The following is a 144,179-nucleotide window of genomic DNA, read 5'->3' as shown; positions in this document are numbered from 1 at the left end:
TATACTAAAAAAATTCAGCTCGCGCTTCGCGCTCGCATTTATTTGTTGGTGAGATACGTGTCTGTATCTCATGAGTCATACATATATATATATACAGTGCGTATCAAAAAAAACAAAAGTTTATATCAGACATCTCCAGCATTTTTTTCACTAAGTTTTTATCATTTAAAGTGGGTTTACATTTCATTTTTCATTTAATACTTGTTTCTCCACACTTTTTCCAAGCTTGACAATGATTAACAAAATGAAAATGAAGCCTAAGCCATTTCGTGTAAATCACAGCTCAGTGTGAAGCAAATATCGTCACGATGGCCTCGGTGTGTGGGGGAGAGGGCTTTTGCGCAACGCACTCTTCGAAGTGTTTTGGGCAAGGAAACAAGTTAAAAAGGTAAAAGATATCTTCAAATCAATTTTACAAGCTAAATTCCACGTGTTCTTTATGATTAAGGTCTACTTTTATTCGCATAACTATTTCGAAGTTCTGCGCAAATCATTTGTCACTAACTTTTCAAAAGTAAGTGGTGCTCACTCAAGCGGAAATATTTTTCGACAGTTTTATCGTCATTTGCTTAAATGGATCTGTACCAATATTAAGATGTGGAAAAATCTTCAGGATATTACATATGAATAATTTTACAGGATTTTTTCAAAGTGTAAACTTTTTTTTGATACGCACTGTATATATATATAATATGCCTATGTGTGTGTGTGTGTGTGGGTGTTTTGCACGATTGAGCGCCTTTGAGCCCCTTTGAGCCATCTGAAAAATGGATCGACGCCCCTGCAGTGCCATCTGTCAGTTAAAGGCTTATAACGATTTTCACGATGGCTATAAAGTAATGAATTACAGTTAATTTTCAGCAGTTGGGAGACAAAATGCTGTCCAAAAACCTCTTTCAATTTTGTGTAATAATCACATCATGGGCGATGTATACGTAGGCATAATGTATTTGTGTGCATTATACTATCTCCTTTCAGTTAAAGGCCTGTCATGATTTTTTTTCGATTGCTATATTGTAATGAATTTGTTGAAATGTTAAGTACCGGTAATACCGGTAAATATCAATATCACCAGCTTCACCGTGAGGAGGGATTGTAGACCCATAAATCATTCAAGCAGCAGTCTGATCGAGACTATACTTGAAGAAGGCAATCCGTGACGACAAACCAGAATTGGATGCTATAATGTGGTAAACACTGTGCGAAACATTGAGAGGATGGGCAAAGGACAGTCGCAAGAAAACATCATGCCAGTCCATGCCAAGGTTACGCCAGAACCGAATTCTCCCGAATAGATTCGGACTAATTCTGCCCGAATATTGCCCGATTCAGATGCCGGATTTGGAACCTATTATTCTCTGATTCTGAGAGTTCCCCGAATCAATTCAGGAGGGATTCGGGAGTGTTCTGTACTCCCACCCCGAATGCGAGAAATTTGGGAGGGATTCTTTGGAACATATTCTTCTGATTCGGGGAGCTCCCCGAATCAATTCAGGAGCAATTCGGGAGTATTCTGTTCTCCCTCACCGAATGCGAGAAATTTGGGAGGGATTCGGGAACATTCGTGGAGGGGTTGTTTCGTTTTGAAATGTTCAAAACCAGCTGAATATCGTCCAAAATGCTCCCGAATGTGGCCACAACAAATTTCATTCGGGCCACATTCGGGATTTATTCAAATGAAATTCGGGTGGATTCTGCGATGCATACTGGGCAATTCTGGGAAGTAATTCTTGGCAATTGTGATCCAATTAGGGACCTATTCCCTATTCCGGACCAATTTGCCTCTGATTATATTCGATCCGAAATAATTCAAGAGAACTCATTATTGGTGTATAACCCTTGCCTTAAGCCCCCGGCACACTTATTCGGAATCAGCAGGAATCAAGAAGAACCAGCCGGAATGAAAATTTTTCAAAATTCGAGCCAGATTCGGGAGGGAATTTCGAATTGATCTAAATTTGTAAAAATGCCGTTCAATGACCTCAATGCTCCTCAGTGACTCCTCAGTGCTGACTGACGTTGCAGCAACAGCTAGCCGTTCTTTTATGCGATTCGATTCTCCCATGAATGAGATCGGAATGTTTCGAATGTTGTTGAAATGTCAGAATATTTGGAATGCAGTCAGAGTGCTATTGGACTGCACTTTGAATGCCGTTCGATATTTTTCCGGTTCGATCGAATGCACCTCGAAAGTTTTGAGCATGAGCAAAACATTCGGGCCGGACACAAGAATGGACCCAAACATTTGGAATGCACTCAGAATGCAGTCAGAATTTTTAGAATGCACTTCGAATATCCAGAAATGTGCCAAGAATTTTCATTCTGATGGCATTCCGGCTTATTCCGCCTCTAGTGTGACATTAGCTAGGGTTACATGAAAACCGAATCATCGGCGAATCCATCCGAATACTCGTATTCGGGTGGTTTCGGGAGTATTCTGTTCTCCCTCCGCGAATGCGAGAAAATTCTGCAGGAATTCGGGAACATTCGCAGAGGAATTCGGTTCATTTTTAAAATTGTTAGCCGAAACCAGCCAAATACTCTCCAAAATACGCCCGAATTTGACCACAATAAAATTTCATTCTGGTCACATTTGGGATATATTCGCATGACATTCGGCTGGATGAGGGGAGGCATTTGGAGTATTCTGGGCAGATTTAGACCTATTTGTATCATTAGGGCGTAACGGTCCGATCTCGGCGCATTTGACCAAATTCGTTCCGATTCGGGTCAACAATTGACTGTAATCGGAGCAATCGGGTCACATTCGGCTCTATTCTGGTCACTTTTTGGCTCGATTCTTGCCACAATTCGGGTGGCATTCGGTTCTATTTGGGATGTCCAAAATTGATACGGGTCAATTCTTTGCGGTTCTGCGCTGAATCGGTACCTATTCTGGACCCATTCGTCTCTATTCAATGCAATACAATAAGTATTTATATAGCGCTCTTCGCAATGATTGTACCATAGCGCTTTACAAATGAGCAAAATCAAAATTGTGAAATAAAAAAAATACATACATAAATAACAAGTAAATTAACTATTAAAAAGAAATGTCTTTAATGACCGCTGAAATGCTCCCAGAGATGGCGATTCACGGATGCAGCGGGGGAGCTGGTTCCAGAGGCGTGGCGCAGCAGCAGCGAACGATCGGTCCCCTTAGGAGGTAGCAGCTAGTTCTTGGTCTTGCCAACAGAGTGGTATCATTGCCCGATCGTAGTCCACGCCTTTCACTCTGGTAAGGAGAAATTATGTCATTAAGACTAATAACCATTTGGGCTAATTCTCACTTGGTCTAATTTCCACTTGGTCTAATATCCTGTTCGTCTAATGAGCACTTGGGCTAAAACCATTTAGTCTAATTTCCAGTTGGTCTAACACCACTTGGTCGAATTTCATTTCGTCTAATTGTCATATGGTCTAATTTACACTTGGTCTAATTGCCATTTAGTCTAATTCCCAATTGGTCTAATATCAAATTGGTCTAATGACCACTTGGTCTAATAGCCAAATGGTCTAATGACCACTTGGTCTAATTATCGCCAATTGGTCTAATACCCAGTTGGGATAATCGTCACTTGGTCTAATGTCCTCTTATTCTAATATAACATCATTCATTATTATTTATTTGATCTAGAATTAACAAATATGATAATGAATAAATAAATACACCATAGCATGCATCAGTTAATACATGTCGCCAGGATCCGGAGTGGTAGACCTGCGGGGTATGGCTGGTGGGCGCAAAACCTCTCCGTGAAGGACTATCGATGACGAGATAGTCGCTCATCGAATGAATTATTCTAATCAAATATAATTCTTATAATTAGGCCTACATATCGATTATATAGATGATGAAAATTTGCAGAGCAATAAGTTGTGGACCTTGTAGCTTATAATGGTCGAATGGCGGGATTTCATCAGAATAACATTAGTATGAAAAATGGAACGAAAATATAATGTAATTGATTGTGTGGATACGTATCTTGTAAACATATTCATGCCTCTTTAATAATCATTGAACTTGATGGAAATAAGCAAATAGTTATGCAGTTTGGGGGATTCCAAAAGTTACAAAGCCGTTAGATCATGTAATTTTTGTTATGAATATTTTGTTTAGTTATTTCAATAGTTAGTTTGGAGTAAAAAATAACAGACCAGTTAGATATAATTTGATAACACTATACAGGTTTATTGGTTTCCCTGTGACAACATCACTGCGACCATCTTGGTAGCAGCCATGACTCATTCTGATCTTCTTCAGAGAAGTGGTCACGTGTAATAACGTAGTATAGTCTACGCTTGCAGACCTTTATCAGTAGTCAAGTTCATCTTATCTTCTCTTCTCATTCTGTCTTTTGTTCAACTTCTTCTCCTCATCCTTAAAATGGATTGGCAGGGTTTCCAGCCCATCGGGTAAATCAAGGAAATCAGGCATTTCTTTTTACATTTTTCCAGTCAGATAAAAATAAGGGAATTACCTCAAATCAGTGGGAAATGCCTCAAATGAAAGCAAAATCAGGGAATTTTGATCGGCCAAAAAGTCGAAAGCACGATAGTCAGTCAGACTCTGTTATATTTTGTTGTATATCAAAACAACATTAATTGAATGACAGTGTAGCCTCTTTTACTACAGTACAAGTACTGGTACATATAATTAAAAATAATGATACATGTATAAAAAAAAAAAAAAAAAAACACTAATACATGTAATTCACTGCAACAACTTAGAAAACATGAGAAACTGGGAATGGGTTTAAATAATTATCAGGGAATTTTTAAACTTCATCAGAGAAAAATCAGAAAAGCTGGGAACCCTGATTAGTAGATCGTATACATAGACATGATAGAGGTGGATAAATAAGTCTTATTTTTTCCACCTCTATGACCGTATATTACCGTTATTTTACAGAAAAATAGCAAATTTTACTGTTTTTCACCAAAACCTTAAAAAATCCCCTAAAAAAACAAAAAGTCCCAATAGTTTTTCCATCCTCACAGGCTTTTGAAAATCCTCATATTTTCAAAATTTGGGGATGGAAATATACGTCACTCTAACTGTACTCTGATATCAAGGAGCGCGCGCATGAAGATTCGAAGCCGGCGCGCGGAAAGTAATTTAAAACAAGTGGAGCGCCTCTGGCAGTCTCACCTGCATCACGCGATTCAATATAGCAGCAGTGCTGACTTTTTTGAAAACTACTATAAAATAATTATTCACAAAAAACACCATTCATACAATGATACAATACTACATTCATTGACAATAAATGACATTTGACCTTGATCATGCGACCTAAGACTTCTCATTGATACTTGATTACCACTTTATCCACATTTTATAAACTAAATCTATAAACTTTGAAAGTTATGACAGCAATCTAATAATTACCTCCAAAATGGCCAAAGTTCAATGACCTTTGAATTCGGTCACGTGACCTGAAACTCGCATGAGATATTCAGCGATACTTTATGACTCTTATGTCCAAGTTTTGTGAACTAGACCAATACACTTATAGAGATATGATGATAATTCAACAAATACTCCCAACATTGCCAAAGTTCATTGACCTTAAATGACCTTTGTCATGTGACCTGAAACTCGCACAGAATGTTAAGTGATACTTGATTACTTTTATGTCAAAGTTTCATGAATCAGATCCATAAACATTCAGTTATGATGGTAATTCAACAGATACCCCCAACATATGGCCAAAGTTCATTGACCTTTGACCTTGGCCATGTGACCTGAAACTCGCACAGGATGTTCAGTGATACTTGATTACTCCTATGTCTAAGCTTTATAAACTAGACCAATAAACTTTCAAAGTAATGATGGTAATTCAACAAATACCCCCAACTTGGTCAAAGTTCATTGACCTTAAATGACCTTTGACCTTGATCATGTGACTTAAAACTCAGGCAGGATGTTTAGTGATACTTGATTAACCTTTTGTCTAAGTTTCATGAACTAGGTCCATATATTTTCGAAGTTATGCTCAATTTCAAAAACTTAACCTTAGGTTAAGATTTGGTGTTGACGCCGCCGCCGCCGTCGGAAAAGCGACGCCTATAGTCTCACTCTGCTATGCAGGTGAGACAAAAATCACCAGAATGTTGAACAAAGGTCACGAAACTTCACAAATTAGACCAATTGACATGTAGACGAAATGAATGTTAGACTATCTGGAAATTAGACAAAGTGGAAATTAGCCGAAATTAGACCAAGTGGATATTAGCCAAAATGGAAATGAGACCAACTGCAATATAGACCAAATGAATAATGGAAAAAGTGAGGATTAGACCAACTGGTATTGGACCAATTAGTATTAGACCAACCGACTATTGGACGAATTGGTATTAGACCAAATGAAAATTAGACCAAGTGACGATTAGCCCAAGAGGTCATTAGACCTATTGGCTATTAAACCAAGTGGTCATTAGACCAATTGGCTATTAGACCAAGTGGTCATTAGACCAATTGGCTATTAGACCAAGTAGTCATTAGACTAATTGGCTATTAGACCAACTGGTTATTAGACCAAAAGAGAATTGGACTAAGAGAGTTTAGCCCGAATGTATAGTAGACGGGTCAATATACGACGAAAAATAGCCTTACCCGGAACAAATTGCAACAAATGATTTTTCAACGGTATTTTGTACTATTTGACCTCAGGAACAACATACTAAAAATCTACCAAAATCCGCATTAGGGAAAGTGGTTATTTTCAAGATGGCGTCCAAGATGGCCGCCATTCACTGAAAATGGATACAAGTGACACATTATTCACCATATAATCCTAATTCGGTTCATATTCCATGGTCTGGGGGTAAAAAAATTGATTTAGGCTAGAATGAATTATAAGCCCTCCAGTGTACCAGGCAAATCCAAGATGGCGCCCAAAATGGCTGCCGTAGGCTGAAAATCCACAATTCATCTAAATTTGTTTTTATTCAATGGTTTTAAGGGTGAAATAGTACATTGAAACAAGTTACAAGGACAGCCAGTGGTCTGGTGTGTCCAAGAATCCAAGATGGCTTCCAAGAATGGAGTTTAAAATGGCTGTTGATAATTAAAAAAAACCCGACATAGTTTGCTCAATGTCCAGAAATATGATTTTTGTGTCTATACCATGGTTAAAATGGGTCAAATAATACATTGGGATAAGTTACTAGGAAAGTCAGTGGTCTGGTATGTGCAAAAATCCCCGATGGATTTCAAAAATTGATTCTGAAATGGCTGCTAATACTTAAAGCGGACAAAGCTCATTTCATTTTGACCTGGGATATGTGATTTTCATGTCTAAACCACTGGTTTCAAGGGTCAAATAATATATTAGGATAAGTTACAAGGAAAGTCAATGGTCTGGTATATCCAAAAATCGAAGATGGCGTCCAAAATTGATCTTAAAAATATGCTGCTGATACTTAAAGCGGACAAAGCTCATTTCATATCGGCCTGGGAAATGTGATTTTGGTGTCTAAACCACTGGTTTGAGGGCCAAAATAATACATTAGGACATATTTTAAGGCCAGTCAGTGGTCTGGTATGACCAAAAATCCAATCTGGCTTCCAAAACCTGATTTTAAAATGGCTGTTGATACTTTAAAATGGCATATATCATTTTAAATCCGCCTGTGAGATATGATTTCGGTGTCTAACTATGGTTTCAAGGGTCAAATTATATATCAGAACAAGACAATGGCAGTCAGTGGTCTAGTATGTCCAAAATTACAAGATGGCTTCCAAAAATGGAGTAAAAAAATGTCTGATGTTACTTATAAAAGGACATAGTTTGTTTAATATCTGTCTGGGGAATATGAGTTTGGTGTTAAACCATGGTTCAAAAAGGTCAAGTAATACACCAGGGTCAGTTACAAGACCAGTCAGTTGTCTGTATGTTAAAAATCCAAGATTACCGGTACTTTAAAAAAAAAATGGGGTGTAAATTGACTGTTGCTACTTAAAAGTATGCATAGTTTATTATAAATACACCTTGGAGGTATGATTTTGCTGTCTATGCTAGAGTTTACAGGGTCAAGCAATACATTTGGTTAAGTTGAAAGGACAGTCAGGTGTCAGGTATGTCCAAAAATCGAAGATGGCTTTAAAAATGGGGGTCTTAAATGGCTGCTGTTACTTAAAAGTGGATGCAGAACATTATAAATACACCTTGGGGATATTATTTAGGTGTCTACACTAGGGTTTCAAGGGCCAAACAATACTTTGGGACTGGTTACCATGATATGCAGCTATCCATTTTGCCTCAAAATCCAAGTTGGCTTAAAAAATGGGTTCTAAAGTGACTACTGTTACGTAAAATATCTACCTGTTAGAAATAATCTAGGTTCCTACACTTAAATGCATGGGGACAAGTTATTATTGTTTCATGAGTTGGTAACAGCACCCATTTTGATGATATTTTAGAATCCATCATGGATTCTTTGACAACATTGAGTACTAACCATCCTTGTTACTTGTCCGATTGTATTATTTGACCCTTCATACCACAATTTGGACACCAACATTATTTCTTACAGGTGAATATTGTAGAACTCTGACCACTATTGAATATGAGTCGTTTTAGATTCCCTTTTTAAAAACCCTATTGTGTTTTAGGCAAACTGGACAACTGCATATCAATGTAACCAGTCCAAACGTATTGTTTTAACCATGAAACCATAGTGTGGACACCGAAATCATATTTCCTTGGTGGATAATGAACAATGTCCATTTTAAAAGTAACAGCAGTCATTTTAGACTCCGATTTTTGGAAGCTTTCTTAGATTTTCGACATACTGGACCACTGACTGTCCTTGTAACTAATTTTCTTCCTTTTGAAACCATGATATAGGCAACAAAATCATATGCCCTTGACGAATATAACATGAACAATGTCCATTTTTAAATACCATCGCGGCTAATTGATACTATTTTTTAAGCCACCGTGGACTTTTGGACATACTTGACCACCCATCGTCCTTGTAACTTATCCCAATTTATTATTTGACCCATTTAACCATGGTATAGGCACAAAAATCATATTCCCGGATATTGAACAAACTATGTTGGGTTTTATTTGAGTAGCAACAACATTTTTTACTCCATTTTTGGAAGCCATCTTGGATTTTTGACCATACCGGACCACTGACTGTCCTTGTAACTTGTCACAATGTATTATTTGACCATTGAAACCATGGTCTAGACACCAAAATCATATCTCTCAGGTAGATGTGATATGAGCCATGCCCATTTTAAGGATAAACAGCCATTTTAAACTCAATTTTTGGAAGCTATCTTGTATTTTTGGACACACCGGACAACTGACTGTCCTTGTAACTTGTCACAATGCATTATTTGACCATTGAAACCATGGTCTTGATACCAAAATCATATCTCTCAGGTAGATGTGATAAGAGCTATGCCCATTTTAAGGATAAACAGCCATTTTAAACTCAATTTTTGGAAGCCATCTTGTATTTTTGGACACACCAGACCACTGGCTGTCCTTGTAACTTGTCCCGATGTACTACTTCATCATTAAAACAATCGAATGGAAACCAAATTAAAGCCACTTAAGTAATAGATGAATTGTGGATTTTTTAGACTACGGCAGCAAATTTGGGCGCCATCTTGGATTTTCCTGGTACCTTGGAGTACTAATATTCACTCTAACTTGTATAAATAAATTCGTTTACACATTGGACCATGGAATATGAACCCAAATAGGATTCTAGGGTGGATAATGAGTGAGTTATATCAATTTTTAGTGAATGGCGGCCATCTTGGACGCCATCTTGAAAATAACCACTTTCCCGGATGCAGATTTTGGTAGATTTTTAGTATGTTATTCCTGAGGTCAAATACTGCCAGAAACAGTTGAAAAATCATTTGTTGCAATTTGTTCCGGGTCAAACCATATCCTCACAGAACTGCAATTCCATAATTGATTATTCAGTTTACTATCATGGTCTTGTTTTAGAGATACTTTCACTAGATTTCTGAGGTTCCTGTTTCTGTCACTTTGTACCTCATATCGGCCTGGCCGATTGTCAACATAGACTCTATAGGAGATAGGCAAACTTGAATTTCTCTTTGTTTCAGCCTTCCTCTGCGTTTACCACGATGACTCCTGTGTCTCTTTTGCCCTGTCGAAAGATTGGACTTCAGGAGAGGAGTTGTCGGTGAATGTAAGAGAAGGTCGACATCTCTGCGGTGTGGGTTTAGATGCAGAATAAAGTCTCTATCATAGACAAGCCGTGTACCTACATGTTCTACCTCAAGTCCAATTCAAAAGGTAGCAATATAGCCAACACAAATAGAACAATGCAGATGACAAGGGTAATCTCCATTGTTATAACAGAGTATAATTGGGCATTCTAAGAGAAGGGTCCATTGTTGGCATGGCTGGCCGAACATGAAAGAGTTTGATTGTAAATTGACTGGCTGTAATGTCAATCCGATGTGGCTGTTGTGAGACTCAGATTTAGCCGAGTCCCAAAAAATGATATCCTTACACTACACTCACACCAAGAATGTCCAGAAATTGTCCAGGAGGGTCCTGAAGATTAATCTAAACATATGCTACCAAAATCAATGGTTATGAAGTAAATAAAACTGAACAAATATGAAAACACTGAATAGCAATGAAGAGGTCGACCTGCTAGGCGAGCCACCTTCTAAAAAAAAATGAAAAAATCGGGGAGCTCACAAAATCATAGACGGATATGTTCCAAAATCCGAATGCCATATTCGAGCAGAATCGGACCGACTTCATTCGGCAGAATTCGGTTTTAGTGTAACCCTAGCTTTGGCGAAAAAGATCAATTTCTGAGCCAATAAAGAAAAAATTTCAATGAAAGTATTTAGGTCACCGTCAACCAAGGGAAGACAGAAACAGAAGGGGCCCGTTTCATAAAGGACTTTGCAACTGTTGTCATTATGGCAACTACCATGGAACTCGATTATATGATTGGCTGCTGAGCCCTGTTTCCATGGTAATTGCCATTATAGCAAAGTTACAACAGTTGCAAGTCCTTTATGAAACGAGCCCCTGATGTGTCCCTGTTCCTGAAAAATATACATAGTTGTGCATCACAGAGGGGCAGACATGGACAACTTTTTCCGACATGAGAACCATCCATATAGCCTTCTTCTATTTCTGACAAGGAAAAACTCTACCTGGGAAAGAAATCTGACCTCTTGAGTTTGAAAAATGATAAAATACTGGTTTATTTATTTAATGTGATTTGGGGACTTTTTTTATCATGAAAGGGGTATGCACAGGATTTATATATTTGCATAAATTTTGCATTTTAAACTTGATACCCTCCTCTGGTCGCATGGAAAGTAACGCAAATGAATGGAATCGTGTAACAGTGTCTTATGTACTAAGTATTGTGCTGGTCCCTCGAAATATGATAGTTCATGTGTTTTACATTATATCTGCAGAAATTTTGTATAAATTTGCATTAATACTTTATTCTCATTCTGCAATTTTATAGAAATCAATCTAGATTTAATGCCCCATCAAAATGAATCTCAAATACAAAAAAAAGAAATAGGCTTCTAGAAAAGTTTAGGTCTGTAATATACATACATGTATAAAGAAATTTATGGTGAATAGTGTGAATTGTGTGATTTTGCATTAATTAGCATTATGAAATAGGATTCCAGTCGCTGATATCGAGGCACCCTATTAAGAATTAATGCTTTTGGTACCAGTGAAACATGTGGAAAATAATTGTGCTTTTGACATTTTTATATGTCGAGATATAATAAAATAAGTGTTTTTACATATGATTTGCATAAAATTAGCATAACTTAACATTTAAGATTGATTCATACTCACCAATTCTGTAAAAATCGACCTACAATGGAATATTTAGCAAAATAAAACCCAAATACCAAAAATGGGCCTTTGAAAATTATTTACTATGAGATATGATGAATTGTGTTTTTTGCATAAAATTTGCATGAATTTGCATTTTAAAATAGGGTGCCTTTAACCGATTTCGGGGCACCTTTTCTAGAATAATGTTTTTGATACCAGGGACCCACATGCAAAAAATGGCGCTTTTATGAATTCTGTCCCAAAATTTTTGCTAAGGCCCCTGACTAAAGAGAGTAATAGGACTATAGTTTACTTTAATAGTAGTAAATAGAACGCGAATAAAAGTTATGTTAAAGGAGTGGGAGGGTAGAAGTAAGAATCGAACACATTTAAAAATCTCTTCTGAATTCTCGCCTCCGGTATCTGTTCCCTTCTCCGATCCTTAGCGCTCTTACGCACTCTTTCACACACTCTCCTTCTTTTCTTGTCTCTTTCTTTACTTATTTTCTCCCTTCATTCTACCCCATAGGATGCAAATATCAAGTAATTTAAATTATCGAGGACATCACTGATAAATCATTTGTTGGAGGTCCATGAATAAACGAATAATAAAAGTAGGCCTATTGCAAAACACTTTCTGTTTTGAATAAGGCTACAAAAATACGTTTCTTAACTGAATTCCAGTTCGATTGCCAATCAATGGTTATTATGATGATCCTGAAATATGAATGAATATAATCATGATAGTCAAATATTCTAGTTTTCAGATGAGGAGTAAATCTAAGATATTGGACTTTTCACTGACAGTGAATAGAAGAATTGAAGAATTTTTTTTTCATTTGACCGATCTTTGCTAGAACAACACACCGAATGGAGTAAGGTATAAATACCACGCCTCAAAGGTAATTTTCCACTTTGATCAGATTCTAATAAAAATTGTTGAGGATTTGCTCCTCGACTCCTATTGGCATACAAGGTTTATTTTAAATTGTTTCGGGCCAAGTTATATTCAGAGCAGAACAGAAAGTAGTGAAAAGAAATTGTACATAATCACCTGGAATTTTATTCTTATTTGTAAACGTATATATACACACAAATAATTCGCAGGTATTTTGAGAAGTCATTAATATAACCATGACCAGTATTTTTGATACGATAGAGACATTCACAATTTGGACCGATTATGAGAATTATAGCGTCAACGACTCCGTGACCGACGGAGCATCAGTAGAAAGCGGGGGCGAAGCGGGGTCTCGACCCATTAGCCTTTCCAGTCTTGTCTGTAGTGGTGTCTTTACTGCTCTGATCATCATCACCAATACCATCAGCCTTCTGGCCTTCGTTGTCGAAAAGCGACTACGCACCTATAACAACTACTTTATCATCAACCTCAGCATACTTGATCTCCTTGTCGGAATGTCCTTGTCCGCACGGGTAGCGCATGCTTATTACAATCGTTACCCATTTCCCCAAGACGTCTGTAAGATCTTAACCGGCATCACGGGCGGGATTGTCAACGGATCCAACATCAGCGTGGTCGTCATCTGCGCTGACCGACACCGAGCCGTCTACGACCCCATCAACCATTTCATATCTCGAACCAGACGTAAGGCCATCCTTATCAACTGCCTACCTTGGGTTATAGGACTCTCATTCTGGTTGGGTTACACCACCGTCTGGGAGTTCGTGGTCGACCACGACAACGGCACGCAATGTGCGCCGCTCTTCTCCGAGAGTCCGATCATGTACATGATCCAGAACGTCTGTAAGTTTCATCTGCCCTTCGTCATCATCGCCGTTCTCTACACCCGCATCATTCTTCAGATACGAAAGACGGCCGGTGGAAGGAGCGTGAATAAGAAGTTCGAATCGGAGGCATCGTCGTCGTTAGAGAAGACGAAATCAAGCATTGTCAAAGAAGTGACGTCATCAAATATTGATCAGCATGATGGGGGCGTGGACGAACCCGAGACTGGAGTGAAGAATGATGTCACCGTTTCTCATCGAGACAACATATTTACTTCATCTAATCAGGTAATTCCATTCTAATTTCTTTTTTTATGGTTTATTCTCATTTGAATACAATGTGAAGATTACCAAGAGGTGCATTCTCAATGTAGTCCTCGTGTGTGTTTCATCCATGGTTTCATCAACATTTTTTGTCCGACATGTAAGAGCACTTCTTCTATGGATAAACCATGGACCTAACAGAGTTTGTCAAATAAAACGATTATTAAGTCCTATCATGAAACGCTCCCCCGAGAAAAAGGAAAAATCAAGGAGATGTATTTGAATCTTCATGGTGGAATGAAGAGAAGATGATGAGAAATGAAAATGGAAGAATTTGGTTTGGAATTGATAAGCGAGAAAGAGATATGATAGAGCAGGGTTTTTTTCTTAAGATAAGATGAAGTCCTTCACGGGAATATAAGCAGGAGTAGTGTTTTATCAACATTATATTATTCTTGTCTGACAAGTGGTCAGATACATTTCCTTGCCTTAAATTGGTTGAGAAGCACTGTTACTATGGTAACTTTCGGATAAACGTTACTTGTCGGACGTCCGACAAGTATTTTCAAGAAACGCTCCCGTGAAAAAAAATCCTTGATTTTTGATCGGCGGAAAAGTATTCTTACTATGGCAATCGTCGGATATAACGGGATTTGTCGGATAAAACTCTTTGACAAGTCCTATCAACAAACGCTCCCCATATGAGCTTTGATAGCTTGAAGTTGAAGGGTAGATGGTTGAGGATTCTCAAAAATGGCGAGTAGATAAGATACCGCCTTCTTAACCCTGATAATGCAGTCAAGCTACCCCAGTGGCGTACAGATGGTGGGCTTGGGGGGGGGGGGAATCATGACCAAGAAAAAAAGAGAAAAGGAAAGAGAGAAGGGTGAAATATCATATTTTCTGAATATTATGTCAAAATCTATCACAAAATTTGATTTATGTAATAAATATGTTGAAATTTTTTGCCCGCTCGCAACTTTTTATAAATTTTGCCCGATATGCTATATCTTGCCCCTTCAAGATTTTTGGCTGGGTACGCCATTGAGCTGCCGTGAACATCTAGCTCGATCCTCATCTCATCTTGATCAACTCAAAATTTGTGACGGAATATTCTTAAATTAATGATTAGTGGCCAACAAAAAAAGGAAGGAAAGTATGGAGAATAAAAAAGATAAGGGTGGAAAAATGTATACATTGAAAAGGGGAAAAAACAAAGGTGAAAGAAAAGAAGAGACTGGAGGATAGGCGTAAGAGAATTTCCGTCATAAAAAACAATTTTTATTGTTTTTATGTATTCATTTTTACTAATACATACTTTGGGGTATTTTTTTTCTTCCAGTCTCCTTTTAACTTCTTCTTTCATACATTTCTCACTCCTTTCTCTCTTATTAATATTACACCAAGGGCGACATTGCAGAGGATTATCTTCTTTTTTTTGGGGGGGGGGGATAATTCTCTGCGCTGATGTGGATACAGTCGACCTAGGTGGAAAATAAGTCAAAGACCTTTTTGTAACATTATGCTTATTTCCCAACAAGAATTTTTAAAAAGAGAGAGAAATAAAAGAGTGAAGCGCGAACTAAAATACTTTATATGTTTTGAAAACTGGACATGTTAAGCGCTATGTAGTCCTCAGTTTAATTATATTATTAAACAGGGAATGCAAGCGCGAAGCGCGAACTGAATATTTTTATTCTTGACCAGTAGCGTATCTACGGGAGATAAGGGGACACATGCCCCGGGCGCCACTTTTATGGGGCACACAAAGGGAAAAGGGGCGAAAATAAAGTAAAGGAAAACAAAAAATGAAGAGAAAAGGCCAAGGAATAAAGGCACAGCAAGGGAATACCACTGAAGGCTATTACCATGTTTCCCAAAAGCTTATTTAGAAAATAAATCTTGAATTTCTTTACCCAGGGATGAATATTAGTGCCAAATTTAGTTAGTAATATACTTATTCTCTTCAAGAATTCCAACAAACAGTCCTTAGAATATTTCTTATTCAAACGCAAATATCATAACTTTTCATTTCTAGCTGTGGGTTTGCATATTGATAGGTTATTCGATCTTCATTAATTCCTACAAAGTGTTCTGAAATACACATTTTTCTGGTTTAATTGTTAAAGCTTTCATCATGCGCTGATTTGATAAGGGATACACAAATCCTCTTCGTTAATTTTTGAAAACAATCATTAAAATGTCCCTTTTTAGGTGAGGATATGTAAAAAAAATCGGGCTTCGCGCTCGCATTACGCCGATGAGATACGTATTCTTTTCATGAATTCCTACAAATTAACTAAGCATTATTGCTTAGTTAGATACACATAGTGAAATTTTTTCTCCCTAATATGTTCCGATTTCAGGTCTAAATATCAATAATTTTCAGCTCGCGCTTTGCGCTCGCGTTATTGTTTAGATATATGAATCATGCTAATGAATACAAAAACTGCTTAGAATAGCCAGTCTTAAGATCTTAATATTGAAAGAAAATAGGCTCGCGCTTTGCCCTCTTACCCAGGGGGGCCACTTCCATGCGCGACCATGGGGTCTCGAAAAGCACACTCAACAAGTATTTTCCATATTCTGAAAATGCACCCCTTAACAAGTATTGGCATGTGAAACCCTACCCTTAACAAGTATTGGAAACAAAACGGTACCCTTGGCAAGTATTCCCTGAATTGACCCCTAAACAAGTACAGCGATGTTTTAATTGTTATGTCACGGACGTCGGTATTACCTTTACCTACATCGCATTCATTCGTAATTCCGACGCTTCGTTATTCCGATGGTTCGAGTATTCCGAAGGTTCGTTAGTCCGAAAACGAACTAAGGTTCGTAATTCCGAAGGTTCGTTAGTCCGAAAACGAATTGAGGTTCGTAATTCGAAGGTTCGTTAGTCCGAAAACGAAATGAGGCTCGTAATTCCGAAGGTTCGTTAGTCCGAAAACGAAATGACGTTCGTAATTCCGAAGGTTCGTTAGTCAGAAAACGAAATGAGGCTCGTAATTCCGAAGGTTCGTTAGTCCGAAAACGAAATGAGGTTGGTAATTCCGAAGGTTCGTTAGTCCGAAAACGAAATGAGGTTCGTTAATCCGAAGGTTCGTTTATCCGAAAATGTAAAAAAAAAGCCAAAAAAGGGGTCTTTATCCCCCCCTATTCTGGTCCAAACAACCCCCCCCCCCGCGCAGAGCGATTTTTAAAATTAGGTTTATATAAGTGGTAAACATTTAATCAAGAATGAATCTTTAAGTAGACATTTTGAACTTTGACAAAACAATTTCAAAATGCATCAACGCGCCCCTGTCGATATTTGATTTGATAACTCCTATCTGCTCTTGTACCGATTTTCCGTTATTAGGTTAATAGTATTTTCTCGTTGAATGCACTTATATTTTATTTGTTTGATGTTCTGTAGTCTGTGTTTTAAGTCGTATTTATCCTAAACATGTTCAGTTTGGTCCTTGTGCCTTTGTATCATGTGCATTTATTAACTTTTAAACCGGATAAATAAAATGAACAATCAAATAAATTTGCAGGTCTAACAATGACAGAAAAAACATGAACTAGCCTCATAAGCCTATGGTCATCCCTTTGAGAGAATTCTGCGTACGTAAACGCCCCTGGTAATGATAGATCAGCCCCTTCCCACAGGGGCGGTGAAAGTGGGTGGGGGGCAGGGGGCACTTGGACCCCCCAAAAAAGAAAAAATAATAATAATCCCCGTAGGAACGAAATACTATTTTTCCAAAATGGGAAATTCCCTTGTTTTTTCTCAAATGAAAAGTATACATTTTAGATTAGAAAATCCCAAGTTTTTTGGTTATTGTTATCATTTATTGTTTATTAAGGTTCTCACCGTTTCCGGTTATAAAAAAAACATAGAATGTCCAGTTTTCAAACTGGACTATCTTTTTAGCTCGCGCTTCGCACTCGCATTATTCGATGTATCATATTCATATTCATTAGTCACTAAACGCAGTCTTTAACAGGTTCCTTTTCTGGTCAGTATATTTCAGCTCGCACTTCGCGTTCGTGTTAATTCTTCAGTTAGATGCACATCTTTTTAATGATTGCAAAAACTGCTCAGAATATTTTATTTTCATTTCTTATTGAAATGTCCAAAAGTTTGAGCTTGCGATTCACGCTCGCAACACCTTCCAATGATGCCATATTGACAGTTGACAAAAAACGAGTTTTACAACATCAGCTTTGAAAATTTTTCCAAACTGCTCGCTTGTTACACTCTCTCGCGAAAAATAAAGCAAATATACATCTTACCAAAATCAGAAATCACTTAAAAAAGGCTTTGTTCTATTTATTTTAATTACTCTACTTTGCTCCGCCTCCCTTCTTTTTGCTTCCCCATCCTCATAACAATTGAACAGCAACGGTGCCCCCCCCCCCCCCCTCCACCACGCTTACCCTTCCGGTTTTCCCGGCTTGGCCACAGATTATTTCATTTTTCGGATTAACGAACCTTCGGAACAACGAACCTTATTTCGTTTTCGAATTATCAAACCTTCGGAATAATGAACCTTCGGAATAACGCCACAAATGTTCGGATTAACGAACCCTTTTTCGTTTTCGGATTAACGAACATCGAGGTATAGGCAATTTACGTGTTTCGGAATTACCAAACTTCGGAATAACGAACCTTCGGAATAACGAATCTTCGAAATTACGAAGTGTAACCTACTTACATTGAGTTTAGTACGGCCCCATCTCCCACACCTGGCGCAAATCGGACTCTGAACACGTAGTATTTGGGCAAAAATTACATACTTTATTACGTTTTAATATTTTTATACCCTCGCAAATTTGACCGTAAACGCGTAGCTTTCCTTGCGAAATATAATTTTTACTCTTTTATCAGTATTTTAGTGTTTTTTGACACCCTTAATCTTGAAAAAGATACAATTTTTACGCGTTTCTTTGATCGAGCGTGGTATCCACTCGTCAATGGAAGTGCCCCCCCCCCTCCCCCCGAGTGGGGGGCTTGTATTAGGTCGATTTATTAAATGAGATACTTAATATCATCGGTATGAATTCCTTAAAAGGCCGGGCATTTTTAAATGTTCCCTTTTCAGGTCTGAATAGGCCTATCAATAATTGTCCGCTCGCGCTTGGCGCTCGCATTAATACCCATCATAATTATTTGTGATAATCTTTACAAAAAAAAAACAAGAATATTCTGTCTTAACATTGAACAATATTCGCACTCGCATTGATCTTATGTTTTATTTTGACTGGTAGTGTATTCACTAAGCATAATAAGTGGCACTTGCCCCGGGCGCCGTTTGTCCTTGATACGCAACTGTTCTTGTTTGTTTGTTTGTTTTGTTTTTATTTCTGCGTTCACAATACATTATCAAAAATATTTACATTGTTTGTAATATACAAAATAATTCATAATGCATACAATATAAACATAATACATAATTTGAAGGAAAAAATGGTGTGGGCATATACTTCACATTTTAATAATAAAAAAATGAACATTAACAAAATTTAATGAACGCAGGAGACCGCCACCGTGAGCGGTTAAGCTTGTAATTGATGGCGGCCTCATAAAAAGGGTTCGTGACTATGATTGGTAATTACTGAACAAGTGGGTGCAATGCAGGTGCGGGTGCAGAAGATAGCTGTAGAATTTATATTTTTTATTTAATTTATTGTGGTAAATGAGGATTAATTTGAAGGTTGGGATGAATAAGATCGAATGATACTTCTTTTAAACTTGATTTTAAAGAGTATAAAGTGGAACAAGATTTAATATTTTCTGCAAGATTATTCCAAATGTCTGGACCATGATGTCGAATTGATTAAGAGGTAATTAACAGTCTGGCGTTTGTGAGATGAAAGTTTCCAGATGTACGAGTTGGGTAGGTATGGACAGAACTATTGAACTATATCATCAAAAGACGAAGGGAGTAGGTTATTAATATACTTAAACATAATGATAGCTACTTGAAGAGTATATAAGTCGGCAACTTTTAGTGTTTTCTGTTTAAAAAATAATGGATCAGTGTGAGCCAAGTAATGAGATCCTGTACAAATGCGAATAACTCTCTTTTGTAATTTGAAAATAGAAGTCAGCTTTGTTGAGCCACAATTAGCCCAAACAACGTTACAATAAGTAAAATACGGGAGTACTAAGGAATTGTACAATAGGAAAAAAGTTTTAAGATGCAAATTAAATTTTAACTTAGAAATAATTCCAATGCTTCTCGAAATACACATTGTAATATGGTGCAGATGCTCATTCCAAGATAAAGCTTCATCAATGATAACCCCTAAAAATCTAGAGTGAGTTTTCCGTTCTAATGACTTGCCGTCAATCTGTAGGTGAAATTGAGTGTTAGAAATATGAGAGTGATGTTTAAAATATTTATGTAATTAGTTTTTTGTGTGTTCAAAGATAATTTGTTAGCTTTGAACCACTGTGATTCTTTGTTTATTTCATGATTTAAAATATTGTATAACGAAGTGGGATTTGTATGAGAAAAAATATACAAAGTTTTGCAATTTTTTTCCTTTTCTCTTTTTTTTCTTCATATTTCTCAACTATTTCCTTTATTTCTGTTATTCTTCCACCCCCCTTCTCTTCTTCCTCCTTTCTCCCTCTATCTCTCCCCCTCCATGGATCAGCCCATATCAACCACTTTCTTTTCATTTATCTTGTAGAAATCCAGCGCACAGCGGGTGGAATCGCCCTCCGAGTCGCGCAAAGCAACACGGACCCTCTCCCTCATCATCGTCGCTTTCGTATTGACCTGGATCCCTTTCAGCTTGATCAGTTTACTCAAGACCATCGATGCTCGTCTCATCAGTCCTGGTATGCCCATACAACTCTACGTCTTCTTCGCGTTTTTGACGTATGGAAACAACCTCCTGAATCCTATATCATATGTTGTATCTCAGCCATTATTCAGGGCTACTGTGATGAGGATCGTATCATGTAGGGTATGGTGATCAGGCATGGTGATCGTCCCCTTGACCATGATTTGATGTAAATCTACAGCGCTACACTTAAACATATTTAAAGTATTTTCAATCCTGCTCCTACCATTTAGCATAACTTATAAAGAACAGTTTATATATACATGCATATATAACACCAAGGAGAGAAACAAGATTCATCGGTTAAATTGTCCTTACTTTGATCATATGTTTTTGAAGTAATTCTTCTTTATTTCAATAATATTCGTCTTTTAAATTGTCTTGATCTTAATCTAGGAATTTAATTTGTTTTAATTCATTTAATGTGATAGCATTGATATGTTAAATTTTGTTTGTGCAATTTTATTTTGCTTTATATTAATTGTAATTCATTAATTTTGTAAATCATTCTGTCTACAGGGCTCTTTTGTAAAGCAGGCCTTTGAGCACTAAAAGGACCACCCTGTTTTTTTTTAAATAAATAAATGAATAAATAAATAAACATAACGCACTGATGGTAGGCTTGTACCATCACATCGGGTTGGGCAATCGCGAAACCCGACCTCGAGAAAAGGGCCCACTAAATTTCCGAAAGGTCTGGTCCAGTTTACCCAATGTTTTGAAAAAAATTATAGCAAAATTCTCGAATGGTATACAGAAACTCTCGTGCTTTCTGATGACGTAGTACTCCTCGCCAACGTACCTCCCTGAAGATCTACAGCGTATGCTTGATATTGTCTTGGAGTACACCAAACAGTGGCACTACACCATCAATCCCTCCAAAAGTGCCGTTGTGATTCTCAACCCAGGACGTAACTTTGCAGATTTCAAATGGCACTTTGGTTCAGACATCATTCCTGTTCAGGCCTGCCATCCTCACCCTGGTGTCTTGCGCTCCTCTAATAAACTGAATCGCGCCCATGAGATCTTTCAAAAGGGTAATAAGGCCCTGTACAGCTTGACAGGTACTGGTGCTTACCGGAGTGGTTTGTCCACTGTCTTTGTCTCCTCACTGTGGAAAATATTCTGTGCCCCCAGAATGTTGTATGGAATTGACTCTTAACCTACCGGATAGAGATAAGAGGGCCTTGGATGTGATGCAGAGCCACCTTTTCAAAAAGCTACTTGGTCTTCCAAGGACAGCTGCACAGGAGGCTGTTCCTCTGCTTACAGGGATTCCCCTTCTATCTGACTCAATTAATCTCCTACATCTGCGTCTTCTGGGAAAGAATATCTCACTTCCTCAGGACAGAATTGAGCACAGGATCTTTTCGAGTGTTGTCTGCTAGGAGCCTACTATTCCTACTATTAAAGTCCTCGAGGTTCTTCTAGAGAAGTACAATATTCCATCTCTACTGGATCTCCTGCAGCAAGGTTGCTCGTATTTGACATGGAAGAAGAGTAACGAATGCAGTGGAAAATAAGGCCCTTGCATCCCTCTCCGAAGAAACCTCCCTTAAGTCGTCCCTTCTTCTGTTCCATGATATTGACTGGGTGCTTCCCAATCATGTATTCCCGTCCATCATTCACCCTGCACATCTCCGGGTAGCCATCAATATGAAAGCTCAGCTTCTTACCAGCACCTATCTCACCCAAAGTCGACTGTGCAAGATCTCCAGACTAGTTTCCGACACAATGAAGTTGTCCTGCTTGCCACGCACCTGCGGAAACGGTCTTTCACTTTGGTAGTGAATGCATAGCCTATACTCATCTTAGAAGCATTTTCCAGAGGATGCCATTAAAGTGCTCTCAAGCTTTTCAAATACAGACTCCTATCTTCAAGTTGCAAGAACCAGACTTATCCTCCTTGGGGTCATTGGCAAGGTCTCGTATCAGTTTCCTGACTTTCATCCTGTTACTCTTCAATTTGTGTTTGATATACATTTCTCAAGAAAGCGCCTTGTTGATCATGCTGCTGCAAACAGTGACTAATAGCTCATTATTTCACCATGCTGTACTGCAACTAAATGCTTGCAGTTCTCCGGTGAACGGAGGAATTCAACACAGAAGAAGAAGAAGGTAAACTGCACGGGACGTTTTGGGAATATAGGTAGCCATTTTCTCGAATGGTCGGGTTACGCGATTGTCGGACCCGATGTGCATGATGGTACAAGCCCTGATGAGATGACCGTGACTCAAGACAGGTGTCCACTCAGAGGATGCTGCACCTGTTGCTCTCTTAACGTTCCTTCCCCCAAAATCCCAATCATTCATACTCCGCACTTGAATTGAGGTCCTGACGAAATCACCTCAAATTCCAAAACTCTTTCCAAGAAGATTTCCGTTCTGTAGCATTAATCAAGGTCAGTGAGTTCTGAAAATTCTTCGCATAATGTAAACCATTCTAATCGGTTAGCTCTGATTATAGATAGAAGAGATTACATTCCCGTACAAAGGCCGTTAGCGCGCTCTGCGCTGCGCGTCGCCTTCCCGCGCCGCACAAAGGCCGTTGGCGCGCACTGCACGTCGCCTCCCGCATAAAGGCCATTAGCGTGTGCAGTGAACAGTGCGTGCTAACGGCCTTTGTGCGGGAAGGCGACGCGCAGTCCGCGCTATAACGGCCCTTGCGCGGAAGCGAAATTATTTTTCCCACCGCAGTTGTGGAAGCCAATATGAATATTCATGACTTGCGTCTTTGGAATAAGATTAAGCATGCGCGTGGACAAAATCTTTACAAAATTTGTGGTCTTTCGCGTTGCCATAAATGAATAAGCACATTCAATTGCCGGTACCCTTATTTTGGCCTTAGATCTACGCAGATCCAACTCTTAAACACTTATCAACTTGCCATCAATGACAGGAAAAATGCTGGGCTAGGCTATGGCCAGGGGCGGAAATTTCTCCCAAAAGTTAGGGGGGACAAGGGGCTGGAAAATTTGACAAGCAAAAAAAAAAAAAAAAAAAAAAGGATAGGCCTATCTTCCCAAAATAAGGTAATCTCGTCCTAAAATACATGTTTTATTTTGATTTTGAATGATGTATTTCTTACCATCATTAAAAGACCACAAATAGTAGGGGGACACTACTATTTTGAGTAGGGGGGACACGTCCCCCTGTCCCCCCTGGGATTTCCGCCCATGGCTATGGCTAGCGCATATAACTTTATCTCAAATCTGGACCTGTCTATATAATGCCAGCGGCTGACTAATGCCATGGTCAACTTAGAATTGGTTAATTCCGAACTTTACGTTTACTTGTAAACGTTAGACCAATGAGCTTGGTCGCCTTGGTTTAATAGGTCTAGTCCGACTAGATCTGTATTCTAGTAACACAATTGACGATTTGGAGCACGGGAAATTAAAAACTTAATACTTTGTAAGGAAAATGCAGATCGATCTATTATATTTTGTCGATCAAGACGGGGATCAAGATCGAGAGTTTACTCTGCGATAGCAATATAATGCAGAGCCGTGCATTAAACATCGACAGTTTGCATGCATGCTCTGCAGCTCACTGTGCCTAACGTTTGAATACGTTCCATGCTGAGGGATGCTGATACTGCGTAGATCAGAGTCTATCAAGGTCTAGAGACTAGACTAGATCTCAGATAAATTTATTTAGATCTAGGACTAGTTCTGTATACGGACTAGACATAATTAAGCTAATTGGTCTAACCTAGATAATTAAACGTAAAGTTCGGAATTAACCAGTTCGAAGTTAGCCATGACTTTAGTCGGCATTAGACAGGTCCAGGTTGGAGATCATGCGCTAGCCTAAGCTAGCCCTAGCCTATATAGGCTATAGAATTTTGTCTTGTCATTAATGGCAGTTTGATAAGTGTTTAAGAATTGGATCTAGATCTAGGCCTATGAGGCCCCCTATAAGGTATATGTAACTAATGTAAGGGTACCGGTAATTTGAGGGTGCTGGTTCATTTGTGGCAACGTGAACGCTAACGTTAACAACGACCATTGACGAAGTCCATGTGCATGCGTACTCTTGATCTTATTCCGAAGACGCAAGTTATGAATATTCATATTGGCTTCCACAACTGCGGTGGGAAAAATAATTTCGCGTGCGGCGGGAAGGCGACGCGCAGTGCGCGCTAACGGCCTTTGTGCGGGAAGGCGACGAGGGGTAATCCGGACTGAAAATACTTTTATATAAGAAAACAAAGTAAAATTCACTGAGAAAATGCTGAAAATTTCATAAAAATCTGATATAAAAAGTTATTGAATTATAAAGTTTAGCAACATTCTGTGAAGGTTAATTTATTGAATAAAACACCCTACTGCGGGTGAAAAAGAAATTGGAAGAAAAAAAATATCTGTGAAAGCAGTTAATTATGCACGCCGTCATGAATATTCATAAGGTGAGCTGATGATGTCATGTCCCCACTTTTCATTTTTTAATGTTATTATATGAAATTGTGATTATTTCATATTTCTATACATGTATGTTGTTTCCCTAATAATAAAATAAGTTGCATCAATTAATATCTAATGCATTAAATCAATTGTCAATCCAATATTTTAATTTTTGGGAGGACAAAATTTGAATGAATATAATTTCATATGATAAAATACAAAAGAACAAGAGGGGATGTGACGTCATCGGTTGTTCATTGAATATTCATGAAGACATGCACATGACTTTCACCGAAATGATGCAAATCTTTGAAATGTCATAACTTGTTATTCCCTGACCAATTTTGATCAAATATTCAGTATTTTGCTTGTCTGGTGTCTCTTTATCTGTTAAAACATGTTATTTTCAGCTTGGATTAGCTCTTTAACCCTAACCATGCAGAAAACCGGGGAGGGTTAACCTCAACGGGTTACGTTCGCATTTCCATTAAAGGTTCGTTTTTCCGAAGGTTCGAATATTCCGAAGGTTCTTTATTTTGAAGGTTCATAATTCCGATGGTTCGTAATAATTCCGAAGGTTCAAACGAAATAAGGTTTGTTATTCCGAAGGTTCGTAAGTCCGAAAACGAAATAAGGTTCGTTATTATGGAGGTTCGTAATTAGTCCGAAAATGAAATAAGGTTCGTTAATCCGATGGTTCTTAAGTACAAAAACGAAATAAGGTTCGTTAATCCGAAAAATAAAATAATCCGTGGCCAAGCCGTAACAACAGGAAGGGCAAGGGTGGTGGATGGGGGGGGGGGATTAAACAGCGTTGCTGTTCAATTGTTATTTTGGTTTGGGGCAAAGCCAAAAGTGGGACTATATGTCAAAATGGGCATTTTGGTGCAAACGGACATTTTCACAAAGAGATTATCATCTGCGTGGAGTCGATGTGTGTTTTGTAGAAAGTAAGTTGAGCCGCCAAAGCTCAAAAAAGGAGGATCGATGTCCTTGTTTGAGGTCTTAGCCGCTGCTATTCTGGTCCGAACAAACCCCACCCCCCCCCCCTCCCGCACAGTGCCATTTTTTTTTATTGGTAAGTGGTAATCATTAATCAAGAATGGATCTTTTAGTAGAAAATTTGAACTTGGACAAAAGAATTTTAAAATGCATCGATACTCCCCTAGCGGAATTGACAGGTCTGGCAATGAGAGATAAACATTATGAACTAGCCTCATAAGCCTACGATCACTCCTCTGAGAGAATTCTGCGTACGTGAACGCCCCTGGTAACGATAGATCAGCCCCTTCCCACAGGGGCGGCGGAACCAAGGGTAGGGGGCACTTGCCCCTCCCTCAAAACTCCCCGAAGGAAAATGCCCTTTCCCCCCTTTTTTCGAAATGAAATACCCTTTTTGAAGTACAACATAATACATTTTAGGTTAGAAAATCACAACATTTTGGGCTCACGCTTCGCGCTCTTATCAGTTTAGTAAGATACTTTCTGGTTATAAAAATGCTTAGAATGTCCAGTTTTTAGCTTGGAATAACACAATTTTTTAGCTCGAGCTTTGTGCTCACATTATTCGATTTTTAAAATATATATCTCATTCATGAGTCAATTATGCAGTCATTAATAGCTGGTTCCTTTTCTGGTCAGTTTACTAAAATTTCAGCTCGCGCTTAGCGCTCGCGTTAATTCTTTAGTTAGATACAAATCTTTTTCATAACAAAAGCTGCACGGAAGGCTTAATTTTCATTTCGAATCTGAAGTGTCTAAAAGTTTGAGCTTGCAATTCGCACTCCAACATCTCGCAAGGATGCTACTTTAACAGTAATTAGGCGCCTTAATTAAGCAAAAAGTGAGTTTTACAACTTCAGATTTGAAAAAAATCCGAATCGCTCGCTACACTCTCTCGCGGAAAAATAAAGCCTTAATACATATTTTATCATAATCAGAAATCACTTCAAAAAAGCTTTGCTCAACTATACAACTCAACTATACAAAACACACGACTTCAGGCAGATGATAATTTCATGGTGAAAATATCCGTTTGCACCAAAAATTTTGACATAAAAGTGCTCTTTTGGCTCCCCCCAAAAAAAAAACGTTCCGCCGTCCCTGCCTTCCTATCCTCGTAACAATTAAACAGCAACGGAGTTTTTGCCCCCCCCCCCCCCCTACCACGCTTGCCCTTCCTCTTTTCCCGGTTTCGCCACAAATGATTTCATTTATCGGATTAACAACCTATTTTCAAATTGTTTATTGTTTATTCAATAAGGGGTAGCCCATTCAACATCAGTTGATCTCCCATGGGGCCCCTATACACAAGAATGCAATAACAGATAATATTTACAGATAAAAACATTCAAAATAACATAACATATGCAAACAATGCAATAAAGCTGAATTGCGAAGACAAATGCGGATTAACGAACCTTCTTTATAAAAAAAAACCTTATTTCGTTTTCGGACTTACACTGCAAAAACTCTGGTGTTGATTTAACACCAGCCCGGAATCTATTATGTCCACATCAGAGAAGTTTTAAACAACACCAGTTTCGTTTTGGTCTAACACCAGATAGGTGTTTATACAACACCAATTAGTATTAAAACAGCATCGGTTTGATTCCAAACTGGTGTTTTTTTCAATACTTCTCTGGTGTGGACATAATAGATTCCGGGCTGGTGTTAAATCAACACCGGAGTTTTTGCAGTGTACGAACCTTTGGAATAACGAACCTTATTTCGTTTTCGGACTAACGAACCTTCGGAATAACGCCACAAATGTTCGGATTAACGAACCCTGCCCCGCCACGTTGGCTGCAACGAACATCGAGGTAAGGCAATTTACGTGTTTCGGAATTACGAACCTTCGGAATCCCCCCCCCCCCCTTAGATCTCGCGAACGCCGTGAAAATTGATAATAGTGTGGGATGTATTCTACATGCTGTATGATTAATTCCCCCCCCCCCCCCAAAAAAAAATATATATATATATATATGAATTAATCATGCTAATTTATGCGTAAATCATATATACTTTTTGCTCCAATTCACTAAAAAAGGCTATTTTGGTGTAGATATTTCTGTTTCTGTTTATGTTAACTTCCGTAGGAACTTGATACTATTGCTAACAATTACAAATAAAGAAAAAATCCTGGTTTGGAAATAGATTTCTTATGTATTTTATTGTTTTATGAATTTCTTATATATTTCATTGTTTTTTCGCCAAATTTATAGCAGAACCCTTTTGAAGCATAATTATGCTTAAATTAATTAATTTCCGCTGATGAAAGTAAAAATAATCATATCATTATGAATCAAATGAGAAAGTTCAATTTACATTGACTTTGTACACAAAACCATGTTTTGGACCAATTTAGGGTATGACATGCACTAAGTAGGCCTATGTTGCGTAATTTTTCAACCGCCATCCCGGCCATTGTAAATTTGGTCATGCGCAAGACTTCAAAGTAAAAGTCAGCAAGCCGCGCGGTCAAAGGATTTCGCGCAGCGAAATGGTCGCGGAAAATGTCGAGGGGGTGAGGGTGATTGATTCACCCCCCCCCCCTGGCGGTTTTAGGGTTCAGGCTAACACCCTTTGTATCAATGAAGCGCAAGCAGACGATTTTAGAAGCAGCTGGTGAAAGTTCGACAAAAAGTTTTGAATGAGTGTAAATAAAATGTAAAAATATCTATATTTCTATTTAACAGATTTACTTTTAATTACCATTTCAAGATAATTTATTTCTAGTTGAGACTTGAGAAAAAAGGAAGATGAAGAACAAAAGGAAGAAGAAACGAAAAATAATAGGAAGAAGGAAAATAAGGTAGTAATAATTACAATAAAGATGAAAATAATAATGATGCTATAAGAAAACAAAGAAGAAAAGAAAGGAGGATGATAAAAAAAAGAAGAATAAAGAAGAGACAAACACACGCTGAAAGGATAAACAAGTGGAATGCCTCTGGCCGTCTCACCTGCATCACGCGATTCAATATAGCAGCAGTGCTGATTTTGAAAACTACTATAACTCGCACAAGATGTTCAGTGATACTTGGTTACTCTTATTTCCACGTTTTATGAACTAGACCAATACACTTAAAGAGATATGATGGCAATTCAACAAATACCCCCAACGTGGCCAAAGTTCTTTGACCTTACATGACCTTTGACCTTGATCATGTGACCTGAAACTCGCACAGGATGTTCAGTGATACTTGATTACTATTATGTCCAAGTTTTATGAGCTAGACCAACACACTTTCAAATTTATGGCTGTAATTCAACAAATACCCCAATTTGGCCAAAGTTCATTGACCCTAAATGACCTTTGACCTTGATCATGTGACCTGAAACTTGCACAGGATGTTCAGTAATACTTGATTACTATTATGTCCAAGTTTCATGAATCAGATCCATAAACTTTCAGAGTTATGATGGTAATTCAACAGATACCCCCAATTCGGCCAAAGTTCATTGACCCTAAATGACCTTTGACCTTGGTCATGTGACGTGAAACTCATGCAGGATGTTCAGTGATACTTGATTAACCTTATGTATAAGTTTCATGAACTAGGTCCATATATTTTCTAAGTTATGATGACATTTCAAAAACTTAACCTTAGGTTAAGATTTTGATGTTGATTCCCCCAACATGGTCTAAGTTCATTGACCCTAAATGACCTTTGACCTTGGTCATGTGACATGAAACTCAGGCAGGATGTTCAGTAATACTTGATTAACCTTATGGCCAAGTTTCATGAACTAGGTCCATATACTTTCTAAGTTATGCTGTCATTTCAAAAACTTAACCTCAGGTTAAGATTTGGTGTTGACGCCGCCGCCGCCGTCGCCGTCGGAAAAGCGGCGCCTATAGTCTCACTCTGCTATGCAGGTGAGACAAAAGGAGGAAGAAACTGAAAGAGGAACAAAAATGAGGGAGAAGAGGACGAGATTTACACAAAAAAGGAACGATGATAATAATAATATTCCGCATTTATATAACGCTTAACACATCGGAACGACATCTCTAAGCGCTTTACAGATATATATATAGATAGATATAAGAAGAAAATATGACATCGTTCCTTTCAAGTAATGAAAAGAAACTTCATATCGGGAAATTAATCAAACTGAACATGACGGCAAAAGAAAATTGATTTCAAAGAATTTGATAACCGCTTTCCATTTTTGTTGGTTGATTGTATATCATTATTATGAGTATATTAAGATTGGACAAGCGTTGACCTGGTTTGGTAAATCAATTACTGAAGAATGGGAAGTGTATTGAATGGATTGATTAGATGTGGGCTCTGAGTACTGTACATATTAAATATAGAGTTGCTCCCTTCGACAATATTAAATAAAAGTTCGTTGCACTGTATACTATTTCAAACTTAATACAAGCATTATGCACACCAAGCAGCATACAGTAAAAATGAAGCACCTTAATGCATGTTGTATATCAAACTGAAACGTATTTCATTATCCAGTCTAATTGTCATTTTGGTCAGTTTGCAAATGAAATATTTGAAAATCTGAATGTGTACATAAATATATAAGTAGGATCTTTTCTCATGTTTTTGCAAGAAACAGGTGAAATTATTTGTTTTGTCATCCTAACCATTTTATTCTTTGAAAATATTGGTTTCGATTGTGTACATTTATTAATCGTTTTATCAGGAAGGATATTGCATAATAAATAAGTAAGAGAAATATTGTATTTAGATTTATTTATTTGTGTAAGTATGAATGTGTAAATTTGAAATATTGTCAATTGTAAATGCTATTATCAGATAAGGGAATTAAAGAATGTAATTTAATGACATACGGCAAGAAAATAAGTCTACATTTCATTTCTATTCACACCAAATTCTTGGTAAAGTGCAATAATTTCCTCCTCTCACTCTCTATCTCAACCCCCCCCCCCCACACACACACACCTGCCCCCACACTTCATTGCCATTCCTGAAAGCACTTTCCCATTATTTTTTTAATAGCCCCCTGCCCGGCAAAAATATAAAAGGGCACCAAAATTCTGTCAAGGTGGGATTCACTCTCTCGTCTCCCCCCCCCCCCCTCCCTTCCAGAGGTAAGCTATAGTGTTCTGATCCCCATCAATCTCCATTCCAATCAACTCTTCATATCTTTCTTCTATTCATTTTCTTGTTTTCATGTTTCGTAGCTTGCACAATTTCAAGGCTACCCACCTGAATTATTGTTAATGGACATCTTACACTCATTCATGAACAGGAACTAAATCGATTACTCAAAACATTATCAAGAAATATTTATTTAAATTTGGCACGGAATAGTAGAGTATTCAATATACAATTATTTACAATAGTCAGGCATTTATTGATCAATGGATAAACAGGATATGTGCTTGATCTATTTTCTCATTATTTATGACACTACAAGATGGTACATACAGGAAAATATTTTCTTGAAAGTACAGTATGTCTAAGTATATCTATTTTGGAAATCTCAAAGAAATGTGGGTAAGATAATTAGCATATATTATGTGGGATGTCTATGAAAAATTATTGGTATAGTGAAACGGCAAGACCTTGATTTCTAGCTCATCCTGGCCTTGGAGCTGGGGGGGGGGAATACCTCCCTATGATTTTTCAAGTATTGAGATAAAAACAGGGGGAAACTGGGGAAAATGAAGACAAAGAAGAAGAAATTGATGATACAATAGAGGAGTACACAAGAAAGTATATGTTGTGTAACCCTTTTCTTACCCCTGTAATTCAATTGAGAAATCAAGTAGGTCATCTTGCCACTAGGGTTGGGCTCAATTACCTTCTTCAATTACAATTGCATCTCCAATTACGTAATTGAAGAAAATTTCAATTACAATTACCTTTCAATTGAATTACATTTCTTCAATTACAATTACCAATTACTTATGTCAATTACAATTAATTACTTTCTACAAAGTCATACATGAAATAATTTTGTAATTTGTCCGTACTGCCTCCCATTTTAACATAATTCTAAGTTAGAGAGATAGGGGAGATTGGGGTTGGTTGGAACGCGGGGTAAGTTGAAACATTGTAATTTTCTTTAACGCCTATTTATGCAATACTGCCCTCGATCTATTGCAATTAGCAACAGCAGTCCACCATATTCCCGGGGGCCACTTACATTGACGAGTGGATACCATGCGCGACCAAAAAACCACGTAAAAAGGATGTCTTTTTCAAGATAGGGCACGTTACGAACGTAACGTTTTAAGGGTGTCAAAAACACTAAAATAATGAAAAAAGGGTAACTATTTCGCTAGGAATGCTACGTGTTTAGGGTCAGATTTGCGAGGGTATAAAAGATTAAGCTCTACCAGAAGGAAACAAAAAAAAATCGGTCAACAAATAAAGAAGCCTTTTTGTGTGTGAATTTTGAAAAATGTGCATAAAGTAGCATATTTAATGAGTTTCAAAATTCTGTGTAGAAGTTTTGTATCCCCCACCTAGTGCTATCATATCAAGCAAACAGAATTGAAATTGGACTTGAAATGACGAAGAAGCATTTTGAAATAGTGGACGGACGACAGACGAACGCCACGCAACGGCATAAGCTCATCCGGCACAAGAAGAGTAGTATAGCAGTATAGGTAAGATTTTTACGACCTATTGTATATTACGTAACACCCCGGTCGTAAAATTTGATGGATGTTGAAGTTCGGCGACCTTCTAGAAGATGCGGGTAGTTGGAGGTCTTGACGTTGGGGAAGATGCAGGTACGTTGGTATAACGTTGACAGGTTCATAAAAGAAGTAGTGGGTAAGAATGGTGATGATGTTCAATGATCGTAAAATGTTTTGATTGTAACGGGTAAAAAGAGGGGATGATGTACACTGTTCATAAAAGTTAACTGTATACTGTTATTTCTGTTTAAAGTCAAGTAGCGTCAAGGGCATCAATGTGTCCATGGGGGAAAACCCTCCCAATACCACAAATTGGCGATATAAACGACAGTATTGAAAATGGTGGTTGACCGTTGACAACTGTACGAAATCTAGTAGCTTATCTGATGTGCTCCGAGATGCGATGGGAGATTTGTTAAGATGAAAGCATCATGTTGTGATATTTGCAAGAATGAGTGAGGTATGTCAGATCGGTGTCAAAGATGGTATGACTCGGATGATCATGGACTAGACCCCCGGCCCTGTTCGAGTCTGATGAAACAGAAGGTAGGCCTTTCTATTCGATATTTAGAAACATACATAATTTGAACTACTGTTAACGTAGTGAGGGTTACATGTAAGTATATATTGTACGTGTTGGTGTGATATGAATAATGCACGTTTTCATTCTTTTATCCTGCACATTTGTGATGTGTATGCATAATAATTGACTTTACGATCATGTACTATAGCAGGACTGATCCGGTCGATTTGAAATCTGAATTAAGCCCTCCCCCTGTTTTATTCCCTCATCAAATTAATCAAGCTAAGAACATTCTGTTATATCATGAAAAGAGAGAAACAAATGACACTGTAGACAGAAATGGAACTCAGATATATTTTCACTTTATTATTTTTTAATGAAAGCATCGAGCTGCTACAAAAAAATACATGCTGCTACAAAAAAAAGGAATGTTTTACATGATTTATAATCTGTTATTACATGCTTGAGTATGATAATATTTTCCCCATTACGAGGGGCTTTTATCTGAAAATAAAAAGTATAGCAATATTCATTCATAACACGTACTGAACATGTTGAAATAATCTTCTTTTGCCATTTATGTACATGCAATTGTGTTAGCGCATGTATAGCCTATCTAAAGGCATAGTGCATTTATATGACTTTATAACAGTCTCCCTGTTGAGCATCACTCTGTCTCATCTTCACTATTATCTTCATCCTCCTCATTGTATTGGAATAAGCCTTCAAATTTTGTCATGTTTCTGGCCAAGACACGTTGTAAAGCTTTACTCATATCCATGCCACTTTCTACTTTCTCCATGAGGTCAGACTGAATATCCCGATTGGTGTCATCTTCTTCGAGGTACAGGTTCTGTCGTAAGAACTTTGAGTAGAGGTCAAAAAAGATGCGTTTGACTGCCCATAGAACTTTCACATGGGCCTTCTCTCGAGCCTCATTTTCATCCGATCCATTTGAGATATATTTTTGATATTTGGCATCCCTCATCTCGTCAGTGGCTGCCATGGCCTGTTCGAACCATTCTTGGAAAGCCTGGTTATCTTCCGGTTCTTCCGTGCAAGGTGTCTCAGATTCTGATGATTCATCCTCTCCTTCGCTCTCATCATCATCGTCATCATCAGAGCTAGATTCTGCCAATCGACGCTTTTTAGATGGCCTTTGGAGTCGATGATCATATTTGCTACCTTCATCATCTGTCTCGCAATCATCATCCTCTTCCATACCTGGGTGTACATATTGTATGTGCCTCTTCAGGTCGAACCTGCGACTGTATGTCTTATCGCATAGTGAACATTCGTAGCGTTTGGGAGCGATGGATATGTTCATGTTGATTCGTTAAAGCTCTGTATGCAAATGATTCAAATTAATTCAATCATTGCTATTTTATTCATTTTGTTTCCGTAAATCCTCAGTTTGACGCCATGACAGTATACTCTACGCCGCTACGCCGTATTTCAACGGCCGCAACGCCGCAGACGGCGCTTTTCAGCGGATTTGACGGATGTCGTGACTCTGGGTGCCTTGCTCAAGTTTAAAATTCAAAGCTACCACTTTTTAAGAAATATATTACGAGATACAAGTGGATAAAAACAGGTGAGGTGGAGGGGGGTGTACTGTAATTTCGACTCTCCAAAAAGAATGTTAAAACTTTTATAAAAGGGTGTATAGTAGCGACCTACCAAGAAAATTATCCTCTTCATCTTTAAAACTGACAAAAAGCGAATGTGCCCACGTTAACAACATCCGTCAAATTACGCCGCAACGCCCGCTGACGGCGCTCTATCGTTCTCATTGCATTTGTCCTCTTCCCAGATGAAGAGGACAAATTCCTTGCTCGGTCACCGCACTCTCAATGCCATGAGAACGATAGAGCGCCGTCAGCGGGCGTTGCGGCGTAATGGAAGAGGATGATGATTGCGAGACAGATGATGAAGGTAGCAAATATGATCATCGACTCCAAAGGCCATCTAAAAAGCGTCGATTGGCAGAATCTAGCTCTGATGATGACGATGATGATGAGAGCGAAGGAGAGGATGAATCATCAGAATCTGAGACACCTTGCACGGAAGAACCGGAAGATAACCAGGCTTTCCAAGAATGGTTCGAACAGGCCATGGCAGCCACTGACGAGATGAGGGATGCCAAATATCAAAAATATATCTCAAATGGATCGGATGAAAATGAGGCTCGAGAGAAGGCCCATGTGAAAGTTCTATGGGCAGTCAAACGCATCTTTTTTGACCTCTACTCAAAGTTCTTACGACAGAACCTGTACCTCGAAGAAGATGACACCAATCGGGATATTCAGTCTGACCTCATGGAGAAAGTAGAAAGTGGCATGGATATGAGTAAAGCTTTACAACGTGTCTTGGCCAGAAACATGACAAAATTTGAAGGCTTATTCCAATACAATGAGGAGGATGAAGATAATAGTGAAGATGAGACAGAGTGATGCTCAACAGGGAGACTGTTATAAAGTCATATAAATGCACTATGCCTTTAGATAGGCTATACATGCGCTAACACAATTGCATGTACATAAATGGCAAAAGAAGATTATTTCAACATGTTCAGTACGTGTTATGAATGAATATTGCTATACTTTTTATTTTCAGATAAAAGCCCCTCGTAATGGGGAAAATATTATCATACTCAAGCATGTAATAACAGATTATAAATCATGTAAAACATTCCTTTTTTTTGTAGCAGCATGTATTTTTTTGTAGCAGCTCGATGCTTTCATTAAAAAATAATAAAGTGAAAATATATCTGAGTTCCATTTCTGTCTACAGTGTCATTTGTTTCTCTCTTTTCATGATATAACAGAATGTTCTTAGCTTGATTAATTTGATGAGGGAATAAAACAGGGGGAGGGCTTAATTCAGATTTCAAATCGACCGGATCAGTCCTGCTATAGTACATGATCGTAAAGTCAATTATTATGCATACACATCACAAATGTGCAGGATAAAAGAATGAAAACGTGCATTATTCATATCACACCAACACGTACAATATATACTTACATGTAACCCTCACTACGTTAACAGTAGTTCAAATTATGTATGTTTCTAAATATCGAATAGAAAGGCCTACCTTCTGTTTCATCAGACTCGAACAGGGCCGGGGGTCTAGTCCATGATCATCCGAGTCATACCATCTTTGACACCGATCTGACATACCTCACTCATTCTTGCAAATATCACAACATGATGCTTTCATCTTAACAAATCTCCCATCGCATCTCGGAGCACATCAGATAAGCTACTAGATTTCGTACAGTTGTCAACGGTCAACCACCATTTTCAATACTGTCGTTTATATCGCCAATTTGTGGTATTGGGAGGGTTTTCCCCCATGGACACATTGATGCCCTTGACGCTACTTGACTTTAAACAGAAATAACAGTATACAGTTAACTTTTATGAACAGTGTACATCATCCCCTCTTTTTACCCGTTACAATCAAAACATTTTACGATCATTGAACATCATCACCATTCTTACCCACTACTTCTTTTATGAACCTGTCAACGTTATACCAACGTACCTGCATCTTCCCCAACGTCAAGACCTCCAACTACCCGCATCTTCTAGAAGGTCGCCGAACTTCAACATCCATCAAATTTTACGACCGGGGTGTTACGTAATATACAATAGGTCGTAAAAATCTTACCTATACTGCTATACTACTCTTCTGGCACAAAGGGCCGGATGAGCTAACAAGTGTGTCGCTAGGGCGAGCACATAATACGCCCGCCTGTAATGCAGAAAATTAAGTTATTGGTCAAGCAAGAAAAGTGAAAGGTGACGGCTTGACCTTTGACCTAAAAATCAATACGCTTCCTATGATCCATGCAAGTATCATACAAACCAAATTATATGAGCCTAGGTTAAGTTAAACTAAAGTTATCGCGTTTACAGGGACTTCAAAAGGGTGAGATGAATGTGTGAAAGCGCCGTGGTGTAGCGGTTCTGACTCTCGCCTTGCAATCAGAGGGTCGTGTTCGAATCCCACCATGGCCTAGCGCCCTTTGGCAAGGCGTCAATCCACACTTTGCCACTCTCACCCAGGTGCTAATTGGGTACCGGTAGGAAACAACCGTCATTGTGGTTGGTTTAGCAAGTTGGCACCTAACAGGCTGCTTGGAATGCTATGAATCCAGTGACCGGGTAATAATAATTGTGAAGCTCTTTGAACAGTCGTAGATTGATAAAGCGCTATATAAATGCCAATTATTATAAAGCCTGTCACTGTGACCTTGACCTTTGGACCTCAAAATCAATAGGCTTCCTGGGATCCATGCTAGTATCATACAAAGCAAATTATATGAGCCTAGGTTGAGTTAAAGTAAAGTTATCGCGTTTACAGGGACTTCAGAAGGGTAAGATGAAAGCCTGTCACTGTGACCTTGACCTTTGACCTCTCGACTTCCTGGGATCCATGCTAGTATCGAACCCACCAAATTATTTGAGCCTAGCTTAAGTTAAACTGAAGTTATCTCTTTTACAAGGACTGCAGAAGGGTAAGATGAAAACATGTCACTGTGACCTTGACTTTTTGACCTCAAAATCAATAGACTTCTTGGGATCCATGCTAGTATCATACACACCAAATTATATGAGCCTAGGTTAAGTCAAACTGAAGTTATCGATTTTACAAGGAAAAGTTAACGGACGGATAGAGCAGGGACGTCACGTCCCTGGATAGAGGGGCACCGAGCGTGATACCATAAGTCCTGTCTAGGACGGGCATATAAAAATGAGGCCTAACTGAATAGTGCAAGCACGAATTCAAACTTTTTTACATTACAACAAAGATTTTCAAGGTATGGGCCTGAGATTTCATACACAGAGTGTAATGTTTTATCATGCAAACTTTTGTGAATTTTTCATAATAATCAATTTAGGCCGCACTTCTCTTGGCCAGGTTATCCTTATTTTAAAGGTTGGAATATCAGTAATTAGATTTGTAAAGTTTGTTCCCACTGCATGTAAGAAATTCTTGTTCAAACATATGACCTTTGGCAATTCTCAAATATTTCAAATGGTCAATTTGTGCACTTTATAGCATTCTAATTCTCATAGTATCTCCTCTTTCCGCCACACCATTGGAAAGATACAGTTGCATGCAAGATAGTACTGTATAGCTATTAAAGGGAAAAGATAAATAAGTAATCCAGAGTAAATTAGATAATAAATTAAGTACGGAAGTAAAGTAATTGAATGTAATTAAAAGTAATTGACAGGAATTGAAGTCAAGTACAATATTTCAATCACAAATACTTTTCCTTTAAAAAAAATTAAATTACAAATTACAATTTCAATTACTCAAAAGTATGTAATTAATCAAGTAATTGATCAATTACTTTGTAATTGAGCCCAATCCTGCTTGCCACCCCTATCAAAATTTTCTGGCGCTGCAGCTGTTGTAGCACAAGTTAAAATTGAACAATTAATGATAACTGTAAATTCATAGAAAACCATATATCCTACAAAAAGTTATGATCAGCTGAAAACATTGATTGTATCTCTTTATTTTACTGACCAGGGCTTAACCAATCTTACAATTACTTGAGTACAACTAATCAAGTGTATCTAAACTAGGTATCAGGGACTAGATTTTTCATAAACTATGATAAATGATACATTTACACAATAAAATGTTGACATTTACATGTACATATTACACATGAAATATATATCTCACAATGAACATCCAACATTTCAAACATTGCCAAAGTGCATACAGACAGCAATCTTTATTTTTAAATCATATTTGTAAAAAATAAATGTGAGAAAAAAGTATAAAAAAATATAAATAGGCGGATATGTTCCTTGCTCCTCTTAAAAACATAAAAAATAACTCCTTTGAAATGTAAAACTCAACATTTACATGATTCTGGAAGTCTGAAGAAATAAATTGCAAGAAAGTCAACCTGATTAATAACTCATCTAGTTACTTGTATATCAATTGTAACTTCTTGTTTTGGTGATCTTAGAAATAATGAAGTATGTCTTTGGTGTAAACTATCTAAAACCATTATATACAGTACTTTTCCATTCTCCCTTCTAACCCTGAACATCTAAAAATATTAAAAGTGCCATAAAGTGGATCCCATCTTTAAAAAAATGTAATTTAAAGACTAACTATCAGAAGGCAAAAATGAATAAAAGCAAGCCGGAAAGCTCATTGGTTACAAAACACAGTTAATGCCAGTTTCTTGCATTTTCACAGCTTTCCATCTGAATATTTGATTTAGAATCCTTCAAACTCATGGGCTTCGTTGGAATCACAAAGCAAAGTTGAGATTTCTCAAGCAAAATAGGCCAACTCAGCTGGTCAGTAGCGAGAATGAATCAAACTTGCACTATAGTACTCTGCTTCTTCATGGCTTTCCGATACTACTTGCTCTGGTTTCTGATATGTCTTTAACTTTCATATAGTCTGGGGGTAGAGGTGGGCCATTATGGCTCCCCTGAGATCTCAGCCAACTCACACACAATCTATTTACAATTCATATGAATTAATTATGCAAATTTGTGCATAAACGTTTAATTTGGCTGAAAATCTGTAAATGCTGATCTGATAATTTGGGGCTTCGAGACTATTTGAGATTCTGATCAAATGCACATAAAAAAACCCAAAGTAGTTACATTTAATGAAATATGTATACGATATTTTTCTGATCATACACAACATGTAATTAATGGATTTCTATCAATGAAAGTAAAAAAAACTTTCATGTTGCAGATTTATCACAAAAAATATCATGTGGGTATTATTATAATCGCCCCCCTCCCCCTCTGAACGATTAGGGTTAAACAAATTTGGAACAGTCAATTGGTTGACTTTGTAGTAGAGATTCGGCTCATGGTAATTCACTGTTTTGGGGAATAGTTTCATAATGCTATGAACAAACAAAACAGGCCCATAAAAATATCCAAGGTTATGGCCTTCTATTAATTCAAATCCTGGTAATGTTAGATCATCATCAGGATATTGATTTAAAAGTACTGTTAAGTGCAAAGATGAATTTGACAAGATATAAACCACCCCTCCCCCCCTAAAAAAAAGAAAGAAACAGAAAAAGAAAGTGTCTGTGATGAATAAACAAATATCTCACAAATAATTGCACATGTATTTTTTCAAAAAATTTCAATGTAAAAAGCACATAAAATTGATCTTTTGTCTGTACATCTCAATACACAAAGTAAAAAAATATGGCTTAACCCTATCTTAACTGGGCTTTTTCTGACATATACTGGGGGGTGGTCAATTTGACCCCCAATCCCTCAGATCTCGGCCGTTGGTGCGCGATCGCCCAAAAATTTGCACACGCGTAGAGCTGGATGTAAACTACAAGACTGTATAGTAAAATTTTCATTATTATGCAAATAAGCGTATGAAATTTTGCCTAATTTTGGTTTTGTGTATGTTTTTGTGTATATAAATTATTAACAAAAATCTACAAAAAAATTGGCGAAAAATAATGTATTTCCTATATATTTAGTTTTTTTAATTCTTATGAATTTCTTCGTTTTTTCAAACCTTTGTTTTTTTTATTGTTTTTTTTGATGAACTTTGTCGGGGACCCTTTTGCAATCATAAATAACATAAAATAAAACCACATAAACCAACAACAGTAAAAATAATCATACATTTATGATTTTTTTTTTTTTTTTTTTTTAAACAAAATTTGCATTGACTTTAATTTTATTCACGTTTTTGAGCAATTTTGGGACCGACATGCTCTTACAAAATATTGCGTAATTTCGGAACCGCGTACCAGGGCATCGCAAATTTGGTCTCAAAATATGCGCAAGTCTTGAAAGTAAAAAGTCAGTGAGCGATGCGGTCAAAAAAATTTGCGCGGCGGGTTAGCGGCAAAATTCATTGAGAGGGGCCAAACTGACCCCCCTCCCCCAGTTTAATAAGGGTTAAAAATACAAAACTAATACTTGGCACTTTAAATCTTATGACAAAATTAGAATACTGTTTTCTTCTCTTTTCTTTTGGTGATCCAATCAATATAAAGATGAAAAATATATATAAATATAAAAATATACATTACAGAAGAGAGGATCATAAAGAAATAAAACACTTATGTACAATAAGACAAATATGAAACCTTTTTTATAAGCTTCCACTTCATAATGATTTTTAAAATATGATAGCGATGCAAACTTAACCTAGAAAAAAAAATCAATGAGAAGACAAAGAGTGGCATAATAATGATGAATTGTTTGATTAAAACTTGGTAAAAGCTTTATAAAAATTAAAAAAAAAACATGTTCTGAAAAATATGACATATGTGTATCAAGGGTAGTCCTGTAAAGGATTGCTCCTGTTTTTAGAGCCCATTGTTTCTTTTAATGTATGAGCCCATTGAATCTTTTTTTTAATTAATTGAGTCCACTGTTTATATTTGGCTAACAGCTTAGTAACAGGCATGAATAGCAGCCAGTTACATGCTGAATTAAGTCTTATGAATAAACCATGGTTTTAAACCACAGATTAAAAATCACCTTTGTGAATTCAGGCCATTTAATTAAACCATGGAGGTGTAAATAAAGAATATCTGAAATATAGAAGATAGAGGAAAGTAACTCTCCGTATATTTCCACAGAAAACAATAACACAATATCCTCATTTACTAAGAAACTCATTCCACAGAGTTGCTTCCTGTTATCATGCGATGGCAGAATGCATCATAGATTCAAGATGACAACCTACAATCATTGGGCGTGAGAGTGATTGGAAGCATTTGTCTCAGGTATGCAAATGACAGCCATTTTTGCCAAATAAGCATGTCAAATAAGTTGCTCAACAAATATAGCAGTTTTAAATTAATGCTGACAGAAAAGTTTGTGGCAAGATTTAAAAAAAAAATATTTGTGAACTTTCATATACTCTCCATGATTTATAAAGAATACTTAAGTAAAAAGAATATTAAAGTAAAAAAGGTTCATGGTCCGTTGTATAGAATTTTCATTGAAATGGCTCTTAATAAAAAATGACAAACAAAAATGGAAAGACATGTTTGAAACAAGCTTGCGTGTACTTTGTAGTCCCTTACATATATTTCTGTGTACATCACATGTGAATCTTGGGAGATGTGGGTGATTCCAAAACCTTACATTGAAAATCAAAGCTTAACTATTATCATAGTTAACCTTTCCTTTCCAGATGACATTCATAGTGTCTTCCATAATCTGTCTTGTGACTAGAACTGAATTTTATACCCCAAGGAATAAAGATCACTCATCGTGGTTACTACCTGATTGGTCTATGACTCACTGCTTTCTACTTTTGCATTTTGTCTCGTCCCGCATGGTCTATCACACATGTAGTGTGTTTAATAACCATTTGGTCTCACTGCCATTTGGCCCATTTACCATTTTGTGTTTTATCCTACATAAATTAAATCATGTATGCTGATTGGTTTAATTAGCATCATGTGACCAAACATATTCTCATTATTTTGTGATGATGTTGAAAATGAAACACCAACTGAAGAAAAATTGCTATTCCGTGACATCAATGATGGAACAGTGCACTATCCCAGATCACAGATCATGACGACGCAAGCACTAATACACGTTCCACGCCCTGAGCGCGTGGCTTCAGGAAAAGGTCAGTCAGCGCAGCAGGGTTATCTTGATTAAGATTTAAAAAGGATGAACTACGAGTAGGCCTACAAGAACTAGATTGTCAAGATCTATTCTAACTTATTAAAGTAGGATAGAAAACAAATATACCTGAGGCCTTTATTTGGAAGTATAGAGGGAATTATTAATCCTCAGTTGTACTGGCAAAATTACTATTTTTCCCTCAGGGCTCCTCCCTGTTGGAAAAATAGTAATGCCAGTCCAACCTCGGATGAATAATTCCAGCTATACTTACTCAAAGCCTGGTATATTTGTATATTATTTCCAGTTAGACTATACCCATTTCATCTAATATCCACTTTGTCTAATAGTCTACATGGTCAGATGAACTGTTTATGGATCTTCTTTTTTTCATTTTACAAAGCAAAAAATAATTAGTATATGAAGTGTAAATTAGATGAACTGGGCAATTGACTAAATGAGAATTAGACAAGTGGGTATTTCACCAAGTTTAGTTAAGGCCAAATGGCAGTTGGAACAAATATGTTTAAGCTCATTTTGTATTATACTACCCAAATGTAGACCAACTGTTTGTAGACCAAGCAAAAATAGACCCTAATCAGTCACTGGCCCGAGGTAATATCACCACTCCTAATCTGCCTCTCACCTTCCATTAAGAAGATCTGACAAGCTTTGTGAAGAAGATGTACTCCAATCTTTCGTTTCTTTGCCCCGGACCAGCTGTGAGCCACTCCATAGTAATCTCCCCTCTTGGCGTTGGTCAGGCGGGAAAGACCTTTATGACGAAATAGAGTGAATGGTACTGGTGAATTTCACAAGACTGGATATTCATACAAATACATATGAGACATGGGTTAGTAGAGTTTGGTTTTCAGATACAAGATGAGGATGTGGGGGCAATGCAGTATAGTAGTCATTGTCATTCAATCAGACTGAATGTCAAACATTCGTACAGTTGCACACACGACAAACCATCCAAAATGTACCGTTGCACGGCTTCAGGAGGTGACGTCCCAATACGATTTAATTCAATGCGCTCAGTAAAAATGAAGGTGAAATACGCGTATAGCCTGCTGGCTAAATGCACAATGCTGCCCAAGGTCATGTGCGCTTGTGGGATTTTGCTTTTCGCGTTCAATACTTTTGCTCCCTTTCATAGATTATTGCAGGGAAAAACTTTTTCATATTTTCGCTAGATTCTGAGGCATTGTACAACACAAATAGCGAATATTCATATTCGTGCAATGGTGCGAGATTTCGCATTCGGTGAAAGAAAGAGACGCTCTATTCAACACGGCTAACGCCTCGTTGAATAGAGCATCTTTCTTTCACCTCATGTGAAATCTCGCACCATCGCACTCATGCCTATTCCCTATGTGTACAATAATGCACATTTGCTATCTTTGGAACAGTCCAGATGCCCTCAGTTGTCGCTCGGGCGTGTTCCAAAAGCACACGTGGGACTGTGTTTTACCAAAGGAATAGATATTGATATTCAAATAAAGTATTTTGAGCGTTCGCAAATATCAAATAGTTTTTGTTTTTCGCCAAAGATATTATTAGCGCCTCACCCTACAGTACCTTATGTTGTTGATATATTCAGGAAAATTCCTTTGAGACTAAATATACTTTTATATAGCTCATGTTGAAATATCAACAACATTTTCTATCTAAGACCAATGGATATTATTCTATCCAATTTCTTTTCATGCCAAATTACATCAAATATTGAGCCAAAAAGATTTTCATAGAGGCTTTCCTTTTCAATCAACAAGGGCTCTTTGACATTTTTAGTGTGCATTTAGATTTTTTGTCCCTGTATGATTTGTAGCTGACTTGGGTATGCATGAAGAAAACTTTCAAGAATAGTTATAACACTCACCTAGTGCATCAATCATACAAGCTTCTCTGGTATAGGCTTCCACTGGTATAACATTCTGGAAACAATGTAATGAAACCACACCCATTCCGCCAGACCATACATCTAAGATATGTAGAACTTTAGAACCAGGCTATAGAAAAAAAAGAGGAAAACATCAATAGAGTTCATATAATCACACCAATACAGGGCTCTCACTTAAGGACGTCCACAGTTATATTTGTGCGCATTATGATCTGCACATATTTTACACTTTGCGCGCTGACGTCACAATGGATGAACAGGTGATTAATCAGCAGTAGGTATGAGCTGATTTTTCTCATTATCTACACTCTAACTGCAGATCCAATGCGTTATTTCATGAAGCTAAAAAGCTGGAATTATTCCATGGACCATTTTAAAAATACCTCTACAATATCAAAATACTTTACTCTGCAGTGCTGCAAAGTATGACGAATATGACCCCGAGTTTGAATAAATAATACAGTGGTTTTGAATTTTTCTTCACATAGATACAAAGCATTTGGCACGTTTTTGATGTTTTAAAAAGCTCATTTGCTATAATAAAAGTGCTGATGGTTTGAAAACAAGCACATGAACCCCTATTTTTTCAATATTTGCACCTCTTAGGTATACCTTCCTCTTTGCAAATTTTGGTGAAAATGACATGGATTTTTAATAAAGGGCAGCATTTATTGTACTTTTCTTGTTTGTTATTGAAATTTCCAATTTTTTAGATTAGGTTTTTGTTATCTTTTATGGCATTTTTAAGAACTGACAGTGCTGTTAGACTTAAAAGAGCAAACAAATAGCACTCTAAGTAGATTCTCCATCTTAATGATACAATTATTAATTCTCTTGCGAAATTTAATGAAATTCTAATGGATTTTGACTGAGCAATAGAGGGTTAAACTCATTCTCGTGAGTCTAAAAATTTCAAATTCTTTTCAATGCGCAATTCTTAAGAACATCAATTTGGGTGAACTTTGAAGCTCTATAGCAAAAAAATCAAGTACATGGACCCATGCTACTTTTTGCATATTTCAAATACTCAGGTTCTACCGTTCTAAAGTATCTATGTGCAAAGTTTGGTGAAAATGACATGGATTTCTCTTTAACTGTGGAACGTCCTTAAAGGGGCATTCAACTGAGAAGTCACAGTGGAGGGTAGGGGTGGGGGTAGGGATATATCAGAAATTGCTTAGGTTGTGTTCCATACAGAAATAATGCATTCTAAAAAGTGCCATGATTCATTGCCTGATCTTTCAAAGTTTGCACAATGAGAAATCAATCAAGCACCTTATCATGTGAAAAAACAAATACCGAGTGACACTAGCAGACCAGGCGTGGATGGTATTATGTATACTGTGCCAGTATGTCTGGGAAGCTAGAGAAAGTGAGGGAAATTAGTATAGACCTGGGAACCAGTAATTACTTTGAAACATGAATTCATGATGCAAGCCGCAGGATGTTTGTTTTCAAATAAAAATCATGAGATCCAGTCAAATGTAGAACTTTAAAACGTTATTGAAAACTTTGAAAACCCATTGAAATACATGACAATCAGAGCTCAATTGAAATTGTACTGTCCTAATTTTTATCACACTAGTCTGAATAGCTCCCATTATAATGTACAACTAAAGCCTGTGGCAAATTCTATATCAAGACAATTATTTTTCTATAACTTGCCACTTACCTTTAACCTTTTTCCTTGGTTGCTACAGCAAAAATGGACAACTATGATTTTTCAGTTTTCCAATGGCCAGTCTAGGGGTCATAGTGATTATATTAACAAAGCACTGCATATAATATAGGCCTGAGTCATATTACATTTTTGGACCGGTGCCTGCTGGTAAGATGTGACTTTACCTTTTTAGTCATCTTCTTCTTAAGATGATCGAGAGCTTCTTCAAAATGTGCATAAGGTCGTGACCTTTTACCCTTGCCCACATAGAATATGGCTGATACAAAGGTCCTGAATGTCTCCAGCTGTGTGAGTTTGGGATACCTGAAAAACAAAATTCATACCTCTTTAATATACTTCCCAGGACAAACTCTTGCTCTCATGTGTGATGTATAAATAATGCAACTTTCCAATGCATTGGGGACATATTACATGTAGCTCTTTGTATTTTTTTTTAGATAGTTCAAAGACAAAAATGCAAAATGGTATAAATGTTTTAAGCACCCATAAAAGAGTACCGTACGTAACGGTGTATTAACTGCACCCGTGTATTAACCGCACCCCCTAAAAAAAAAATTTAAAAAAATCCTTCTCACATTTACATGCATATTTGAGGTACGAAGAAACAAAAACTAAGTTAAAGATTTCAAAGTATTCAAAGAGATTACCGGTATGCGGAAATCTGCTGTTCTTGATCAATTCATCTACAAATGTTAGCAAGAAAGAAAGGTACCGACAATATTGGCCACTTACACACTCACTCACCTCACAGTCACAGTGTACACACACACAGCACTGCTGTTCTTGTACATGTACATTGCAAACTTCGATACGGTACCACTACCAGTACATCTTATCAAATTGTGAACTGTCTTTCACAATTCTTGCACCACAACCTCACAATCACTTTCAGAATTTGTCTAGCATTCGATGGCTTAGCATGAATTTTGGATACGGGATTACAGGAAGGTTCAAGAAACAAAGAAATTTGCATTTTTTCCAGTTGTTTTACGGCTTCGTACCGTCTCTCTCATACGTGGTGCACGGTGTACATGGTATCTTATGAAAAGCAAACAGGAAAGAAAAAAATAAGCTGGCGCGCGCGAAACGGGACTTTGAGAGGTTAAAATGAATAGCGCCAGCTTTAGTCGCACTAAAACCACAATACAACGCAAGCTAGCTCTCAGCTCTTGCTCAGCTGTGACAAATTATTACCGAGAATGCTTGGCGTCTCTTTGAACTTAGCCAGGGAACTTCGCTGCTTTGAATCGAGAATAAAGTCGAAATTAGTGTCATGAAGGTGGGTGCATTTGTTATGGACACTATTTGATTAAGATCGTAATAATCGCTTCCCATTACCCGCGGCTCATACCCCTCTAAACGACATTGCCCTGGGCGGCTACGCCCGGCCACTAGATGTGTTGTGAACTGGCAGACTTCTTACATGTTCGGGAGGGGTTACGCGGGCTGGCTCAGACCCGTCACCATGGATAAACCGCACCCCCGACTTTTGCTTATATCCCGCCGAGAAAAAGGTGCGGTTAATACACCGTTACTTACGGTACTTAATTTTTTTTACTAGGCCCGATCGATAAAGCCACAAATTTTTATTTGCTACTTTGTTTTAACACAACTTCCCATCAAATGTTCAACTTCTGAAGCTTAACTCCATTCCCAATTTCCGATCCGACTTTGCTCTAATTTACAACAATATTTCTATATTGTGCCCTCAATTGTTCTTTATCATTTATGTTCTTTTTTGGTTCATGCATGACCTAACAATGAACTTATCTGTCCTGGGTGTGCTAATGGCTACCATCAAAATGAAAGAACTGGCCACAATTCAAATAGCAGTCTGAACTGAGCACTGTCAAACAAGTGATGAAAGAACTCACCGGCTAGGAAGGTCCCTGGTTACACGTGGGTCTAGGAGAAGGTAATTAAAGGAAGACTTCAATTTGCCCTCTCTCCATTTTCTCTTTGGATCAGGTTCTTGAAACTGTTCTACCATCTGCTTTTCAAGGTCATTACTCTCTGGTAAGGGTTTGGTTTCACTCAGTACCTCAGCCAATTCATACTGAAAATCTAAAGCAAAAGTTATAATATCCATATCGCATTCCTAATCTAAATAGATCAAACTTTGACTAATGACCAATAATCAAAACTTCCTGATACGTGTCCTTGATTCCCCTTTTCAAAATGTTCTGATGATCAACATATGTTCAAATCAATTCAAATTAATAATTCCAGTTACAATTACTAGTAAAAAAGTTAGTTGCATAGAATAAGAAACAAAAGAATATTATAGTAAACCAGCAGACACTGAAACTGAAATCACTACATTTTGGTTCAAGATAACAAATGAAGGTTGTTTAAACCCAAGATTAATAAATCCCACAAAAAATATTTGGTAAAAGCAGCCAGTGGCATGAACATTCTATTGTTCCCTTGTAAGAAGTTACTAATGCATAATCAACCTTGGTTCTTGTCAAACATCTACTTGTAAACTTACTATTATTGGCCATATCTTGCTTCTGTTTCAATCTCTTGGTTGTACAACCACCATCCTGCATTAACCTCACAAGGAAATTGAGGTACACTGATCTTGTAGTCGCTGTAACTGGTCCAACATCCTCACCATGATCATGAAGTTTAGCCTTCAGTTCAGTGTTTGTAAGCTTGGCAAGTTCTGGCGGAATCTCCAACCTTTGAGGCGCGTCATCCTCAACAGAGTCTGATTTGAAAGAAGCCCAATCATAGATAATGGTGTCATCTGCAGGAGCGAAGCTAAAGTTGAGCAGAGATGGCTCACTTCCAGAGGCAGGAAGGAAGTGTTCTTCAATCAGAGAAGTGCCTGATCTTCTGTTATAGTACACAGATCTTGAAGACACGCCGGAGCTGGGAGAGGAGAGAGCACTACTGGATGTTGAAGAAGATGATGGAGATGCCTCACAAGCCTCAGGAAGTGATTGCTTCCTTTCGTTTACTTCAGTTTCAGCTGTATAATATGAAGAAATAGATGCATCTTCTTGTCCCTTTTCGCTCACACTGCTGACCACTGCAGACTCTGGTGAACTCAAGGCCCCCTGCTCTTCAAAATCTATGCTTGGATATTTAAGAGGACAGAATACTGTCCTCCTCCTGTCTTTATCAGTAGCCTTTGTGAAAATAACAGTGTGATCTGGAGAGGTCACATCTAATCCAAAGCCAGTCAATGTGTGTTCATCGGCTGATAGGGCGCCCTCTCCTTCAGAATGTACCTCACTCTGACTTTGACTGGTCTGACACAAAGATGGAGATACTACAGACGATGATGAAGACCTGTTGGATGAGCTTGATGACGAACTGTAGTTGTCAAGGTTCATGGAGAGCAATGCCCGATTTAAGGAAGTCTCTCCATATGATGACTGCACGCTCTCTGGACGATCATGACATGGTGTGTGAGTTGTTAGGTGGTGCTTTGGGAATGATATCTCATAGTCATCTAGATCATGGTCAGTGTCATCCTCCTCTTCTAAACCTTGAAAAAGGGACTCATTATCTGTAGAACTCAAAGTTGAGCTGGTTGCAGAGCCCGGACTCCAGCTGTAACCAGCATTGTAATTGTAGAGGTGGCCATCTTTGTCAGGTGATGGGTTACTCAGCATCTCATGATCGGACAGATAACCTGGAGAACCACATATATCTATACGGAAGAAAATAAAGAACAACAAAAATGCAAATATGAAAGAAAGATAATGTCAAGGTAAGTGACCCATCACCCCCAAACCATCAAGATTTTGCAATGTGGGCAGGCGACATGGTGGAACACTGTTACATACATTGTATACTTGCAATAGAGATAAGGTATTTCATTATTGGGAACATGAAAATATATGACTTTTTACAGTAAATTTATTGTTTCAAGATGAAGATGATGACGATCCAAATCCATATTCATTGTATTGTTCGAAATAGACATGAAATGAAATACTCCGAAAATTTCCTTTGCCCTATTGATCGTAGGCACGGCAGCCGCTGTGAAGCGCCAGATCGATGAGGCTCTACCCCTTTCATTGTTGAATGCCAAACATGGTAGCAACTACTCCCATTTTTTAAAGGAGAATGAAACCCTTGAAACTAGCTCAATCCATATCAAAGAGAAAAATCAAAGAAACATATTGTTGAAAGTTTGAGGAAGATTGAATGAATAATAAGAAAGTTATGAGCATTTGAATATTGAGATCACTAGTGCCATGTAGATCCTCCCATCGGTAATGCGACCAAGATCTGTGATATCACACACGTACAACTCCCTCATTACTTTAGTACTTATTTCACTTATATTCTCACTTTTATAGAGTCAGTCACAAGGTTAGGTGTTTTCTTTATGAGATGACAAGTACAGAGGTTTCACAACATTATATCATTGATGAATCGTTTGTCATATGATTAGAATGAGCAAAAAGAGATGTTTTGGGGTATATTTTCAGTGTCCGAATGGGAGAGTTGTACGTGTGTGACATCACAGATCTTGGTCGCATTACCAATGGGAGGATCTCCATAGCATTAGTGATCTCGACATTCAAATGCTCATAACTCTTTTATTGCTAGTCCTATTTTACTCAAAGTTTTGTTGATCTTATTCTTTGATTTTTCTGCTTTCACAAAAGCTAACTTGCTCCAAGAGTTTCATTCTCCTTTAAAGTCTTTTGGTCTGACGCGGCCGGGGTTTGAACTCCAGACCTCCCGGTTGTGAGATGGACACTCTACCAACTGAGCCAACACACCGGATGATGATGATGATGATGATAAAAATGATGATGATAGTGATAAGAATTATAAATGATGTTGATGATGAAGATGGTGATGATGATGAAAATGACAAAGATGATGATGATGACAAAGGTGATGATGATTACAAAGATGGCGGTGATGATGAGGATTATGATGATTTTAAAGTTGATGGTAATGATGATAAAGCCAAATTTTTACCATGATTGCTTTGTTCCCGAGAAGCAAGTGGAATACTCCCGACATCATCTTCTCCTTCTGGGTCGCTATATTGACCATCTATCCACATATCCAGAAGATTGATGCAGTCCCAGTGGTTACTACTCTCAGCCATGTTCTTGGCTGTATTCCCCTCCTCATCTTCTATTGATGGGTCACCCCCGTTCCACAGCAGGAGTTCCAGGGCTTGAAACCTCCCCCATGAAGCAGCTACATGGACAGGTGTGAGCCCCTCTGTCGATCTATTGTGAAATGAAAGGTTCAAGAACAAGAGACCATTTGAATTTCAAGGTACAAAATAAACTTAACAAAATCTTTCTGTTGTGGGCTATCAAAACATTGTACTTCAAAATTTTGAAATATGAGGTCATATCAAAAATGTAAATGGTGGCAAACTCATATTGTCTGAAAACAGTCTCCTATTAAACTCCTGTAGAGAATTCTTTCTATAGGCAAAAGAAGGCTCAACTAAATTTTGTCCTACCTCTAAAATGGAGCCTTTAAAAGCTGTTCAAAAAATTTGTGAATTTTAAGATTGATGAGGAGTTTTTAACATCCTGGCAGTTACATGTACATATTGTTTTTCAATTTATCAAGATAATGTATACAAAGCTACATGTACCTTTAAATATAATTATAGAATATTTGAACTTGCTAAAATCCTGCTCAAAGACTGATCATCCCATGCATCCTGGCGACTTGATATCCTTAGCATTGAGCTGGTGTGTGGTCTCGGTGTTTTAATTCTACAATATATTCAAAGGTGTGACCAACTTACAAATGAGGTACAAATGGGAAAATCAACATTTTGGAACTCCCCCTATACATACAATCATTACATTGTACACCTCTTCATAATGCACAACATATCAGCAGTGGGTTGTAAAAAATCATTCGTGGACAGCGCAAAGAAAGCTACATTTTACAGCAATGTCATAAACGGACACCTTCTTTTGTCTAGAAAGAGTTCTCTGCAGGAATTAGGAAACCACTTTCAGACAATGAAGTTTTTAGTATTACTATAAAATAAGCTTTTTCAGAGCCGTCCTCAAAATTGTTACATTTTGAGATACAAGATTTGAACAGCCTACTGAGGACATTACGGACAGTCCATGATTTAATGTCATTCAACATTGTTACCAGACTCACCTGACATTAGGGTCTGCATTGTGTTGAAGGAAGAGAGTGGTAAGCTCTAGAGCATGGCGAGAATCACAGCCAACTGCAAGATGAAAAGGAGTCACACCCTCGGCTGGAAGAAGCAGATTTGGACATGCTCCTTCTTTTAGCAACGTTGCTGCCCGGCTGCAAATTTTTAGAAAATATAATACATTAAAAAGTTAAAACCATGTGCTGCAGTCATGAAAATTTGAATTCATCTCTAACGTTAAACTGCTGTAAGAAAATGCTTGCACTCATTGCAAATGTCTATTGCATTGCAATTCTACAACTGATATATCAATTGATACATCACATTCCATGTTGCAAGAAATAGATCAGGACTTTGCAGGTAGTTACAAGACATATGATTAATTTACGAGCCCTAGAAATAGACTTACAATTAATCGCAAGCTCTTTCAACTGTACACACATCTTGTCTTGTCTTTCCGTTGATGCCCACAATCAAAATGTTGATTATTATGGCAAATTTGAATAAAAAATTGACTTGACCTTGTCTGCGATATATATCCTACTATACTGTACATATTCAATAGAATTGTTATTTTGGCTGTTCCGCTGAACTACGTTGGCTCCACTCACCAAATACAGAGACCGAAGTTTTAGCTCGATCTGTACAGGGGACTCAATGGCCATATGTTTATAAAACAGGGAAGTGAAGTTGCGTGACAGTCAAAGTCACTGTTTTTTCCCCTTTTAAGTTTATTTTTCCCTGTTTTGGTGCATTTCACGCCAAAACGGAATAATAATCTTTATTTTGGTACAATTCTTTTTCTACATTTTTATGAAATAAAAACAAAAATCGATGAGCACCGACGGGGGGATTTTGCATTGTTACCCCCCTAATGGTTGCTGCATGATAGCGAGCCGCCTGTGTACGAGGATAAATTTTTAAAAAATGAAAAATGTTAAAAAACGCCTCGAAACAGACGGCTGCCAGCTGTCTACTCACACCAGTGCGAGGTTTGATAGTATAATAAACTCGCACACAAAACCGAGTTTGGCAGAGGATTTTTAACTAGTGGGTCTCGCCCGCTGCAGTAATACATGACTTCTAACGAGTAACGTTACATCTATGTACATGTATGCCTTGCCCTAACCCGTGTAATAATAGGCAGACATGGGTACTCTCCAAAATGGGGTAGAATAGGGTCGCAATAGCACTCCAAATAAAAGGGGAAAAAATAAATTATGCACTTACCTCAATTACATGGATGAAGGTGTATTGTGACACAGAATCCTGACATCGAGGCACAAACTGGACCCTCAAAAAAAGGAAAAGTTAGACCTCCATGTCGCGTTCGTTTTCGGTATCGATCGGCCATTTTGTTTTCAATTTTGAAAGAAGGAAAACGAACGACACAGAACCTTTCCTTTTTTTGAGGGTCAAGTTTGTGCCTCGATGTCAGGATTCCGTGTCACGATAGACCTCCATCCATATAATCGAGGTAAGTGCATAATTTATTTTTTCCCCTTTTATTTGGGGTGATATTGCGACCCCATTCTACCCCATTTTGGAGAGTACCCGCTGTCTAATAATTCAAGGACGAGTCCGTAATAATTATTATTATAATAATAATTATTTATAATCACGTATTAAATATTAGTATTTGTTAAATAATAATTTATATCTATAAATTGTTCTTCAAAACGGCATTTTGTAACATCGCTCATCGAATGTACGTCATAACGAAGCGGTTCAGGGTCAGACCTATTGTTAGGGAGACCGCAAGATTTTTCTATTTCATCAACCACTTCATTAAACTGTCTGATTTTTTCAGAACTTGATGAAAATAGTGCAAAATAGAAATCTACCAAATTTCATAGTAATCCATGAATCAGTTTTTGAGTAATAATCAAATGAATTTCGAATGAAATTCAGCCAAATGCTCCCAATAGGCTCTGTAGTATAATTTGTCACAACACACACACAGCTGAAACACACGACCACACAGAGTGCAGGGGCCTGTTGCACGACCAGATGAGCGATACGTAGGAACGTCCTAGGACCAATCTTCCGAGATAGGAGGATTGGCGACAAATCAGCGCTTTCCGTTTCACGAAGGCAATTTAGTCTTCCAAGTCCGCGACATCGTTTGATATCGATAGTATCGGAAAATAATTTAGTCTTTATCGCCACCTGAATCTTTTATTTCTGAATGACTACTTTTCATAAAATCATATATTTCAATAAATGGAGATCAAATAATGTTTTATTTGTTACTGATTGTAGAATTGATGTATGGAGCTTACTTTATGAGGTAAAACAAGAAAACATTCAAAGATTCACAAACATAACTGGATAAAATCGAAATTTTCATTATTTCCCTTATCTAAAACACGGTGCCCTGTTAGAGACACCTTTCATTGATATTTCAACGAAAAAGACCCTTGTCCGACATAAAAATTTAGGTAACTAAGTAATTTCTACATTGTATAGTTCATAAGTTCAATATACTGATTTTTTTTATAGAATACTTATTTATAGTGATAATTTTGCAAATTATGCTTTAAATGTTATTTGTTGAGGAAAAAATATGGTTTGAATGGAGTAAACAAAATCAATGTGTCTGATTGTATGAGACTAAAAAGAAAAATATGAGAGGCTGCGTGTGAAAAATCGAATTTATTTATTTTATTTGTCAGATATAACGCAAGAAATACAGATGTGAGTGTTTAGAGTTTAAACATACCTTTGCATGAAAATTATCAGAAGGCAAGCAAAATATGAAAATTGCTGCAAACATGTCATGTGGGTAGAGTACCGGTAGTGCTTTGCAATAATAAAACATAGAACAATGTGTGAAATCAATCCGCAATGGAAAAGGAAAATACTATTTACACTACAGAAACAATGCTAAAAATTACAATGATCATAAACGTTGGTCATATTTAAAGTTAATAACTTTATGGAAGTTTATATAACATAAGTTTCAAGAATATAACAAAAATATATGTTCAACATTTCAAAGAAGTCGAGACGTACATTGCTTTGACATGACATAGGGCCTACCCAACGATTAAAAATGCGCCTTTTCGTATGGAATTTCCAACCTTTTCTTTTATAGGTACAACTTATCTTCATTTGTAATGATTGTGATGGATTCGTAAGCTATAGACCTAATCTATATTTTAAATAGCTATTTTGTTACCGCAGATTTTTGTTTCATTCATCATATCTCAATTAAGTTAGCACAAATCCAACAATTTTCATTGATTGTAATTAATCTCATGCAGCAAAAAATAATAATGATTATGAAAATGAAATGAAAATAGATAAATGATTTAGCATGTTTAGTAACATATTAGTTTTGTATCGCGTTTTTTTTTTTTGCTGAACGTTATATAAACATGTTTTCTTTACCATACATAATTTCTTTTTGAAATATTTGTTTTCATGTTGTTTATCTACATGTAATGATAAAGCATGAGGGGTCAGAGAGATTGCCGCCCACTTCGATATTTCAAGTTTGGTCAGAAAAAAATGGAAAAAGGGTGGGGAAGAGAGGGAGAAAATAAAGAAAACTTTTTTTTTTAATTATATGGGGCCGTGTTTTGCCGTGAAATTAATGACTGCCCCCATATAAAAATAACTTGGTGCCATCCCAGATAAAATGCATCAGAGTGCAATCGAATGACCCCCCAAAAAATTGTGTTTAAAGGTGATATGTCAGTGTGGCTTGCCGTAAACTCATTTTCTCTCAATGCCGACGGTGGCGGGCAGTGTGCAAAGAAGATCATGCCTACGTAGGACATGTCTGGAGGTGTCTCTCCAAGGACCATTCTTCGTATCGCCCAAATCGGGTTTGTGAAACAGTTGAGCGATATCTCGTTCTTACGTAGAACGGTTCTACGAAAGACCCTTTCATGCAACAGGCCCCAGATATTTTGTGTGCAGTTTTGCATTGGGCTTTCTGAAGTAGTGGGGGAAGGATATTTTGAAATCAATTCTGACCCTCGATCCTAGAGGAAAGGTGAAAAATTAGTATTTCCATTGGAATTGCCATTATCAATACTACAAAAACCTGCTAGTTTAATAAAAATATGGTACATTTTTTTCACAAGATACAAGACTTTAAACTTCCTTTTTTAATGCCACATAAAAATTATGGTAGTAACCAAATATAAACTAAGTAAGTTATTTAGAGCATTTTATTCTCTTTAATTTGATACCAAAATCATTAAATTTGGATAACGGGATCATATGTCCAAAATGCGTGGAACTTTGATTTTTCACTCAAAACCATGACCATTTTTGACTGTGTAAATGCGGTGAAAAGGGCAAAATTTTTGCTGTGTGTGCAGTCACCCTACTATTGTATTTGCTTTGTTGACAAACGGATCGATGGATCTACACGAAATCGGTCTGGTAAGAAACCTTAAAATTTTCACCTTTTTATTAACCAATTTTTTTTAACCTTCATACGCATTAGGCGTTTGAAGGTTCAAATATCAATAAAATTCACACTTATAAACTGATTTCACCCTGTAAATATGGATCCATCCAGGCGGGTGTTTCATAAAGCTGTTCGTAAGTTAAGAGCGACTTTAAGAACGACTGGTGATCCTTTCTTACGCGCGTAACCATCGCTAATGAATATACCATTTTCCACAATAAAGGATCACCAGTCGTTCTTAAAGTCGCTCTTAACTTACGAACAGCTTTATGAAACGGCCCCCGGGTGTGGAGGTCTCGCTTATGCATACAGGAAGGCGGTTCAAGGCTCCATGTAACCCAGGGGCTTACCGTGTATTTGACCATACTCACGGGACTAGCGTGATTTATGGTCTAAATATTTCTCCAAATGAATTGTGAAAACAGAAATTATGCACTTACCACGATTATATGGATGAAGGTCTAACGAGTGGCAGTTTCCTGACATCGAGGCACAGACTGGAACTTCAAAAAAACGAAAAGTTCTCTCCTTCTACCCTAGTCTCGATCGGCCATTTTGTTACGATTCATAACAAAAATGGCCGATCAAGACGGGGGTAGAAGGAGAGAACTTTTCGTTTTTTTGAAGTTCCAGTCTGTGCCTCGATGTCAGGAAACTGCCACTCGTTAGACCTTCATCCATATAATCGTGGTAAGTGCATAATTTCTGTTTTCACAATTCATTTGGAGAAATATTTAGACCATAAATCACGCTAGTCCCGTGAGTATGGTCAAATACACGGTAAGCCCCTGGGCTCCCGCCCGCTGTGCGGGCGGGAGTTCCCTGGGTTAGGCTCCATGATGAAGAAGTAGATCTATACGGTACCGTATGACAAGATATTAAAAAAACATCATCATGGAGTCCTCAAGGCTAGCTAGATAAACCAGGGAAGCTTGAAGTGGAAGTTGCGCGACATCCAAAGTCACTATTTTTTTCCTATAAAGTTTATTTTTTCCCGTTTTGGGGCATTTCAGGCCAAAACGGAATACTACCGTTAATCTTTATTTTTAGACTTAATTTTTTGGTCCAGTTCTTGTTTTAATTTTACATAGTTTTATGAAATACGGTAAAGACAAAAATCAATGAGCCCTGCCGGGGTGATTTTGCATTGTTAACCCCCTAAATTGCGGGTGCACGATAGCGAGCTGTCTGTGTACGAGGAGAAATATATAAAAAATTAAACATGTTAAAAAACTACTCGAAACAGACGGCTGCCAGCTGTAGACTAAGTATTCTCGACGTGCCTGATGCGACGGGCGGCGGAACGCCTCCGATCCGATACACTCGCACTCGGTCAGTAGAGGCGCACGGCCAATATGGGAGACTCTCTCCAATAGGGGAGACAATCTCCCACATTTGAGACTTGCTTTGCAAAAGGACAAAAGAAACAACACCAACAAAAGCATGATTTTTTCCACCCAAAATTTTGTCTCACTAGGTGGTTTCAGACCGCCTTGAAGTTCGTCAGTTCCAGGTATTCTCTGATCGGGAAATTTACCCCGATCAGAAACTACCATGTATTTTGGTAATGTGAAAGCAAACTACGCGTAATTTCCCCGAAAGAAAATACCCGCTAAATAGTAGGTACTTGGCGAAATTACGAGAACTTTCGCGGGGATTTTTCCAAGGTCGCAGGTATTTTGGCAATGTGAAAGCAATTTACGGGAACTTTTAGCCCAGCGTGTCGTTGGGCGCGGGTGCCGTGGGTGGCTGCTGGGCTAGTGGTTTTGAATCTCACGCCTTGCCTGCTTATTAGACCATACTGCGCATGCTCCTAACTTCAGGAATTTATCCCGAAGGGTATGTTTCGGGCGGTGTGAATGCAGGAATAATTAATGGGTATTTTTTAGCCTAAAAATGTTCTCGTAATTTAACGGGGATTCTTGTGATCGAAGCGGTTTGAAACCGCCTACTGAGGTCAGAAGCCCATTTGTTTTGTGTGTGATTTTTGACAACAAAAATCCTTATAAAAAAAGTAGACAGTGAATTTTTAAAGTAGACGGTGAAAGGGGGTAATTTTTCATGAGGAATCTGCTTATCACATTTTTATTTGCCACCAAAAAGACCAAGGTAATCCTTTTGCAGCAAATGTAAACAAAGGAAATTGGCCTCCAAAACTGGAGACTGTCTCTGAAATTGGATACCCAAATTCTTTACAAAAGTCTCTGATATTGGATTTGGAGATAATCTCCCACATTGGAGACAATTTCCAATTGGCCGTGCGCCTCTACTGTCGGTATAGCCTAGGTATAGTGAGTGATTGTATTACCGACCGGCCTTGTATTACCGAACGCGCGCATCATACGTATCAGAAACTAATTTCATACGCTCAAAATTTGGCAACATCCTTCCAAAGAGAACTTGAATAGAAAGATGATGAAAAATGGTCAAAAACACATTTTCAAAGTCTTCATATTCTAAAAATAATAAAATATGGTCAAAATAGCCCATCAGTGATTTTGTTGTTTTCTCAACTTTTCCCATAGAAAACACACGTTCGGTAATACGATACCTTTTTCAAGTGACCAAAATAATTCACATGCGAAGAGGGGTCCGATTGGAAGCTGATATCGTAAAAATGAAAAACGATTTCGGCAAAATTGTTACATATTTATATTTTGTAGGTAATTGTGTATTTATGGTGAAAATTTGGTGAATTTTATGAAAATAATGTGTTTGATATGATTGAATTCATGAAAAGTGTTCTGTAATACGATCCACTACCATACCGTAATGGAGCATTATCATACAGGCATAAGCTCGCGCGTGTTAGTTTAGTAACTAATAATACCGGTACACTGTTAGTTAGTATTACTATTAGCCTATATACTTTTTGGTGTTGGATAGCACGACTAAGTACTGTAGTGTAAATCAATTTTTAAGAGTTTACCAACGAACCTGAGGTGTTCATCGTTAATAGCTTGTACCAATCGACTTGACTTCATGAGTTTTGAGGCAGCCATTGCCCGTTATCTTCTGAATCCATTACCGGTATAAATAACTGGCTGTCATTTTGAGATTCCCGGGGTTCCGATCTACATAGACCTTATCAAAAAGAGGAGACATATCGACATGGAGCTGCGTAGCAAATGAGATGAGCGCCGTGTGGATGCGGATTCGGGAGAATACCAATCTCTGTAATAACGCTCTTTGTTCTTTTTTAATACGACAAGCACGCAGTGTGGTCTGCAACTAAGTTAGTCTGCAACGATAAACAAATTAAGTTACTGCAGAAACAAAACCGGATGAATGAATTTTTGGCCATTGATTACAAGTGGTAGATGAATCGTATCAGCGCTATCATATTCAATATCATGAGAGCTTGTTTTCATCACCGAATCAGCGTATAGTGTAGATCAAAATGCCGCATTATATTGATCGAATCGCTGTAGCCATTCTTCGCCCACTCCGTCGGCTTCGTTTTAACGAGGTAGCGCTAATCGCTCCTTGGTGGAAGTCCATCGCTGTATCTCGATCTCATCATCAAAGACTTTGCTGTTATTTCAAACGGACTTACACGGTATCCAGGCAGCATATTTTACACAAACTGAAAAATATAAGTGCTGACAACTTCCAAGATAACAAATATGCGTCTTCTCTTTCTTCATGTCTTGAAAATCAAAGAACGATTTTTGCCTTAGCTAGTGGACATGGAAAATGTGGAGTAGCAGTTGTGAGAGTTTCTGGTCCTCAAGCGAATGTGGTTCTTGAGAGAATGATTCCCGGAAAGAGAGCTGTTGGAGTCAGACAAGCAGTTTTCTCTCCCATTCATGATCCCACAACAAATGAATTAATTGATCATGGGTTGATAATATGGTTTACTGGTACATGCTTTTTGTATATTGTAGCCTTTAGTTTTTTTATACCGCTTACCGGATACTGGTAACTATACTTTAGGGTAATATATGACAGCAGCTGAACTGGTTAACTGTAACTGATCATATTCTTGTTTTTTTATAGTGGCTATTAGTCATATTGAATTTTGTTGCCAAAATATGACGTTATAATTTACTCAAATTGAAATGTTTATCTCTTGTCTCTTGTCAGTCTATATTCGGGTATGTACTCTCTAGTATATATAATAAATTCAAAGCTTAGTAAAAGATCATGATAAATCATCGATTCTTTAAGCTCATTTCCAAAAAGCACTTGCCCTGCCCTTTCATAGATGCAATCTTACCAATTTTTTTACAATTCCTAGAGGTAACCGATATAGAAAGGTTGAACATCCAAAGATCTGTGGCATATTTACAATGTAAACAAAATCTTTTTAGTCATATAATCTTATTGTGATTAATAATTTAGTTGAAAATGTGTGCTGTAGATGATGATACTTGAATGAATATATTTTTCTCCCTCTTCATTAATTCAGGTCCAAATAGTTTTACAGGAGAAGATGTCTGTGAGCTACAGGTTCATGGAGGACCTGCGGTAATTGCTGCTCTCTATGCTGCGCTTAGAAAGCTTGAGGGATTTTATCTCGCAGAACCTGGGGAGTTTTCAAAGAGGTTTGATCCATTGTCTATTTTCTAGTAGAGAAACTATATAAGCCATTTTATTAGGCCTACTATTAATATCATCATTATAATTATGACGATTATTAATAAAAAATGATTATGATTGTCATTGTTATAAATGTATTCCCAATATTATTATTAACCTTCAATATTAAAAAAAATCAGAATCATAATCATTGCCATTATTAGTATTAATATTATTATTATCATTGTCATTATTATTAGTAGTAGTAGTAGTATTGTCATTATTATTTTTGTTATTATTATTATCATTATTATTTTCATCAGTATTATTATTTTCATTATTATTGTTGTTATTGTCATCATTATTATGATCTGCCTAAAATCAACCTGTAGAAATTATAGTTAGAGTAGTAGTAGTAGTAGAAGTAGTAGTAGTGTTATTACATTATTTATTATTGTTATTATCATTGGAAATATCCAGCAGCATTATTTTCATAATCACCATTATGATTGTATAATTTTTTTTTGGAGGGGGTTGTTCTTGCTTCTTATGAAGTCAATTTAAAAAATTTGACAAAAATTATCACAATTCCTTTTTGCTTACTTATAGGATGTAAAATCTACAAAATGTTGTTCATTTTTACCCCATCTTAGAGCATTTTACAATGGTAAGCTTGACCTGACTGAAGTTGAAGGCCTTGGTGATTTGATTCAGGCTGAGACCGAAGCCCAGAGACAACAAGCTGTACGTCAGATGTCTGGATTCCTTAGTCAACTCTATGAAGGATGGAGAGCCAGGCTCATTAGGGTATCACAAGATAGTCTAAAGCTTAAAAATCATGGAATACCCAAGTGATAACGTCACCAAAAATAAATTGATATCAATAATTTGGGTAGAGGATGATAAAATATACCTCCACAATCAAAATTTGGTGGGAATTGGTCCATGGGGGGCCCCTAAGATATGATCTCCTGAATATATAATTATAGCCCTATTTTTTATGCTATTTAATTCTTACTATTCTTAGATGTCAAGTAATCCTTTTTTATTTTATCATTGCCTATGTATACTTTCCTCTCTATCTTTCTCTCACTCTCTCTGTCTCTCCCTCTCTTCTTTCTTTTATTGCGCCTTGGGCACTCTGCAAAATGGTTATGTGCATTATAACACCTATCTATTAATAACATGGTGAGAAGGAAGAAAAGAGTTTTACGAATTCACAATACTCATAGTAATTGGCTCAGTTTGATTTCTCTTTTTTTTTTGTCCAGACAGTCGCACACGTTGAGGCATTCATTGACTTCAGTGAGGATGAAAATATTGAGGAAGGAGTTTTAGATAGAGGTAAGATGATGATCTAATTCTATGAATCAATTTCAATCAATTTATAATAAGCGTATAACTCCCTGAGTACAGTATCATGTATTTCAATATCATCACAGAAATTTTGAGGGTTGGTTCCAGTCATAAATGGGGAAAATTTATTCATCCGTTTCATCTGTGAAACTATGATTATTTTCTTAGATTTCTCTCATTACCTAAAAAGCAGACCGTAAGTTATATCATTTAACAGCTGAACTCTTTAATGCATGATGATATAATAATATGATATGATATAATATAGTAATATAATATGACATAGATATTGATGATGATGATGATAACCACAATTAAAGTGGTAGATGACAATTAAATAATTAATGATCACAATGATGAAAATAAAGATTATGTGTATGACAATAGTATGGATGATAATTATGGTAAATTTATTATTATCTTTTTTTATATTCATTTCATTTTTATGGATGCGCAGTATTACTCACAATCCTCATAATTTTTAACAAAATCTGTAATTGCAGCAAGGGAGGAAGTCAGGCAGCTATTGAATGAAGTTAGACGGCATCTACATGATGGCAGGAAAGGTGAAAGGTTACGGAGCGGAGTTCACGTCACCATAGCTGGCCAACCCAATGTTGGGAAGAGTACACTACTGAATACTCTATGTAAGATATCTTTATTCCTCTGCCCATGGTATATAGAGATGGTTGCCATTGGCCTTCTGTCTGTCTGTACGTCCTGTTTTCATCCTCATGATAACTTAAAATGCGTTTGACAGATCAACATAAAAATGTTTTCTTGTTTTTGTGCATAATATGCATAATCAAAACATTTTTAATAAAAATTTTTTTTTATAAAAAGAGGAAATTATGTTGGTTTGAAGTTTATTTTATAAGCAATATTCATGCCAAATCAAATTGATAGCAGCCAACATATAGAAGGGTGTGCATCATGCCCCTCCCCCCTCCCCTTCCAGTCCTCAACACCCCAGAATAAGCCCAGTCCTTTTAGGGTTAAACCATTGACTGTCGTTTGAACTTCATTATTTCATTTCATTTCATTTATTTTTCCATTTCCAACAATCATTTACAATAAGTTTTGTTACATACATCTTGATATAATCAATAAAACAAAGAAACTTATTATATGTAATAATTAAGATAACAGGTCGGAAACGGAGGAGGATGTGATAGGATGGTAGAATCTCAGTTTTAACAATCTTCTCCTGGGGAGTGTGAAAGAAATGATCAGTGAATTTCACTGTTTTGCTCTGAGCAAATCAGATTTAAAGCTATTGGTAGCTTATAACAAAAGTAATTGATCATTACTGACTGTATGTCACCTGAAACACTCCCCTGGGGCCCGGTTTCATAGAGACTTGCTATAACAACAAATTCTCAATTTCTATAACAAATTTACTATCCGTCAATCAGATTGAAGGATTTCAATAGCTTTTAACTTATATTGCAAATTTGTTAATATAGCAAGTTTTATGAAATGGGTCCCCGTTTTAATATGATTTAATCAGGTCAGCGTCCTGCTGCTATTGTGTCCCCCATTGCTGGAACCACCAGGGATGTGGTGGAATCGGCTCTTAACATCGGTGGGTATCCAGTCTTACTCAGTGACACGGCGGGGATACGGGAAAGTCTTGATGAGATTGAGATGGAAGGAGTCCGAAGGGCAAGGGAGAGGTATGTCAAATCTGAACAATAAACTATCTTTGTAATCAAGCCAAGGGCCATTTTCATAAAGACATACAACTGTGGGAAATTTTCTATAATGTTTTAACATTATTTTAACTCTTTGATCATCCCTTTTATACATGTAGATCACGTTTTACATGTATTGTGTTCATTTTCAATTCTTTTTGGCGATCTACAGAACAAACCTTTCTGACCTTGTCATCTATATGCTTGATGCCACAACACTCTGCGTTGATACATCCCCTGAGGACATCCTACAACAGGTTGATTCTTTTGTTGAAGAATCCAAACTATGGCAGAATACTGATCAGGATGTGTGTGACAGCTCTAATAGGGATGTGATAGCAATAGTCAATAAAGTGGACTTACTGGATGAGAGGTCAAAGACACTGCTTCATTCTGTCACTGAGGATGTCTCAATGCGGCAGAGCAATGGAGAGAGTGCAAGGCTGGTTGTCGTGCCTCTGTCCTGTAAAACCGAGGAAGGGATGGATAGATTCATGCACTTACTCCAAGAAAAGTTAAAGGAGATGTAAGAATCTTATTAAAATGATCTGCTAGGATTTGGGTATTTTCCACTTTTTTTTAGTACTATTCAAATCCATGTTAAACCTACTTTTTTGTTAAATAGCCTTTCCCTTCACATTTGGAGCCCCTCAACTGTTAAGTCTACTGTGAACTATACAATTACTTTAATTTTTTGCTGAAATTCCTTCTTTTTTCAATTTTTTTTCAATTTTTTTTCCTTAGCACTTAGAGACATGTTTTGTGAGAAGCGCTATACAAATAATTATATTATATTGGATGGCTCAGAATGGAATATTGACCCTAATGAGTGGAATATTTCTGGTATTTCATGAAATAAATGCAACTTCAGGGTTTTTTTTCTTTGCTTTGGTTTGATTGCACTTGCACATTCACTTTATAGAACAACCATATAACAACCATACCATGCTTCATTGGTAATGTCACATTATTTAAAAGTAGAGTGACAGTCGCTGGAAGTGCATGTGAAATTTATCAATGAAATCTGGAGCTCTTTTTAACCGGGTGGTACTTAGCAAGTTGAAAAATATTCTTTTAAAAATATTTCAAAATCTACCAAATCAGTAGAAATCAACTTAAATATGGATGGCAGTGGTCCATTTCTGTCTTTTTTTCCCTTGCTATTAGGTGCAGCAATCCTACATCCTCAGACCCATACCTAACACAGGAGCGCCATCGCAACCATCTCATGGAGAGCGCCCTCTCTCTGGAATCATTTGAAAGGCGAGATGATCTCGTAATGGCTGCGGAGGAGTTGAGGATCGCCCTACGGCATCTTGGGAAGATAACTGGTCATGTGACTACCGAAGAGGTGCTGGATGTCATTTTCAAAGATTTCTGTATTGGAAAATGATTTTTTTTTAAATGCATTTGCAATCTCACAGCCATAGGCTATCAGCTCTTTGAATTTACATTATATGTAAAACAAATAAATATTAAAAAAAACATTAAAAAGATCTTTGGGGGAGCTTATGACACCGACTCCCCGTGACTTGTTAGGCATAAAAATAGCGCAGTATATTTTGTAGGGTTTAAGAATTGTACCTACATAAAATAGGCTTTCCAAATGGTGCTTCATTTTGTATTATTTATCTATTTAACACATGAGCAATATGAATGAATTTGTGTACACAATTATTAAAAAAGAATACAATTCCAGTATTTGTGAATTGAGTGGATGTATCCTAATAATATCACATGAAGTGTATTCAACCAAGTTAATTGTTCATGTACCTCTGTGGAGAGAGGGGGGTAGAGAAAGAAAGAAAGAAAGGAAGGAAGTTGAGCCTTGTCACCATGAAAGTTACCATTGGATGGCAAAGTACTATTATGTTATACAATGATGAATGTTTATGAGTGCAATGGACAGAATACTTCATGAGGTGAAAGATGAAATGATCCATTCAACGAGGTGTAGCCGAGTTGAATGGATCATTATTTCATCTTCCACCGAATGAAGTATTCTGTCCATTGCACAAATGGAAAAACATTATTTGGTGTATATGACACCTAAAAATTTATTTTTTGCATATGAATTGAATTTATGAATTTCAATGCAAAACATGCTTATGCAGTGTGAGTTCAATCTGCCGATTGTTACGTCATTACGACATGCGCACTGCTGGTGCCTGCAGCTGCGGTCTCGGTGCGCGCGTGCAATGGATAAAATCCTATGGATCCAAAATTGCACGGTTGATGACGTCATTGCAAAAAGGGCTGAATGAACGATTTTTAAACAACCAATCAAATCACAAGGATCTATCTAGGTGGCATATGATATACAAATAATGAATGCTCATGAGTGCGATGGACAGAATACTTCATGAGGTGAAAGATGAAATGGATAATTCATTTCATCTTTCACTGAATTAAGTATTCTGTCCATTGCACGAAGGATAAGAACATTCATTATTTGGTTTATATGACACCTAAAAATAGATTTGTTTTCATATTAAATTTATGAATTTTGATGCAAAATATGTTCATGCAGTGCGAGCTCGGTCTGTTGATTGTCGCATACATACCTTTGGTACATACAACATGCGCGCTGCAAACACGGGTGGGTTTACGTGTGGTGTACATGGTGCCTGCAGCAGTCTGGTTGAGCGCGTGCAATGGACAAAATCGTATGGATCCAAAATTGCACGGTTGACTACGTCATTGTAAAATGGGCTGAATGATTGATATCAAACAACCAATCAAATGACAAGGATCTAGCTAGGTGTCATATAATAACTTTTATGCCACAGGGCCCTTGTGTGCCTTATCAGGTAGCAGTGTTACAGCTGGGGTAATAATATACAGCACATCAAGAGGTATCAAACCCAAATGGAAAGTTGTTTGAGAAGAGATTAGAAGCAGATTCATGAAAATATGAACAAAGTAAGACAAACTATGGCTGTATAAGTGTATAAGAAATCTTTATCACTATGCATATGGGGATTTCAAATTGGTCACAAACTCTTTAACCACTTTTAACACAGGATCCTATGGCCCGTATTCTGAAGTCTGGTTTAATTTAAACTCAGGTATAAAGCCATGGTTTAACTATGGAAAGCCAATAGTGACATATTATCAGCTCATTTGACTCTCAACTCATTCTTTAACTGTCTCAGAAGGATAAATAAGATAATCGTCTTCTCCATTAGAGAATTAGGAAAGAGCACAATAAACAAAAGAAACATACCATGGGCCGTCTTCTGAAAAGTGTCTTAAGAGCAATATTCTTGTATCTTTATAGAGTTACAACTAAATCCGTATTCCGAAAATTCTTGTATCTTTTCTTGTAACTTTCGCTGAGGGCGTATGATGTCAGAGCTAGAATTATGCGTAAAGTTAAAAACAGCACATAAATATCCTTCGCGCAAGATAACATATCGAGATAAAGAAATTCTGAAAATTCTTTTATCTTTGCGTTCTGTTAACTTCCTTGCAAAATACAAGAAGGTAGGCAGGAGATAGGGGGATATTGTAACTTATTGTTACATGCGATATTTGTCCATCTCCAATAATTATTTCTTGCTGCATCCCGCAAGAACATCATGTTTTATAAAAGGAGACATTCCAAAGACATAACGACGGATTGGTACACTTTTCAGCAATTAAAAATTGGTGTTCGAGACAAATCTTTTCAGAGAAAATATGTCTTTGAGAAGAGCCATGTGTATTTTAAGCATAGAAGCGCACAAGTATAAGCGTCGGGGGGGGCAAGGAAATTGCGCCTCATATCAACAATGCGCTTCATTATTTTTCAGAAGAGATGCTTCTATTGGTTGACCTAAGCATACAACAAGCTTAATGATTGGTTGATGAGGAAATATTGGGCGTGTCAGAGATAAAATAGGCGACGTCCTTACAGAGATAAGACAATTTTCAGAATATCAATTTAAGAGAATTTTAGCGAGCTGTTATCTTGCTGACTTACAAGAAAAGTTAAGACAATTTTCAGATTACCACCCCATGTGAACAAATTTTGACGTTTCGCTTCCCATAATTTAGCGGAGAGACCAGAGTCTAAGTTGAACCCAATTTAAGAATACTGGCCTACATGTATCAAAATCTTACTTTGCATCATTGCACTAGAGTGCAATGTGATTATAAATTCCATAAAATGCCATTTTCTCAGAAATTGAAAATTATTTTATTTTAACTGTGCATTCTTTATATCATCAGACTCATTTCATGCCCCCTATTTATTTTAAAAATATTTTCAGTCATTCTGAACTTTTAGAAAATCAGGATATACATGCATAATGTAGATGCTATATCGGGCAGCTGCTTGCATGTATCACATCAAAAAGTAAAAAATTCATATTTACTTTCCTCTATTTGATAGATTTTTGTCAAACCATCAATGTCTTTCTATAACTTTGCTGCTTTTATAAAAACAACTATTACCAGCGTGAATTTTCCTTTTTTCGCATGCAAAAAAAGATTGTGGACATAAAACATGTATGCATGATATTATGCCAAATGAAATAACTTTAAATTTGAAGAGTACCATATGTTATCACTTCAGTCCAGATGGGAAAACACTGTCATAATTCATGTAAAACACAGATGAGTGGATTATTTTCTTAAGGATTTTATTTTTTGATAAATTTCATACAAAGATATCACATGGGGCAATGCAGATATTAAAGATCTAAACCTTAGCAAGTAAGTTTAATGATTCCCTTACAGGTACTATTACATATATAACATTAAGCCAGTACTACCATTGAGTTTTGGATGTTCATTTCTAATAACAATTTATGGTAATATATAGTGTGCCATAAAATATGCAACTAGACAGTGTTTTATGAATGGTATATATCATAATCATTTTCTTTCAATGCTATATATCTGCTATGTTCACATTTATCACCACCATAGACCAAACTGAAGAAACTTCAGACAACTCTTAAAAGATGGGATGAACATTCGTGATGGGCCCCTTGATTGCCAAATCAGATTTTCAAAATGTAAATAAAATTGGCATGGTGATCGATGACAATTAGAAATCTAAGGAGGCTGTCATTGATCAGAAGCCGTTAAAAAAATTCAGCAAAACCCCAAAAAACTTCAGAGCGATGGTAAATTTTTTTTTTTTAATCCCATGATGTACCACTTTTTAGGCAAACGTCAGTCTAGATCTGGAGGTTGGCAGTAATTTGTTCGGAAAACCCTGCACTCACTCATTGCATATACACCTATATGCCTAGCCTCTGTCTTTTCACTTTCCTTCAAGGTTTTATGAACAAATAACTACTAACATCCAGTGCCAGCTACACAGAAACGTTGTAAGCCTAACAGAGCGCTAACAGTAAGCCCAGTCACATCTTTCAGATGGTGAAGTCAAAACATTTATTTTAATGTGTAAGTAATGCATTGTTGTAACATTAGGAATCGCTGCAACATTACCGGTTGTAACAGGTCCTGTTAGCACATTGTTAGCGCTAACGTTTCTGTGCGGTCAGTACAGATCTAAACTAGGCAAACGTGATAAACATGAACATAACAAAAATATAGCATAAAGAATTGTGTGGGTATAAGATAACCATCATCAATCACAGTAAACTATTACATGTACAAACAGTATATAGTAACAGAACTATATGACACAATTTACCCCATAATGTCAGGTAATATATACTCAGGCAATCAGAACTACCAGCAAAGCAGTACAAGATATAAAGATATACATGTAGGCCTATAATCTTTCACTGAATTACATCTGCTATTAAATTCATATGAATCCAGTGATCATGTTCTCCAAAACTACAAGTGAAAAATAACAATTCAGTCTGACATTTCACATATATTTGAATTTGAATAAAGATATAATTGCACAAACCATCATTAATACTACAATTCATAAGAACTTATAATATAGTCTTAACTTTTTTTTAAAACTTTACTTTTATTATTTAAAATAATTTTGATTGTCATGATATATGATTTACTCATATTTGTTGGCAATATATTAAATTAACATGTACTTCCACTACATATTAATGCGATTTTGTTAATTATATCCACATTATGCTTCGGAAATATATATAAACAAAATTAAAGGTAGTGCATAATGGCAAAATTTATAAGTATAAAACGAAGTAGGTGGTTTCAAACCAAAATCTGTGGTGCGATTATAAATATTCATTGATAACCTACTAAAAGGGATATTGTTCAGGGGGTACCTGTGGTGCGACTACAAATATTCTTATCTACTAAAAGGGATATTGTTCAGGGGCTACCCGTGGTGCGACTACAAATATTCTTTATCTACTAAAAGGGATATTGTTCAGGGGCTACCCGTGGTGTGACTATAAATATTCTTTGATTACCGGTAGCTTTCAGGGGGGTCTCATTCATATGAAAACTTGAATTATGTTGACACGTTAGGCCTATATTTGACCAATGAAATATACAAGATGGTTCGCAAACCACAAGTCTCACCTGATTTTGCGATCAATAAAATATGCAATATGATCTTTTGACCTCTAGATGACCTCTGACCCCATCATTCTCACACATGTGATACTACCCAAGGGTCACATGTACAAAGTGTGATCATAATTGATGAAGAAATAGAGAAATGAGAGCAAGTTGAACAAAAATTTAAAAGTTTTCCAACAGGAAAAGTGATTACTAGGTCTCTGACAAACTTCATTCAGGCAAGACAAAAATGCAGGTGGTTTTGAAACCCTATGGGTAACGATGTGTACACAAGCTTATAGTTTATTGCCCCCCCCCCCCCAATCTTACCAATTAATCTTGTCTGCAGGTTTTATAACGGTTACTTCCTTCATTAGCTTGGTTCATGTAATGAATCCATTTTTCCCATAAAGATAATCAATTCAATTCAAATGAAATTTATTCTTAATAATCATTGAAAACATCATCAAATTGTACGTTCATATATAAAAGTATCGTTACAAGATGAGGAGGGCAACAAAAAGATATCATTTTAAAATAAGAACCCTCCAAAATATACATTTATTAATACATGTAAACATCAGATGAAGAAAAAAAAAATATGCACACTCACACACAAACACACCCACCCAGAAACATCATCATCGTCATCATCACACACAAAAGCACATCCAAACTTTAATCCTATCAGTCAACTGTTTATTTCTATTACTGTTTATCTTAAAAGCAACAAACATAAATTTGCAAAACAACAACAATTGGAGCACCAAGCGGAAGATGAGACTATATAATTAAATACTAGATGAACACTGTAATGCTGATAAAATTAAAAATAAAACCCTGTCGTTCATTCTTATGACCCTTTCTAGCATAATATATTTCTTGGAGGTTAGTAACAAGCAGGGTGGGCAATCTAAGGTATTTGCCGGCCAGGTGGGAAGTATTGGGGAAAACCTGTAAATGCTGGGATGTACTTAAGATGTTCAGGGAGATGCTAGAATATGCTTGAGAAGCACCTAGGCAATACCTGAAAAAATTCCAGAAGTATATTTTGTAGTATTTCTCTGCATTTCAAACTATTCCCCATTTTCATTTTAAAAAATATTGAAGCGGTAATCGTATTTACTACCAGTATTTCCTACTCCAGCAAAACCGGGTACTAAACAAGTCCATTCTAACATTGCAGATCATCCTTATCTTGTTTATTTTCTGCAAGTGTATTAGTAGCCTAAAGCGCACTCATATCCATGTGATTTTGGGGTTGCAAGGTTAAAGCCTGGCTCACACCTCTTTGTCTTTAGCTGCATTACGCAGTCTTATGCAGCATACTACACAGCAAAATATTCGGTGTCGATCACACTTTCGCGTACTTCCTTTTGTGAGCCTGTATAGATTTGCACGCAGTAAAGCTGAAGTGATTCGGGGTAAAGCAAGGTAAGTCGAGTTTAGATCGAGCAGTATCGCTGCATTGGCCTATGCGTAAGCAGCTCTCTGTTGCTCACATTCACTTGTTGCCACTCTTATTTGAATGTATGATTTTGAATGCGGTCAGTTTCGGATGTTTGAAAAAATCAAATTGTTGAGCTAGTCTGCGTAATGGCCTCATATTAGCTCGTTTCATGGCATTGTGCTGCCTTTTGCTGAGATTGTCTTGTGTTTGAACGATACGCAGCTGAATACAAGTTAAGAATGCAAAGGTGTGAGCCAGACTTGGTTGTAGAGGTCATAGCTAATTACATTAACTTACAGATCTAATTCATAAGTCCGAATGAAACCTCCTACATGAAATACACATGTGCTATATAGAATTATTGGCAGTGAGACAAGAAAATAACTTTTTAATTCAAATAAGGCAATGCTGTTCACACTAGGGCCATACCCATGGCAAAAATAAGGCAAAACTACTATTTGCAAAACAATATGGAATACAACAATGCAGCCCTGAGCAGAATTTACTATGTGGAGACAACTTATTAAGTGTGTTGGTGCATAGGGATCAAATATGGACACAAGTCGGAGGAAGACAGACGAATATGGGGCAAGCATGTTCTTGTTTCTGTATTACTGATCTATTGACAATTAATATACATTAGATTCTATCAACAAGAGATCACCAACAAATAGAAATAATTAAGATATAAAAGGAAAAGAATTCAATAGATAGATAATGAATGAGACAGGAGAGAAAGAAATAGAGAGCCTATGAAATATGATTGACCACAAGGTTTTTACATGAAGTTGGGGCACAAATTGTGACATTTCAGCATAAGTCAATACTAATTACATGATGCATACTATACATTTATTGTTTAATGGCTTTACATTTGTATTAAGACCACACATTTTACTAGAAATTTCAGGCCATTTACACTCATATTTATATGAAGTTATTGAGCAAAACAGTGTATAATCCTTTTACATGTACATGGACAGTGTCTGTGTAGCAATGGGATATAAAAGTCAAATCATGGCAATTAGGTTGACCAAAAATTTGTACAATACGTAAATTAACTTGTTAAGTCAGGTCGCTAAATACCTCAGATTTCCTTTGCATAGTTCTGTTGTTTATTAAAGGAAATTTAAGAATTGTCACCATACGTCTCGGTGTCCACCAAATGTGACATTTCCTGGTGTCTCATGGACACTATGACAAATTCTTTACTTTCTTTTAAAAATAGAACTATGCATAGAGGTATTTACCCGACTTCAATGACAAAATGTAAATATCCTAGTGCTACTTGGACACTGTATGCCTTTAACAGCAGTATACACTGTTTTGCTCAGTGACTTCACAAGATATGAGTCTAAATGGCCCAAAATTTCCAGTCAATGAATTGTCTTAATACAAAAGAAATGCATACAACAATAAATGTATAGAATTAGTATTGAGTATCGCTGATGTGGTTTACGGTACACCATGTGAAGTGTTGTAGAAACAGTGGATAGGAGAAGAGAAGAAATGGATAGGCGAGAAAGTGGAGATTTGAGAGTAGAGTATTCTTTCTTGAAAGTAGTCCTGAAAAGGACTGTAAACCAGGAAAGAATGATGAGTTGAGAACAGCTTGAGTAGTAGAGCTAGTGAGGAGATGCTGGCTTGAGTCGGCGAGTAGAGATGATGAGTAGTAGAGAGACTCGACGTTTCGGGCAGGTTGACTGTCCGTCTTCAGGAGTGAGTGTTCGCTTGGCGTGCGGCGGTACTTATGGCGTTCGTGCGGACGTGGGGGAAAGCGCTGGGCCGGCGGGCTGACGTCGTAGGTGGCGCTCTGTGCGTGGGTCGGCGGTTTTTTGGCGGGAAACGAGTTGGCGTGGTATGCGGACGCGGTGTGTAGACGGCGGGGTGAATTACGGCGGCGGTGTGTGTGTCGGCGGCGTGGTAGGTACATCAGTGGTGGCGTTCCGTGCGTGTTGGTCGGCGGACTCGTCGGGTAGGCTTCGGCGGGATTGAGTGGGTGGCCTGGTGTACGGATGAGGTGTTGGGTTGTCGGCGGAGGTTGTAGCGAGGTGTCGTTGTCGGTGGCTTGTGCGTCGGCGAAGTTGCTGGTTGAGTTGGTGATTCGATCAGACTGCTGTGTTGGGTAGGAGGGCTTGGTAGGGTGACGGTGGACGGCGAGTTGCTTGTGGAGTTGGTTGTGGATTGGTTAAAAGTTGGGTGGTGACGTAGGATTGGGTGCCAGATGGTGTTGATGTATTGACTAATACTGAAAATTTCATATTGAGTTATGCTGAAATTTCACATACTTGTGCCCCAACTTCATGGAAAGACCCACAAACAGAATAAAGGTTATTATAAAATTCTTTATAATCTATATAGAATTTGTAATAGACTACGATAAAGTTTATTTCAGGATTGTATTTCTCCCTTTTGATCACCTACAATTACACATTATGTTATAAATAGTCTTAATCTAATATAACTTATTGTATATGCTTAAGGAGAAATGCTAGAAATAATAAATATCTAGAATTGCACATGACCTAGCCATCTCTTGTGGCTATTGATACACCTCTGCAACTGCGGTTTGTCTGCTCTGAAGCTCTTCTTGAGTAACGACTCCATGAAAAGGTTTTCCTTGCATAGTAACAGAGCCAACGCAGCCTGGGTGTCCTGATCAGCACAGCTGATGGCCCGTTCATAGGCAGCATACTCGGCATGGGCCACGGTATCTGCCTTCGGGGTGGCCGACGTTGACAATGTCTTGGGACAAGTGAAAGCACTAGCACTTGAGAAGTCTTTGAGGAGGAGCCATTCCGTCTCCTCCTGCACCAAAGGTTCAGTATCTGATATATCTTGGCACATCTCACCATTAGGACTCTCTACCTTCACAGGAAAGTCTATGTTCTGTGACACTTGGCACTGTCCTCCCTTCAAACATTCTCTCCCCAGAGTCAAGATTGCTCTCCTGCAAAAAATAAACAATCATAGAACAGACTCAAGACAAATTTCATCTACAGTAAACTCCTCTTCAGTTCACCATCCATAAGTCAAATAATCAACTAAGTCAAAATCTTTTGTCACACCAGAATATGCAAACTTGCAAAGGTGGTATTACTAACATTTTATAACTTTAATTTTGCTTTTAGTCGAACAGATTTCTGAGGTACCAAATAATTTGACTTACGCAGAGTCATTTGTATATTTCACACAGCTATAGATTTTCAAGACTGAATTTTTATAAAAGACCAATTTTAGGTATTAGATCAAGCATATTGGAGACCAAATGGCAAATAAACCAGCAATAGCTAACCTTAATTGCAAAAAAATCCTATTTTAAATTTTCAAGCCTAAAATCCAATTTTTCTTTAAAATTTTGAAATAAATACAAAACAAGTGGAGCGCCTCTGGCAGTCTCACCTGCATCACGCGATTCAATATAGCAGCAGTGCTCACTTTGAAAACTACTTTAACATAATTATTCACAAAAAACACAATTCATATAATGATACAATACTATGTTCATTGACAATAAATGACATCTGACCGTGATCATGTGACCTAAGACTTGTCAGTGATACTTGATTACCCCTATATCCACATTTTATAAACTATATCTGGGCAATTCCATAAAATGATCAACCTTTTTGTACGTCCGACCCCCATTTTTCTCAAGTCTTACTTCACTTCATAAGCTGACCAAGTTATGGTCCTTTGAGAACACTACAGACTGTCAAAAGAGCAAGAAATCAGAGACCAAAAATTTCATTAAGGTCCATATCGTCGCCGATTCCACGAAGTGGCACACGCGACCGTTGATGCGCGAAATCACTTTTTGAGATAAACGCGATTAAAGATTTTTACATTTTCAATTGCCAGTTGCTATAGGATTGTGAAGTTTAACAGAATAAAGAATGCACACACAACTAGCCAGGTATTTACTCCTGCTTGCAATGTAAAAATTTCATCGAATGAACATCAAATCTTGACATAGCAGTGATTCAAACACAAGCATGACAAGTGTCGGTTTGTGGAAAATATTACTTCAGCGTGTGTAGAAACGGCGCGCACGTGCGTGCCATTTCGTGGATTATTTTACAACGGATTTTGAGGCTAGTGTTGTTTTTTTCACTTTGATTATCTCATTAATTACAGAGAATTTGGTTCTAAAATTTCGGTGAAATGATAGACTATAGCCAAGGCATACTAAAGCTGAAAGATACTTGAAATTGAATACTAAATCAGAAAGATACTCAAACTTTACTTTTCACGTGATTTTGGGACGTTGTGCCACTTCGTGGATTCAGCGACGTCACAGAATCCACGAAGTGGCACACGCGATAGTTGATGCGCGTAATCACTACTCGAGATAAACGTGAAGAAAGATTTTCACATTTTCAACTGCCCATCGCTATATGATTGTGAAGTTTAACAAACCAAGAGCCAGGTATTTACTGCTGCATTCCATGTTAAAAATGTATCGAATGAACATCAAATCTTGACGTAGCAGTGATTCAAACACAAGTGTCGTTTTGCGCGTAGAAACGGCGCGCACCTGTGTGCCACATCGTGGATTTTTTTACAAAGGATTTTAAGGCTTGTGTCGCTTTTTCACTATTATCTCATTAATTAGAGAGAATTGGGTTCTAAATTTTGGTGAAATAATAGACCATGACTAGAGAATACTAAAACTGAAAGAAACTAAAAATTGACTTTTCACATGATTTTGGGACGTTGTGCCACTTCGTGGATTCAGCGACGATATATAGGGGGTCGGACGTACACATTTTATGGAATTGCCCATCTATAAACTTTAAAAGTTATGACAGCATTCTAATAATTACCTCCAAAATGGCCAAAGTTCATTCACTCTGCTATGCAGGTGAGACAAAAAAATCATCATTTTTACAATACAAGTTTCAAAAAATCATATTTCTAGGACAAAAATCCTATTTTAGTATCACTCTTCCCTTAAAAATGCTAATAACTGGTAGCTCTGGTACCGGTAGACAAAATAGGATAAGACTATCTGAGAAATAGACTACCTGCTTGTAGACCAGGGCCAGTAACACAAAGGTTAGCGACTAATCGCTAAATGAAATGGCCTATCACGATCATCGTTGCGCGCGCATTTTGCTCAGAAGACTGACGATGAACCGATCAGAATTTCTTTTTCAAATTAGCAATTAATTAAATTGCTAACGTATGTGTTATGGGGTCTAGGTGAATATGCAGCTTCAGACTAACCTGTGGTACCAGATTGCTTCATGACCAGGAAAATTCTGTATGAGGTTTGATGTGAAAAGCAGCTCAGCATGGAGGATCCTCAGTAGATCTTCATAAGGGTGATTACAAGATAAATTCTTGAGGAGGAAATATCTATAGTTGAATCCACTGTGATCTGAGATGTGTTGTTTTACCCAGGAATTGGTACATTCAAGTTCCTTCAGCAACACCTGAAATGGCAATTATCAGTAATTTATTCATAAAAAGTAACTTTTGTAGGGACAGTGATTTTTCGCGATCGCGGAAAACGGACGGAATTCACGGAAAGGGCCTTTTGAAACGGAAAGTGGCATTTCAAATGGAAAACATATTTTTCCTCAAAATACACAGAACAGCAACAGAAATTACTCCAAAATCTCAACAAAATATTAATATTAAAAGGCCACAAAACCCCACAAAAACACGATCTCATTTCGCTACAATCATGACAATTCACACATCGTGACTGCACTCAACTTCATCACACTAGATCGTACCCCTCGCCCGTACCCGTTGTGGCCGGGTGCGCCGGGTTTGGCTCATCAAAAACAACATTCACATGCACACATTGTTTGAACACGGTTGTGTGTTGCTGCCCTCTACGTTCGAAGATATGACAGCACGATATCGAGGTCTTGAAATCCAAGATGGCGGATAGGCGAAAATCGTTGACTGCTGGAAACGATGTAAAAAAAAAACCCAAATTATCGATGAAATTTCATTTAACCATAAAATAATGCTAATATTATGAAAGGTGAGGATGTATTTATGTTAAATGTGTTTGTCAAAATATTTTGTGTACCCGCATAGATCCGATTAGAACGGATTCTGTTGCGTTGTTGGTACAGTGGCACATACAAATTTTGACCAGCGTGAGTGTTGTGATATTGCTATTCAATGGGTAAACGGAATTGTTACTTTTGCTTGTACACAAAGTCTATGGGGAAACGGAATTTCCGTTTTCTGACATGCTGCAACGGAATTTAGGATTTTCTGAAACGAAAAAGGCATTTTTTAAACGGAAAATTACTGTCCCTACTTTTGCATGTATAACTTGAACTTTCATAAAACTGAATATTCACCAAAGATGGTAGGGATGTTTCACAAAGATTTAAATGTTATTTAAAGTCATGCTTACTGGTGACAGGCAATCTCATTGATTAGTACGTGGTAGCGCACGTCCTCTGAGCATGATTTGACCAATGGAATGATGCATTGTATACCGTACTTAACTTTGTGAAACATCTCTGGACTATGCAAAATGTATTTTCTAGATCAAATTTTTGTGTTCATGCACACAGTTCATTCTTCATCAAACCATCCTCTTATTCTGTCATTCTATCATTGTTATTCATTCATACCCTCATGCCTCATTATCTCAACTACTGTTTTCATCTCCGTTCCCCAGCTCACCTTCATCATGTTTCCACCCCCAGACCAGTTGTGTAAATATTGACCATGCTGTATTACCCCCACCATGAACAACCCCTTGTTCACCTCTATCTGTTTATACTTCCCTTATCACTTTGCCTTCCTCGGAATATTATGTAACTATGTAAAGTGAATGATATATTGTAGTTTAGAATAGAGAATAAAGTCAGTTGTGAATGTGACTCCCAGCCAAGCAGACATGCCTAGTTATTGAGTAGAGATCGAGACCGAGTTCAAGTGTGTATTAGTCAGAATACACATAGAAAAAAAAAATTCTCATAAAATGTCGTAAAGATTTCTCTGCTTCCAATATATTTGACTTTGACTAAGTTATCAGTATCGAGTAATTTAAAATAGTCAAATCATCTGGTATTGTAATTTTAGCTTTCCCTCATTATTTTGGCATTCGAATTCCAACTTTATATCAAATAAAATTGATTTATGGAAGTGTCATTGGCTGGTTTTATATCTTCTGTGATGGTGTCTGTCACTATTTGATGCATGCTTTTTCACCGCAGCAGATGCAATTAATCTGGAAAGGAAAAATTCTAAAGTGACACAGCCCAATCAATAACTGCAAATACGTCTTATTTTCTTGACTTGCTGTTGAAATAAGAAGGGTATCATATGATGTCAACTGTGTTGAGATTAGTAATACAACATGTAAACACCTTATTGCTTTGTCAAGCAAACCTTTGGAAATCTCTGACAAAATTTGTCCAGTTGTCATGGTGATTTTTTTTCTTAAATCTACCCTTAGTCAGAAAAGAACTAATTTTTACACTAAGGCGGCACAAGTCATACCAGACTTACCCCTGTATTTAATCTGGCTATTTCCTTGAGCACCCATATCCTATGGCTCCATGCATTATAATTACTGGGATAGCGATCGGCGGCTGCTCTGCATGCATCCATCTCACGCTCTATCGCCTGCCTCTGTCTCTCTGTGAGCTCACTATGGTTGACTGAACTTCCAGGGGCGTGCCCTCTATTACTGTTAGAGTGTTGCTGGTTGTGGAAGAAGTTACCGTTGGCATGTTGTGCTGTTGAGTTGTGACAATGACTTTGTTGCGTGTGTCTGGAAGATGAGGATGATGAAGGGAACAGCTGCAGCAACAGCCACCTCCTAGATAGGTATAAGTTAAAATGGATAGTTCCCCATCAAAGCTGTCGCATTCTGATTTTTTTACGACTCAGCACACACCTTATGGTTGGGCTGCTACCCGACTTTGGAATAAAACATAGCAGAACTTGATGCTCATATAGAGACATTGAATATCTTATTATGCACTGTTCTAAATCTTTGTACGAATACCTATGTTCAAATCTGTGACTATGCTATCATTATTTTACCATGCTGTACTGCAACTTAAGGCTTAAAGTTCTCCGGTGAACCAAGGAATTCAAAACAGAAGAAGAAGAAGCTATCATACATGTACTTATTACAACCAAAGCAAATTTAATACCAAGTTGTAATGACGTTATAGCAATCGTACGATTAGTTACAATTTCAAACTAATTTGGCCTTTACTCCAAAATAAAGGCTTGCAATCATCCAAAATGGCTAGATTAGTATTCTTTCAGTTAATTTGAACCTCAAATAAAGATACTTTTCATTCACATTTTCAGAATGTGAGCAAAAATGCGATTTGTTCCAAAATCGGATCGTGGATCAGTTGTAAGGTGTGCAGTGGCCTTTATGCACCAGCTCATAACCTGAGAACAAGATCATAATATTCTTACGACCCCCCCCCCCCCATGGCCTTGCATGAATTTATGCCCTGATATAAACAATATCAAATCATTGAAAGATTTTAATAATCTTAAATCTGAATGCTAAAATGATAAGTGATTAGAGAAACTACATTACCTTTGAATGAAAGTTTCTGGGCTTTTTGGATGTTTAGTTTGGATTATAGTTGCCAATCTCAAGTCATCCTCTGCTTTAATGTAACGTTTCATGACCAGTTCCTTCCTGGTGAAAAATAAATATAAGAGGCAGCACATAACACTCAAATTCAGAAATGTACATTGGACTGAACAAAAATCATCTCCTTATGAGGAATTACTGTCCTTTTAAAAGACGAGTAATACTTTCCTCAAACTGTCTACAGACAAATAGTTAAAACTGATGTATGTTTTTTATTCATCCAAGAAGAAAGACAAATAACGATAATAATTTAATCTGATCATCTGGACTTTACTGTTTGAAATGGAGAGTACAGTTTAACTAGTAATACATATAATTATTTTAAAACTTATAAACTTTCACTAAATACTGTTCCTTTAACTTATTCTAGAGAGTAAGTGTGCCATGCAAGATACATGTCATCAAAATTTTTGAAAAAAATATTAATTCCTTTAAGCGATGGCCTGACATTTTTTTATTGAAAACACAAAGGTGTCCAATATCAGCATATCATCCGTTTTACACGCAATACACAGATTTTATGAGAAAGCCTGCATTTTGAGGCCTTTATACATGAAATGCCAGAAGTTCAATATTTTTTTTTCATAAATATCGGTCTATACATGTATATTGCAAAATGTCATTGCATGTCTTGTTTTATAAAAATTGCGCAGATGCCTTAATGCACAGACTTCAGGTACCTTATCATACAACAATAAACTAAAGTTTACAAACAATAATAGTGTCAATTTCCATCTCCAACTCAGTACGAATATCATGATTTTTTAATCTAAACAAGTGGAATGCCTCTGGCCGTCTCACCTGCATCACGCGATTCAATATAGCAGCAGTGCTGATTTTGAAAACTACTATAACTCGCACAAGATGTTCAGTGATACTTGGTTACTCTTATTTCCACGTTTTATGAACTAGACCAATACACTTATAGAGATATGATGGCAATTCAACAAATACCCCCAACGTGGCCAAAGTTCTTTGACCTTACATGACCTTTGACCTTGATCATGTGACCTGAAACTCGCACAGGATGTTCAGTGATACTTGATTACTATTATGTCCAAGTTTTATGAACTAGACCAACACACTTTCAAATTTATGGCTGTAATTCAACAAATACCCCAATTTGGCCAAAGTTCATTGACCCTAAATGACCTTTGACCTTGATCATGTGACCTGAAACTTGCACAGGATGTTCAGTAATACTTGATTACTATTATGTCCAAGTTTCATGAATCAGATCCATAAACTTTCAAAGTTATGATGGTAATTCAACAGATACCCCCAATTCGGCCAAAGTTCATTGACCCTAAATGACCTTTGACCTTGGTCATGTGACGTGAAACTCATGCAGGATGTTCAGTGATACTTGATTAACCTTATGTATAAGTTTCATGAACTAGGTCCATATATTTTCTAAGTTATGATGACATTTCAAAAACTTAACCTTAGGTTAAGATTTTGATGTTGATTCCGCCAACATGGTCTAAGTTCATTGACCCTAAATGACCTTTGACCTTGGTCATGTGACATGAAACTCAGGCAGGATGTTCAGTAATACTTGATTAACCTTATGGCCAAGTTTCATGAACTAGGTCCATATACTTTCTAAGTTATGCTGTCATTTCAAAAACTTAACCTCAGGTTAAGATTTGGTGTTGACGCCGCCGCCGCCGTCGCCGTCGCCGTCGCCGTCGCCGTCGGAAAAGCGGCGCCTACAGTCTCACTCTGCTATGCAGGTGAGACAAAAATCTCATATCTTTCTCCTTGATAGAATAACATTTATATTGCATGTACTGACTACTAAATGGACTTAAACTCACCGTAAATTCCATACTGTGTAACAATCTGGATTGAGTAAAAGCACAGCACAGCTGAATTCATGCACAGACTTCAAATCTGTCAAGTAGTCACAGAAGAGAGAGAGAAAGGGACATAACATAAAAAAATGTTGCACTTCTGCTAAACCAAAACTCTCCTGTATTGTCAATTGTATGGGAATGTTAAAATCTTAATCAATCATTCTGCTGTTTTTACAGAAGACTACACTCATGGTCATACACATCCAGCCTGTACACATCTGCCAACAAGAAGATGACTTTAAAGGAAATTTCCTTTATTGTTTATTAATCTATCTATTTTCAGACAAACTAGAAAACTGAGGATACCATGTACTTTTTTACAGTCTAAAAGGAAATTACAGAAAGAAAATACCTGCTAAGTATTAGGTACCTCTCAAAATACGCAAACTTCTGCAGGGATTTTTCTAAGACCGCTGTTGTTCGACCAACAGAGATTTCCTTCTGACTAATTCTGCTTGATTAAGAACAAGTATGATGGGGCTTTTACATGGAACTTACTTGACTCTGTCTCATGCATGCACTCTTCTCAATACTAATCAGGGTTAGCCTCAATGGGAAATCATAGTGGTAAATGCCGGTAAATGCCACCTCAATATTTTTTTTGGAATATTGGAAATAGTTGGAAATACTATGAAATAAATGTATATATACTTCTTGAATATTTTCAGGTATTGCCCAGGTGTTTCTCAAGCAAATTCTAGCATTTCCAAATTTTCCATGTACCTCCCTGTAGGATGGGGGTGGGGTGGTCAGACACTTCAAAATTTTGAAGCCTTCTTTTTTTTTGTCATTGGAATACACAAAATATGAACTGAATAGTTGTAATCTTCTTCAATTTTGTTCTCTATAATATTTCATATCACTTTGTACTATAAAACTGATGTAGCTTTACCAAAAGGCTGTTTAAACTTGATTGTCCGGACACACAACAACTGGGTATACATCTTACATGTAGATACCTCCTCGGATTTTACTACTTTTTCCCAGTATTTCCCAATCTAGGTGAGAAATACCTAAATTTGCTAACACTGTTTCCAATGCTGATAATAAATACCTTTAACTGTTGTACTCTTCTTCATTAGGTTGCTGTAGACAAATTTGAAGAGGAGATTAATGCTCCATGTTTGCAGCCCCAGCTTATGATTCTCGAGCACAACAGGACTTCTATTAACTACGGGTTCAGGACAATAGATGAAGTCAAACTCATCACTAAAAAGAACAAAAATAGTAAAATCAGAAGCTGAATTACTAAATATCCATTCTTGAAAGAGGGGAATATTTGGCAAAGAGTCCAGTGGTATTTAACTAGCAAGCAATTTAAACTCTGTGATATCTCAGTATCTGATATGCCCTTTTATTGTATTTACCCAAACTGAAAATAGGTTATAGTAGAACTAGCAGGGAGAAATAGGTGCAAATTACAAAATTAATGTACTTGAGAATAAAACAAAAAGCACTCACTCTAAAGCGAGGTTGTATATAGACAAACCTCGCTCAGTGAATGTCCCATGACTTGATTTTCAAAAAGTCCGCAAAGAATGCTTAAATAGTAGAAATATTTGCCAAAAATCGGTCTATTTACAACTGAACAAACATTGACAGTATTAACATTTACAATGGTAATTTTGATTTTTTTTTTAATGAGAAAATGATTTTTTTAAATCGCTTACCTCAATTTGGTCGATGGTTTTAATGAGATTTGACTGTAGAGAATATGTCCTGCAGGGACTGATTATAATTATGAGGGGAACAATAAAAAGCTCTCCTAAAGCAGTAGGGGAGCACTGCAAAAAGCGCTTCTTAAAGAAGTTCTTTGACATATTACTAGGGACAGTGATTTTCCGCGATCGCGGAAAACGGACGGAATGCACAGAAAGGGCCTTTTGAAAGGAAAGTGGCACTTCAAACGGAAAACATATTTTTCCTCAAAATACACAGAACAGCAACAGAAATTACTCCAAAATCTCAACAAAATATGAATATTACATGGCCACAAAACCCAAGAAAACATGATCTCAATTCGCTACAATCATGACAATTCACACATTGTGACTGGATTGGAGTCTCCTATATTGGCCCACTCACACGTATTGCGAGGTTAGTATTAGTATACTAACCTCGCACCACGAACCGCGTTTGGCAGTGGATTTCTAACTAGTGGGTCGCGCGTGCTGGGATCTCACTTCTTGGGTCCACAACAAACGACTTCTATGGCTTGAATTTTCTGTGCGCGGCGGCATGTAATGAACCCTTGGGTGATATTGGCCGTGCCGTGCGCCTCTTCTGTAGAAAATCGTTACAAGAAATTTCGAAATGACGAAAAAATAGACACAAATTTGTGGGGAAAAAAAATCATAAAACGGGTGGGACAACTCGGCCCGCGATGTTCCGAGGTCCAAGTTGTCCCGACCCCATTGTTTATTGACCTTTAAATGTGACTGAGAGACTTTCTGGAGGGGAAATTATTTGCTCGAAGTCGGCCGGTGCGAAACTGCATTAGCGCCGACAGCTCAGCAGCGCATTCCTACATAACTGCAGCTGTTCCAGAGCCAGTGGTAGTGGCAGTATAACGCTGCTAGCACTGCCTGTGCCACTGCCACTGGCGCTTCTTCATTCCACCGACACCAGGGTGCGAAAGCGCACTAGCGAAAATTTGGGCCAACAAAAACTTACATTTTAGGATCTCGACGAAGAGCACTGCTTAGATCCGCCAATATCCTCCTTGGTCGACTATCGTCTCCCATCATTAAAGTCAAAGTGGTTACAAAATTAGAAACATATCAGCAAGATCTTCAGCCGGAATTGGTGTCCCAAGTTAAAATACCGAGAAGGATTCTGTTTTGTTATGTGGTATACAGTGTCTGCAAAAGCACAAACAAGATACGGAATACAGAGGGTTTTTTGTTATGGGGGCCGGGGCTGACCATGAAAAAAAAAACATAATCAGATGGTATTTTTTACGTTTCTTTATGCGTGTGTGTAAGTGGGTCCGTGACCCCTATATATTCTGGAGCCGTTATACGGGGGAGGGACTTTGGGGAGGAGGGGGATCGACATAGGCGGATCCAGGGGGGCCAAGGGGCCCAGGCCCCCCCCCCCCCCTATTGGTGGAGCAAAAAATGAAAGAAAAAGGGGGGAAAAAAAAAAAGGAGGGAAAAGAGAGGAGAAAAAAGAAGAGAAGGAAGACGAATTAATGAAATGAGATGAGGGGAAGGCTTGGAAAATAAAAAGAATCTTTCATGTCACTATATAAAATTTTCGCTCGCGCTCGCATTGCCTGTTAGGTGACTTTATCTTGTTCAATATGGATCGAGCTTAAATATACAATTTACAAAACATATTTCACCTCGGAAATCGAACTTTCATTATTTGTGTGTTTTTTTTTATATTGATTTTTAAAAAGTGCTCTGTAAAACTGTCAGTTTTATGGTCTGAATATTAACATTTTCTACTCGTTTTCAAAGTATACATCCCTTGCAGCTAGGTCTGATTGTCAAAACGTACTAGCTAGCACTGCACGATCGCATTTTGATTGGCAAGTTATGTATATCTCAATATTGATTACAAAACTAATTACTTAAAATCCCCTTTTGATGAGTTTATCAAAAATTTTGGCTCGCGATTTGCGCTCGCATCATGGTTAGAAATATATTAACTGATGCATCCTATATTCATATATAATTACAAAAGTGCTTGAAATGTCCAGGTTTCAGGCCATAATATCAGATTTCACGCCCTAATTAGGCATATTAGATTAATAAATAAGATATTAATCTAATAATTTAAATGTCCCTGTTGTTTCATCTCGCGCTTAGCAAGAGGAATAGGAAGATAGTCATCATTTTTTTATAATTATGATGACATGTCCTAAGGAATTCAGAGTAATAATAATGAAAAATATCAGCTCTTGATTAAGTGTGATCCATATCCACCTCACAATTTTCCTACAAAGTGCTTGAAATATATAGAGCTAAAATACATAAAATTCAAAAAATTTAGCTTGTGCTTCGTGCTCGCATTATATAATTAAGAATTATATTATATATTTATGTTGATTTATACAGAAGTGACTATTAGGACTACCCCTTCAAAGAAACCAAAAATCATCTTCGAGCGGCCGATCGGGGAAAATATGGCTGAAAACCAGCCTAATTAAGCCTGCAGCTATATAGCCGCACGATATTCGGGGGGGCCCGGGGTGTGGTTCATTAGTATAAATGTATACGTATGAATGTGCCGTGGTTGAAACCCCCATTTTCAGCCTAAATTTCTGTTCTAGAGCAGAGCATTGCATGCTGCTAAACAGACAAACACAGATTTTATGCAGATGTCCTAGAGTCGTACATCGATCAGTCAGGGATTTCATTTATTAATTTTAACATTTTTATTTATTTCTTGGATTGCTGTCCAGTCTTCATTGGTAGTGATCAATGGAAGGTGGCTCAATTAAGGACCTTCCACAGTTAAAATGAAATAATCCATGTCATTTTCACCAAATTCTGCACAGAGTTACTTCAGCACCTACATGTAAATATGCCATATATGCAAAAATTAACATGGGTTCATATGTGCTTGATTTTTTGCTATTTCGAGCGATGAAGTTCACTGTTTTGAAAGGTCTCGAGAAATACTAATTAAATAGTATTTATACATATTCTATGAGATCTCAACGTTGAGTTTGATACCTCTATTACCAGTAGAAATCTATCTATATTTCACCAAATTTTATAGTTTAGAATTAAATCCCGCACTCAAATTGTTTTTTGTTTGCTCTTTAAAGAGTAGCAGCACCTTCAATTTTGAAAATAAGGTGTGAAAGACAACAAAAACATATCTTAAAAATTTGAAATTTATATAACAGATTTTATGAAGTACAATAAATGCTGCACTTTATTCAAAACCCATGTCATTTTCACCAAATTTTGCATGGTTGTAGAGAAAATTAAGTATACTAATGAGGTGTGTGAACATTCAGTAAAAATTGGGCGTTCATGAATGTGCTTGTTTTCAAACTATTTGCACATTTGTTGGAGCAAATGTGATTTTAAAAACACAAAATATGTTTTAAAAGGCTTGTATCTACATAAAGGAAAACTCTTCACCATTATCCCATTTAATCGAACTCGAGGTCATATTCGTCATACTTTGCAGCACTGCAGAGTGATAAAGTATTGTGAAGAGGTAGTAGAAGCATTTAAAAGTTTGATAGATTATTTTCAGCTAATACTCAAGATTTGCAGTTAGAATGTCAATGACTGGAAAAATCAGTTGATATCTCAATCTGTAGCCGATTACACACCTGTTCATTTATTGTGACGTCAACGTGCTTGCCAGCGGGGATGCGTACAGATGCTTGGGAATGTCCTTAAAATTCTCTATTTCATTGCAAAGAATATGAAAGGGCCATAATCAAGCAATATACCTAACATTATCAACATGAGTCAGCCTCTGGCTTTTAATGTGAGGTTTTGAAAGCAAAACTATTCATTAAAGGAGAAGTTAACCCTGACAATATTTTTATTGTACAAATTAGCAGAAAAGTATAAAATATTGCCAGAGTTTAGAGAAAATCCATTCAAGATTTGAAAAGTTAAATGACTTTATTTATTTCTACACAACTCCTACACCTAGGTTGAAAGGCAATTCAAAAGATTGGCAAATGATCAATTATATCTGGATAGACCAGAGTTATTATTATTAGAATGTACATTTGTTAATATATTATCAATTAGGAAGTCAGTAATGCATATCATTATCATTATCAAGTAAGTCTTTAATTTTGAAAAATTATGTTGTTTTTAATATTTCATGAATCTTGTTTCTCCCTCTATCCCATTTCTAGTTTTCTCCCCCCCCCCCCCCTATTGCTCTCTCTCTCTCTTTCTCATATCTATCTGTCTATCCATTTTTCTATTTTTTCTGATGTTTCTCCTAAGTTGTGTCTGGGATTCTATCTCCAAAAGAAAAATTTCAAACACAATTGTTTAATTTGATATTTTTGTACATGAATATCTTCATTTTATTGACATTTAAAAAATACCAGTCTCATGCCCATATGGAATGTGCTAGCTGATGTTGCGTAAAATGATACAACAAACAACATACGTTATTGCATGAATTCTTGCTTGGCAGATATCATGCGCACATGAAAGTACATTTGTAACTTCACAAGTGTATGATCTACATGTGTACATGTATTATGAAGGGGATAAAAAGTATCCTTTCTCCAGAATAAAATAAACCTGATCATATGATAGGATATAAACATGCATTCCTTACAGTTACATGTATTACAGTAGACATGTAATTCCTGTATTAGTGTCATAGAGATTCAAATGTCGCAGCACAAAGGTTTACAGAATTAAATAGCACCAGATATCTTCACAAAAACTTAGAGATTTCTTATTACAGAGCTTATGACAAGAAAGAGGACAATATATTTCTTTGTTGAAGTAATATCTACTCAAACGTTTCTACAAAGGTAAGCTTAAACAAAGCTATAATTTAATAATAGTTTAACAACACCAACAAAGATTTTCATTTCATTTATTGCAAAATAGCATTCAAACAGTTCTTGCTGAGTTTTTAAGACACATTTAACATTCATCACACAAGGTCAAGTCTGTTACATGACTATCAATACTTGTATTCTCTTCAACTGTTAACCGCTAACAATAATTTGTGAAATGAATTGTGCATGCAACTGAATATTAAATGTGTCTGATTAGCTCATCAAGTATGATGCTTAGGAACCAGTATTCATGTAAGAAATACTTGAGGGCGACAGGGGATTTTGCCCTCATGATGACCAAAGTTGCCCATAATTTTCCCTGAAAGAATGCTTTGGGGCCATCTATCTTTGAGTCATCCAAGAGTTGCTACATATAATTTTCAAGGATATCTATAAAAAAAAAAAATTCTACATACATGTATGGTAGACTGATAATTTATGCATTTACAGCAATATAGCTGGTTGCAAAATAAAGGAGCACTTAGAATGAAAGATACAGCCCATAAAATTCTGTGATCCCCCTCTGTGGAAAAAATGGGATTAAAGATATGCCCTGCATCTTGAATTATATTGTACCGTAAACTTGAAGAATAATAACAATGTCCAATGATAGTAACATTGAAAGTGAGAGACAATTCTACACTCAAAAAATAACATGAAACAGCATGTACTTCCCCTATATTAGTAACTCAGGCTAATTACCGTATATTTATTGTAATAAGGATGCCCCAATTCAATAAGGAATAACTCCATAATTGTATTTTGAATACCTTGCAAATTCTAGGGGAAATCGGGGTTAGTTGGAACGCGGGGTAAGTTGTAACATTGTAATTTTCTTTAACGCCTGTAAAATCAATTTATGCAATACTGCCCTCAATTTATTGCTATTAATAATACAACAGTGTTGTATTATTAATGCTTCAACTTATCCTGCGTTTCAACTAACCCCGATCTCCCCTATTATGTTTAAGATCAACTGAGATCATATCAATCAAATGCATTTCATTTTCCATTGTCTTGACAGGGTACTACTGATAACTCTCTCATATTGACATATAAATGTAAAGGTAAACAGCTTTATAGGATCAAAATTAACAATTTTTCTTCAAATTGGCAACCATTAATTTTCCATTCATTTTTCCAAATAATAAAATATATATATAACATGAGTGAAAATCAATGATAAAGAACAAATTTTCAGAAAAATTACCAATTTGCATTATGTAACAGTGATTTTGTTGTTTTAATCAAATTTTCAATTAAGAGTGTGTAATGATAGCTTTTATTCAGGGAAAGCATGTAATGCTGTAGTAGGAATGGTGTCATCGAGAATTACATGTGGGTTTTATATGTTAGCCGATGCTTGTTTTTTCTTTTATGTTTGGAGCCTTTGCACAGGCCATGAATATGAAGAGAAAAGAATAAACGCTCTCTTCGAGCCGAGAAGTAATTTCTAGCTGGCTTTGTCATTTTTCCTGTGACAAATGGTATCATTTTTTTTCCAGTACATTTTGCTCTTTCTATTCATATTCCATGTGTGAACATTCAGGATGAGAAACTGCAAGTGTCTCCACTGTACCTCTAATGCCCAAATTCTAAAAAGAGGTTTCAATTTTCCATGGTACAAAAACCATGGACTATACAGATGGTGCAAAATTATTCCTCTTTCATCATGAATACTAAGAAAAGTCCAGTTATAAATGTGCGCTTTTGGCAAGGGGCGCTATAGGGCGCTAAAGGGCGCTCATTTTATTCTGGAATGATGCACAATAATACAAGAAATCTGCATAGTCCATGGTTTTGTACTGGTACAACTGAAACCTCTTTTGAGAATATGGACCAATGGGTTAATATGCCATTTTCAATCACAGACACTTTCTGACTTTCTCAACAAACAAATATGAACTGTTGTGTAGTGCTTTACTTCTGATAAAATTAGGCAATACATTACAATTACTTGTATTATTTTCATGAATGATTAATGAAATATTCAAATTTTGCTTCAAAATGAAAGTAAAACCTATGACTGACTGCTGTGAGAATATTGACATCGTTGTAACCTATTGCATAAGAGCTTCCTTACTGTCAAATCTACAAAAAAATCAAATATTCTTCATTTAATAAAATATAATATAAATGAAATAATGTGTAAGAACACTGGATCTCTATTTTGTATATCAGCCATATTCCTCATAAAACTGTTCTTTGAACCATGCATGACCTTTGAATTTTCCCAGCATATATATCTCAATTGAACATAAAACTAGTTACAGATAATATATACATATTTCAAACATATAACTGTACCTATATCCATTGCACTAATATGCCCCTATTTCTTATGAAATAAAACATTGCATTACAGTACTGCACATCTTAATTTCATTGAAAATATGCATAACAAAAATAATATGTAGTGTTCCATTCAAATAAGTAAAGTTAATAGATAACCAAGTGCATCCCATATCTTTAATAATTTGTCTTTTAATTTATCAATAGTTTTAATCACAAATGATTATGAATCTATTACAAAATACCAAGACATTCCAACTTTTTGATATAAACCCCTTCTGACTGGAGATACAAACCTAATAAATCTCTCTCACTTGCAATGTACATGCAGATTTCTTGAGAGTGTATAAACACGTTCTTTAATCACATAGAAGTGAAAAATAGAGATTTCAAAATATATAAATAACAATAGATATGAGCAATGCAATTTGAAACACACTATACTAGTCACACACTTTGGTAAGAATTACAATTCTTAAACTGAGTAGCAGTTGATCTTCTTGATATGGATTTCAGTCAAATAGTCTAGATTTTATCTGTTGGTTTATATGTTATTTCTCCTGTCTTTCCTCTCTTAATTCTCCATTCATCTTTCCACCATGATGAAGATGGGATTTGTGGGGCTGTTTTAAATCAGGTCTAGGGATCTAGGATGTGTTGTCTGCTCAACTGATTTAACAGAACAGTCCTGGCAGGTGTTTCATAAAGTTGTTTGTATGTTACGAACGACCCTACGAACGACTGGTGACCCTTCCTTAGGAACTATATCAGTAGCAATGAATATCTGGCATGTTTCACTTACCAAAACAAGAAAGGATCACTGGTAACTTGTAAAGCTCTACGAAACAGCCACCTGCCAAAGACTATCCAACGATATGTCAGAGATTATAGATTGGTATAACAAATTAGTGAGCCATAAACGAAAAAAATCAGTGGTTCATGGTGGGAGTTTCATAAAGCTGTTTGTAAGTTAAGAGCGACTTTAAGAACGACTGGTGATCTTTTCTTGTGGTAAATGGTATATTCATTGGCGATGGTTAAGCGCATAAGGATCACCAGTCATTCTTAAAGTCACTCTTAACTTTCAAAAAGCTTTATGAAACGACCCCCTGGGGCACGGTGGATAAGAGGGTAGGAGAGTACCAGTTAGCTCTGTGTAGTGTTTGATATGTTGAATCATCTGGGACCCATGGAATAAAGCTCAGCAATTGATCATTCTGCTGATTCTATGACTGATTGCATTGAATATTGTGTATGTTCAATCATAAAAAAGCAGCCCCAATAATCAATCGCTAGGCTTTACGTGACAGGGCCTTGATGTGAACAATAGGAAGAGATTGGTCACTCTTTTCCCTTCTCTTTGACATGTACTTCTTTGAACCCTCACAAGACTGTATCCAGGGCTTGAATTAACCCAAGGCCATCCTAGGTCATGACCTCTGATGACCCCAGAAATGACCTTGATGCTCTTCAAAATATTTGTAGACTCAAGGTCAACATAAGATGCCCCGAGGCTTTGGTGCCCAGTCGTAATCCAGAGCATGTGTCCCTTTTGAGAAGTACATTTTTCTATTGATGCCCTTTTGTAATGGCCTTGAATACCCCCTAAAATGAATGCTGCATTCTCGTTCCTTTATTAGTGCCCTTCAAAATAAAAATAAAAACGGCCTTTGAATGCATAATTTGAGCCCTTGTATCCTTTGGTCATCCTCACTGATCAGGAGGATTTCAGCGAAAAATTATCAATTAACTCAGACTTACTCAACACTCCATTTTGTTGATGATCAGCCGTGCATTGAGTCTTTTGTTAACTGTGTGATAGCTATGGTAGGGAATCCGTGAAAACATATTTGCATTATGAAATGCAAGCATTATTTAAGAAAAAGAAAGAGAAAGTTCTTAGTTCTTGGTTATTTTCTTGGGTTGGGCTATCAAATAAAAGAGCAAATACTATAATTTTAGACATTAAGATAGAACCGTTTGGAAGTGACTTCTTGGTATCCTTTGCTTTTGTTCACTCATGCACACATGACTAATCATCTAAGTTGTACCAGATGAAAGAAGAGACCCTAAGCTTTACAACAATAAGTCATTTGTCTATTACATTTTAAGTTATGATTAATCATTGGTAATGCTCATTTTTGTTTATTCCGGAGTGTACTTTTTTAAGACTATTATTTTACCTAAAAATATTACACAGGTATAGTGACCATTTTTCACAAATTTTCAATTAATTATAAACTGTTATCATTATTAATGTAGATACCATTATAAGTATTGTTATTATCACTGTTATTATTATTGTTACTATTATAACTACCACTATCAGAGGCAGATCCAGGATTTACAGGGGGGGCAAACACTTTCTGAGCAAAAAAAAGGTGAACAATCATCATTATTGGAGGCACTTTCCCATCTTAAAAAAACTTCCAGACAGGCATAACAAAAAAAAAAGAAAAAGGGGTCCCCAAAAGAAGGGAAATGCCCCCATTTGCACTTAATTATTATTATCAATACTAATATTATTATTATTATAATTCATATGATAATTTTCATCACTTACACAAGATTTCAGATAACATCTTTCACACAAGATGTATTTTATACAGACTGCAAAATCTTTCATTTTACCTGACAATGAGTTTCAAACTATGAAAATAAATAATCTTTACATTTATCAATGCACCATCAATTGGTGTATATATATAGAGAATACCATTCCTTTGGTAAACAGTCTTTAGAAAGTGGTCTCCCTCGTTCCCTCTTCTCTGCTCTCCTGGCTTGTCTGAGACTCTGAAGATTTCCGAACAGCGAATTCTATCCCACTTTCCTCTTCATCTTCAATATCGGTTCTAAGCCTAGTCTGGTCTTGATCGGACTCACTGTCATCCATGATATCGTAACATCCCTGCTCCACTTTCTTCAGGTGGTCAGGTCTGGTAGGTGAGACTAGTGTGTCGGATCGTATGCTCAGACTTGTGAAGGGAGTGAAGTCCAAGCCCATACCGGGACGAACAAACGGAGATGGCGATGCAGGCATTTCATTATCTATGTTATCATTCATGGAGATGTATCCAGTGCTGGATGTGGAAGCTCCGAGATCATGGAGGCGGTTGGCGTTCACCGAGCTGAGATCAATATGATCAGTAATTGTGGAGTAGACTGGGGCAGAAACATACGGCATGGGACGCTGCATGGTTCCCAGTTTGGGTGTCTGGACGCTAGTGTTACTGTACACAGACATATTACTCTCAGAGTCTATATGTCTCATCCCAAGATGTCTGTCATGGTCTTTGGCCACACCAGATTCGGCACCAACTTGCCTCCTAACCGGACCTGGACGAGGATTTTCAATGTCTTGTTGAGGAGCTACCATGGACAGGTAACGTTCAAACGTACTTAATCTTAGGACTTTGTGGCTGTGATTTCGCTTGATATCACTCCTACCTTGTTCAAGGATGACCGTAGGAACTTTTGTGGGACTGCCAAGCGCCTTTAGGCCATCTTCTTTATCAGGGGTCAAAGGACGAAGGTCACTCTCTCCACTGCTTTCAGCACTATGAGAGTCAATACGCATTGCTCTCTCTGAGTCATGACTACTGTCTTTGGATGATGCTCCACCTGATTTCAGTTCAAGAGATCCATCATCAAAGTTCTTACTGGATACCAGTTTCCTGCGTCCAGTTCGAGGACTTACCCTCTCTACACTGAATTCCGGATTCTCCCTCAATAGCTCACCTTCTTTGCGTGAAAGACTCCCAACACCTGGCTTTCCCCTATCATGTACCTTTGGTTTTTGCATGGGCGGATACGAGCCACCGCTCTTTGCTTTCCATCGTTGAATCTTTGTACTCTTGTCACTTGGGCAAGCATCATGATTCAGGGCACTATCGCTAGCACTCTTCAGTCGCGACTCACGAACACCAAGAAGGTTCTCGTTGCTTTCTGCTGGCAGCAAGCTATTCATAAGAAGTTGACGGATGTCCATGATGTTCCTGGCTGTTTGGAAGGAAGCCTCTTCTACCCTCATCAGTCTACGTTCAAATGATCTCATACCAAGCTTGGAAATATTCTCCTTCTCTACGATCTCTTCAAGTTGATAAGAGTGATCCTCAGTCCTGAATCATCAAAGAAAGAATTTTTTTGTTATATCAATAAGCTGACTGATGACAACAAGAAAACATACATGACAATATATGCAACAAAGAGTGGCGGATCCAGTCAGGGGACTAAGGAGCACACATCCCCTTCTATATTTTCATAACTGCCCATTGACTATGATAGCATAATCTAAGAAAATTGTCATCTGCCCACCCATCATTTCAAAGTCCTGGATCCGCCAATGAACATAAACATGGAGTATATGAGAAACCATTTGTTTGGTTAGTTGATAATATTCCTCTTTTTGATATCATCACAACTATTTTCAAGACATACATACAAGACGTCAATAGCAAAGTCATTATCAATTTGATGTCAGTGCCTCCATCAAGATTTGTGAATTGTGAGAGTAAAGTATAAAACTATATACCTTTCAGCAACTTCTCGCAGTCTCTCTTCACTTGAGACCTGTCTTTGAATTTCTTTGTCCTTGAGATAGAGTTCTAAACATGCTTCCTCAAAGTCACGAACGGAATCCATAGCCTCTCTGTCCAAGAACAGTTCTGGAAAGGAAAATATTCAAATAAAACGATGATAACCAAGGAAGCATTCGAGGCTGGCCTTGAGGCTCCATATTGCCGGCAAAGGTCTTGGCCCTATGACTCAGAGAACTATCGGCCTCGACTACATCCCTGATAATGATAAGGGTTTCCCTTCAGATGATTACTCTGCATGTACTTGTTATGATCATGCCAACAAGGAAAGAACAGTATGTGTAATCATCACTTACTCTAAATGCACTTCCATTTCACATTTTAATGAAATAAATAACACAAATGGAATCGTTAAACCATTCATGGGGGTAGTTTAACACAGATGAGGACACACAGCGACTCCACACTAATCAATGAGACTGTGCATTCAATATCATATGCACATCGGCATTCAAGCATGACTTTTGAAATCACATTCAAATCTTTGTGAACCCCCCCAGCATATGTAAAGGCAAATAAACCTATAGCTAATGGAAAAAAACAAGAATAGGCACTTACTGAGTCTGATGTCCTTTTGTCGTTTCTCACATTTTCGACACTGGCAAACGACAAACTTGAAGAGGGAATACAGATAGTATATAATTGTGAAGGGAGGTACGAGGATGGGCTTCTGCTCATATTTCATGGTCACATGGTACCGTTGGAACTTCCACAGTTGATTAGCGATTGGCATTATCCGCTGAAAGGTGGTGCTGGTTAATAATAGAACAAAAAAACCATTATTCCTGATGCTCTATTGATATAGAGCTTGTTACATAAGAGGTTATTATGGTACATGTAACTTTGCCTTTTAGTGGTATCTATAATGATAATATGCATTTGTATAGCGCCATCTATCTAGAAACAATCTATTCCAAGGCGCATTGTTATTATTATTATTACCCCGGATTAGCTCGAGCTGCCTTTCAGCGTTCGTGCATTCAAGGAATTAATCATGCCGGGTACCCATTCACCTCACCTGGGTCGAGTGCAGCACAGTGGATAAATTTCTTGCTGAAGGAAAACATGCCATGGCTAGGATTCAAACCCACGACCCTTTGTTTGAAAGGCAAGAGTCAGCACCACTAGACCACGACACGCCCACTTCTGTAATGGAATCCTTGAATTTGATTGGCTGTTAAGCATTGTTACCATGGTAATTTACTGTTGGATGACAATGTTACTATAGTCATAATTTTCATGAAACATGACCCTATTACGACTATTCTGAAAGGCAAAGGGAGGATGGAGTTTAGGAATAAGGAAATAAATCATGTATGATGTGTGAATTAGTGCTTGTATGTGGATGCACAAATAATTATATAAAAAAGTAAATTAAAAGGGTTTTACTCATACACTATCTTGAAACGATTCTGCTTATCAGATCCTCAATATAAAAAGCATTCTACACAAATGTAGCTCAATATTGAGTAAAAGCTGGATCTCTAAGTGTTAAATTTGTTCTTTGAATCTTAAGCTGTGTCTTACTGGAGGTTTGCAGTATATCATAATTAGCATTGGCCAATCAGGATCACTGTTACATGTGTCTATTGTTCTACATTGCTATTGTCAGCCAATCAGAATAGATGTTTGAAATTAATTAATCATATCATTATATTCCAGTGCTGGATCCAGGATTCTGAAGTAGGAGTGCAAATTATGACAGATTTGTAAGTAAAGGGGGGAGGAGGTGAGGCAGAATAAAATTTTAGATTTAGATATAGATATTAATTTGTATGTTGAATTCTCAAAATACAGAGGGTACATGTAACCCTTGTATTCTTGTCCACTGTGTTCTTTGTTATCAATTCTGAAACTGCTGTCAAGATCAGAGTACTTACTTGAAGAGAGCAATGAGCATATTGACAATCAGAATGTTGGCTACTAAACAATAAATGGACATCGCCACGGGAACGACCCAATGACCCGTAAGACAAGGCTCCATGTCTGGTCCATCTCCACACGGAGCTAAAAAGAAAACGAGAAACGGGAATGTAGTACAATTTGAACCCAAGGTTGATTCAATGTTCAAATCAACTCGCACTCCCTATTATCAATGCACCCACTGGCCTATATTCTGCACTTGGGTTTAATTCAAACTCGGGTTTAAAATCATGGTTTAACTATGGATAGCTAATAGTGACACAAATGTGAAACAATGCAAGTTCAATCTAGCAAGTCATTTGACACTAAAAATCACTCATAACTTCCAGGGAATAATAACTGAAATAGTTTTCTTTATCATGAATAGCAAGTAAACACTAACAAGTAAACAAAGGTAACATACAATGCATACAAACATTTGACATTTTTGGCTTTCTATAATTTCAGCAGAGAGTTAGACCATGGTTTAAGTGAAACTATACTACAGAATACGGGCCACTGCAAGTACTTCTGGGCCTCGTCTTACAAAGAGTTCCGATTGATCCGATCAATCGTAACTCTATGGAAATCCATCAGTGTCATAATTTTTTCCTACAAAAAATTTGCACAATGTCCTGTGTATGCAAAGAGAAGCGCAGTGAATTTTCAAGAAAACAATGAATGCATGAATATACATCATAGCTAGAAAATATTTTGAACAAGCATGCATAATAGATGTTGATGTTGCTGGCCGTCCATAGTTGCATTTGATCGAATCAACTGAACTCTTTGTAAGACGGGGCCCTGGTTCTCTCGAACAGCTAACAGAACTGAAAAATGAGCTGTATGAAATGAGCTCAATGATTGCTTTTCCTCATGCATAATCTAACATTTCCTTTTCCAGCTCAAATTTACAAGTAGGCAATATTTATCCCAGATTACTCTTCAATAATATTTAGAATTTAAAAAAAATCCTTAACTTTCATGTGTGTCATATTTAACATTTTTCATTTGGATATAAACACTGAAGAAAAGAAAATCATATTCGTTCCGACATTTTCAAGATAACTTTGATGGAAAAATCACCATTGAATTAATATCCTGGGGAGAAATAATGTAACCCATGAATGTTTTTTCCGGTAACTATATATATTTTTTTCACTTTTCTGAAGCACTGAATGATTTTCAGGTGCAATTTTTTCAGGGCTTGTTTAAAAAAAAAACATATACCTATGGGTGATAAATACGACCTTGCAGCTCAGACTTTTAAAAATCAAATCAATATTAGCCTATGCTTTTAACCAAGGATAATTATTTGATTATGATGACTATTTTCATCACTTGTAAAGCCTGGCGGAAACCACATGATCCAATTTCCCACAAAATTGTAATAGCATTTGATACGAACATTCCAACCAAAGGAATCTTCAACCATCAAAGTTCCAAATGGTGGTATGAATACTGAAATCAAAGTTCCAGTCTATTTCGAGCCTCCCAATACAAATAAACGCAAACTAAATTCCAAATCTTAATGATGTCATCATTGACTGCGACTTGAAGCCTATTTTACTCCAACTCTACTCTGACCACAAGGATTGCGGCAAAGCAGAATTCTGATTTTAGAGTTAGTAACATTATTCTGAACTTTGAATGAAATATATATAAATAATACTTCTTGGAACTTTCACATTTAATGCAAAATGGGATTTGACAAGAAATCCGATTCATGCAGTGTGTGCTGGGATTAAGAACGTACGATTAATCTTGCCAGCATAGACTTCTCCATAAATCATCCAGTATGGCTCATGAAGGACTTCTCTTACAGGCCACCAACTAGGTTCAACATCAGGGTTTAGAATAGACTGACGAATCACACCAAAGCTCACCAGAATGATTATCAATACTACTAGAAAGTAGCACATATCCCGTAACTAGATAAAAACAACAAAACCAGACATCAAATATCAACTATTGTCTCCTTTTTCAAAGATCTTCGGACTCATTTTTAAATTGTTACCACAACTGGAATGTATTAGCTTTAAAATGAACAAGTACGACAAGAATCAAGAACTTTAAGAGTCTTGTAAATATATCAAAGATATTAAAAGAACTTTCTAATATTTTTTTTTATTTACCTCATATCAAATCTCAACATTTCATATTTAGATCAGTAAATTTTCACAAGATTTTTGTTTTATTAAGAAAAGTAATTGGATATTTTTTAATTGCAAAGGAAGGGGATTTTATATGGTTAAATGAAATATTTCTATTCATTAAGAAAAGGAACTTAAGATCATAACATACTTTAGGATGTTCATAAACTTTCTATTTGAATGTAAGTAGAGGAGATTTTACAAGGTTCAATGACCCTCCCCCATTTTTCTATTTTCTTATTCATCAAGATATATAACAAAACACCATAATATACAGTAGGATGTTCATAAATTCACTTTTTTGAATTCTAATACAATTGCTTTGTAATCATAAAATTTAAGATAGGTGATTACCGGTATATGAGGTTTAATGACCACCACCCCTCCTATTCTGTATTCTAAATATAATGAGATAATTGTTGTTTCCACATTCAATAGCACAGCAGATACTCACCATTTTACCAATCATATTAATGAGAGGTCCTAGATAATTACTAACACTCAGAATCTCCAGGAATCTCAAATACCATAGAACAATGACCACACAGTAGACCACTCTACCAGATAGATGGGTCGATGGCACCATACGAAGGATGAAACCGGTCATGAAGGTTACGATGGCGATTACATCATGGACATTCCAGAAGACAGAGTAGAAGACACGAAACTTATGTGCAAGTTTGGTGGGCTCAGCTAACATGAGCTGAAAATAGATGAAAATTATGAATAGAAGGATAGAATTAGCCCTTTGGCTTTTGAAAAGGTGATATAACTGGGGGTGTTACATAAATAGATATGCTTGGTATTTACAACTGATTGTAATTGTTGTACATGGCTTTTGTACATGGCTTGCCATAGCAATAAGTTTCAGGGCCCAGTGATGGCAACCCAACATTGATGGTAAAAACATACCATTCAGAAAAATTGATTTTTTTTAATTTCTTTTCTAAAGAGAATGTTCAAGAATCAGATATGTTCAATTTAAATCAGATTTTGCTTATTTATATAATTTTTATTCACATTTATCATCATGAAAAAAAAGAAAGTTAAATTACAAAGAAATTTTACCTTTATAGCATCAATCTTAACCCAATCACAAATATTATTCTAAACATCGTTCCGTAGAGCATTTCAGTCACACAGCCTACTTAAATATATCAAATAATCATTGGTTTCATCATTCATGTACATGAATTGGAAATCAAGGACTTACTAGACACACCCTTAATCTTTACCTTAATCCCCAGGGGGGGGGTGAGGACCTAAACAAGTTTTTTCTTCTTCTTCAAAAACACTCAATCTAAATTTCATCTCAGAGACTATTATGACATTACATTTTTTTCAGATAACTAATGCAAATATGAACTTTTAATGGCAGAGAGGGAAATAAGATACTACTTTACTAAAGTCAAACTTAAGTCAAGTCACTGCTGATCACATTTAAATCTTCAGTTTTGATGGAAGCAGTTTATTTGATTGACTTTATTTTTTAATCATTTTCAGAAGATCAGAAAAAATGTATGAATTTTATATGATAAACATAAACACAAGGAGAAGAACATTTAAAATGTTAACTCTCAAACATTGGCAGAAACACGCATGCATCGCAGTTTTGCTAAACAATGGACTGAAGTTGATGAAAGCATGCTATATATATATACAAATGATACACAACATTGAGGAAATTAATAAGACTACTGAAAGGACTGTACATCTGTAACAGTTTTAACATGCCCAAGGAATAGCCAAGGGTTTTTGGACAACAGTTGTTATACTTTTCTTATGACCACTCAGAATCATCATAACTAAAATGCATGCAATCATTTGACTTGGAATAATACCTCTCTGACATGCTCCATGCCGGTTGTGATTATGTAGAGGATGACGATCCACTCAAAGAATGACGGCATTGCTTCCATCCGAAACAGGCATACATAGTTATACATGAACATGAATACTACGTAGAATATCTGGATACAAGATTGGAAATTAATAACAAAGCATTCTTATACAGTGCATGGCACAAAAATAAATGTACATGTCCATCGCTATGTACTCAAAAGAAATAAAGAGAAATAAAGACTGACATAAAGAATTACACCTTTATTGAATATAACAATCATACCGAAACATAAAAATGGAGTATAAAATTTGCTGCAAGGATAGTGATAATACAAAAGCAGAATATATTATATGGGTATAACATGATTTCATCAAGCATAGCAAGAAACACTGAAGTTAAAACAAAATTCCAAAGTGTAAATATACATGGTGTAGAAGAGATGTGTTTTCTAAGCTGTTACAGTTTATCAATTTTCCTCTCAAATATTGAAGGAATACATCAGTAAGATCACAATGCAAAAGAGAGAAAAAATGATGTATGAAATTAAAAAAAGAAAACATTCCACTGAAAGAAAAAAACACAATAGTTTATGCCTCTGTCATCGCCAGACCAAGAATACTTTTCACATTTTCTTGACAAACACTGTGTGTAACCTTTGACCTTGTGACCCCAAACTCTAATCAGATCGTTGGCGCTCACATACGCATAAAAGAGCCAAGTTAGATTTTTTTTTTGCTCAATAAGTGAACTTCATATAACTCTAATCATATTTATTTTGACAAATTTTTCATTCAAACATTCATCTTCAATTAATGAAAATTAAAGTCATTGCCCTCCCCTCAATATAAGGCTAAGATTAAAATTTGTCCGTGTTCATCCAAACCATCAAATCAGCCCATTTTGGTCAAAAAATTGATTTTGAAACTTTTGCAGAAAATGAAAGTCCTACTCTTTACATAAGTAAATTTCTAGGCAGCAATTTATTTTAGTTTTTGAGATATGAGGGGATTTTCGAGGCGATGCCATACAAATTTTTGATAAAATGCGCAAATTCTATTGGAAACATTTACTGTAGCAAAGCAAACAACAGCTGCGTGCACTTAATATGCAAATGCACGGTCAGCCAAACCGCCGTATCTGCATTGTATTGATTTTGCACATGAAAGAGGAATACAACATTTTCCCTTGATCGAGCGCATTGAAATCATGGTTAGATTTGTTGTATCCCCTATGGCGTTTTTGTACAGGGAAAATCTAAACCGCTCAGTCCGAAATTACAAGCATGTAGCTCTTTTGCGATATCTTCTCTAATTCTTGGTTATGTGTGAAAAATAAATATATCAATGTTAAGCACTTGTCTTGGTCTTTCCTACCATGTATTTTCATAGCAATACAAATCTTGTACGACTTGGGAGAAAAAGTCAAAATTATAGCAAACTTTGAAGTAGATTTTTTCTAAAATGGGTTTCGCACTGTCGTATTGCGATACGACTGTTTGGATGGCCGCGGCCAAATTGATCCCTAAAATGATTCTTAGTTATGAGAACAAAATCAGGACAGACAACCTGAAAACACTCCTGTCACGCTGAGGCATAAGAATAGAACTTAGAACTATTCATCTATAGATATGAATAAGTAAGAGAGGAGGGAACAAACTCACAGTGTAAGACCAAAACTTGGTGATGGGAGCATTGAAGAATTCATAGAGCTTCTTTCCCCCACTGAGCTGGCGTTTCTGAGTAGCTTTTCTCTCACACGGTTCCTCTATGGGATCAATCTCTTTGGATGTCATAGTAAGCCGCTGACGAAGACCTTTCCTCTCCTACAAAAAAAGAGGATATTTCTGTTGAAGTTGACTCTTTTTTCAATTAAAAAAAGGGGTATTTTCAGAGTTGTTGACTCAGTTGTGACTTGAGTCGCTACTTTGCTTTAACTTGAGACTTAACTTGCTAAATGCCCAAATGACTTACGTCTTGACCTGGACTTGATACCATTTTGGCTGAGTCCTATTTGGAACAGTAAGATAAACAAGGCACATTTTTCTACTGTTCTGATCAATTCAACACTACTCTTATCATCGAATTAACAATTTCACCTTTGGATTTCTACACTTTATTAAAAGATTATTAAAATGATATTATAGCAATTAATAATGAGCAAAATGTAAGATAATTTCCACTGTCACTGCACATGTATTGATCATCACCTTCGCTCCCCCAATGTACTTTCATTCTCTCCCACGATGCATTGCAATCAAGAAGCGAAAAGCCTAAACTAGCACATCAATGATGTGGAGCTCATCCGGCATCTCGCAACGAAATTTAACACAATTTTAATTTCAGCCCAGTTGACAATGTAGTGAATTATATTGGTGACATAAATTGAGGATATAGAATTGAAATTGATGAAGAAATGACATAAAAGCATTTTTTGTGATCTATGAATAAATTTCATATAAATTAAGCATAAATAATTTTCTAGTCAAAATTTCTAAAACTCTGTGTAGAACCTTGGTGAACCTCATGTAGCTCTCAGTCAGATGGAACAAAAATAATCAAAATCAATCAACAAATAAATAAGTATTTTTGTGAGTTTTGAAATTTTGTATCACCACCTCGAGCTATCATATAAAGCAAATAAAATTGAGATTGATCAACAAATGAAGAAGAAAAAAAAACATGTTTTGTGATTTATGAATAAATTTTGCATAAATTAGCATAAATAATTTTCTACTGAAAATGTCAAAATTCTGTGTAAAAGTTTCGTGAACCTCATGAAGTTCTACCAGATGGAAGAAAAAAAAATCAAAATCGGTCAACAATTAAAGAAGACGAAGCATTTTATGTGAATTTTTAAAAATACGCATAAATTAGCATATTAATGAGTTTCAAAATTCTGTGTAGATGTTTTGAATCCCCCACCTAATTCTATCATATAAAGCAAACAGAATTGAAATCAGACTTAAAATGACGAAGAAGAAGCATTTTGAAATTAAGTCAACAAATAAAGAAGAGGCATTTTCTGTGATTTATGAATTTTGCATAAATTAGCATAAATAATTTTCTACTCCAAATTAAAAAATTCTGTGTTGAAGTTTGGTGGACCTCATGAAGCTCTACCAGATGGAAGAAAAAAAATCAAAATCGGTCAACAAATAAAGAAGAAGCATTTTATGTGAATTTTTAAAATATGCATAAATTAATTTCGCAATAAATTAGCATAAAAATTGTTCTAGTCAAAATTTCAAAAATCTGTGTAGAAGTTTGGTGAACCTCATGAAGCTCTACCAGATGGAAGCAAAAAAATAAAATCAGTCAACAAATAAAGAAGAAGCATTTTATGTGAATTTTGAAAAATGCGCATAAATTAGCATATTTAATGAGTTTCAAAATTCTGTGTAGAAGCTTTGAATCCCCCACCTAGTGCTATCATATAAAGCAAAAAGAATTGAAATCGGACTTGAAATGGCGAAGAAGAAGCATTTTGAAATTGTGGAAGGACGGACGACAAACGCCACGCCACGGCATAAGCTCATCTGGCCGGATGAGCTAAAAGTGTCATGTCGGCTAAAATCAGAAAGTTAGCTCTGTTGGTCAATTTTCATTTATTTATTTATTCTTAAAACCACAAAAATGAAACTTGATATATAGCACTTGACACATTATGCACTGCACATCGACATTCATCTATGCAGTCAAATTGTATATTTAAGTGCTTTTTTTTAAGCCATTGAAACCTAATTTGAGCAATTCTTCACCCAAATCTGACATTTTCTCCCCAAAACATAGAAAATGTATTTTTCTTTTGTCTACTTCAAAAAATGATAAAAAATAGAGTCCCCGTTTTTTCACATTTTACAGTTGGTCAGATAAGGGTAACATCACTCCTTTTTCATTCTTAAAGGGGGTTATAGAAAGATGGGTGGTGTTACCATAGGTATCTCCTCTTCTTCCTTGATGTTATGTAACCTAGTGAATGATGTAGATGATGTTATAGAAGGTCTATCAGCATCCTCTACATCCTGCATATGTTCCTCCAAGGTTTGAGGCATAAGGAGAAGCTCTTCGGTGGTCTTGAATCCAATAGCAAAGATGCAGACAGGGAACAGAAGACTTGTTATAACCTGGTTATTAGAAGATAAAAAAAACATTGACTGACTTGATGCAGATACATTGTTCCACAACTAAAAGGTCAATATGACGCTATCAATTGCAAAAAAACGATACCAATTATTCTGTCCCCAGAAAATGTAAAACAAAAACAACAAAAAACACTATATTTTTCTAGAATGTTGGCCATATTGCCCTTGATGAATATATTTCCCTAAGTAGTCTGATATAACCGCGAGTCTTGAAGAGGGCAAAATGGGTCTACTGAGAACGTAAAAAGGAACGTGGGAGTAGCAAGTGGATCAGGGGGTGGGGGCAAAATTGAAGTCCAAAACTGTTGCCCTAAGGTAGGTGTCCCGAATGCAACTATAATTCAAGATTCTCTATACAAAAAATAGCACAAGAAAAGGGAGGGAAAAATAAAGGGGGAAGTTGAAAGAAGAATGAGATGAATTGAAATACACCACTAGAAAGCTGAGAAATGGAAAATTGCAAACTGAAGTAATTGAAATTTGTCGTGCTCACCTTGATGTTGATATACTTTTGTGCCTGCATACCACCGTGCCAAAGATCATTGAGTAAAACCTGACAGCAGGCATGTGCCATGAACATGTTGTGCTGGGCCATGGCAGCCAAACTCAGACAGGTATGCTTGCTCCAATTGTCCAGTTGAACGGTCAAGAGTTGCATGGTCAAGACCTCATCCTCTCTGTAGCACTGATCTAACAAGTCCATAGCTAGATCATTGAATTCCCTGCCAAATGAGAAAGAAAAATATGTAAGCAACAAGATATAATGGATTAATTCATTCCTGTATAAAAGAAACCCTCCTTACTATTCAGCTTGAATGTTCATAGATTTATCTATCACAATACAAATAATGCAAACAGGCATGAGTGTGCATTAAAATCAAGGCACTAGGGCCCAGTGATTTTTGCATGATATTGTCAATACAGAGATGCATGCATCTCCACAAAGATCAAGGCTTCAAACCTGTGCATGATTTGTTTTATAACATGAGTAGGTAATTTGAGTTTGTAGTGAAATATCTGTTCAAACCCCTCAGAATTATGACAGATCGCAGAGACAAAGAGGCCACATACATGTATGCTTTCTGTTATGACATTGAAAGAATAGCAAGCATGATGTGCACCTAAAAATCACATAAAAATCCTTGCCATGTAGAATTATCTTTGAAAACCTATTGTAAAATTAAAGTAGGAATGTTTATTCAGAATGTATCAAAATATCTTGCCATGCATCTTCCAATTAAAAATCTTCATTTTCCATCATTTATTTCAGGCAGCACTTTCCCCTCTTAAGAAGGGTTATGCAATGACACCCTCTTCTCCACTTTTTTTTGTCTTAAGCATCATCCTCATTCAGACCCATTGTATTGCTTTCATTCTTCACCATATCTTTCCATGTAATCTTTGGTCTAACCATCAACATCCAGATCCCATGTTCTATTCACAGTCCTAATCCTTTCACTTTGCAAGCACAGAAAAGCCCAAAGGCAGAATGTTACTATGAAGGCTTTCAGACAACTACCTTCAATTAAACTGGAACTGATTTTTTATTACATCATTCTGCCTTTAAATCATAAGAGACATGTATGTGTACATTTGGTTTGAAGCCAGAGAAAAGAGTTTCATCAGAACATCTTAGAGAGCTTAGTCCATTGACTACTTAATTCTGTTTATTCCTATACTTCCATTCAGGGACAAAAGGAAGCAATGCCGTTTTTTTCCTCCAAAATTCACTGAACTTTTGATTTAGGATATTTTCTGTATGCCCTACGAGATGGTAAAGGAATTGGAGTCACATAGCCCCCAATTTCTGAAATACAGATGTTTCAAAAGCAAGTAACTCTATACATTTCAAAATAACAAATTTTCCTCATTTACTAAGAAACTCATTGCACAGAGTTGCTTCCTCTTGTCATGGTATGGTTGTATAGGCTTTATACAAGGTTCCAGCAGGTAATATGTTTCCCTTACTGAGCATATCTCCTGAGTTCCCCGCTGCTTTCAGCTTCCAGATTCATGACTTCCGCTGACTTGGCCATGGCACGGTACAGTGATGAAGCAACCAGTGCCTTGGCAAGAGCTTCCTCATCCTGTCTCCAGAGAAACAAGGCCATGTCATGGCGTTTGGTAAGGACCGCCCAGATGAAGAGTTCATTGAACGGGAACGGGAAGGTCTGGAGATAGCGATCAATTGGAGGGATAGTGGCATCAGAGACCTCTCTTTCCATTAGTAAGGCGAAAGACAGACCCTAGATCAACAAAAAAACAAAAGCATAAATCATCAAATTCTCCATATCGTATATAGCCAATACTCTGCAATATTAACTATTGATATCAACATTCAGGGTCATTTTGTTTGTACATGCATTCCTGGTAGCAATTAGCACTGCAGCTGATCAACGGCACAGCTAGCGGGCTCAGCTGGTTGTAAAAGTGCAGATTTCATTCTTTCTCTATCTTTAGCGATTTTAAAAACATTGTTTGCACAATTATGGATCAATTTCAATGGTAGACAGTTTGGAAACTGAGAAGATTTATAAACATTTTTGTGTTCCTAATACTGAGAAACGATGACCAGCTGTTCACAGTGTAAGTGCCCCTAAAAGCACATCCAGGTACATGAAAGGAAATTTTTGCTATCGAATTTGGATATCACTGAGTATCGGCTAGATGTGATGAGAAGAGTTGTAAACGATTTTCTCAAGACACCAGAGAAAAAGTTTCAAACAGACAGAACAAACATCAACGCCCACGCAGCATAATTTAAATGTTACAGGCCAATGTTAAGGGCCAATAGATTTAAGCAAGATCTTGAGAAATCCTGCATGGTCTTGCTCTTTTTCCATAGTCCTTGGTTGATTAAAGGTTCCAAATATATTATCATGTGTAAGTTTTAACATGTATGGATCCAGATTTGAAACAACGGGTCTTAAAGTAGTTGATATTCAATCTTTAGTGAAGCTGAGTTTCTAAGGCATATTTTTAAAGCTTTCCCAAGGTCTAGAAAAAATTGCACTGGTGACCAGCTGCATCGGTCAGGCAGCAGTAGACCAGTCGGTTTGACCCAGCCCTAAATTACATGTAGTACGAATCATGATATAAATGTAAGGGCATTTGAATAATCATGCTCTACTCTTAAATTCATGAAAAGATTGTGAAGGCTTACACTCATTTCTTTCTTATTCCTACAGGTGGAACAGCAATCTAAACCACTGTCCACAATGAAGTTTACCTTTTTAAGAGTAGTCTGGTGAAGAGCTTTGAATCTTCTATCTGTGTACGTTGATTGGTAGGTACCGCCCATCAGATTCTCAAAGACTAAACCCATATCATACAACGAGTACTTCAATAGCTGGTGATGATGCTGTAATATGAACATATAATTTCACATTTCAGTGAATTAATGAATCTTTCATTCCATTTCCACAAAACATTGAGGAAAAATTGATGTAACAAAAAATTATAATACTAAAAATAAAATATACATTTGCAACAAGAATTATTTAGGCCCCATTTTATTTAATGATTATGTATTTGTGCAAATTTCCAAAATTTGTTTGTTTCTGGAATGCAACACCAACAGAATCTAAGTGACATCAACAAAACTATCAAATTTCAAAAACAGGACACGTGCCTTTGATTTAATCATACATTGGAATTGTGTTTAGTCATGCATGAACAGACATGGTAGATCACAATTTAATGTAATTTGTGGACAACTGTTGGGCAAATCCAATGGAGAAAACGTCATTAAAATGTTGGGTGCGTTACTCAGCACATGCAAACATGTATGCTGAATTATGCCTTCGCTACTGTTTCAAATTTCATGGAAAACATGCAACTCCACTGAGAGCATTCCCTCATAAACAAAAGTAATTCACGTGAAGCATTTCTGGAAAGTGGTTTGTTGCTAAAAGAACAGGTTCAGGAGATGGTGATGAGAACAGTGTAGAAGTGATCTTTAATCTTTGAACTTGGTTATATGAAAAGGTTTAAGAGAAACCAGTTCAAGGAAGAAGATGAAAACAGGGTCTTGTACACACCAAAGCTTTGCCCTTTTCATGGTAAAGAATCAACAAAAGTACAATAACTGACCTTTCTAACATCTTTGACCAAATGTGGGAGCGTGTTGCCTGGACCTTGTTTCTGAAAAGTATAAAAATATATATATATAATCTGTGTACATTTGGTGCTGGAGATACACCACTAGGTATCTCAAGTTTGATTTGATTGGAGATGATTTATTCATTCATATTCCACACAAAGACATAATAGCAATACATGTACTGACAAATATTACAAACAAACAAACACTGCAAAACATATCATACAAGAACAATGTCTATGATTGTGACAAAGACAATAAGTGGAAAGGTTAGGTTGTGTGATGTAGATTCCCTTCTTGAATTAAAACAACATTAATTAGCTTTAATATCAATTAATCAATCAGAGTAATAAATCACAGGAGAAACTAACATTAAAATGTAAATTGTTTAAACTAACATTAAAATGTATGTTTAAACTAATTCAAGAAGGTATATGAGTGATTGTTTAATGCCATCAAAATAAGTTATAAATAACAATGGGCCAAGAAGGCTTCTTTGAGGAACTGCAAGTAACAGATTAACTAATAGGAGTCAGAATTATTAAAGCTCACAAATTGCACCTACATGTACTTGAGAGGTAACTTAGGAACCGCTGCAGTGCATTCCTCCTTTTCTTTGTACAGTAGAATCTCATGAATTAGAGTGCCTTAGAAGAACCAAGGAACATTCCCAGTGTGTTTTTACTTATCTACAGAAGTAGCAAGTTGATCTACATGTATGAGACTTAATATGCTATGGGTTGTTTTGCTTTTTTTCTACAGCCAAGCCAAGAGTCATATATATTATGTTCTGGTTTTTTTTTTTAGAAAGAAATAGTTCTCATGTACACTATATTTTCATTTTTTTTCAAAGTGAGGATAATAAAGATATAGGGCTATAACAATTGACATACATGTACATGTAATTACCTTTTTAAATTCTACATAAATCTACAATACAGCTTTGCTCAAGAAATATTATCAGAATATGAGAGAATAGCTTTTGGCACTACTTGACAAGTCATATAAGGTATCAAAAATATTTAGTATACATTTATAAAACAAATGAATAGAGTAAATACCGTATTGTACAGTTCTTCTAATCTTGCTACAGTCAAGAACTTGTGCATATTGACGCCATTGTCTTTGAGTAGTTTGACAAATTCTACTTTGTCATTTGTCAGAGCATCCATCATTACTTGGTCAAGAACTCCTTCCTATAAGAGCACAAAAGTAAAAATAATCACTGCTCAACATTGCATCTCAGCAGTTTCAACATACATTAAATCTAGCCAGATATCAAATCAAATCGCTTCCAAAAGAATTTAAAGAATGACTTCATAAGAATACGCTGAACTATAATGAATTTAATTAAAATCCATCTACAATGAAGGTATAATGTAATTCAAGGGTAATTTACATAAACAAATTGCATATCCAGGGCCAAGGGGAAATTTCATGAAGCAATCCTTAACTGAATATTAATGGAAAAAAACCCAAACAAGTGCAAAGTCTCTGTGGTTTACAATGGATGTCAGTTTTAAAAAAAAAACCTTGACAAGAGGTGACATGAAATATTTCCAAGATGACTACCTGGGGAGCGCTTCATGAAAGGACTTGTGGAATGTTTTGTCCCACAAGTTCTGACAGTTAACATAGTAACATTTCTTCTCAGCCAATTGAAATAAAGGAAAGTTTTCAGATCTGTCAACTTGTTGAATAAGAAATGTTGAAGAAACGCTCCCCTAGAATGCCTTACAATGGAGAATAACTTGTTTGACCCTGCATCAAGTTAGAGTATACTTACTGGCCAGTCTCTACCATGGACAAAGATCTGTTTCTTGGCAATATCCACCCTATTCCAAGACAGGGCCATATTAAGCTGATCTGAGTAAGACTTAGTCTGAGCTTTCAACAGGGCTGTCAAGATGGCAAGATCAAAGTCTTCAACTCCTTCCGTACTCAAGCAAAATACAGTTATCTGCAAAGATGAAATAAAAATACAACTAATGCAATCAAGGTCCATCTTTTGATCACAACACACAAAGAAATATCAAAGAGACACCTCAAAATTACAACTATAACAGCTATGCAAACAAGTCTATTTCTACAGGGTTCCCGGCTTTTCAAGAAAACCAAATTCCCTGATTTTTCCCTGATAATTATTTAAACCCATTCCCAATTTCACATGTTTTCTAAGTTGATGCAGTGTACATTATTTTCAGTATAAAAACAACATTGTACATGTAATACTAATTAGTACTATTACACAGGCATGTAATGGCCTCCCTTCTCCCCATACAGCCATCCATTCCTCACCTCATACAGAAAGAGGTTGATTCAAGGCAATCCTAGTACATATTAAATTACAACACAGCTATGTTAAAGACGCCACTTTGATATGCAACAAAATATAACAGAGTCTGACTGACTACTGTGCTTTTTTTCTTTCCCTTACCTTAACTTAAAATTAACCTACACTTTATCTTCACTTAACCTCACCTTAACCGTAACTTAACCATAACTCAACCTTAACTAAATGAAAGACTATACTCAACATAAGAAGCACCTCACCATTTCTTTCTTTTTCATGCATTGTTCAAGCTCATGGTAGAGCTTCTCACTCTGCCTGTGGCTGAAATCAAATGTGTGTTTGATTGTCTCCAGTATCTGTTCTTTTAATGGAGCTGATAACATCCTAAAAGAGAAGAGAGAATCATGCCTTATCAAGGTACAAAAATAAAAATTTTACAAAATGTTATCGACAGGCAAATGACACTAAATTACTTTAGTCATGATATGATATCATTATTTTATCCATGAAATATGTTCACAATCAGATCAATCAATCTTATTTTCTTTACACTGTCTGTGATTTCCCAACATTTGAAACAATCATATTTACATCTTTTCCTCAAAAGTAATGATAATAACAATTTTAACTGTAAAGGTCAGGTGAATTTATCTTTAAATAATAAATATTGCAACTACTTGAAACTGATAGTGTGGAGCATACAGTTGATTGATGAACAGGTATAGTCCTACACGCATCGTTGGATTAAAGTAAATTAAGTATCAACATCAAATGGTCCCCCCCTCCTTTCTACATGTTTTCACCTATAGTTTTGCTAACACAATCGACTCAGTGATGAAAGAGGAAGAAGAAGAGATCAATGAGGATTACTTTACAAGTTTGTGTGAGCTTGGGAGGGAAATGATTCTGCTCTGCGTACGTAAGAGCAGATCAAGAGTTGAGACAGGTGATTTGTAAGCACTGAGGCTGAGGCTACACTGCAGGCCTGTACATGCCTTGCTCAAACTTGCAGCTAGCAAAATCAGACACCGTAAGACAAGATAATGTAACAATCATATGTAAACTTGTATTGGCCAATCCAATTATCTTTCCATGCACACTTTGTTAAAAGGACTGCCCAATGGAGCAAAAAAAGAAATAATGGTAATTGTGAGTTCTAAGATGAAGAAATGACATCACCGGCACAATCATTGCATATTCATGATGACATGCATACAACTGCTTTACCAAACTTCATGACCGTGATGAAGTAATCCTGGCTAAATAATTGTGACGTAAATTGTTTCCGCGCAGGCATGCCCATGCATGGCACGCACATAACTGTGAATATATTTAGAAATCTCTTACCCATTTTCACTGGTATACTTGTGCATGAATGCGATGATATCTGCAGCTCTTCCAGTGCCATCAAAGACCACAACAGGTATTGGTGGATCCCCACTGACGTTGGCTAGTACTGTACGTACAACATTAGCTCCTCCTTCAACCACAACACTAACCACTGGTACCTGACGTCCTAAACAGAGCAAACAAATATCCTTCGACGGTTCATCTTGATAAACAACACATTTAATAGGCTCTTCTAGTATGGAATTGTTCTGCCATTTTTGGACAGAGCATATATTTTACACTGTACATCTACAATTTTCAGATAATGAATTCTATTCCCTCTGGCCTTTTAAACCCCAATTTATTTAGATCATGATCCCTCCAATACTCATACATGGGCCAAGTTTAAAGTTGAACCCTAAAATGGTTCGTTGATTGAAGATTATCCTCCAAAATGTTCAGTTATTGTAAGAACACGGTATTTCAAATGTATCTGACATCTTTGATCTTTGACTTTGGACCTCATGACCCCTAAATCTGAACAGTTCATTTATGGATTGGACAGACTGTGTTGGATACTTACGGGCATTGACATGCTGCATCGATAGGTACTTCTCAAACTTGCGTCTGACTAGCATCTCACATCCATACTGGTCAACAGTGCCATTGTCTACAAGAAGGAAATGAGTGTGGTGGCTGTTCAGCTTAAAACCTTTACTCACGGGACAGGCAACAGAATGGTATGGACGGACAGCCTGCAAAATATAAGGAAACATTGATAAAAAAGATCTTACAAGATAAAAAGCAGCAGCATTGTCAACCAGATAAAAAGGTGTAAAGGTGGTGGCGCAATTTGACAGGGAACAGCATAAGGGATCATGTTCATGTACCATCATCATCATCATCATTTCGGTCAGCATTTTCCCTCTTACGAAAGGTTACTGACTGTCACGCAATGACACTCCCTACATGTACTTCCACTTCTTTCTATCTTCAGCATCATCCCCATTGAGACCAACCTTGCTGCTTTCCTTCTTCACCAAATATTATTTCCATGTAATCTTTGGTCTTCCCATTCCTCTAATGCTATCCATTTCCAGATCCCATGCTCATTTAACAGGTTCGTTATCTTCTCTCCTAAACACGTTGCCCATCCATCACTTCTCTTTACAACTTCCACAACAGTTTCCTCCCAGCCTCCCAACCTTTCCATGAACTCACTTGTGCTCTATCACTTCTTAATACCATACATTTTTGGTATCATGGCTTTTCTTTTACTGTCTTCCTCTTCCACGTTTCTGAGCCATATAAATGTACGTGTACCACCTCTCATCTGACACAAGCCTAATAAATCTTGCCTTTTAATTCTCAACGTTTACACCTCAAGTCACATTTCCCCTACGACGTTTTTACTCAAACCACCTATATGTAGCTGGTACAAAAAGGGTTAAAACAGCTGTTTTCGACTCGCCGTACAGCCACCGTAGGGGAAATATTAGTGAGGTATGAACCTTCTACAAGCTAGGATCGAAGCCAGCTCAATGATAAACTAAATCAAGCATTCAGCATCCTTCATAAAATAATGAGAGCTGACCTGATATAGGTGATATTGATCATTCTCTGTGCTTCATATGATAGTTATTGGCCACTACTTCTAAATTATGCACAACTTTCTGCTTGACTGGTGACCTACTCACTGTTGGGTGCTTATAATCCCCCCCCCTCACATCAGCTACAGTTGAAATCTATTTTTTGTAGATTCCTTCCTGTATTAATAAACATCGGAGTGCAAAGCTTAGAATATACAAATTCACCCCTCATTCAGCATGTCAACAGATATGTGTAAAGCTGTGTATAACCTATGAACAGCTTTATGCAACGCCGAAATGAATACTTTTTAGATTAGTTTCTTTACCCCGGACAATCCTTTACTCTGGACTAACCTTTCTTAACCCCACACTATATGCTTATCGGACATCGCATGGGTCATGATAAAAATATGAGCATTTGAAACATGAACTTTCATCTCCTGTGATTGACTAATTCTTAGCCTTGCTTTTCTTTAGCCCAGTTACACACAGGACTGGAGCTCTTAGCCCTGCTTTTTTAGCAGGGCCAGTTAGTACCCTACTATTTACTCTGTACTCTGAAACTGAAGTGGGCTAAGCTTAACCCTAGGAAATTGATGGGGCTATACTTCCTACGAGTAAGGGATAGTAAATAGTCTGAAAGCATATTAGGGAACTAAAGGATAAACATTCTACAAAGAAAGAATGATTAGCATATGAACCAGTTTGAAAGTAAAAAAATTAATTGTCTGATTACAAGGCGAGAGTCAGAACCACAGCTCAAAAGAAGCAGTTTTCTTTTACAACAGTAGTACTGAACTTGATATGAGTATGGCATCTATATACAATTTTCTAAATTAAGCGAGGCTTCTGATGATCAGATTTTTTCTTTCTTTTTTATAGGGTAATCATTAAGCCGACTCGCTGTGCAGGAATGTAACAAGGTTAACAGTTATTACAACTCAAAGATAGCTTTTTTATATTAAGGCTTAGCTTGTTGCCCTTAGCTGCAATTACATGTTCATATTTAGCCTTAATTTTACTAACAAAAATAAGACCATTTAAAAGTTTGGCTTGTCTTTCCTAAATTAAACTAGTATGCTGTAGAAATAAAATTTTAAGGAGAATTTAATAGTCCTTGAAACAACCAAATATTGTTTCAAAATCTGAGGGAAAAAAATTATATTTCATAACTTTTTTGTGAAAGATCCGACCAAAGTGGCTTCACAAAAGCAAAATGAATAAGAAAATGTTCGAAAGAATCTTGTAATTATTCGCATTAACCACACAATTCAATGTCAGATCTTATAAATAGAGAAAGTCAATTGTGGTGATGGCTCTGTGAAATGATTTAACATCTGAACGCAATTTTGTGTCTCGATGGTGCATTTGAAATTGACTTTACAGATCAAGGACCATTCGTCACTGGCTTGAGACGATTGAATTGATGTGACCTTTCATGAAACAAACACTGGAGCAGCACAGAAAGCAAAAGTCGTAGATTGAGAGATTATTACTAGGAAACAGCTCCATACCACATTTCGTTCTATAAGAAACTAAACTGATGTCTAATTGTGTTTGGATTTTTAGCTCAAAAGAATTTTTGAAGAATTCTGTTGAGAGAATTGGCATGATGCCACCCATGATAAAATAACCCTTAACAGGGAAGTTCACAATGACAATTAAGTCATTTCTAAAATTTTCATAAGAAAAAAAATAAAAACAATATATATTGCGAAGATTTGATAATAATATCCAATTAAAATTTAAGAAAATAATTCCAAATGTCAAAAGTTTAAATTTGTGATGCCATATGCATCAAGCAGCTTTCCTAGTAAAACCTGTGAAACACGTCACCACCTGAAGGGAAACACAAACTCTGGCCTGTACAGACACAGGATCCCTGCTGTAGGCAGGTTCTTATATACACAATATACCTCCATGGGAATTGGTTATAGTGGTCACTATAGGCAGGTGGCTGCTATAGACAGGTTCTTATACACACTATCTACCTCCATCAGAATTGGTTTTAGTAGTCACTATAGGCAAGCGTTTGCTATAGACAGGTTCTTATACACACAATCTACCTCCATGGGAATAGGTTAAAGTGGTCACTATAGGGAGGTGGCTGCTATAGACAGGTTCTTATACACACTATCTACCTCCATCAGAATTGGTTTTAGTAGTCACTATAGGCAAGTGTTTGCTATAGACAGGTTCTTATACACACAATCTACCTCCATCAGAATTTGTTATAGTGGTCACTATAGGAAAGTGGTTGCTATAGACAGGTTCTCATACACACTATCTACCTCCATCAGAATTGGTTTTAGTAGTCACTATAGGCAAGTGTTTGCTATAGACAGGTTCTTATACACACTTTCTACCTCCATGGGAATAGGTTAAAGTGGTCACTATAGGCAGGTGGCTGCTATAGACAGGTTCTTATACACACTATCTACCTCCATCAGAATTGGTTTTAGTAGTCACTATAGGCAAGTGTTTGCTATAGACAGGTTCTTATACACACAATCTACCTCCATCAGAATTATAGTGGTCACTTTAGGAAAGTGGTTGCTATAGACAGGTTCTTATACACACTATCTACCTCCATCAGAATTGGTTTTAGTAGTCACTATAGGCAAGTGTTTGCTATAGACAGGTTTTTATACACACAATCTACCTCCATCAGAATTATAGTGGTCACTAAAGGAAAGTGGTTGCTATAGACAGGTTCTTATACACACTATCTACCTCCATCAGAATTGGTTTTAGTAGTCACTATAGGCAAGTGTTTGCTATAGACAGGTTTTTATACACACAATCTACCTCCATCAGAATTATAGTGGTCACTATAGGAAAGTGGTTGCTATAGACAGGTTCTTATACACACTATCTACCTCCATCAGAATTGGTTTTAGTAGTCACTATAGGCAAGTGTTTGCTATAGACAGGTTCTTATACACACAATCTAACTCCATCAGAATTATAGTGGTCACTATAGGAAAGTGGTTGCTATAGACAGGTTCTTATACACACTATCTACCTCCATCAGAATTGGTTTTAGTAGTCACTATAGGCAAGTGTTTGCTATAGACAGGTTCTTATACACACAATCTAACTCCATCAGAATTATAGTGGTCACTACAGGAAAGTGGTTGCTATAGACAGGTTCTTATACACACTTTCTACCTCCATCAGAATTGGTTTTAGTAGTCACTATAGGCAAGTGTTTACTATAGACAGGTTTTTAAACACACAATCTGCCTCCATGGAAATCAGTTTTAGAAGTCACTTTAGACAGCTGGCTGCTAAACAAAGGTGGCCACTAACATATGTTTCTTTGATTATATAAATTCAAATATTCTAATGGTAGGCCTACATGATCAATACAAATTTCTATAATAGAGAAGAGGGTATGTAGTGATGTGTCTGTTGATATATCCACTGCACAAATAAAATAAATTTCGATTTTTGCATTTTGGGGAATTAATATCACATGGCTGGCATACAGAGGAGCTGCACATCTGTGATGTCACAAAATCAAAACTTTGAAATCTCTTAACTCTTTTATTCTTTAATAGATTTTCTTCAAACCTTCAACCACATCTTTATCATATTTTGCTGATTTTACTAAAAGGAACTTATTATCATGGTGAACTTTCCCTTTAAAACTTTTAAATGAACAATGATGACATCATCACCAAAATTATAGGTATGGAGATACCAAATTCAAAGAAATTTGCTAATATAAACGTGACCAACAGTGCAGATCATCAAATCATCCATAAATTTACCTTTGACCTTGCAAAATACATAATACCAAGAGCAGCATGTTTAGACATTCTATCAAGATTGGTGTTCTGAGGGCCTGATAATGCAGTTTCCAAAACACTTAGAAAATGAATCTTGCATAGTACATCCAAGATGAATACTTGTTCCCACTTTCATGAGCACTGTCTAAAAATTGGGGAAGTAGTTTGATCCACTATGAGTTCTCCAGGTTTTTTTTACTATGCATGAGTGGTTACCATGGCAACACAATTTCTAATGCGAAAAATATGTCTAGCACATCATTAGCTCAAGACATTAGTGTGCACCAAATTTCATAAGCATTGTCATAAAATGAAGAAGTTCATTCAAGATGTTTACACATTAATTGTAATATGCTGTGATTGTCAGGCAGCATATGTCATTTACTTCGACAAATTGGCTAAGTCTGATTTTTCACTTTTATGTGATTGGTGGTATCACAAGGAACAAATTTAAACTTGGTGACAAATTTCTACAGGTCATCTTGACCATGTTAGTGGTCAAAATGGGGTCAATAGGGGTCATTTTTTTAATTGCCCCGATTCTGTCGAGTGACACATCAAATTGTTTCTTGTTATAGTGAACAAAAAAGTGTACACCACCATATACTCTTGACCTCCCGTTAAAAAGTTATGACCGGAAATGTCAAAGGTCAACGAACTATCGTTAAATGGCAAATTACACTGAAGGTGTTAATAAAGCTCATTTTACGTGTTTGTATGCATGTGTATACTTTTTTATTTTCGATTTTGATAAGTCCATCGTCGGAAGTCCTTATCCAGAAGATATAAAGGGTCAAGACAAGTTCAGGGAAAGGTCAAAAGGTCAACAAACTTTCATTGGAAGCCAAATTACACGTCTAAAAGCGGTTACAACTTTAGAAGTCTTATTTTTCGTTGGTTCTTTATTTTTTTAAAGTCTCTATCTAAGAAGACATTATGTATAAAGGGGTCAAATGTGCTTAGTTAGGAACAAAATAGATCAACAGAGATAGACGTCGAATACATTCAGTGTGGTATCATGCCCATAGTATTGCAGGAATACTTTGAAACAACTTGAAAAACCCTAGTGCCCTTGAAAGTCGTATCATCTTCATGATGTTATAAGTGCAACCAGCTCTTTCCGAGTTTCTTGATTTAGGAATTCAATTCAAGTTTAATTCATTTTCAATTTACTAGTCTTTGATATGTAAAGATATATTTAATCCATTTGCTCTGTACATAATATTTTAATTAACAGAAAGTATTGTAATGTATTGGGGTATATATGTGCACTATGTTAACAGACACATCGATTGATCAGTGCTCCCAGCTCCTACGAAAGATGCCTAACATCTTATTTGGATTAACTTACGAATAAGATAATGAGGTAAGGATTGAGGATGATATGATAAGTTGGACTCCAATTGCGCCTTAATTAACTCTAATGTGTGACTGTTATATTATTTCTGACAAAGATGGAACATCGTGCAAGCTCATTGTAGTCAGTCATGGGTGTCCATCATGCTGATGTGATATATTCTGACCATTACTCGATCTCTGGAGCCAAGACGGACTACACATTTATGTGCTGCCATTAACACGGCTTGTACTTTTTTATCAAGTGTGTTTTTTCCAGAGCATACAACGTGAAACTAAACTTAATACCAGTTCTCACGATAGTGATGTGCATAGATGCAGATTTTGTTTTTGTTCTTTTGTCGTTCTTGTTTTTTCCCTACTTGCTGAATTACCTGGATGTTACTAGAAAGAATAATCACATATGTCATTGAAGTAAACCACGGCCATACCGCAGCGGGAAGGGGGGGGGGGCAGCTGCCCCCAGAAATTGTGAAGACTTGCATTTTTACTGAAAAATAAATATAATTGACCAAAAGTATGCAAGAAATCCTTAAATTTCACTTTACAAAATGCAAAATGGCCCCAATGATAAGCTCAGAACAGCACATGCACCAGAAATGTGTAGTCCTTCTTGACTCCAGAGATCGAGTAATGGTCAGAATATATCACATCAGCACAATGGACACCCATGACTGACTACAATGAGCATGCCTGCACGATGTTGCTTCTTTGTCAGAAATAATATAACTGTCATACATTATAATTAATTGAGGAGCAATTGGAGCCCAAATTATCATCCTCAATCCTAACCTCATTATCTTATTCGCAAGATAATCCAAATGAAATGTTAGGCATCTTTCTTAGGAGCTGGGTGCACTGATCAATCGATGTGTTTATTCTGTTAACATAGTATTATACTTATACGCAATTACATTACAATAATTTCTGTTAATTAAGATATTCTGTACAAAGCAAATGAAGGAAATACTTCTTTACATATCAAAGACTAGTAAATTGAAAATGAATTGAACTTGAATTGAATTCCTAAATTAAAAAAAAAACTCCCTGGTTGCACTTATCACATCATGAAGATGATAAGATTTTAAGGGCATAAGGGTTTGTCAAGTCGTTTCAAGGTATTCCCGCAATACCATGATACCACACTGAATGTATTCGACGTCTATCTCTGGTTATCTATTTTGTTCCTAAATAAGCACATTTGACCCCTTTATATATAAAATGTATTCTTAGATATAGACTCAAAATAAAGAACCCTTGAAAAATAAGACTTCTAAACTTCTAACCGCTTTTAGACGTGTATTTTGGCTTCCAATTAAAAGTTTGTTGACCTTTTGACCTTTCCCTGACCTTGTCTTGACCCTTTATATCTCCTGGATAAGGACTTCTGACGATGGACTTATCAAAATCGAAAATAAAAAAGTACACTCATGCATAAAAACACGGAAAAAATGAGCTTTCTTAACACCTTCAGTGTAATTTGCCATTTAACGAAAGTTCGTTAACCTTTGACATTTCCGGTCATAACTTTTTAACGGGAGGTCAAGAGTATATGGTTGTGTACACTCTTTTGTTCAGTACAACAAGACAAACAATTCGATGTATCATTCGGCAGAATTGGGGCAATTAAAAAAATTGACCCCTATTGACCTTATTTTGACCCCTAACATGGTCAAGATGACCATTAAAAGTTTGTCACCAAGTTGAAAGTTGATCCTTGTGATGTTACCAATCACATAAAAGTGAAAAATCAGACTTAGCCAATTTGTCGAAGTAGCCGGTAAATCATGACATATGCTGCCTGACTATGAGGCCTGTGGCCATGACAACCCAGTTTCCAACACAAGACAAAAATAGGTCTGCCAATCTTTACACCAACACCAATGAGTGAGCAAAATTTCATGAGGATAATTATGTTTGAAGGGCATATGAAAAAAAATTGTGACTATTTCATCATTACAAAATACGGAGCATTGGACTTCACGAACACCCTAGCCCTTCACGCAAAAGTTCCCTCCTTAAAGCCTGTCTAAAGTGTCAGCAATCTGAACTATACACGAGCCCCAGGGGGGGCACTCACATGGTGATATGGAGACGTGCTGCTTTGATGACCCCCTTTTTCAGACCTAATTTTCATTTCTCTAAATACTCCGAATGAAAAAAAATTCAGTTCAGAAGCCGCCCAGCCCCGCTCGCAAGACCCCCGTAGAGAGACATCAGTTCAAACAGCTATTTTAGATGACAATAAAACATTACCAGATCAATGGTATGAATGTGTATTTGCTAACTCTCTTTTAGAAATCCTGTAACATACACAATGAAATTTGGCGCACACAAAGGTCTTGAGCTAATGATGTGCAAGACATATTATTCGCAACATTACAAAAGCGTAGCAGTATAATTGAATGCATCTCTACCTGGAATTAGAAATTAAATATGGCATTTTTCTGACCTTTAGGATTTATGTTTAAATCTACCTACCTCTCTGGTTAATGTTTTATTGTCATTTAAATAGCTGTTTCAGCAATTACTTTACCGTTTAGTGATTGGATATTAGTAATCTCCTGACAAAGTTTATATCCTGAATCATGTTGTCTATTCCATGCTTGAGAAGGTCTTTTAAAATAAACAAGACAAAAATAAGCAGATATTTTATTTTGATTTGGCACCCGGTTGAATTAAATTTTGAAGTAAAAGCAGATTTTACAATAAAACACATTTTTAGTTCATATCCTTCACACCACAAACGTTTTGAGTTACTTGCATTAATATGATCTATGGAATAGTTACATCAACTTTTGGGGGGAATTTTATACCAAAACTAAAAAGAGTCTTTAACGATGCATTCCCCTCCTGAATTCCCTGAATTCCCCTCCCGAATCCCCCAAAATGAGAATGTACGTCATGGGTGAGATATCGTAAGCTCACTCATATTGAGTCATGCAAACCACAAGTTTTCAGAAAAGTTTAAAATCTCTCCAACATACCTATATCATGCCTACGTAAACAAGATCAGACTGAGTAACTAGACTGTAATTAGCATCCAATTACAATAGAGTAAATCATAGACACTCTCTCTCAGGCCAAGGCCTTTCTGCATTATAACAGGAGGTGAATTCAGACCACCTCAAAGTTTGACAATACCAGGTAAACTGATCAGGAAAGTTGCCCTGATCTATACCCAGATAAAAAACTATCAGGTATTTTTGCCAATGTGAAAGCAAAATACTTGAAATATTCCTGAAAGAAAATACCCACTAATTAAAAGGTACTTTTCGTATCTATGAGAACTTTCCCAGGGACTTTTCCAAGCTAAAAGGTATTCTGATAGTGTGAAAGCAAATTACAAGAACTTTCTCAATTCAGCGAGTAGTTGGGCGTGGGCAATGTAGGGCTGCTGAGCTAGCCATTTTAAATCAAACTCCTTGCCTGCTAATTAGACAATACTGCGCACACACTAAACTTCGAGAACTATACCCTCAAAGGGTCTGAATCGGGTTGGTATGAATGCAGAAAATATTTATTGGGTATTTTTTAGGCAGAAAAAGTTCTTGCAATTCAGGTGATCAAGTCGGTCTGAATGCATCTAGGCTTACAGTAAGATACGCATGATACAGTCATGGGACAATTATAAATGCGTCTGATGACAAGAAGGTGAGACATTCCCACATTGTCTCATATGATCTACATTTCATTAACAACCATTTGATCTGGTCAGAGACTTCATTATTTCATTTCATTGTCAAGTTTGCGCTTTAAATTGAAATGTTCAATGAGCATTTAGGAGGAGTCTCATTCTTTTCCAAATGTTGCATTTACTATTTTAAATGTTTCTATCCAACACTTAGATTGTTGTATTTAGCTTCATACAAGGCTGGATATAACATCTGGAAAAGGTTTTCAATCCTCCAACCTTTCAAATACTGATTTAACATTTCAGTTTTTATCATGTAGGCTACGTCTATTTGATCAGAAACTTACAGGTGAATTAGCTCCATATTTTTAACGAAAATAAAGGAAATTTATACAATCATTGAGAGTAATACCTTAACATTATTTCTGTAGAATGAGGGATTATTTCATAAGATTTTCTTTACTAATATCATCTTGCAAATGATGCGATAGCCTATTGGCAACAATCAAAAGATGAGATTTTCATTTTTTTAAAGAAATCCCAATAAAGACTTACTACTGTATTGTGCAAGCACATTCGGATTTTATGAATTAACATATAATCCCAATCCTTTGCCACACCTCCTGGCAGGACAGATTTTTCATTGGTTGAATGAGATATGCTATAAAACAGCCTTTTTCATTGGATATATTTCTTCAAAAATAGGCGTGTCTTACAGAGATAAAATGAAGATAAAATGGTTTTCAGAATACCAATTGGAAGAGATTTTTAGGTTATTTTCAATATCTCACTGGTTTTAACAGAAATATTTCTATGATAAAATGGATCTCAAAATACAACCCCTGTACATTTTTATGACAAGGTAAGGCTACTTTACCACCCTACCCTTCCTCCTCCTTCAAAAAAGAAGAAAACAGGATCCACTTTTTTGATAAAATGCATTGAATTTCAAGATGATGAATGAAAAAAAAACTAAGACCTACTCTTACATGCACTTCATTCCCACATTGCCCAGACATCTCACAATCCAATCATGTTCAGTTAAACAATAGGGCCCGAATTCACAAAGGTGGTTTTGAAAACCCACGGCTGAGTCCATGGTTTATGCAGATTTACAGTATAAATTACGCTTAATTTACCGCGTATCGGGCGCGTTATAAAACATGTCCAATGCTGATGCGCGCTTTTGTCACAGTGCGCCAAATTGACGCCTGTTACCATGGTTAGATACGCTATTTTATTCATGAGTCCACTGTTTGAAGAGCGGACTCATGAATAAAAACAGTGGACTCATGAATAAAATGGCGTATCTAACCATGGTAACAGGCGTCAATTTGGTACACTGTGACAAATGCGCGCATCAGCATTGGACATGTTTTATACACGCGCTAAATTAAGCGTAATTTATACAGGAAATCTACATAAACCATGGACTCAACCGTGGGTTTTCAAAACCACCTTTGTGAATTCGGGCCTAGGGGTTTCAGAATAGGAATCCTAGCCTTTCCTTCAGCAAGAAATTTATAAACACAGGTGAGGTAAATGGGACCGGCAGAAAATAATTCCTCAAAAAGCTGTGCACCTGAATCGGTAGACTAGCTTAGCCAGGTAATGATAGCAGGGCCTGCAGGGAGAACAGTTTTTGGAACTAAAGTGGCTACCCTGGGTAAATATACCGTTATTATTATTATTAATATGGCATGCTGACATATTGAACTGCTACCGAATAATGTAATTTTAAAGGCATTATTCACCCTAAAGAGAAGTTGGTTTAAATAAAAGCATAAAAATTCAAGTAAAATGTTGGTAAAGGTTTGATGAAAATCCACGAATGAATGAGTTAATAGGAATTTTTCACATTTTTCAAACTTTCAAAATTATACATGTAGCTTTGTTTTTGTTACATCATATCATAGACATTCATCCGAACTGTCATATCAGTCAATATTGGGGGGGTTTAATCTATTTTGAGATTTAAGTAAAATTCCTACTCTTTGCAAAACTAAATTTCAAAGCAGCCATTATTTTAGCTTCTAAGATATATGGGGATTTTTATAAAAATAAAGATATCAATATCAAGCAATTGTCTTGGTCTTTCCTATCATGTATTGTATGTGATACGACGGTTCGGATGACCGCCAACAATATGCAAGCAGCTCCCCAATATATCGTGTAATATAGATCGTCAGCGTTCATCCAAACCATTGTATCAGTAAAATTTCGTCAAAAACTCAATTTTGAGATTTTTACAGAAATTGAAAGTAAAAGTACTGTTCTATACTTTATACTTAAAATTTTCTGCAGCAATTTATTTTAGTTTCTGAGATATGTGGGGATTTTCACGACGATGCCATACAAATTGTTGATAAAATGTGCAAATCCCGTTGGAAACGTGCACTGTAGACTGAAGCAAAGCAAACAACAGGTTTGCGCCCTTAATATGCTGTATCCCCTATATCTCAACCACTCAAAACCAAAATTACAAGCATGTAGCTCTTTTGCGATATTTCCTCTGATTCTTGGTTTTGTGTAAAAATAAAGATACCAATGTCAAGCAATTGTTTTGTCTATCCAACCATGTATTTTTCTAGCAATGATTATGTTGTAAGGCAGGGGAACAAAATGTGGAAAAAATAGTAAACTTTGAAGTCAATTTTCTCTAAAATGGCTTTGCATTGTCGTATGTGTGATCCGATGGTTTGGATGACCGCCAATGAGATAGAAGAGCAATTCTTAGACTTGTTACAGCATTTTGTAAGAAGTCTGAGACATACAGGATATTATGAAAGGTATGAAATATAAAGATAGGTATGAAAATGGACCTGAAAAAGTACTAAAGACAAGTCACTAACAGAATAAACTGGGGCGGGGGGGGGGGGCAAAATGTAAATTGAGAGAGAGGGCAATCACAAAGTACAAGATAAGTGCAGAGGCATTCTGAGTCACCAATGTTGCATCATTCTTATATTAATACATTTATTTTAATGAGAAAAGACAGATGGAATAAAGTTGTACTTGAAAGGGGAAGATTGGTTTCAAGAACAAGTGGTGTCTCCATGTCATGTTAAACAATGTTGATGGATTGATGACATCATCTTCGGAATGCACTATAGTCTCTCACTGTTATATCTAATTGAGGATTTCCTTTTCTTGAGCTCCCCACCTATCAACGACTAACAAACATATTGTTGAAATTTTGCTCCAAAGTCAGCTAAAAACGTCACAGAAAGTACAAAATTAATTTCAATGAAAATGCTAACAAGCTTAGGGCCCATGTGTACTATTCAACCTTGTGTCTGACTCCTTTGCCATTAACAACATGACATTTGACATTTGTTGAAGTTTTTTTTTAAGCCTGTCCTAAAGTTAAGTTATGAGTCAATAATGAGAAGTATATTACCTGTTGACTTCTGAATTCTGTAATTCACATGCTTTGTACAAGAATGGCCTGGTTCCAGTGGGTAAGGGGTTTAAGTATCAACATTCTAAAGCATACCAGGGGCGAATAAATCCCTTTTCAGCCATTGACAGACCTGCCAACCTCTAGGAATGAAAATTGTATTCTTTGATCCCCCAAACTGTATTTTCTCCCCAAAAACACTATTCTATGATAAAATGCGCAGTGCTCTTGCAGTTGGAAAAAATGTTGAAAAACATGTTTATTTCACCATGGTTTTAATAAAATGATAAAAGACATTGGTTTGTATTTCTATGATTGGAAAAAAATATTGTTACCTGAAAGTTACCTGAATTCATCCAATTACCTATACTTGTGTTAGTTTTATGAAATAAAGATATATAGGGAAGAATTTTCTATTAAAAAAATACACATATTTATCTTTTGTTTGGAAAATTGTATTTCATTTCATCTCGGCATTGATTATTAGAGAAAACTAGATTTTTCTTTCCTGCCTCCTCTCTCAGAAGTGTTATCAATTTTTTTTTTTAATTGTAATTTAAAGACTAATTCAACAAATTTCACAAATTTTAAATTGAAAATCTACATAAAATTTGTCCAGAATATTTAATAATGATGATCAATTTCAATTTTGATTTATTTGATCATAAAAATCCCTAAAAATACAAAGAAATGTCATAAATCAACACATACAATGAGTAAAAATCATAACATAAAATGAGAGGGGCAGCAAGAAAGGAACCAACAAGTAGCTAGCCCTATAACACAATACACAGATTGCAAAAATACAACAAAACCAAGAAGAAAACAATAAGCTATATGTACAATATTAAGTTTTTTATGCACTTGTAAAATTCAAACATACAAACAAGTAAAATGTCTAATTTATGTTGAACTGCCTAGATTTTGACTTCAAAAAAATATTTTATGAAACAGCTGGTTTAATTAATAAAGAATGGTTGGAGAAATGAGTTCCTTGAGATGAGTCTCAGTTTGGGTTCCTAAAAATCATTTGCAATTCTTGTATTTTAATAATAAAATCCATTACAAGAAATGATCTAAAATTGCCTGGCAAGAGGTTGTTATTATTACATAAATATAAGAAGCTGAAATACAAGAATATTGTAATATATATATTCACACACCTATTTCAAATAGAGGGTCAGTATAGTCAAAATATTAAATGCAAATTGTGTCATAGTTTGTATTGCATGTATTTGTAAATATAATCTGTCAATGGGATTGCTACTTGCACTTCCCAAGGAAAGAATACCAAACTTTATCATTATTATTATGCTGTAAATGTCAATCTGTTGACAAAATGACAAATGAATTTCAAATCAAGATACACATGGATAACCATTTATTTCTGTTTCTGTCATGAAGAAGGAAAAACAGAATTTTCCTTTATCATTTCATATTGAAATCACAAAGGGAAATATTAAAGAGCACCATCTATGTCAAGAAAATATCCAAGCACTATATTTCACTTATTTATTAGATAGACTTCAAAGAATCAATCATGAAGAAATATAATGATGGGAAAGATGTGTGGGCATGTATTCCCCGCGGCAGGGCCGGGGCGCCGGGCGTATATAATACATACAGAATTGCACACACATGCTGCAGCCACTTATTTGTAGTAAACATTTTTTAGAAGATGAGGGTGCTCTTTAATATTCATGAAAGAAAACATTTTCACAACATCAATTTTGGTATTTACTGTGCAAAAACAAAATCAGAGCTGAAATGCGATTTTGTTTCTGCATTTTCAAAAATGAAATGACAAAGGGAAAGTTTTTCCTTCTTCATGACAGAAAAAGAACAATGATTTATCCATGTGTACCTTGATTATTTTAGGTGTTTTCTAATGGGTGGTGAAATATTTGAACTCAGTCCTATAGAAATAAAACTCATTAAATAGGACAATACACTTTGCTAGGACAACTCAACAATCCGTAAGAACAACTCCTGACTTTTCCAAAATAAGTTGCCCCTTCAAGGGACAAATAAGTTGCCCCTTACAGTAAGGGACAAATTAGTTGCCCCTGATAGTAAGGGTCAAATTAGTTGCCCCTGATAGTAAGGGACAAATTAGTTGCCCCTTATAGGTAGGAAAAGTGATTTTCTATCAAATAACAACCTTTTCTGTTTCTCAAATCCTGTAATTCCGTTTAAAACTAAAATGAAATTCTGTTCCGTCATAAAATAATCCAAATAGCAGAAACATAAATTCTGTTCTTTAAAGACAAATTCAATGAATAATCCCAAAAAAATTAAGATCCAAAACAGGTTTTCTGTTTGATTTCGCAAGAAACTGAAGATCACTGTCCCTAAATAAGGCCAAATTAAATTTCATTTTAATCACCTTTTGACCCCCCAAAGCATCTATCAAGCGCTCTTTGATTACACCTACAGCCCTATAATATAATTCATGTCTGTAATTTGGATGCAGTTCAAATGTTTTTTGTCAATTAGAGATCATTCTTTCAATCTCTGTTTGGCATCCTTCATTGGCTACCTGTCATTCTTCACTTTAATCCATTCATTACAAAACAAAAACACAATTCAAATAAAGAACAATGCCAGATAAAATAGCTGGATTAATATGAACTGACTATTGCGCCAGTCTTGAGTGAAGTAAAGGGCCTCTGAATTGGCATGTGTTCTGTGGAAGGTATCTCCTGTATCAAGGCTAATCATATGCTTTTCACACTGCACATATTTTCCTTAACCCCGGGAAATTGGTGGGGCTAGAGGGGGGGGGGTGAGACGAAGGTGCAGTGTGAAACGAAGGAACGAAGGAAAAGTGGGCTAATCATAAGCCAATCACAGAAGTCGAAATTGCCTGTTAATCGCGATCTGTGTGACAAAATCATTAATATTCATGAGTAATAATCCGGGGTTAAGGCGTTAACAGGCTAAGCGAATAGTATGGGGTTAACAAAGACAATGAGAAACCAAAAATAAGATAGTATGGGGTTAAGGATAGTCTGGGGTTAAGGAGAGTATGGGGTTAATGAAATGCAGTGTGAAAAGCATAATAGAATATCATGAAGATAGTCTATGTGTCATAGTCTACTTCATAATGAGGCTTTAACGCACACAGCTGTCATGTGATGAAAGTGTTGTTATTGGGCACTGCCATGACTCAAGCACAAGACTCTTCTCTTTGCATACAGGTCAATATACCCAATTTTGATTCAGGCAATCTATGGAAAGCAGGGATGATTAAAAGAGCTGTGTAAGTCTCTGTTGATTATAGAGACGACTGATGATGGTGCAGGACTGACTGTCTATGGCTGTGCTTATCAGGTCATTGCAATGTAAATGACATAGGAGACAGGAGACTCACTTTTGAGGAACATATCAAAATAATAATAATGATGAAGATGATAATATCAATAAAATCAATAATAATAAAAAATATAATAATAATAATAAAAAATATAATAATAATAACAGGGCGCGACAATCCCGCTTGCCCAGAGCAAGTGAATATGATGTGCGGGCAAGCATTTCTCAAAGTCAACTGTCTGATCGGGCAAGTGGTTGTTTTGAAAATAAAAAAAATTAAAAAGACAGTAAATTTCAATAACTTTTGAATAAATCACAATTATAGGCCAATTATATCTCAATGTCAAACCAGTATTGGAAACATGTAAAATCAGCGCCAATTTACCAATAATTCATCGCCAGGTAACTCGTTCGAAGAACGGCTATGGGAGCTGCCATCTTACATTATAAAATACGCTGTGTGCACGCGATACTATCTTGCGCGATTCGTCGATGAGCAACAAACGTAGAGGGCGGCAACACACAGCATGCTCTGTACATCGGCGCTACATGAGCAAGGGAGCTGATTCTCCAGCTTGCTGCAAACTTAGTAACTCGGCCTCAAGATTTATGATCGTTCCCAACAGAGTTAACAATGAGTCGTCAGACTAGAATCAGCGATTTTTGTCGTCACGTTCGGCAGTGACTTAGTTTTATAGCTCCAAAGGTAGTTTGAGTGTAGCTACATGTACTAGCGAAACTGAATAAAAATTAGCAGATGCATGTCTATGATGGCAATAAGAAGTGATGTCATGACTTTGCTGAAAATAGACTTATAATTATATGTGTCTTCTTTACTACATGATTCTCATTTGTAGTTATTTGTCTTGTCCTTAAAGACTGAGGGTAGTACCATCATAAAGAAATATTCAAGAGCAAATGAATTATGAAAAAAAAATTGGGCGAGCAAGTTTTTTCATCACTTGCCCTGTCGGGCAAGTAGAGTGCTCAAGATGCATTAAGAGTAAATGTTCATAATGATAAGCAATCAAAAGACAGGTTCATTTCTTTTGGTTTTATACCGAAGAAGTTTTTTCGGGAACTAAATAAGGTTTCAAGTATCCAGTACAAGAAGAATGACCTCCTTTTCTATATTCTCTATTGAAACTGAGAATTTTGAACCTACAACATAATATATGCATTTAAAGGGGGTACTCCCAGCTGAATATATGATTTGAACAGATGAAGAAAATCAGACAAAAAAACACTAAAAATTTGATCAAAATCGAACAAGGAATAAAAAACAACGTTAAAGCATCTTAAAGATTTGCATTATTCTGTTGAAACAGTTCTAGGCATGTCTTCATAAATATTCTATGGGCAAACTGATGATGTCATATCCCCACTTGTTCTTTTGTATTTTATTATATGAAATTAGCTTTATTCAATGTTTTCCCTCCAAGAACTAAAAGAAAAATAGACTGAAAACTAATTTGTGCATTAGATATTAATTGCTGCAACTTTTTTTTCATTATAAGGGAGACATATCATTTATTCATACATGAAAAAATGAAACATAAGAAAAAAGAAAGTGGGGATGTGACATGATCAGCCCACCTAATGAATATTCATTAAGATGTGCATATAACTGTTTTCACAATATATTGCTAAATTTTACAATTTAATAACTTTGCTTATTTGTTATCAGATTTTGGTGAAATTTTCAGCCTTTTGCTCTGTGAATATTACTCTATTTATTTAGATATGAATATTTTCAGCCCTGAGTATCCCTTTAAGGGAAATACCAGGAAGTATGGAAGCACAGCAATAAATCAAGAAATATTTTTTTTTTCTTCAAATGGCAAACATATTATTGAGTAATTAACAGCATTGAATCATCCACATCTGACAAGCAGAATTGCAAATTTTATTGTTCTTTTTTTTCCTTTTTTGTGTTGTTTCCGTTTGTTTCCATGTAAACAGATAAATAATTGTGAGATAAAATAGTTCAATCAACTTATATCATTACAGGCATATTCCAGATTTATACGGGGTTGTCAACCTAGCTTCAAAGGTAACATCACTAAAAACATCTGGCATTGCCAATCCATATCTTGACTATGACACATCTTTAAAGGGCAATTGCAACAAGTGTGAGGGGAATGCCTTCACCCCCGTTCAAACCGAGACAAAACGGATTTAAAACTTTAGAATACTGATCTGGCTTCACTTGCTAGTTTCACAGGATTAAATTTCTAACTGATCTAGCTCAATTTTTGTCCAACTTAAGGGGTGTTCTCCTGGTCAGATCTTCCATGTCAGATGACTAAGTATTCATTATGTGACATCACACTCCATTACATCCAGGTTAATGAAAATTGAGTTACCTTTCCAGCTAGGTAACCCCCTCCCCCCTCCCCCCCCCCCGGTCCCCTCACTTCTAGCTGGCTCTAGCTATAGTGTTTGTGGAAGCATCATTGTTAAAGGTCAAGTCCACCCCAGAAAAATGTTCATTTGAATCAAGAGAAAAATCGGACAAGCATATTGCTAAAAATTTCATCAAAATCGGATGTAAAATAAGAAAGTTATGACATTTCAAGGTTCAGCTTTATATTTTTTACAAAATAGTTATATGCAAAATTTAGTTACGTGCAAATGAGACAGTCGATGATGTCCATCACTCACTATTTCTTTTGTTTTTTACTGTTTGAATTATACAATTTTTACAGATTTGACAATAAGGACCAACTTGACTGAACCATAAAATGTTAAACAATGGTAATTCCATATGTTCAGAGAAAAAATGAAACTTTCTTTCACAGGACAATGAGAAAATGAGAAATTTTTCATATTCATATAATAAAATACAAAAGAAATAGAGAGTGAGTGATGTCATCAGTCCCCTCATTTGCATACTGACCGGGATGGGCATTTAAGTGTTTTATGAAATTAAGCCAAATCTTAAAATGTCATATCTTTATTATTTTACATCCGATTTTGATGAAATTTTCAGTATTATGCTTGTTGGATTCTTCTCTTTTTATTTATATCAACTTTTTGTTGGGGTGGACTTGTCCTTTAAGTGGTTCTGACTCTCACCTTCCAATCAGAGGGTCATGTGTTTGAGTCCCTCCATAGCATCTGCTGGCAAGGCGCTAATCAATACTTTGCCAATCTCCACCCAGGTGCTAAATGGGTACCCGGTAGGACGTAGTATGCCTAGCAATGGAGTTTGAAAACTCTTGTTGGAATGTTCCCTAGGGAGTGGAGAAAGTCCTGCCTTGCGTGCGGGCAAGTTAGGATCGAATGACTGGGATAATAATATATATGTAAAGTACTTTGATGTTTTAAGCGATTTGATGTGCTAAGCATTATATAAAAGCAGTTACGGTACTAATATTAATTATTTTATTATTATTCATGACCTTTAACTTTGTATATATTGGTATATATTGGTGCCACACATGGACAGTTGGGAACTGGACGGGCAATGCTCATCAAATAGGGTAACTTTCCTGTTTCACTTCTTCTGTTATCCCCTTCTTTTTTCTCTCACTCCCTCTTTTGTTTCCTATGTGCCCCTTCTCTAATTAGGATCATCATCCCTTTGACCATATATCTTCCTCCTCAATTGAAGTTTCCAATCTACGTCAAAATACAGCTGTAACTTATGCAATAAACATCTACATGTACTCATTAGACCTTTCCTTTTGTGTCTTTCACCTCTCTCTGCCTCTCTTATCCTCTTTCTTGTCATTTCTTATTAACCCTCTTTCCTCTATAACCCCCTCCCCCATCTTTCCCTCTGCTCCAGTCTCTTGTGTTTCTCCTCTCTTTATCTCCTGCTCTGTAACAGCATGTCTGCGCTGCATGCTCTTTTCCTCCTTTAGTTTGGAACCTGTTCTACAATTCCTTGTTGCCGTTGTACATAGTATACATGCAGAATCTATTTTTTATATTGGCTTTATACTTTATACTTCTCTTATAATGTTTCTATTGTCATGTTTGTTATTATCTTGCCTGAAAAATGAAATAAAATAAATAGATAAATAAGCAAACAAATAAATAAATGAAATGAAATGAACAAACAAATGAACAAACAAACAAATAAATAAGTAAATGAATGAATGAATGAATGAAATAAAATGTGGTGTCCTATTCTATCATTATGCATGCTGGTTTCAATTTTCTTAATCACTTTACTTTCACTGATTTGACGAGGCTTAGGATGGTTGAAGCTCACAGCTCTGCAGATTGCGATTGGGTGCTGGCTTTCGGGTCCATGGGATGTAGCAGGGGGGTAGGTGGCCCTCGGGGAATGAGCATGCATGCTGGGCCACAGTTAGTCTGAATGGCTCGTGAGGTGGGATCTCAGCGCACAAAGTGCGCTGCTGCTGGTTTGCGAAGGGCGAGCGAAGTGATCTACATTGACTGCAGCCACAGTAGACCTAGTCTGCTATGCAGACTCGTTGAATCAGCTGTGGTACACACACTGCAGATGTGGGTCTACATTTGTAGACTAGGCCACAGTGGATTTTATACATGTACCTCAATGCATTTTAAAGGTTTAATTTTCTTTTTCTTCTACACGTAACTGAACAATTCTAATATATTTGATGTTTTGCAATGAATCAAATATTTTATTTAATTGCATCTGCTTTTATGTTTATCCACTGTAAGCTCATGCTGAGAGTCTCAAAACATTTTTTTTCTTTCTAGTACAGTGTATTTAATAAAACAAAATTGATATGAATTGAATTGAATTGGAATGACGACAAGAAATTATTTGTTAAGGGGTACTTTTCATGCAACAAGAAATCATGCTGTAAATCGCATTTGTCTTTATTCTACTGTATATAGAAAATTGATTTTCTAAACTTTCTTACATATTGTTTGTGGCAGATCTTGGGATGACCAAAGAAAAGATTTTCAAGTACAGGAATTTTAGGGGGCTATTTGGGCTATCATAAGGGCAAAATCACTGGTATCCCTAATATATTTCATACTGATTGGAATACAGCAGTTGCAAATTTTGAAGTTAAATGGACTTCATGTAGCATTTTGTAATGATGCAGCCTATTTACCATCTTAAATAAAAGCTGCTTCTGTGTATTCATTGAAATCAAACTGAAGAAAGAATCCAGGGCTCTCCAGGCCCCATTAAAAAAAAAGTTGCGATGATAGAAACTTGCTAGAATATCAACTTTCGTTGGAAGAGTCAATCGAAAAGCAGAATTTTCATTGTTGTCATGGTAGTTGACATTCCAGTGGGACTTGTTATCACACCAACTTTTAATGAAATGGGGCCCAGATTGCACCATCTATAATATCACCCCCCCCCCCCTGGTTGCTCTACTCCCCCAGAATGTTCAGAACTCTCACTCATGCTTGCCAGCCCTATTATCTATCATTTGACAAATCTATCCCCACTACTTTGAATTCATTTGGAAGAGATAACACTCCACAAAAAATGGAAGATATAAGTATATAAAAAAGATGAAATTAAATCTGGTAGAATAAAGTACCAGTATAATATAGCTTGCACTAACTGTCACACAAGTAGAATCACTCAACAAATAAGAACTAGAGGCAAAGTGAGCTTTAAGTCTGACTGAATAAACTTCAAAATGTTGTTGTTCCTGGAAGGATACTTATGCACCAGATATTAAACCAGATAATGGTATTTATTTTTCCTTGCAAACTGATCACTAACTGTTCCATTCATCTTTTTTTTCCCTAGGGGTTGTTATTGACCAACATTTAACATGGAATGAACATATACGAGTCATATCAAATAGAATATCAAGGAATATTGGTGTCATCAGCAAACTGCGCCATTTCTTGCCACAGTATATTTATATTTTACTTTACAACTCGATGATTTTGCCATATTTAATGTATTTAAACACTGTCTGGTTGAACACGTATCCCACCAGGCTCCTTGGATTGTTCAAATTACAAAAGAAGATTGTTAGAATATGTTGCATGTCTGATTTTAATGCTCCCTCAAAACCACTTAAAAAAAACTTAATTTCCTAAATGTATATCAGTTAAATCAATATTGTGTAGCATTAATGGTTTTTAAACATAAACAAAATAAAGTGCCGTATAATCTTGCCTCTATGATCAAAGGTAAAATATTGATGCACAGTTATAACACTAGAAATCCTGAAAATCATTATGTTGAAGAATGTAAAAATGCAGCATCTTCCTTTTCTTTTAGATTCAAAGGACCTTGCATTTGGAATTCTCTTCCCCGTAACATCAAACAGATCTCATATTCAAATTCCTTTAAATCCAAGTTGAAAAACTTTCTTTTCAACCATCCAACATCTTAATTTAATTTATCCCATCACATTTCCTAATTATTATATGTTTATTTTATCAGTACAAGTCTTGAATTTTATATTTTACTGTCCATAGGGACTGCCTCGACAGAACATTTGCTTTGTTCTTTTGCAGCTTCCCATTTCATGTTCATTTTTATGCATGTACTGTTATTATCCTTATACAATCATTGCCTTTTTTAAATCTTACTTGCATCTAACTATGTATCTTTGTTTCTTTATGTATTTTTGATGTTTTTTATATGCTCAATGTATTTTAATGGACTTGAATAAATAAATGAATGAATATTTCATCCACAAGAATGTACATGTATAACACATGGTTGTGCTAATAGTATGAAAAACTTACAGAGAGACAAAAAAACCTATATTTTCAATACTTCAATAATGTCCTGTAACATGTAGTTGAACAAGGAGCAGTTTTATTTTCACTTCGAGCAACAACCCCTATATTTTCAATACTTATGTTCTGTAACATGAAGTAAACGGGAAAGTTAACCCTGACAACATCTTTATTGTAAAAATAGCAAAAAATAATTTAAAATGTTGAAGATTTTAGAAAAATCCATCAAAGATATACAAAGTTATTAGAATAAAAAAAAAATTGTGTCGTCATGCGATCATGTGTATCATGAATTTCAAAAATCATTAAAATATCATTTTCTCAAAAAATTAAATAAAAAAGGGTTTAAATGTACATTCAGCATTTCAAAAAATTATTTCACTCCCGCTCATGAAAGAAGAAAAATTTTACTCATCGTGAACCATTAAAAAATTGAAATTTATGATATTATATTACATAACATATAGGGCAGCTGCTCGTATTATGACGTCACAAATCAAAACCCAAAAATTCTAATAAATTTCTCAATCTTTGATGGATTTTCCTCAAACCTTCCCCAATATTTTTTTTAATTATTTTTCATGGTATTTTTACAACAAAATTTTAGTCTGAGTGAACTTCCCCTTTTAAATGGAATCAGATTTATTTGAAATTTGAGTAACTTACATCTTGACCAATGAGGCTTTCTCTGCTGTTGAGTACCCCCCAGGGTGCTATACCAATGGTTACTACCCGACCACGCATCTTGACAGAGTGGTTGTTGAGAGCATTACCCATCAGCATAGTTACTCCTGTAGACAAAAGTGGTAAATAAGAGAGAGAGAGACAGAGACAATTTTGTGGGGGGTGGGTAGGGGAAAGTGAAGGGGAGACAGAGGGGGAGAAGAAAAAGAGAGAAAGGTAGAGGGAGAGAGGGGGAGGTAGAAAGAAAGAGAGGGAGTGAGAAGGGGAGAAAGGAGGGGATATGGGGAGAGAAAGATGGAGGGGGAGAAGGCGAGAGAGGAAGAAAGATGGAGGAGAGATAGGGGAGAAAAAAAAAAGATCAGGGAGGGAGAGGGGTAAACTGAAGTGTCAGTATAAATTATAAATATAAATGAATAAACCTCATTGCAAAACTTGAACTATATATTCACCTATCTAAATTCACAGCTGATGCATATTTAGTAGGAGGACCATCAAAGACCTGTAATTCAACAAATGTTTCAGTACATTTATGTATACATAATATTCCCCATGCAAATCATGAACAATATAGAGAAATATATTAAAGAGTGGTAGAAGGGATTTTATCTGTTGTCTCCATACAAGTCATGTATTTGAGGGATAAAATATGTAAGGTTTTGGTAGGTTTGCTTTAAAACAAAATACTGATCACAGTTATTGTGGATCAAGTAATGTAATTGTATGTGATTATTAAAAAGTGATGTCATTGGGGCGCAGTCTTTATGACTTGAAATGGAGGATTGTGTCACATGATTTTTTGTGGATTATATATTATATTTTTCAAAATAATGAGTACAATGGCTGTTTCTACAATCTATTCACATGTATTACCAGTAATTGATGTCTACTGATTACCTACAATGTAGATTAAAATGAATCTGAATTGAATTGTTTGCAAGTGCAGCTTTTTGGTCATTAGCAATGATGAACTGAAGAAGAGGACTCTCAAAAGAATACTTCCCTCCTTTCCTCCTTCAGTATTGGAAGCTTATTAGGAGTATGATGTCCTTATTGATATGCTTCACCACATGTGTCCATAGAAGGCCGCAAATTATCAAACTATAAACATCTTAGAACTGCTTCCTGGCTACGGCCAGAATTACTTGTTATTTGATTTTATAAATATGATGCAGTTTATTGTGATGAGCTTTGGCCATCAAGGATATCGTTACACTGCAAAATCATGGCCAAGAAATTGAGAATGTCACATTGATTTCTGATTAAGATTTCATTTCAGATTGAAGGGAAAGTATGTACATGTCCTTTTAATAAGCCAGTTCGTAGTTCCTTTCTGCGCATGATCAAAAGATTCTACGCATGATCAGAGGAAGGTCATTTGTACTAAAGTGACATGGTGGTTTAAGATCTAATGAGATAAGCACCAACTTTGATGTCTTGATTATTCATATATTCTTTTGAATTGCGGTTTTCATTTACATCCACAAAAAACAACAATACGTCCACGAACAACTGGTATTTCACAGTTTGCCAACATGGTGCAATATGCTCTGATATGCATTTAAAGTAGGAATGCAACAAATACCTTCATAAAGTGTTCATTGGTGTGCTATTCTAGTCACCTGGTCTATTCAATTTATTCATCCTGCTATGTAAGGCAAGCTTACGTAATATCTTGCTTTGAAATTTGCCTATCATAATGAAAGAAATGAAAGGTCATTTGACCAAAATTGTCCATGAAGTAACTACGAACTGGTCTATTCTTTCTCAAATATCACAAATAAATATTGGGTAAAGAAATTGCACTGTTAAGTACAAATCAAATTCCAAAATGTTCATATGCCTGAAAAAAATTCAGGCCAATACATTTAAGGAACATTGGATTTTACCTGATACTTGAGTATAATTCACATTATTGACCCCAGTGGCATATGTAGGAATTTTTAAAGGGGGGTTCAAGCTGAATGAAATGTTGACAACTAAAAAAAAAAGATCTTCACCACCAATTTTACGTTCTTTCGTATGTCAAAAAAAATTGACGAATTTAGAAAAAAAAATGGTCTTCAAAAAAATTTAAGGGGGGGTCAGGTATCAAACAAAAATTAAGGGAGGTTTAAACCCCTGTAACCCCCCCCCCCCCTGTGTACGCCACTGATTGACCCTTTAACAAAAGCTTCACATGTGATTTAAGTTTGACTTTAAAATCAATTATACATTCATAGGTTTGTGTGGTATACAATGCATCACCACATTGTTCAGATCAATCTCAAAGGGACTCATGCTAGTGCATAATGATCTATGAAAATTACATGTTGAATAACATCTGTGCATTGGCTCTTAATAGGTACACCTTATTTCAAACTTAAAGGTCAAGTTCATCCCAGAATAATGTTGAGTTGGATAAGTAGAGAAAAATCAAACTAGCATAACACTGAAAATTTCATCAAATTCATTGTTGTTTCACTGGACAGTTGACAATGAGGAGAAAATTAGAATATTCAATACAAAAGAAATAGTGAGTGGATGACGTCATCAGTCTCCTCATCTGCATACTGACCAGGATGTACATTAAACTGTTTGGGAAATTAAGCGAAATTTTAAAATGTCATAACTTTCTTATTTTGCATCCGATTTTGATGAAATTTTCAGTATTGAGCTTGTTGATTTTTCTTTTTATCAAAATCAACTTTTTGTTGGGATAGACTTGCCCTTTAAATCTTTGTGAAACTACACACAGATTAGATCACTTTGTTAGCATTCACAGTCATACACTATGGGAGTGCTAAATCAAATCTTGTTGCTATGGTAACACTCCCAGTGCCAGGTACTGTACAAGTTCGTCACAGTCGCCCAAAAACACCATTATAAAACTATGCTGCGTACAACACTCTATAATTCTTCTGGGTGAACGTGTCTTCCTGGAACGGATACTGTTCAAAGTCACAAAGCAATCAATTCTGACACCATATCATCTTGTGTACTACTACTTCACAAGATCACCTCACAAGGAAACACATGCATTCAAATTCACAATTACTTTTAATACAGAAAAGATGATGATTAAAGGATTTGAATTTAGATACATTTTTCCTATATGAATGTCTTATGCCTATTGAAATTTAATAATTTATCCATGTTTTGACATTGACTGTATGATACTCTAGAAGTACAAGCTCAAAACAAACATGCCATGCTACTAGGTATTTTCTATGCTTATTCACACCCCCATAGAGTGTGAAAGGGAGGAAAGGATACTATAGCCTCGGTATTAAACATTGACGAGCGAATCTTAGTGAAAACCTGCATTTTTAATAAAGACATAGCCTAAAGGTTGTTATTGTACTCTGAATTTGTAGACTCATTGCACGACAAACCAATAGCTACTTTCACACAAGACCATCATGGTTTGAATTCTTGAGAATTGTAACCTTAACAATCTCAACCCAATATCTTGTTCCCGTGTCTGTTCACACAGAGTGCTTATCCTAAAAGATAACTATCCTGGAGAATAGCAAGAGATTCGAAAATGGAAAAACCTATTGTAGATTACCCCGTACTAAATTCCATACAATTCTGTCCCCGTAGTATAACTTCACAAAAGATCACTGTTATTCTCAAGAATTTTACGTTAACTCCAAGTTATCCTAAAAGACATACTGCCCTTTCACAAGGTAAAAAAATTGTTATTTGAATAATGATTCCAGTGAAAAGTAAGGCTAATGACGAATTTTTAGCATGTGTGACACCAAACTAGAACATGATTAGAATCACAAACACCTGCAATCATCATTACAATGATTCAAGATTCACGTGTGAAAAGCCCTTAATTTCTTGAGGATAAATTCATGTAAACTTGGAGTTAAGGTTGGTTGTGTGAATGAAGTAATGACCCTGATGATGGAGCAATGTGAACAGAGCCAATAATAGACTATAAGATTGCCTTTGGTGTGTAGGGAGTAGCTTTTCTGACATCCAAGACACTAGGTATTCTGAAAAAGGCTAATTTTAGCTCGCTAGCATCAACCACTGAATATAAATGAAGGGGCTGCAAATGGCTTCCCAATTGACAATTCCCTGACTGTTCCACAGTGGATGAAATCTTATCACAAATCCTGTCAATATGTCTGTAACTGCAATAAGTTTATGGCCTAATTCATATTCACACTATTTTCTGATTCATTAGTATATTATCAATCTAAAATAAATTCTTTCATCAGCTTTTTTTAAAAAGTACATTACATATTGTTTGGTTCGTTTGTTTTCTGTGGAGGTGTCAGATTACTGGGAGAAGGCAATTGTGTCCAGATTGTAAGAATGAACATTCATTGCACTCATTGAAAACATATATACAGAGAGTAATAAAAACATATGAATATTTCAAAAAAGGAAGTATGATAAATTCAACGTAAATTCCATTTATTCTGAAAATGCCCATCCCCATGAACATAAACAAATAACATATTTAAAAAATCATGAAATCCTTGATTATCTATCTCCTGACAAATTTGTGTTTTGTACATTGCTCATGAGAGAAAAAACAGGAAGATACTTCTAGATAATAAATTCCATCATTAAGTCTACGGAATCTCACATTACATGTCAAAGATTTTATCAATAGTTTAATATCTAGCATAGATAGCACTTTCCTAAAATGGAAAACAATGAATCTGACAGACCAGCTCTAAAACCAATGTAAGAAATACATGATGCTGACGGGCGATTGAGCCCTGATAACAGTCAAGATTGTCCCTAAAATTCATCAAATGGAATGCTTTGGGGAAACCATATTTTATAGCATTGCCCAAATATCTGCCACCACAAACAATAACAATATTAGAAAATCAATATTCTAGAAGAATTTCTTCATACGGCAGATGATTTTCATACACATGTACCACATGACTGTTAATTGCACAAAAATTTACCCCATGAGATAAAAAGAAATGGCCGCCAAAGTACTGCAATCCCACCAAGGTAAATAAAACTATAAATTTGATGTGTCCAAAGGACACAGATGCCCCCGCTTAACGCGATCAGAAATTCATTCAATATGATTGAACTTAATATCGTGCAGAAACCAATATGCATATAGAACAAATTTAGACCTTTGACGTAAAGACACCCTTTCCATAATTATCTCTGACAGAAGATACGACAGTCGGGTCATTTGATGTGGATAATCCCTCACTTCATTGTGTCATATGGAAATGTGGTCTTACTGTCTCATCAATTTTTTCAATACAGCTACTTGCAGCAGTGTCTTGAACTTGGATTGATTACTGTCACTCAAATAGATTTCATTTTACTCCTTTTTCCAAGTATCAGCTAAATATGTGAAGTCATTCATCTTTCATTAGCATGAAACAAAGGTGATATTAACAAGTGAGTGATCTGAGAAATAGGTTGGGAATACATTCACCAATGGGTTGTCATGCGAACTTAGCCTGTATTTTTGTAGTCATCTACCTACACACCCAATTTTTTTTAAATCTGTTGAATATTTAAGTTATCATGCGGAAACCAACTCGCATATTTAATGAGCTGTGACCTTTGACCTGCGGACTCTGAATTAAAACTTAGCCTGTATTTTAGTGTCATCTACCGACACACCAAAAAA

The 144,179-nt window shown here is 36.4% G+C and overlaps 5 protein-coding genes across 7 annotated transcripts; 2 read left to right on the top strand and 3 right to left on the bottom strand.

The window, feature by feature from the left end:
- Positions 1–12,968: 12,968 nt before the first annotated feature.
- On the top strand, positions 12,969–23,018 carry LOC129261903 (5-hydroxytryptamine receptor 1D-like). The gene is made up of 4 exons (XM_054899928.2): positions 12,969–13,868; positions 20,532–20,810; positions 21,472–21,651; positions 22,764–23,018. Exons 1-4 carry the CDS (start codon positions 12,969–12,971, stop codon positions 23,016–23,018), a joined length of 1,614 nt encoding a protein of 537 aa, XP_054755903.2.
- Positions 23,019–43,024: 20,006 nt separating this feature from the next.
- LOC129262534 (uncharacterized) lies at positions 43,025–60,775 on the bottom strand. The gene is made up of 8 exons (XM_054900660.2): positions 59,957–60,775; positions 52,593–52,748; positions 51,426–51,685; positions 48,964–50,136; positions 48,347–48,536; positions 46,637–46,775; positions 44,771–44,900; positions 43,025–43,663 (listed from the first exon to the last, which is right to left on the bottom strand). The coding sequence occupies exons 1-8, from the start codon at positions 60,019–60,021 to the stop codon at positions 43,491–43,493; spliced, it is 2,286 nt and encodes a 761-aa protein (XP_054756635.2). The 5' UTR covers positions 60,022–60,775; the 3' UTR covers positions 43,025–43,490.
- On the top strand, positions 59,786–66,291 carry LOC129262535 (tRNA modification GTPase GTPBP3, mitochondrial-like). 2 transcript variants are annotated; one of them, XM_054900661.2, is made up of 8 exons: positions 59,786–60,882; positions 61,431–61,566; positions 62,194–62,347; positions 62,812–62,884; positions 63,400–63,543; positions 64,407–64,572; positions 64,763–65,116; positions 65,758–66,291. In XM_054900661.2, the coding sequence occupies exons 1-8, from the start codon at positions 60,420–60,422 to the stop codon at positions 65,981–65,983; spliced, it is 1,716 nt and encodes a 571-aa protein (XP_054756636.2). In that variant the 5' UTR covers positions 59,786–60,419; the 3' UTR covers positions 65,984–66,291. The 2 variants fall into 2 exon arrangements, with proteins under 2 accessions (XP_054756636.2, XP_063955744.1); XM_064099674.1 differs by having other exon boundaries at positions 60,214–60,882; positions 65,723–66,291.
- Positions 66,292–69,198: 2,907 nt separating this feature from the next.
- LOC129262536 (protein prenyltransferase alpha subunit repeat-containing protein 1-like) lies at positions 69,199–85,965 on the bottom strand. Of its 2 annotated transcripts, XR_010293593.1 has the most exons (8): positions 85,637–85,965; positions 84,018–84,172; positions 82,925–83,000; positions 81,045–81,149; positions 79,988–80,300; positions 77,726–77,934; positions 74,746–75,446; positions 69,199–73,941 (listed from the first exon to the last, which is right to left on the bottom strand). XR_010293593.1 is itself a non-coding variant. In XM_064099675.1 (7 exons), exons 1-7 carry the CDS (start codon positions 85,708–85,710, stop codon positions 75,005–75,007), a joined length of 1,374 nt encoding a protein of 457 aa, XP_063955745.1. In that variant the 5' UTR covers positions 85,711–85,828; the 3' UTR covers positions 72,860–75,004. The 2 variants fall into 2 exon arrangements, 1 of the variants encoding a protein (XP_063955745.1); XM_064099675.1 differs by having other exon boundaries at positions 72,860–75,446; positions 85,637–85,828.
- A 4,646-nt stretch (positions 85,966–90,611) lies between these two features.
- LOC129261904 (transient receptor potential cation channel subfamily M member 3-like) lies at positions 90,612–115,372 on the bottom strand. Its single transcript, XM_064099300.1, has 19 exons — positions 115,346–115,372; positions 114,708–114,879; positions 114,143–114,311; positions 113,056–113,179; positions 112,289–112,462; positions 111,564–111,698; positions 110,493–110,543; positions 109,630–109,761; positions 108,369–108,646; positions 106,894–107,122; positions 106,191–106,382; positions 103,920–104,081; positions 102,258–102,386; positions 100,871–101,119; positions 100,020–100,194; positions 98,242–98,368; positions 96,920–97,113; positions 96,298–96,430; positions 90,612–95,884 (listed from the first exon to the last, which is right to left on the bottom strand). The coding sequence occupies exons 1-19, from the start codon at positions 115,370–115,372 to the stop codon at positions 94,504–94,506; spliced, it is 4,233 nt and encodes a 1,410-aa protein (XP_063955370.1). The 3' UTR covers positions 90,612–94,503.
- Between the last annotated feature and the right edge of the window lie 28,807 nt (positions 115,373–144,179).

This window comes from Lytechinus pictus, chromosome 5 (assembly GCF_037042905.1).
Source record: "Lytechinus pictus isolate F3 Inbred chromosome 5, Lp3.0, whole genome shotgun sequence".
Taxonomy (NCBI): Eukaryota; Metazoa; Echinodermata; class Echinoidea; order Temnopleuroida; family Toxopneustidae; genus Lytechinus; species Lytechinus pictus.
Note: the sequence above shows the minus strand (reverse complement) of the source record. Positions and strands in the feature narration are given on the sequence as shown.

What these genes read in the sequence shown, in the direction of transcription:
- LOC129261904 (XM_064099300.1), bottom strand. Translation starts at nt 115,372, where the DNA reads ATGGTATTAAGAAGTGATAGAGCACAA. An exon ending in TTAATATGATTGGTAAAATG is followed by an intron (nt 100,195 to 100,870) that starts GTGAGTATCTGC and finishes GTTTTTATCTAG; the next exon opens with TTACGGGATATGTGCTACTT. An exon ending in CTATGCTGGCAAGATTAATC is followed by an intron (nt 98,369 to 100,019) that starts GTACGTTCTTAA and finishes TTTTCTTTTTAG; the next exon opens with CTCCGTGTGGAGATGGACCA.
- LOC129261903 (XM_054899928.2), top strand. Translation starts at nt 12,969, where the DNA reads ATGACCAGTATTTTTGATACGATAGAGACATTCACAATTTGGACCGAT. An exon ending in TGAGGATCGTATCATGTAGG is followed by an intron (nt 20,811 to 21,471) that starts GTATGGTGATCA and finishes CTGATGACGTAG; the next exon opens with TACTCCTCGCCAACGTACCT. An exon ending in CAGACATCATTCCTGTTCAG is followed by an intron (nt 21,652 to 22,763) that starts GCCTGCCATCCT and finishes AAATGCTTGCAG; the next exon opens with TTCTCCGGTGAACGGAGGAA.
- LOC129262536 (XM_064099675.1), bottom strand. Translation starts at nt 85,710, where the DNA reads ATGATGGGAGACGATAGTCGACCAAGGAGGATATTGGCGGATCTAAGC. An exon ending in TACACAGTATGGAATTTACG is followed by an intron (nt 81,150 to 82,924) that starts GTGAGTTTAAGT and finishes ATTTTTCACCAG; the next exon opens with GAAGGAACTGGTCATGAAAC. An exon ending in CCAGAAACTTTCATTCAAAG is followed by an intron (nt 80,301 to 81,044) that starts GTAATGTAGTTT and finishes ATACCTATCTAG; the next exon opens with GAGGTGGCTGTTGCTGCAGC.
- LOC129262535 (XM_054900661.2), top strand. Translation starts at nt 60,420, where the DNA reads ATGCCGCATTATATTGATCGAATCGCTGTAGCCATTCTTCGCCCACTC. An exon ending in CCTGGGGAGTTTTCAAAGAG is followed by an intron (nt 61,567 to 62,193) that starts GTTTGATCCATT and finishes ACCCCATCTTAG; the next exon opens with AGCATTTTACAATGGTAAGC. An exon ending in TACACTACTGAATACTCTAT is followed by an intron (nt 63,544 to 64,406) that starts GTAAGATATCTT and finishes TGATTTAATCAG; the next exon opens with GTCAGCGTCCTGCTGCTATT.
- LOC129262534 (XM_054900660.2), bottom strand. Translation starts at nt 60,021, where the DNA reads ATGGCTGCCTCAAAACTCATGAAGTCAAGTCGATTGGTACAAGCTATT. An exon ending in TCGGGAACAAAGCAATCATG is followed by an intron (nt 50,137 to 51,425) that starts GTAAAAATTTGG and finishes TCTTCCGTATAG; the next exon opens with ATATATGTGGTTCTCCAGGT. An exon ending in ACCAGGGACCTTCCTAGCCG is followed by an intron (nt 46,776 to 48,346) that starts GTGAGTTCTTTC and finishes TTTGTTTTTCAG; the next exon opens with GTATCCCAAACTCACACAGC.